Raw genomic sequence first — 133,619 nt, forward strand, 5'->3', positions numbered from 1 at the left:
TTTTTATATATTGATTGGTTTTACATTACCTCTTACCTTATATTCCCGGGCCGAGGAGTTTGTTGACCACGTGATCGGTTCTCCAGACCGCGTGGTCATGTGATCGGAGTACACATGATCATTTGTTCGGTCACGTGATTATTACCCGATCGCCGGAGATGACGCTATCATGGAGGACGCGCCAGTAGCGAACGGAGTGTAGCCGCTCAGCTGTGTCAGGTGTTTCTCCAATGATACCGCTGTTTCCGGTCCTGCCCCCTTCTCTTCGGCCGGCAATTGGGTAAGTGTTTTTATTTAAACTGTCACTTTGTACAAATGTTTATGCAGATCATGACTAAGGCGTTCTAAACGTCGAAACGCGTCGATCTCACGCGTTCTTTTTTATCCATGTAATATTGCACGAATCCCAATAAAAGAACATGCTTGCACTTATCCCGGTGTGGTTCTCCTGAGTGCCGCCTGCTACCATTTTTTTGCCAAGCTTGAGGATTTCCATTGTCAAGGATCTGACGGCGTGCACCACCACAGGATGAAGATGCAGGAGGTTTACTAGGTGATTGGGTGAGCGATCCGACATTTTTCTTTATATTTAATAAGTAATTATACACACATATATAATAGGTAATTATATGTAAGTATATAATATACTATATATATAAATATATAACTCCACATGTGTTAATTTTTAGTTTTGATGCATTCAGTTTGAATCTACAATTTTTATAGTCATGAAAATACAGAAAACTCTTTGAATGAGAAGGTGTGTCCAAAATTTCTGTCTGTGCTGTATATGTGTGTATGGTGTGCATATACTGTATGTGTGTATATATGCTTAACTTCTGTATATGGCACTGTATGTATATATGTAATCCGTATTATGTATATTTGTAAGCAGGAAGGGGGCCCCATTCAGAAGTTTTCTGTTGGGCACTGTCTCTTCTACTTACACCACTGGTTAGGTCATTAATATTTTAGGAAATGTGCAGCAAGGCTTTGTACCCTTCTTGCACATTTATATGTTAAGGTGTGGCTATTTATCATTAAAACACTAAACATACATTTCATACCTGTTTCTCCAGTGCATTTATTTGCTGTAGAGGGTGATACAGTTACTGTAATTAATACGGCCTCTAATGAGCCTGGCTCTATTATCATTATGGCTTCAGAAGTCTCACAAAACATTCTCAAATTCAGAGGCTACTAAAGTCTATTTGCTAGGGGTTGATGGAGGGTGGACCCCAAGTATGATTTTACCTGTGGCCCTCTTGAAAAGCTGACCACTGGGGACCACAGGTCTATACTAGCTGCTTTAAATTGGAGCCCTTCAGTATATGGTTGTTCTTTGAGCTAAGTGAGTTAAGTCCAAATAAGTTTTCTTCATGTGTTCCATTGAATGCTATGGGACTTCAAGCTTAGGAAGACTCCTTTAAAATTTAGGATGATTTCTAATGGAGGGAATCACAAATAGTTTATTTTTAAGACCATATTGATATGTCCTAAGTGGACCTGTAGAGATCCTATAGAGATGGAGGACAGATAGACCCTCAGTGAGTCTAAAGTACCCCGCACTCCCTAGGGAGCGGAGACATGCGCAGCCTAGATGGACGGGAAGAAGGCTCGTGGAGAGGTAAGTCCGTGCCGGGGTATGCCACGCCACACAGGGAGGCGCGGGTGTGCCCGCGATCCGTGACAAGGATCGCGGGTGCACCTTTCTTCTTCGACCTCCTCCTCTTCTTTTCAGTCCCAAGACATCTCTAAAGGGCACTAAGAAGCGGGAAATTCGTCAGAACAGGAGGCGGTGCAGTCACAATCTGGTCCCCAACTCAGGATCTCACAAGTCTTCCAGTTGAGGACCGGAGCATTGAGTTGCAGCCATGGAAGACCTAGGAGAAGAGACGATGTGGATTGTGGCAGGACATAGAAAACCAGAGTCTCTTTGTGATGAGCTCCAACCTGAAGAGAAATTGGGTCAGTACAGTACCGGACCGGTTCAGACAGGACCTGACCATCCACAGAAGACAGGGATAGCGTATTCTTGAGTGGAACCACCAGAATGTGATGCTGGGAGACCAGGGCGGCATCCACAAAATACCCCATAGAACCAGAGTAAAGGAATGCTGAGACTTGCACAGGAGAGCGAGCACCGACACAGAGGAGCACAGGAACTGACAGACGTGGAGACCCAGTATTAACACCTAGGGAAGTACCTCCCAGAAGCCTAAGGTGTTGGGGTTTGCAGAACGTGGGAGAACGGACAGGACAATCCCCAATGGAGTGTACAGAGCTAGCGCAGTACAGGCAAAGTCTCTCCCGAAGACGTCTGGAACATTCCTCAACATTGAGGCGAACTCTGTGTACGGCTGGTGGCTGGGGGTGGTCTTTGTAAAAGCGGACTTGAGGGATCTTGTGAAGCAATTCACCATCACATTCTGTGAACCGCACGTCTATCCGGGTGGCCAAAGTGATGAGACCACTCAGAGTAGCCGGAAGATCAGGGGCAGCCAGTCTTTCACCTGGGACAGTCCTTGCTTGAAGGTAGCTGACAAGGCCGCATCATTCCACAAGAGCTCAGCATACTGAGCATACTTGCCAACCGAAGAGTCTCCTTGGCAGGGGCGTTGCTAGGGTGGAAAAACATCCGGGGCACGGGCCCCAATGCATGTGTATCAGACTTTTGGTAATGCCCTGTACATAATCCCCTCACATGTGTTTGTGCCAATAACAACCTGCCAGTGTATACAGCTACAGAAACCACAGGAGAAATCCCTACTTTTTCCCTCCAGTGACTGCAGGTGACGTCTCCTCCATCTTCTCCATTAGACATCACCACATCTTATGTTCCTCATTGTCCCTACATCTTGGACAGTGTTATCCTGCTGCTGCCCCCAACAATCTCCCCCAAATACTGTAAGGCTTGCATTTAAACACCTGGAGCTTGTTACCCATCACACTGGTCTCACTAGAAACGCAAATGAGATCAAACTGAGGCCTGTTCTAGTGCCACGTGTGAACACGCCCCAAGAAATGTCCCCCACACAGCCCCCCAGTAACGTGCCCCACACAGCCACAAATCAATGACCCCCATACATCTACCACCCCCAAAATGTTCCCCACACAGCTACCCTCAGTAGCTAATGTGCCCCCACACAGCTACCCTCAGTAGCTAATGTGCCCCCACACAGCTACCCCAGTAGCTAATGTTCCCCCACCAGCCCCCCCAGTAGCTAATGTCCCCCACACAGCCACCCTCAGTAGCTAATGTGCCCCCACACAGCCACCCTCAGTAGCTAATGCCCCCCACACAGCTACCCTCAGTAGCTAATGTGCCCCCACACAGCCCCCCAGTAGCTAATGTCCCCCACACAGCTACCCCCAGTAGCTAATGCCCCCCACACAGTCCCCCCAGTAGCTAATGTCCCCCACACAGCTACCCTCAGTAGCTAATGTGCCCCCACACAGCCACCCTCAGTAGCTAATGTGCCCCCACACAGCCCCCCCAGTAGCTGTGCCCCCACACAGCCCCCCCAGTAGCTGTGCCCCCACACAGCCCCCCCAGTAGCTAATGTCCCCCACACAGCTACCCCCAGTAGCTAATGCCCCCCACACAGCCCCCCCCAGTAGCTAATGTCCCCCACACAGCTACCCCCAGTAGCTAATGCCCCCCACACAGCCCCCCCCAGTAGCTAATGTCCCCCACACAGCTACCCCCAGTAGCTAATGTCCCCCACACAGCTACCCCCAGTAGCTAATGCCCCCCACACAGCCACCCCAGTAGCTAATGCCCCCCACACAGCCCCCCCAGTAGCTAATGCCCCCCACACAGCCCCCCCAGTAGCTAATGCCCCACACACAGCCCCCCCAGTAGCTAATGTCCCCCACACAGCTACCCCCAGTAGCTAATGCCCCCCACACAGCCCCCCCCAGTAGCTAATGTCCCCCACACAGCTACCCTCAGTAGCTAATGTCCCCCACACAGCTACCCTCAGTAGCTAATGTCCCCCACACAGCTACCCTCAGTAGCTAATGTGCCCCCACACAGCCACCCTCAGTAGCTAATGTGCCCCCACACAGCCCCCCCCAGTAGCTAATGTCCCCCACACAGCTACCCTCAGTAGCTAATGTGCCCCCACACAGCCACCCTCAGTAGCTAATGTGCCCCCACACAGCCCCCCCAGTAACTAATGTGCCCCCACACAGGCCCCCCAGTAGCTAATGTCCCCCACACAGCCCCCCCAGTAGCTAATGTCCCCCCCCAGCCCCCCCCCAGTAGCTAATGCCCCCCACACAGCCCCCCCCCCAGTAGCTAATGTCCCCCACACAGCTTTCCCCAGTCGCCAATGCCCCCCACACAGCCCCCCCAGTAGCTAATGTCCCCCACACAGCTACCCTCAGTAGCTAATGTGCCCCCACACAGCCACCCTCAGTAGCTAATGTGCCCCCACACAGCCCCCCCAGTAGCTAATGCCCCCCACACAGCCACCCCAGTAGCTAATGCCTCCCACACAGCCCCCCCAGTAGCTAATGTCCCCCACACAGCCCCCCCCCAGTAGCTAATGCCCCACACACAGCCCCCCCAGTAAGTAATGTCCCCCACACAGCCCCCCCCAGTAAGTAATGTCCCCCACACAGCCCCCCCCAGTAAGTAATGTCTCCCACACAGCCACCCCCAGTAAGTAATGTCCCCCACACAGCCCCCCCCCCAGTAAGTAATGTCTCCGACACAGCCCCCACAGTAGCTAATGTCCCCCACACAGCCCCCCCTGTAGGTAATGTCCCCCACACAGCCCCACTTACCTCAATGATGCAGGTCTATGTGTTCACTGTGTGTTTCCCCGGCAGGTCATGTGACCATCCATGACATCATCACAGGTCCTTCAGAGTATTATTCCTCCGGAGGCTGCAGCCCCTGCTGGGGAAAACAGTGACTGCACGAGCCCCGGATCTTTTGACCTAGCGACGCCCCTGCTCCTTGGTGCAGGTTCAGCAGTGCTATTTCAGCTGAGGAGGCTCAAGCAGGTTCCTCAAAAACAGAAATTCAGCCAGAAAGGTGGTATGGGAAGCCATCACAGGGTCGTTTCTGTCCCACAGAGGATTAGCCCAGGCCAGAGCCTCCCGGAGAGGAGGGTGAGGATGAATGCCACCATGGAGCGTTCGGTGACAAGCTGAATTGGCATAAGTTCAAAGTGCAATGAGCACTGGGTGATGAATCCCCTGCAGAGTTTGGGGTCACCATCAAATTTATTGGGCATAGAAAGTCTAAGTCTTGGCTCTGCTGCCAGAGGAAATGCCGTGGTGGGTGGAGGAGAAGCAGGATTAGATGTAGAAGCCTCCAGTGTTGGGAATGGAGCAGCTGTTGAAGCGCGGCAGCAACTTTGCCTAGAAGTTCGCCTTGGGCAGCAATTTGTAGAGACTGCCGGGAAACAACGGTGCGAAGATCAATCCATTACGGAGGTGACTCCTTGGCTGGATCCATGGCTGGATCTTACTGTCAGGATTTCTCACAGAGCAGAAGAAGTCTGGAAGTCTGCGGACCCTCTGGACCACTGGGGGAGATGATGGTACTAGCCGACACCCAGGACCGGAGTCTAAGTGGCACCTGGTCTTTACCAGAGCCCGCCGCAAACTGGGATGGTCTTGCTGTGGCGGGGTGCCACCAGGTCATCCCACGGGTGCGACTAGGCCCACGGTGGCAGCCATGAAGTACAGAGATGCAGGATACAGTCCTAGCCTGGCGTGACAGCAGGAGAACAGCTTGGGAGGATTTGCTGGAACTCATTGCAGGAACACAGGAGCTGGCACACGGTACAGGCATGCAGGGACGGACAGGCACACGGAACAGGCTGTCAGGAACAGATGACAGGAATACAGAGGAATACTGGTAATTCAGGAACACGGAGAAACACTGGAAATGCAGCAATACTGGAGGGCTCTCACTTAACAGGAGGCAAGAAGGGAGGTGCCGGATTATAAGTAGGAGCCGGATTAACCAGCACCAATCAGGAGGACGCTGGCCCTTTAAGTCTTGAAGAGCTGGCATGGACGGGAAACAGGCTCATGGAGAGTTAAGCCCGGGCCAGGGGGCGCCGTGCCACAAAGGGAGGCACTTCCGCGATCCGTGACAAGGATCGTGGGTGCATCCGTGACATCTAACCTGTAATTTGATGTTTGACCATTTAAGAGCCTTGTAACACGACTGAGACTATCCTATGGATATGCCCAGTCAGTCATATTGCATACTATACACTGAACTGAGAAAAACTTTTAAATGTTTAGAGACCGTGAATGGCCAAATTTCAGTAGATCTGGAGAGAATGAAATCAGCTCATAAACTTCTTCCACCTTGTAGAGATATAACCCTCCAGGTGAAGATTTGGCTTTCGTTGTACAGTTCATGTGTCACAATGCAGAAACATTTGCTTTGGTTCAACTATAACTTGCCGAGATCCCATTATCAAATATACCACTAAATGGAGATATAAATGAGAATAATAATGTGAACATGTGCCAATAGCAATCACTTTCATTGCAAATCTCACCATATCATCAATATCAGATCAGAGATAGTTTGACCCCCTCAATCAGCCGATTCAGGCAGAATCTAATGCAAGAATAACAATGAAAAATGCAGCCTGAAATACAGCCCACCAAACTGAAATGGATAGACTATATTATAGGTAAGTTCTTAGTATCCAAATCTACTAACCCATTTGAAATCAGAACTTTGTTTAAGTTTTTGTTCATGTTTTGATTAACAGATGTAGATGGCTCAGTGGTAACAACTACAAGGATTCTGCATGTTTGCATGAGTCTAGTCCTATGCAGTATCTATGTGTGTTATGGGGTCTAATAGTGAGCCCCATTGGAGAAATAGCTCTAAATGGTTCAGAATACTCTGGGGCACATTTACTTACCCGGTCCAGTCACAATCCAGCGGCAGGTTCTCCAACGCTGATTCGGGACCGGCCGGGATTCACTAAGGTAGTGCGCCCGATGTCCACCAGGTGTCGCTGCTGCGCTGAAGTCCGCTGGAGTTCACTGTCCTATCCTGGGTGCAGGTAAGCTCATGTCAAGCGACACTTTTTTTAAAAAAATACTGTGGTTTTTCCAAATCCGTTGGGTTTTCCTACGGCCACGCCCCCCCGATTTCCGTCGCATGCATACTGGCACCGATGCACCACAATCCGATCGCGTGCGCCAAAAACCCGGGGCAATTCAGGGAAAAAATGTCGCAAATCGGTAATATTAGAGAAACCCGATGGAAAAACGCGATTCATTAGTAAATGACCCCCTCTGTATTGATTTGAGCCTATTCACATTCATCAAGCAGCTCCAAAGTAATGACAAACCAACGCTTTACATGTAATAGTTTATATCTTTAGATTAGATTTATATCTATTCAGATTCTATAGTTAAATTAGTTCTAAAAGTTTGGACAATCTGCAATACATTCAAGTCCAAAATCCCAAACTCCAAGGTTAGTTTTATAGATATTTGGTAGCTATTGCTCCCCATATACATTATACAACAATGACAACTTAAAGGAAACCTACCACTTGAAGTGGCAGGTATAAGGGGGAACTACCGAGCACCAGCTCAGGGTGAGCTGGTGCCGGAGCTTAGTTTTGTTAGTGTTTTAAACCGCAGCATCGCGATTTAAAACAATTTTTAAACTTTATGGCCGAAGCTGCTTCGGCGCAGGGAGGTACGCGTCCGGCGCACCATGCGCGCGACCGTGCCCGCGGCTCGCATTCACTTCCAATGTAGCCGAGCGCCGAGCACGTACCTCCCTGCGCCGAAGCAGCTTCGGCCATAAAGTTTAAAAAGTGTTTTAAACCGCGATGCTGCGCTTTAAAACACTAACAAAACTAAGCTCCGGCACCAGCTCACCCTCGGCTGGTGCTCGGTAGTTCCCCCTTATACCTGCCACTTCAAGTGGTAGGTTTCCTTTAATAATGCATGTTAGTTAGCAGGTTACATGTGCTGCTCTCTATCAGGACACATTAATAGTATAATACATTTCTTCAAAATAATTTTAAAAAACTCTTAACCTAACAAATTCATTATCCTCTACATGAAGAGGTGTTGAGCACTGCCCTTGCAGTGTGTGATATTTAGAATATTTCCAAATTGCACATTGATGGTAGAGAATTCAGATAAAGGCTTTTGTTCCCTGGAGTTACAATGTAAATGCATCGTAAAGACAACCTATAATTCTTTAATTAGCTGAATAACAGTAATAAAAAAATAACTTTGTAATAATATTAATTATCTTTAGTGATATTGCGCCAAGATTTTCTGTATCACCTTATAGGGAACCCGTCAGGGTGATTTGGGATACTTAACCACCTACAGGTACTTATGGACCAGTGGTTTAGTGTCCCAAATCGCCATGTAGGATTTTAAAGCATTCGGTCCCTTGGAGCCTGTGGGTTTTCTACCCTGGCTTCACGGAGCATGTGCAGTGGATGCTGTCCTGGCTTCACTTCCCTCATCACAAGACGTGGCGCCGGATCTTCTGATGTCAGTCGGTTGTGCCTCATCAGACTCACATGTTGGTAAGTATTTAAGTTTATTTAAAAACAAAATAAATCATGTAAAAACTTCAAAAAGGTCCATTTGGAACACTAAACCACAAGTGTAATTGGTTTAAGGTCCCAAATCATCCTGACAGGTTCTCTTTAAGATCCAAAGGCTTCATGTACATAAGGCTTGATTCTTTGAGTTCAGATCTAATATGAAATACCCCTGACAGTCTATATGTTGTCTTTAACATCATATCTTCTTTATATGTAGCTGAATCTTTTCTATTTGTACCAACAACTTACTGTATGCTAAAAACTGATATTTCACAAGTGCTTTGTAAAGAACTTCACATTGATTTTTTTGAGCAGCTTCTTAAAGGAGTTTTCCCACAAAAACAAGATTGTGAAAGAAAGTTCTCAAATTTGAATCCCCTAGTGATATTTACACAATAAAGATCATTTTTAACTCTGTAGTTTTATTGTCGTTTTAGCTTCTCACTCAGTGTTGGTCAGTGTAAGATTCCAGACTGTGTGCATGGACACTCTGAGCAGACACTTCATGAACCCTCTGTGCTATGAGATGCTGTGAGCTGACAATGTGGTTAGATTATCAGGGTGCAGGGTTAATCTACACTTTTATTTAGCTTCTGAACATTCTACTAGTATCTGCCACATAGAAAGAGAGATGAGACAGGTCAGAAAATAATGAGATCCAATAGATGGTTATAAAACACAATGACACTCTCAGCTCTGCTAACTCACCTATAATATACAGAGTCAGCTCTGCTATATGCCTCCCTCCCTGGATATATACCTTATCTTGCCTGTAGCTAGTAGAGTCTCTGTACACTGCTGCTTGCAAACAGGTAGTGCCCATGTCTGAGCTGGTCTTGTAATGGGGAGGGGGAGGTGCAGCAGGCAGAGAGCACTGCAAAGTGCAGACAAGAGAAGCTATTCATGAGAAGAATCTGACCATAGTCAGAAGATTTACAGTCCACGGTTAGATTTACGATCTAGGGGAAACCAAAATTGCATACACCAGGACTAATAGAGACAGGTTGGAATTATATCTGTGAAATGCTATATTTTGGTTAATAACAGTGAATAAGAGAATGTGTTATTTTGTTATCCTGAGTACATTTAAGAATCTTGTCTTCGAGGAAATACCCATTTAAATATGTGTTATATCCATCTCAAGAATCTGATCTGTCTCAACTCTCTTTTTCTATGTGTGAATTATGAGGTGTCTGCTTAGAGAGTCCCTGCCCGCCCTCTGAACAAACAGCAATAAAATGGAGTAAAATTGTAAAGAGAGTTACAAATGATCTCTATTGTGTAAAAATAACTAGGGGATTAAAATTTCAATTTTAACAGGTAGAATACATTTCTTAATGATTTCCACTTCAAAAAACTGCACCAAAAGATTCATTAAAACTAAATGTAATTCTTTATGATGCAGTTTTAAGAGCAATGTGTGAATGTAGAACAAATGCAGATGTGAGGATTTCTCTTGTACCTCTTCTCTGGTGCAAGACAATGCGATGGTTGTTCATTCTCTTCAGGATACAATAGGGCAGATTTACCAATCTGATTGATCAATTTACTACTTATTTTTTCTAAAACAACGTGCACTACATTTGTCAAAAGATTTCACAAAGTTTTTAGACATTATTGCAACAGGGCACCAAATGGGCTTATCATCTGTTGGGACACAAGCTGTGAAAAAAAAAAAATTTGGAAAATTTTTCTCCACCAACTAATAGGAGGTGCAAAATACAACTAGACAGTCATAAACTGTGTCAAATTTATCATTCAGCATCAGACACTTTGATATGGTGCAGTATAAGACTGTTTAGTCTAACTTTGTTATGCCTTTAAAGCACCCACCCCACTCATTGCAATGATTTAATACTAATCTCCTATATAATCTGAACCTCTCAATTCCAAAACTTCTATTAAGCTGCCCCAGTTTACTGAAATGCACTACCCTAGATAATAGGTAAATTTTCCAGTTATCCATAAATTCAAGCATATTTCCTAAGGCAGATCCATTCTATTCCCTTATCTTAACTTTTCTTGGTTCCCCAATCTACTATTGTGATTCCATCCTATCTCTTTATCCTACAGTCCGTGCAGTTAATGCACTTCATACCTGTATATATACACATACACCGCCCTGTGGCTGGCTCATTCTGCTTTACATTTACCACTCTCCATTTTATAAAAATGAGCACAATCTTTCTATATGTCAATCAATTTTACCTTCTTTTTCACCCCTATTTTTTAAGATAGCAGGCACATAACTCAATTAGGAGACTCTAAGGATTTCCTAACATCCGGCTTCCAGCATATCCAATGGCAGTGTAAATAAACAGCGGCTTAGTTCTTAGCCCCCAGCGTCTTAGCTCTTAGCTTGCAAAGACTAACAAGTTTAGGGTTAAAGAGCATTATTGTTATAATGCTCTTTATAATGCTCTATTGTTGCAATAGAGCCAAACATTCATGAAAGTACAGAGGCGCTCACTGCTCTGTAGTGTAAATTACTGCTCTAGAGTATGGAGTATATGCCAACAATTCAGGATGTATATAGTCAAAGAGATTCTCATGAGTGTTCATAACAATTGAATCCATTGCCGTCAGCACCACGGACGATACGTCATGTAGCTGTGCATCACAGGGAACGTTCCCAGTTTTTGTGACTTTCTGTGTGTTTTGAACCACAAGAGGAATTGCAAATCTAATTGTGGTAAACGATTTCTTATATAGCCTTTGATTTGTTACATGACCACCTTCCATTGGAAGAACTTGCCTAATATGTAGGGAGCCTATGTAGATGTCGTTTGCAGCACGGGATACTAAAATGTAAAAGCGGAGAGAGACATTTCCACGTTCCACATTTCCCCCACAGCAGCTGTGGCTTCATAGAAAATGCAGCTGATTTCCAGGGAACTTGAAGTCTCTAAAAGGTGCCATAAATTCGTCTCAAACTGTGCAAAAATAAGTAGTGAACAGCACTTGTTTAAGACACTTTTTGAGTCTCAAATAAACTTATTTGAGCAGTATGTAGGAAAAGCATCATGGCGCAGTGGATGAATGCCGCACTCCACATATAATATAATGCAGTGAGGGAAGATGCTTACAACCACAACCATATAAGGGATCCTTGTAAGGCACACAAGCGCCCATCACAGTTGTGCATGTGGCTTTCAAAAACATACACATATAATACATATATATAAAATCAGTCCCAAGTCCCAAGATCTACTGCATCTTGTATCTACCACCTAAAAACAACTTTACAAAGGTATTTTTTCCTGTGGTAAATTGTGGTGTACCTAAAAGTACTGAACCACATTTTTATTTCCTATAGTCATGTGACGGTTACCTGGTTATATAAGGCCACCAATTACATATACATATATATAGTATTATGTGCCATTGAGGTATACAGAAGTGTGAGGCAGATATTTGTTTCATTTTCCTTAGTCAGCATATAACACATAAAACACAGAGAATTTTCCCTGAAATCTAACTTTCTACAAAGGTGATGTCTCATCTATTAACATATTTGCGTGTTATCCTCCTGCACAGTTTTTTGGGATTTCCTTCATGTTATGTATAGCGCTCTAACTGAAAAAACCTCTCATGAGACATGTCATACAGCAGATGTAAGTCATTCCCTTACTAAATACAATGTACACATACTAACCCAAAAAATGTAAGCTAAAACCAATTAAAGACCTCATCAAAATTCTACAACTAGTAAAGGCACAACATATTGTAGTGCATGTGCCTCGGGTCCACCAGCTCCCCCTCCTGGTGAATGACCACAAATAAGGTAAAAGAGTCCACATATACATATAAGGTGAGTAATTTTGTAACATTTACCTTATTTGTGGTCAGTCGCTAGGAGCGGAGCTGGTGGACTAGGGGTACAAGCCATACTATATGCTGTGCCTTCCCTCAATGTTGAATTTTGGTGAGTTTTAATCTTTTTAATTTGTTTTGTCTTACATTTTTGGTGGTGGCAAGAAATTATTTATGCCTACTATAGGACATGTCTCTGGAGAGATTTTTTTCAATTATATGTTTGACATGACCCTTAACACTGGTCTATATATGTGAGCAGAGCTGGTCCCCTTTCTAGTTTGTAGATGTAATCACGCTCTTACACTGAGACGTGTGGATTCCATTGTTAGGCACATATGTAGCTGCCCTCTGCTGTGTTTAGGTGACAATGTGCTACACTTTGCACGTTGTTCGCAGTTAAATAATATTTGCATCTTTGGCCATGGAGTAAAATTGTCCTCTTTTTTCTAGTAATCTTGATGGAGTGTCAAATTCTACAATTTCGCCTTTGTCAAAGACAACAATCCTGTGAAGACAAAAAAAAAAGCAATTTATACTGTTCAAGAGAAAATAAGAAAGTACTAAACACACAAATTAATTCAGACCCAACTGTGTTGTGATTTTTAGTTAAAAGAGTTGTTGAGTTTCAGCAAATAATTGATATTATTATTGTAATGGAAAGTTATACAACTTTCCAATGTACTTTCTGTATCAATTCCTTAAGGTTTTCTAGATCTCTGCTTGCTGTCACTCTATAAAAAGCTTCTATGTTTACTTCAAGTGGATAGAAATCAGTCCATGGTCTTATGATGAACATGCAGGAGTCGTTAGTACCACACAAATCAGATTACTCTCTGCGATAATAACAGCTTGTGCACCTGAGTGTCCTTCACATGACCACGGACAGATTTCTATCCACTGGAAGTAAACATAGAAGCTTCCTAGAGCAGAACAGCAAGCAGAGATCTAGAAAATCCCCAGGAACTGATACAGAAAGTATATTGGGAAATTGTATAACTTTTCCTTACACAAATAATATCAATTATTTGCTAAATGTGGACAACCCCTTTAAAGCTTTTACTCTCATATACAGGATGTTAAAATACACTGCGGACTTCAAACATAAAGAAACAAGCTCAGACACTATCTGATGCCTCCTGGCAGTGGCATAAGTGAAAGGATTGTAAGGAGAATAATAACATCTAATCTGATGCCCATGGGCAGTGTCCCTAGAATTCCTTAGTACTTGCACCTGACCCCCAAGATAGACCAGGACAGTCCCAAGAAAAACTTTCCCTACGTGAAAATGCCCTAGAAATCCCTTTATAAAGTTTGGCCTTTTAAATAAACATCACAATATAATATAAAATAGCATTTCTGTAACTGAATACAAGGCGATTTCTGTATTATCATAGTAACTATAGGCAGAAAGTGTGAGACATTCAAAGAATCAGTGGCTTTGTGGCGATGTATCTGCCCACATAAGGGTGATAACGCAATCAGGAAATTTAGGGATATTATGAAGCTAGCGGAGGCTCTGAACAATCAGGTGTCTATTTTGGCGCCTGTAACTAATTGTGATCAGACATATGTTTCAGTTATATATCTAATTATTATTTGTAGGGGTCACTTTTAATCTGTTTATTACAATCTCCTCTCGAGGTAGAGATACCAGCCTCAGGAACACTTATGTGCCAGTACCCTAACATTTAGTAATGGTCAAGGGTTAATGAAAAATCGGAAAAAAAAAAAAAAGTGCTTACCGTGTGTAGTCCATGATTGTATTAAGTCGGTGTGCGATAGTTATCACAGTACAATCCTTAAATTCTTGTCTAATGGTGGATTGTATGAGGTCATCGGTCTCCAGGTCCACAGCAGCGGTGGCTTCATCTAGAACCAGGATCTTTGTCTTCCGCAGAAGGGCTCTTGCCAGGCATACCAGCTGACGCTGACCAACACTAAGGAATAATAAAGTGTCACATCTTAGAATTATAAAATATAAACTTTTGTAAAATATTAAATAAACAACAGAGGTGTACACCAAATTGACTGTTTTTAAACAATTGTTATGGGAAACCATCTGTGTGAAATCCCCGCCCCCACCCCCCCACCGTTTACTGGGGCAAAATGCAATTTCACAGAGATTTGTAAAGATATCATATTATCAATACATACAACACATGTGTCTGAAGTCTTCTTTTCCCAACCATACCTCAGATTCTCTCCCCCTTCAGAACATATATGATTAAGGCCATCAGGTAAGCCGGAGGCAAAACTTTTCAAGTGAGCCAATTCTAGAGATGTCCATATGTCCTCATCTGTATAATTATCAAATGGATCAAGATTCATTCTCAGCGACCCAAAGAACAAGACTGGATCCTGCAGAAAATAAACACAGATATATTAGGTCTATAGATGCTGGTATTATTCAGATACCATGCATTGCATTTTTTTGTCAAAATAACGTTTCACCAAGAAGTTGTTTAACATACAAAACGTAAGTAATTTTTGCAATGTAACAGGAAAACTGAACTGTGGAGTCGGAGAGTCAAAGTCGGAGTTAGGCTTAATGACTCCACAGCCCTGGTGATAAGTAGAGGAAGGTTGAGAAGAGGAGTTTCTAGAGTCTACTATTATAAAAACTTAGCTGCTCTTTAGCATTTATCTTACCAATTTAAAGCTGGCCTTACCTGTGGGATGATTGTTATCTTAGATCTAAGTTCATGGAGGCCTAGTTTTGATATGTCTGTCCCATCTATATAAATTCCTCCAGTTGCCGGTTCCAGAATTCTAAACAAACCCAAGGTAAGAGATGATTTCCCAGCCCCAGTTCTTCCTACGATGCCAATCTGTCCAAGTAAAACACATATTAAGAATAGAAGTCATGACGGAGTGAACAAAAGCTTTAGTATTAATAACAGTGTTCATTGTATTTTATTTAATTATTCCCTTGAAAAAAAGCAAACAGGTATGAGAAGTCCCATTAGATCATTCTAAAAACCAGTGTGAATGCATATAATTTAGGTGAAATCTAAATTGTTTATAAAAATGCTGGCACAACATGAATTAGAGGGTCCGATAACTCTAGTCGATGGAAAACTTATAAAATTTAATAGGAGTTTAATTGGAGTCGAGACAGAGATAAGTCATAACTCTGGCCCTAATAGAGTAAAGCCTTTGAACACATTTATAGCACTAAATTTAATTTTTATTCTTTGAAATACAGAACTGGAGACACAGGCAGGAACTAGATTTCTGTCTGCAGTTTGCATTTTAAACTATATCTTTTACTGTCTTTATCTCTGGTTCTGTAGATCACAGAACCACAAGCCTGATGTGATCTGAACGTTGAGATTCATTTCTTTAATATGACACCTGCATTTTTAAAAAGAACCAAAAGGTAGGGGCTGCAGCCTCTTAGCTTGACTCCTATCGGGAGGAGATTTTACATAAATGAGTGAATTCTAGAAAGGGCATTGTAACCTCTACCTGAGGGGGGTAATAGTTTAACCGACTCAGGAAAAAGCTTGCTTTATTAACATTTATATTAATATAATATACAAATGGATGGAAACATTTCTTGTGTAAGGCCAAATTGAAAAGGGACATGGGGCCCAGGGATTTATCACGCTGGCACATTGTGCGCGGGTTATAGCTAGGCCCACTTAGCGTGAAGGTGGCGAAAGGGTGAAAATAATCACAATTCAAGGTGCTGCACAAGGCAATGCGATTATTTCAAGGTTTGTACAGCAGAAAACTGGCATAAAAGCCTTGATAAATCTCCACCATAAGCTATAATACAGATTAGTAGGATTCTATATTAGTTATTTTGACAAAAGGGCAACTTTGTCATGTGCTGATGTAAGAACGCAGGCACATGTTAAATATCTCCCTGTATTTCTTTTAGAACAATAAATTTTATAATGTAATAATAAAATTTATAATGTATATTAACTATGTTATATTTGTTCTATACATATTTCTTAAAGGTTGCAACACTGAAACAAAATGAGCTTTACCAGAATGTCACTTAAATAGACAATGCTCCAACAATATCTTGAAAATAAGTGTAAACACGTACCTTCTCTCCAGGTTGTATAGATGCCGTGACTTTCTTTAAAGCCAGTTCTAAATCTTTTCTATACCTTAAGCCATAATTCTGAAATTCTATTTTACCAGCATGTGGCCATTGTGTTAGTGCAGAGTCATGTTCTGATGTCCATGGGGCCTAAAGGAAGATGTAAGGTGTAATAAATATCATAACAAAGTAAATCTCCATTAACTCCGTTAAAAGCTATTAACTGATAGCAAAAAGATTGTGGCTTGTTTATTACATTTTAGTAAGTTTTTTAATCCGCTCACCCTTAGAGCAGGTTCCAGTTACATGATGATGTCATCAATATCAGAATTTTTGGGAATATAACATTCTGGACCACTGCTGATCATCTGTTTCCTGGAGTTTTCCAGTTTCATGGAATAAAAGCTGAGCTGCAGTTTTGCAAGCCTTGTACTAAACAGGGAATGGAGTTTGACTTCCAGGTCTGTGCTATGTTATTTTTCCACAACTGCAAGGCTACCAGAAACAGCTGATCAGTGGGAGTCCAGCGTTTTGATCCCTCATTGATGCATTAATCAATACTAGTGTAACTTGAATGTTAAACAGACGTCTATCTCAAGTGGCTCTAGTAACTCCCACCAGAGAACTTCAGGCTCATTAGCATAATTAAAAAAATTATCATGGTGCCTGGATCTATGAGTAAGTGTCCCTAGATTATGAGGCTTGATTTTGATGGTCGGTTTCCTTTAACAAGCCACTTTAAAACATAACAAACATGATAAGTCTCTGAAACATAAAGGTACTTACCTCAGGCTCCACATCACAATACTCCTTTACTCTCTCCACAGAAACGGAGTTTGTTTCCATGTCGGTGGCGGTGTGCACTGCCTCTTTAAGAACACCAGTCAACTTAAAAAAAAAGTAATTATCTCTATTAACATTATTCAGAAATTCTCATAAGTGTAACATAAGTTCAAGGAAATGCAAGGATCCCTTAAAGGGTACGTCTGTTTTAGACATTACTTACCCTTGTCAACAGTAGCACCTGTAACAATGTTATAGCACTTGTTTTAACGGCTAGCACATGTCCCAATTTATTTCTATGGGGTCATACACACGGTGTGGTTTCTACGGCCGTGTGTGAGCTTGAAACTCAGAGCAGGTCCTATTCCTGACCATTTTCCAGCCTTTTCTCCTGTCATCGTATTGTGGGAAAACCTTCAACGTTAATGACACACGGGACACAAACAAATGAACACAGAACCATTGTTTGTGGCCCGTGGTATTCACACATGTTTGTATGCAGGAGGCTTTATAGGGTGTTATTTAGGGTCCTGCTACAAGGGCCACACCGATTACTATAGACTAAGCAGCTGGGAAAACAATGAGCCAAATATACAATGCAAGGATGAGTTTGTAGCCTTTCCTTGTTCTAGACATTATAGAGAAATTCCAACCTGTCAAGTTACACTTTAATAAGACATATAAGAGGAAATCTGGAACTGACAACCCAGTTACATTGACATCCGAATCAGGTGAATAGCAGACAGAGCAATGTGCAATGTAAATCTGCTTAACCATGCAGCAATGTCCATGAGGTTTGTGGTTTGGGAAAAGTGAGTTGGGTTTAAATGACAACCTGGTCATCAAACTTCCCAAGGAGCACACATGAGAAAAAAAAAGTTCTCAATGGAATTTTAATAACTTGGAAGAAGATTTATAACTTTTTTTTTCTTTCAGTTGCAATATTATATATGTTCCTAAAAATCTAATGGTTTACTCTGAATAACCAGCTTCTGACTTATTGTAAGGTTGCAATAAATTTCTATAAACCAAATAATTGAAATGCTTCATGATACTTACCCGAAGAGAGTTCACTATGGCAAGGCCAACAAGTCCAGGGGATATACTGTCCCTGAATAGCACACCAACAACCGCAACTGTGAAGACGATGAAGTTACTGAGGAGATCGCAGCGCACACTCAGCCACCTAAGAAATAGACAATTGAAGTCCCGATTATAATAAAACATAAAGGGAACCAAATTTCATAAATACAGCTAGAGCCCTTTTAACTAACTGACACCCTTCTTCTAGCTAAAAATTGTTTCCCTTACATCCCAATAAAGCAAATTTATCTTAGATTACCTGGCATCAGAGGAGGCGTGTCCTATTCGGACGGTCCCTCCCATCTACTCCTCCACCATGTCCCATGCCTCCTCTTAGCATGTCATGTGACCAGGGTGATGTCATCTAAGGTCCTTTACCTAGCTACATTTGCGACATTTAGCCCATGTATGCATCTGATCACATGACAGCATCATGGCATGATCCCAGCATGCTTCCATGGAGTTCTACACCAGTTTTGTACAGTTTGCTAATGCTAGGAGGCTAAAGGACCTAAGTTGATATCACCCTGGTCACATGAAGTGGCCAATGATCTAACAGAACACTCTCTCAATGTTCCACATAGCAGCAGCAGTTCTGTAGCAGTGAGACCTGTCAATCAGGAACAAGGAGGCAGGGCAATGCAATTAACTCATGAATATGCAGGGCCTTGTTGGATTCACTTAGTGTGATGGACTCACATCAGGCGATTTGAAAGTTTATTATAAAAGTATTTATTTTGGGTAGGTTCATTTGCATCTTATAGACTGTAAGCTCTTGTGAGCAGGGCCCTCACGCCTATTGTTCCATATGACTGTTTGTACTCTAATGTAATATTGTATTTGTATATGTCCATTATGATATGTAAAGCGCTACAGAATTTGATGGCGCTATATAAACAAAGATTATTATTATTATGACAGGTTCTCTTTAACACAAACTGGTAGTGTGATGTATGCTGTCAAATATAAATGCATGATATGTAGTTATTGTTGATCAAAGTAAATGTTTTCCTGAAAACCTGACCCCAACATAAGCATTATGTACTTCTCTCTCCATGCTTTCTTCCACAATGTATGAGAGAATGACCCCCTCTGTCTATATTCCATACCTGTTAGCAACAAAGCTGGAGAAATAGAAACGTTGGTTGGTGTTCAGACGCAAGTTGCTCTCTTGAATAAACCGATCCTGCTCCTCAAAGGCTCGTATGACATTTACTCCCTGTAGTGTTTCATTAAAGTGAGTGTACAGCGGTGACTTACTGACTGCGTCTAGACGCTTCAGCTGCCGAGAAGTGGCAACATAGAATCTCTGAAAAGAAGAAGGAACTTTTAGCAAACACTGTAGTATTTTTGTATTAGAAATATAGTAAGCCAAATTCATAATGGGACATACAACCTCCTGCACAAAGTCTATAGTTACCTAACATATAAAACACAATAAATAGTGTAATTGTGTAATCTTCCCATAGCAATGTCTGCTATAAATTAGCACTGCCACCTTGTGGCTGTCCCCTGTTCTTCAGCTATTATACTATTTATGGGGTAGATCTTTGAAAGGCGATCAAAGGATATGCGAGGTGCCGAGGTGTCACTACACAGAGGATGGTTTGAGAAGAAGCATGGTCGGTCCACAGTGTGGTGGCTGTCAGGACTTACTGTAGACGTCACTCATTCAAATGAATGTAACCTGAGCCTGCAGTAACCCTACTTATGGTGAATGATGTCTGCTTCTGGTATGACAGACACTGCTGCTGATCATCTGGTGTCGCACTCCTACCTTTCATTAGTATATCTATTAGAATTTTTTACCCAGAAAATCCATGTGAAAACACCACATCTAACGCCAACAATGCCAATAGGATTGAGCCACTGAGTCATCATCACAACGCACTTACAACTCTGCTTCCTCATCCCACTCCCCTCACGCATACGCGAGCTGACCCTGTGCTGCAAACAAATCTCATGTCTGTATAAGGGAGGGGGAAGAGGAAGCAGGAAGTAGAGTTGTTTGAGCAGTGTGCAGATAATGATAATGACTCCATTAGTGATGGGCAGTCCGGCTCTTCTTAGTGAGCTGGATCCTTAGGAGCCGGCTCTTCTGGCTCCTGAACGGCTTTCTATTAAATATAATATAGGAAGTCTCCATTAAGGGGCAAAGCCAGTGCTAAAGGGGTAGGCTTAACAGAGAAATTGGCTCACTGCCTGGAGCAAACTAGTTCATTGTGATTTTATTACAGAGATGGATGGTCAGAGACCCAAGTATATGTTACATGCCCTGTCCTCCTGCCTGCCCTGCCCTTCTTGAGTGTAATCACAAGCAAATGTCCCAGCAAACTAGCTCTCAGGCGGGGGATGGCTATCATCATTCAGTTAAAAGAGGCGGCTCTTTGGTTAGCGATCGACCCATCATTTTACCATCTCATGTCACAAAGTATGATACAACATTATGAAAATATATTTAATACAAAATGTTACAATAGCTAAAACCGGTAGACCATTCTTACTTGTAAGAAGAAGTAGAGTAAGCCCAGTGGTACAAAGGCCACAGCAGCGAGTGGTGTGGCTATTGCGATGACCAGTAGTATCTCCAGTATAGTCAGGGACATAACTATGAACATCATTAACATCTGAGGAATGATATTGTCTATAGTGTCCATCTCCTTAGCAAAGCGGTTAGTCAGATTTCCACTGGGGGTTCTTTCAAAAAAGCTCAGAGGACTCCTCAGGATGCTGTAAAGGAGCTTAGAGTGGAGCTGACGGGATACTGACACCCCTCCAACAATGATAGTGGCAGATGCTATAAAAATACCTAAAGCTGTAATCAGTAAAAACATAAAATTCTTAAGTTAGATAATAATGAAATGACAAGTTTAGAGAAAATTTGTGCTTGTGCAAAGTCTAAAAATGTCTGAACACGGATAGATACTATTGTTTTGTGTTAATATGGTACCTTGCACAATGCCTAAGACGCTGTATACGGCCAGCCGCATGCTGGTGTTCTGCTGCGTGCCATTCACAGGGGGGTCATCAGCCCATAAACCAATCCAGTAGTTATGTCCCAAAGCAGCAACTTGTTGGATGATGAAGAATACAGCGCACATGAGCAGATACCACTTCCCCATGATCTTGCAGTACTCCAAATACACAGATAATTTCACCTGCGAATACAAGTAGATATTAATGAACAGTAATAATGTATTGGTAAAAAGGTCATGGAATATTCCTTCTGTATGCTAAATAATTTCTAAATAATGGGCCAGGTGTATTAAACTGGCTGCACCAGTTTTCTATCTGACTTTGCAACAGTAAGAACGTGCAAACTGCTTGCATATGTATTTATCAAGTGTTTGAACCAATTTGGGGACACAGTGCAGCGGTGCTAAAAAATTTTGCACATAAAGGGGTGTTTAGGGGCTGATTGGGACTGTATGCCATATTTGTTACTGCGAATTGACAGAAATGTGATGCACACCCATTAGACTGAGTGCGACAAAAAAAAACTGGTTGCACTTAGTTGAAAGGAAACCTACCACTTCCGGTGGTGGTTACAAGCTGCAAATGCTGTGCACCAGCTCAGGTTGAGCTGGTGCCGGCGCTTATTTTTGTTATGTTTTTAAACAGATGTAAATCGTTTAAATGCTTTAGTAATCTTTATATACAAGTATCTTCACCGCACCGTGGTCCGCGCTCGGCGCACCATGCGCGCGACCACTTTGTGTGCGCCAGAATAGGAAGCTTTACAACTTTACATCTGTTTAAAAGCATAACGAAAATAAGTGCCGGCACCAGATCACCCTGAGCTGGTGCACAGCATTTGCAGCTTACAACCACCATCGGAAGTGGTAGGTTTCCTTTAAGCACAATGGGATTATTCCCACTTCAGATTATTAAAGATCGTGCGTCAGTATTCAATAATCTGGCTCATTCTGCACATAAGTGAGGCTATTGAACTATTGATAAATCTGGCCCAATATGTCTTCCAAAATGTAGACATAATGGTAATGATCAAAAGTCATAGTATCATTTCCTATGTAATTTAGCAGGTAGTTACTGAAGAAGTGGTGATACCCTGCTGCCCACTAGGTCCACCCATTCCTGTAACTTCTGATCCAATAAGTTTATATAAGAAAGTTTATATAAGGAAATAGTTTCTATAAGGCAATGGGGCAGATTTACTTACCCGGTCCGTTCGCGATCCAGCGGCGCGTTCTCTGCGGTGGATTCGGGTCCGGCCGGGATTCATTAAGGTAGTTCCTCCGCCGTCCACCAGGTGGCGCTGCTGCGCTGAAAAGCATCTGAACGCGCTGGAGTTCACCGGCTCGGACTGAGTGAAGGTAAGCGCGTCCCAAGCGACACATTTCTTTTTTGAAATGCGGCGGTTTTTCCGAATCCGTCGGGTTTTCGCTCGGCAACGCCCCTCCCCCTCCCGATTTCCGTCGCGTGCATGCCGGCGCCGATGCGCCACAATCCGATCACGTGCGCCAAAATCCTGGGGCAATACAGGGGAAATCGGCGCAAATCGGAAATATTCGGGTAACATGTCGGGAAAACGCAAATCGGGCCCTTACTAAATGACCCCCAATGTATTCTACATATACAGTCCCCGGATACTATGTATCTTCTTTGTAACACATGCCAAAACTTTAATCACTCCATGAAACCAGTTGCAGATAAGAAACAGTGTTTATGTCGAGAAGCCATGACGCTGCATTTCTTGCTTAGACTATAGTTTAACTATTCAAATTATCAAATGAACTGAAAAAGTAAATAATTCATTATAAAATTTAAATTGCTATCCACCATACTTTACCCTGCCTGTGAGAGCCACATCCTCTTCCGTGAGCTTCCCGGCATCGGCATCTCCTTCAGTAGGTGCCTCAGCTCCCTCAGAAGTCATTTCCTTTCTGAAAATTTCCAGACATTTAATCTTATTTTCTTTTTAACATGGAACTGCAATACAAAGACAATTACAAAGGCCTCTAAAGGTAAATTACTTTAAATGGGTGTCTGCCTTCATGACTTCAGCGCCTCTTCCTTTACTTCCCTCCTCTTGCCCTGCAAAGACAAAGGGTGTTTCAGTAACAAACTAATATTGGGTGTCAAATACTAAAAGTCTGGTTCTGAATAAATAACTTTCTTAAAGGCACCTGGGTGGAAAAATGAAGATGACTATGCATGACAATTGTATATATAGATGTAATGTGGTATGGAAATATTGTCTAAAAGATAAAGAACTACTTTTATAACATGAATGAATGCATTTTGACCATAGATTGCAATGTAAATTTTGGACCACTGGTCCCTGATCTGTGGATTTTCCTATTGGAGTGAAATAACAAATCCTATTATGCTATATATATAGGGAGTTGTAATTGCACAGCATTAAAATAACCTAAGGCTGAAGATCACTTTACTAAACACAACCTGGCATAGGGCCCACATCACATAATTCCCCACTACACTTGTATAAACAGAACTATATGCTGTGTAGTAAAAGTTTACCATCTATGTGCGGCTCATCCTGCTCAGCTGTCAGGGCGTATGTCTGAAGAAACTCTGCAAAAGCGCCATTCTTTTCCAAAAGCTCAGTGTATGTGCCAACCTCAGAGATCCTGCCATCAGACATCACTATAATTTTGTCCACTTGTGGAAGGAAACTTACTCCATGGGTGACAAGAACACGTGTCTGCAACACAAACCATTGTAAGACATGACGGATTCTGTTATCTAGAAATAATAGGTACTAGCCATTATCATTCATAGATATGGAAAAGTCCTGGTGGGGAGAAATAACACTAAGTATTATGTTATTTTTCCACCAAAGACAAAGGCAAAATGTCCTAAAACTACAATGATATTCATTACCTTACCTCCTCCAAAGAAGAAAAAGTTTTAAAGTTATAAAAAAAAGTTATATAACAGAAAATGACACGGCTCACTTGATAAATAGACAATATATAAGTCATGAAGGATATAAGTATCTTAGCAAATCCTCTGAATCTGAGGTACTGGTACTCATGCAGCCCCCCATATTACATGGCTGCTCATTCACATTTTGAAACACTGAATTGTAGAGATACTTGTCACATTAAGGACTGGAGTTGTGACTAGCTGACGACTAAGGGGACAGCATTGCCTTAATCAACATATAACATTGGATTGAACTTACTTTTTCTTTGAGTAAACCATCGGGTCCAATGACTTGCTCAAATAAATGTTGTCCCACATGGGCATCAACGGCAGATAGCGGATCATCTAATAAATAGACATCACAATTCCTGTATACGGCCCGGGCAATGCTTATTCGTTGCTTCTGACCACCAGACAAGTTTATACCCTTTTTAACAGACAAAAATAATCACATGAAATGATATTCACACTATGGCCAAACTGTAAACTGGTGTGAATTGAATTAATGCAGTTTGTTTGACTAATGTGCATTTTACACCATATTGCTGAATTGTTGCACGCTGTTCAATTATATGGCGCAAAATGTGCTGCTTTGGTGTACACACAGAAGTAACTTTTTTGTTGTTGCCCCACTTTAAATCTACTCCTTGCGACACAATTGTGTCGAATTTAAGACATAAATGTGTCTGCGAATAAGCAACCCTTTAGGTGCACAGTTTTCTGAAGAGTTGGACAAAATGCAACGATGACACATCTATGGCGCAAATACATAATAAATACATGTGCAAAATCCAAAGACACCTTTTTCATGCAAACTTAGACAAAACACTGGCACACTCAGTTTAACAGGCGTAAGCCACAATCATAAAGGACTTATGTCATATATGTGGCAGCCAGTGGGAGTAGGCACCAGAAAGCCCCTTTAGTTACACAGTATTGAAGCCTCGACACAATACTGGTGCAAACACTTCATAAATACATGTGCAAGCAGAATACGGGAGCAGAATGTTTGATAAATGTGGTCCCCTATATATATAGCATAGAAATCTTTTGTCTACACAAGCAAATAACACAAAATAAATTTTTTTAGTGTTTATCAATTAGACATTTTAGTAGTTACCTACTTTTTCACCTATTTCTGTGTTTTCTCCCCCAGAAAGAATTTTTAGGTCAGGTAGTAGCGCACAAGCCCGGATAACATTATCATACCAGGCTTTGTCCAGTGTTTTGCCAAAAATAACATTCTCTTTAAAAGTGGCATTTGGAATCCAGGTTTGCTGTGGGACATAAGCAACAGAGCCCTGAAAAAGTAAAACCATAGTGTTACTCAACTTCATAAAGTAATTTCTTTTCATGAGTCATTAGCATAGCCCTTAACAGCCCTTTAGAGGGGTATTCCCACGGAGACAAGATTCTTAAATATACTCAGGATAACAAAATAACACATTCTCTAATTTACTTTTATTAACAAAAATACAGTATTTCACAGATCTAATTCCAACCTGTCTCTATTAGTCATGGTGTATTTAGTTTCCCCAGGATCCAACCGTAAATCTTATATGGTCAGGCAGGACAGATTCTTCTCCTGTCTGCAGGATGCAGTATGATCTATGCCCTTCCCCCGCCATTACAAGATGAGCTCACACAGACACTTCCTGGTGGCAAGCAGAAGCGCGCACAGACTTATTCTACAAGCTACAGCCAAGATAAAGCCTTTACAGCAGGGGAAAGAGGCATGTAGCAGACGTGATTGTGTGTTATAGCTGAGATATAGTATATCAGGGTGTCATGGTATGTTACATCCATCTCATGGATCTCATCATATCTTATATGTCTCAAGCTGAAGCTAAATGAAAGTGTAGATAAACCCTGGACCCTGATAATCTGAGCACATTTCCAGCAGACAGCATCTCATAGCACAAAGAGATCATGAAGTGTCTGCTTACAGAGTCCCCGCCCACACTCTGGATTCTTACACTGACCATCACTCAGTTATGTAGCAAAATTGTAAGTAAGTGGTTAAAAATGATCTTTAATGTGTAAACAGCACTAGGGGATAAAATCTGAGAAGTTTACTTCATGGGTAAACCCCTTTAAGTCAGAAAAAATTGTAAATGTTCAAATAATTTATTAAACATTTTTTCCACTTTCCTTTTCTTGAGTCTAAATTAAGACATGCAAATGCTGTATTGCAGAGAGTGTTCCAGAATCTTAACGAAACAGTAAGATCAAATAGACAATATCAGCACATTCAATGTAATTTTATTTAGTTCTAACACAAAAGAAAATATCTTAATACCTTCAGAGCGACTTTGCCCTCTACTTTCTCCATTTCTCCAAGAAGTGCAGAGAGAAGGGAGGTTTTTCCACAACCAACCTGACCAACAACAGCCACCAAGGAACCTTTCTGGATGGACAAATTAATGCTGCAATAAAAACACACACACATTACACAAAATAGAAGGTTTAAAGAATGTCTCTGGATCAATATACATCTAAAAACAGTATTTCTGCTAAGCTACAGGTGTCCGACTATAATGAGCTCTTAAGGGTTCATTATTTTTATTACCATTGGCCACAGGTGGTGTAAGTATAGGTTCTTTATTATTTTTTACACATCCTGTGGCCAATATGTTACTGCTTACATACATCAGGTCCAGATGGCACTTCATATCGCCATGGTCTCTGTTGGTATACAGAGGCTCTGCGGTCATGTTGGGCTGACAGGGTCATCCCACTACAGCCTGTGGCGGCACCCTGTATTATGCTGTAGTGTGTAGATGTCGATGTGACATCACCATTGAGCCGCTGTATAACAGAGGCAGGTGGTGAATAGAGACGCTCATTGGTCCAGTGGTAAGGACCGAGAAAAAAAAAAGTGAATATAACCAGAAGATATATTGAAGTAAAATAAAGTGAAAATCATTCATCAGTCCCACCTTCTAAGACATGGTTCATCCGTGGCACACCAGGTAAACGTCCCGTCACATACAACAATGTCATTCCCTTAATAGAAAAGAAATGCGATATGAAGCATATAAATTCCTCAAAGAGGTATTCTCATCTCAGCATTTACATGCAATTTCATTAATCAGCCTATATACATTTCTTCAATTAGATGTTATTAAAAAAATATTTTTTTTTATTTTATCTGTAAATTTTTTTTACTTTTGTGAAGATAATTTCTCATAAATGTTGTAATAACATTCAACTAAAGAAATGTTTACAAGTGGCAAATGAATTAAATTAAATGTAAATGCCCAGATGGGAAAACCCCTTTAATTACTTAAACTATGATCCTTGCACAGTATAAACACTTAGATACATTGGGGCCCGAATCACGTTTTTCCGCCGTGTTTCCCGAATATTACCGTTTTTCCTTGAATTGCCCTGGGTTTTTGGCGCACCCAATTGGATTGTGGCTCATCGGCGCCGGCATGCACGCGACAGAAATGGGGGGCGTGGCCATCGGAAAACCCGACGGATTCAGAAAAATCGCCGTATTTTTTTAAAAAATGTGTCGCTTGACATGCACTTTCCTGTACCCAGCCTAGCTTGGTGAACTCCAGCGGACCTCGGCGGATTTTAGCGTAGCAGCGACACCTGGTGGACATCGGGCGCACTACCTTAGTGAATTGCCGGAAGACCCGAATCAGCGACGGAGAAAATGCCGCTGGATCGCGAATGGACCGGGTAAGTAAATCTGCCCCATTCTCTCTGACATTTTTGCTATCTTGGGTTGTTAAATGGGTTATCATTCTACCACAGGATATTTATGTACATATTGATTGATTGATGTCAAACACACCATGACTTTATACAACAAATTTAGATCTCACTCTAAGGCTACATTCACACTGGCGTTGCCCACCCTACCGTAGCACGGCGGGCACACGGAAGTGCCAGGGGAGAGGAAGAGGGGGAGAGCACCGCACACCCCCGCCCCTCTCCACAGGAATATATGGCGCACGGCGCCGTATTCCGTAGAAGATAGGACATGTTCTATCTTTCTACGGGGTACGGAGCAGTAGGGTGCAGCACGTGTGCTGCAATGTACCGCTCCCGTTGGGCGCCGTGAGCGATGTATGGGGGACATATATCGGCCGTATATAGGTCCCCCATACGTTCATGTGAATATAGCCTAAAGAGGATTTTTGGGATAGTGCCACCACACTGGGCCATGAAAGAAACATGATCTGTAAGGTGTTAATCTGCTTCAAATCATACTGGTGGTAGTTTGTGATTATAGATTATAGAAACTTAAGTCTGGACACGTACTGCTAGAAGAGTCTAATGTCTCCACATTGTTTGATTCCAGTTCCTCTTCTGAGAAAAATTTTGCCAAGCGTCTCAAAGATACTGTTGACTAAAAGAAGGAACACATTACTGTACAAATGGATCTCAATTCCTGGGACATTCACAAAGGTTATATTCAATAAATACCTGTACAGTGAGAGTTATGGCCAGTGGGAACATTCGAAGAGGGATCCTAAGAATATTAAGTAACATGATGGTAACAAAAGCTTTCTGAGCATCAAGAATATTGTTCTCATCAATTGCCAAGAACACACCGAACATGCCAAGGGAAACCTGTGTAACCAATCACAAAATCCAAAATGGTCAAGAAGTACATATTTGTGGGTTCAAAGAATTGGTCCAGGATTAAAAGGTAAAAAAGCTGTAAATGGGCTGGGGAAGGCCATGGAGGGGAAGGGTTACAGAGGGGTCTGTAAACATGGGGTAAGATAGAGCATGTTCTATCTTTTTCCTGTACACAGTCTGGTGCCACGTGTCTGTGCACACCATACCGCTGTTAAACACAGGCCCAGAAATGACATATCCAGCGCGGGTGAATAGGAGCTCCGGAGGAGGCAAGTATAAGATGTTAATTGATTCAATATCTCCCCAAGCCATTTATAGCTTTTTTTTTGAAATCCAAGACAATCCCTTCAAGACAGAATTATTTATCAAAAGCAATGAAAGCAGCAATTGGCATTTTCACAACTTGATTGTACAAGCCTTTTCACCTTTGAGAAATTAAAAAAAAAAAGCTTACAGAGAAATCTCCTTAGACTGATCACATGCTTTCTGTATCACTGTAAGTTCCTTAAACCCCTTCATGCCACTAGGGTATGGGGCCAGAGAAGAAGTCCTAAGGCTAAGACTGGGTATGAAGAACAGCTGTGTGTGTGTATGGATGTAGTACCGCTAAATGTGCTCATGTAAGTCAGTGTATGTAGTAGACATGAGTGAGTGAATGTTGAAAAAGGTGTGTGAGTAAATGGTTGTAGCAGGGCTGTGTGTGAGTAAATGGATGTAGCATAGCTGTGTGTGAGTAAATGGATGTAGCAGAGCTGTGTGTGAGTAAATGGATGTAGCAGAGCTGTGTGTGAGTAAATGGATGTAGCAGAGCTGTGTGTAAGTAAATGGATGTAGCAGAGCTGTGTGTGAGTAAATGGATGTAGCAGAGCTCTGTGTGAGTAAATGGATGTAGAAGAGCTTTATGTGTGTGACTAGATATTGCAGGGCTATGTCTGAATGAATGGATGTAGCAGAGCTGTGTATGCTGTGCTTTTGTGTGACCAACAGGGAATTGTTAATTGGTGTCAAATATTTTCCTCTTTTGGATGACTAAATAAATGGTGTCTTATAGCCTGAAAAATATGGTATATTAATAATAAATAATTTTCTAACAATATATGAAGTTATCTACTCTCTCATTACGATCCATACCCAAAAAGGGGACGCCACAAATAGAGCCAGTGCTCCGGAAAGCAGCAGCGCGTTCTTTTTCACGGCTTTTAACTCCAGTCGCCTAAAGCTTTCCACCTTCTTCATGAAAGCAGTCTCCCAAGCGTACAGCTTCAGCACCTTTATACCTTGCAGAATCTCAGAGATGAGCTTTATACGTCCATCCTTCTGCTTCATCTGTTCCTCCTATGAAAACAAATGACTATTAGGCCTCATTTACAAACAGCACACGATCCTATTAAACTGCATTACTATGACATCTGGGACTGGGAGTAGGTCGAAGAAGGGCACCTTAGATTGTGAGCACCCCTGTGATCAGGGAGCAACATATGTGGATGCATGAATATGTTGTCAGTAAACTAATATTAAGGTAATGTGTGTTAACTGTGTATGTGTCTCCAAGCTTGGATTTTGTTATAAGGTAGTAGGGAATCTTTCAGTCCTGTTCTGTGTCCCTGAAGATTGCGTGCAATGTATATAAATATCGGGGAAGCCTCAGTCTATAAATCCTGGAAAGCTCCGTCTGACATGTTTCACTGAGAACTAGATATACAGATGTTTTCATACAGACGCCAGCTTTATAATCTTTCAGTTTATATTCACATATCCATCAGGCATCTGTAAGAACAAAAACCAGAAAGCAAACCAAGGACTGATCTGTTCTGTGGCAGACACCAATGGAGCCCACTTCACTGACAATAGTGAGGTTCATTGAGTATCCATCTTTGTCAAAACCATGGGCCCAAAAAGCATGGACATAGCTGCTGATGCTCTACTACTTCTTATCTACAAATGCTGACGAAAAATTCAGGGTAAAAAAAACACTGCCATGTAAACTAGGGGCTCGTGAGTCATTTGCTTGTTTCCTAAAAATCAGAAAAAAAATGATTAAAGTTACTACTTTACTAAAGAAAGTACATGCCAGAAAACTATTACAAGGCATGGAATCGGGACGACCAGGCCGATTTACTTCATGCCAGTATCAGACTACCGCGTATGGTACATGCGGTGTCCTTCACCACAGTGCAGAGGACGGGACTACATCATAGCAGGTCAAAAAGGGGGTCCTTCTTCCCTGCACGTCAACAGCTGTTTTGCAGGTAAGAAGGGACTCCTAGCATCATATATGACTATAAAGCTCAGACTCTCATCACCGGCACTGTAGTTGGTCAGTAAACAGGACACTGCATGGACCGTGATTCATGCACCAACCAGATTCATCTAAAACTGCACCAGCAGTTGGCGATGTACATTTTAGTTCTTTAGCAAGGGAACTATAACAATTATTAAGGGGTGTCCCGCACCAGTGAACCGGGCGATTAAGATTGGGTAATGATTTACCAGTATTAATATATCAGCCCTGATGTGTTGTAATATTGCACTAAATGTCACTAAAAAGGAAAAAAGTCAGGAAATAAAATCCTAGGTTTACCTGCAGTTTTTTTATGACTACCCCAAATACAGTCATAAAAGGAAGGTTTAAAATAAATACTCCGACTCCTACTAGAACAGCAACACCAAGTGTCTAATAAAAAAGAAAGATATCAGCAATCATTAAAAGGGATTTAATAAAGACAATCAAATCTAGCAAGTAAAGAGAACAATGGAGGGGCCTGGAATAAGAACACAAACATTGTAGCAATAGCAGAACCAAAGGAAACAGACACAACACTAGAATGAAAATATAAACTACTGTAACAATAACCACCCGAAATTAGGACTGTCACATGTGAAACGATGTAGTCCCATGTCAGGCATTTATTGTACATACACCTCTGAGACCTGCATGTAACCAGAATATTTGTGTTATACACGTGTGTCTGTGGATATAGCAATCATTCACTAAGCTCTTGTGGTTAATCTACAGATAATAATTTACAGCCTCTATTTGCTCTACGACTATTTATATGTTCATTAATATTCTTATGAACTCTGGTCTTATTTTCCTCTATCCGGCGTAGTAAAAACTCTCGCTCACATATTAAAGATATGCAGCAGGAAAACCTGTTCTCCCACCTGCATACCACAAAAGCTTTCACTGCTAAATTATAGACTCCAGCTAAGACTGTGCACTGTGACAGCTCCTTCATACACTACCACCTGTTGAATTTAAAGGCTTCTCTTATCTGTTCTCACGATTGGAGTGCATATAGCATTTCCATTTACCTGACCTTCCGTAGTAGGTGCAGGTCTATCCTGAACTCCGGGGTCATTCTCTGAGCAACTAGTAGTGACTGATGCAGTCAAATTACAGGTAAAGATTGTAATAAAAAGATAAGCAAACCAAAAATGTGCTACAGACAAATGTGTAGACCACAGGCTATCCTCCCAAACGAAAGGGGTTCTCCAGAGGTTGAAAAACATGCCTGCTTTCTTCCAAACACAGCACCCCTCCTGACCATGGGTAGTGTGTGGTATTGCAACTAAGCTCCATTCATTTCTATACAGCTGAGCTGCAATACCTGCACGCACCATGGTCAGGTATGGCACTGTTTTTGGAAGAAAGCAGCCATGTGCCCCCCCCCCCCCTCCGGAGAACCCCTTTAATACCGGTTAAAAAGGAACGTGTGACAGTGAGCTGCAGTTACCAGAAGAGTTGGGCGCCCATGAGCAACACTGGAAAGCGTGGGAAGAACTAGGGATCCTTAGAATTAAAGGAAATCTACCATCAAAATCCATCATGCTAAACCAGACGGACTAACTCATAGATCCAGGCACTGTGACTGTGGTAATCTTCTTATATTTGTTATCCGCCTTCCTTCTAAAAAGCCATTTTTTAAATTATGTTAATGAGACAAAAAAGTTCTTGGGGGCATTACCAGAGCTTCTGTGTGCTCTGGCTTCATGGACCTTTACACTGTCTCCCCCTCTGCTCTCCCAGCTTCTGAAGCTGCAGCATGGTAGGGCTCTGGTAATTCCCCCCAGAGTCTTACTATCTTATTGGCATAATTTTATTTGGTTGATTTTAGAAGAAAAATTCAGCCATGAATAACAAATATAAGAATATTACGACAGTCTCAGTGCCTGGATCTATGTGTAAGTGTCCCTGGATTATCCTCCTTGATTTGATGGTAGATATAAATGATGGTGCATCCTAGACAAATGCTGGGGTAGATTTACTTAAAAGTCTTAAAAGTCTAAAACATATTTTAGGTTTGGCTCAAGGCATTTAAGCCAGTTCTTTTTGTATGTGTTCTGTCTGCAATTAATCCTCCCCTTGTAGTCACGCTCCACATCATGTGATAGGACAGAACGTTAGTGACAAAGATATATTGCAAAACACTGCATGAAACATATTTAAAAAAAATGTATCAAACAAACTAGAATTCACTGACCTGCCACAGGAAATACATAGCAAAAATGATTGTAATTGGTGCCGACCACATATAGTTCAAGCAAGTGGCCAAGTCCATGAGCTTCTGGACATCGGTGGAGATCAGATTCACAATTTCACCAGCCGAGGAATTCTTTCTTCCAGAGTTGGAAATAACTAATGCCTTTATGGTTAGAACAATAAGAAACAAAATGTTAAATGAATAAAAACTTAAAAAATAGGAAAATAGATATAAATATTGTAAATTTATTTAATATTCATGCTGGTTTTGTGGCGTGACAGGACCTATGTCTGCTGCTCCACAATATACTGCACTTAAAAGGGTGTTCCAGTGCCAGTTCGGAACATGGGCCACATTTAATACTGCGAATTGACAGAATTGAGTCACACCCTCTGGGGCTTTTTTACTAAGGGTCCGCGGATCGCATTTCCGTCAGACTTCCTGACAATTTCGGGATTTGCGCCGTTGTGACAGGTATTTAGTAGGGAATTCTGTCGCATGCGATCAGATTGTGGCGCAGAGGCGCTGGCTTTCATGCAACAGAAATCGGGGGGCGGGCTGTTGGGCGATCCGACTGATTAGGACTGAGCGCGGGATTCAAGATTCAAATTTTGTCGCATCCAATGCACTTACATACACCGGGAAGAAGAAGGTGAAGTCCGACGGACCTGAGCGGGGAAGTGGCAGATGCAGGATATCGGGCCCACAATCTTAGTGAATCGTGGCACAGTGCATTGTCAGCAGAAAATGCACTTTAGGGAACTATAAGGGACTGGGTTAGTAAATGTGCCCCAATATGTTAATGGTGCACCTAAAAAAAGATGATGCACACTTCCCAAGCACTGCATCTGGCGTACCCTGCATATTAGTGGGGCAAACTGCACATTTTGCATTACTTTTGATAAATGTGGCCTACGCCTCTACCAGCATCTCCAATTCTGTATCTTACAAAACCACAATGTGAACTGAAAGATGAGATTCTTATGTTTAATATGACACCAAAAGAATGTTTCTAGGTGCTATAGAACCAAAAGTTGGGGCCATCTAAAGTGACACTACACCTACAGCCTCTAAACTAGACTCATCTCATCAAATATGACTCTCCTCTGCTCATTTTCACATGGCTTCGGAGGAAATTTTCTTAATATAGGTAAATGGGTAAGACTGCACATAAAAGAGGTAATTCTATTAAGGACAGAAGTCCAAGAAAAAAAATTACCCTTTCTTTGCCGCAGTTCCACAAGCCAAGGTTTCAGCTTGATAAAAACGAGAAAAATAAATTAGAAAAAAAAAGCGGCCACATCTGTTTCCCTTTAAATTTAATTGGAGGCAGATTGGTTTATATAATGTGTGTCAAAATCCACGACGAGCAGTTTGTAACTCAAAAAATTCAAATCTTGGCAATCCTTAAATTAAAAGTGTGATGTGATCCAGCCATTATATGCTCCATCCTATCTTTCCCACAAAATAATAAGAAAAGTGAACCACCAATTCAGAGTAAATTTCAAATAGGAATTTCCCATTTGGGAAAAGACAAAAAAAATACCATACCTTCTTATAGACACTGCCAATGACTGCTGATCGGAATCTCATTCCAATAACATAGCACAAGTAGTCGTGTTGGTGAAGGAAGATGGACTGGAAACAAGGGCAAATGAGTAGGAGCACAGCGATAAAAAAGCTTTGCCAAGTTGGCACTGTAGAGTCCTTTAAACGGTCAAGAAGTAGTCTGGCGAAAAATATTATATTTAGCGTAATTAACTAACCAATAATGAAAATCTGATCTCACACATATATTATTAAACAGCAGACTAGAGAAATCATAGCATCGTAAAACCACAACCTATTTCAAACTTAGGAGACCTAGCATCACAAAATAATTACCGCATATACTCGAGTATAAGCCAAGTTTTTCAGCACAAAAAATGTGCTGAAAAACCCTAACACGGCTTATACTCGACTCTATTAAAAAAAACAAATGTGATGCTGAACCTCACAATAAGGTGCAGAAACTCCTCTCATTATTGTATCCCACAGTTACTACTCAGCCTTTGGCAATTAGATTTTAGATTTTTTTCCTGCTTGACAGCTTCTGCTCTGTAAACATTATGTGAACTCATGTTGTTGTAATCTGCTCTGTTGTTCGTCAAATAAAGAAAATTATAAAAAAAAAACAAAAAAAAAAACAAATGTGTCCGACATTAGATTCGTGTCCCCACACGCTCCGTCACATGCACCATGACGTCAGCCGCACGCTGACATTCTAGTGAGTGCACCGGCATTGGCACACGCTATGATGTCACCAAGCAGGGTGGGCAGGGTTAACACGGTATATACTTGGAGACATGGGCTGCTGGCTATAAACTGGTGGAGCAGGGGTTGCAGGCCATATACTGGGGGGCATGGGCTGCAGGCTATATACTGGTGGAGCAGGGGTTGCAGGCTATATACTGGAGGGCAGGGGCTGCAGGCTATATACTGGAGGGCAGGGGCTGCAGGCTATATACTGGAGGGCAGGGGCTGCAGGCTATATACTGGAGGGCAGGGGCTGCAGGCTATATACTGGAGGGCAGGGGCTGCAGACTATATACTGGAGGGCAGGGGCTGTAAACTATATACTGGAGGGCAGGGGCTGCTGGACATATACTGGGGGCAAAGGGCTGGCTGTATACTGGGGGTATGAGCTAGCTGTCTATATACTGGGAACAAGGGGGTTCTGGCTATATACTGGGGGCATGCTATATACTTAGCTTATACTCAAGTCAATGGGTTTTCCCAGTTTATGTTAAAATGAGGTGTTTTGGCTAATGGTTTCTATAGCCTTAATATTTCCCAACCTGCTTTTATAATAAGCATTACTTCTTCCATTCACTTCTAAAAGTATTTCAGACTACCTGCCAGCAAACTGCATATATTCATGCTATTGTGCAAGGCTGTGAGTCCTTGTGTCATCATCATTATCTTCTCTCTGGCCTGCCAGCTCTTACTTCTCCCCCTGATTCAGCTGTTAGCTGACTCCGTGATTCAAGCAGATCTATTTTATGCAATCCCGATCTCCTCAGCTTATCTAAGCAGGAGGGAGGAAGAGATAGCACAATGCAGAGGAGATAATGGATGATAACACAGGGGCTCCCAGCCTTGCATAAACAAACGTTCCTGTGACTGGAAGGAAGCCAGGTATACTTTTATATACTTCTAAAAATAAAAAAAATTGGGAATTAGTATTAAAAAGTTTATGATCACAGGTCCCCTTTAAAGATGACAATCGTATCTCTCTGGCCTCATCAGGCTTTTGGTTCTATGATTTAAAGAAACAGGTTCAACCAATAGCCCTGCAGGCAAGAAAACTCCTAAGGCTGGTGCCAATAACAAGAAAATAAAACACCTTCCCAAATTCAAAACTGGGGAGAATAAAATTGCGGATCATTATCCTATCCAAAAAATCTAGCTCCCATAACCATGTGATGTTTTGCCTTCAAAGAAAGCCATCGAGGGCCCTTGTTGAACATGTTAGGTGTATCAACATCCTGTGGCAGCTCACACTGAATATGAATATATTATCAATGTAGATATTATACAGATCATATGACAGAGTTCATTTGAAGGAAAGTAATTCTGCATTCTTGGAATTGTTTTGTAGTTAGAACTGTATTTCTGGATATTTCTATATTGGATGTATTAAAAAACTTGTACCTTTAAGCTAATAAATAAAAATATGCAAACACTACACCAACTATACAAGCAAAAATTCCCCTTATGATTTTTATAAATCAACATGACACATGGACTACAGGTCAAAGCCTCTACCAGTTATAGCATATCATAAATCAGAAGTGCCCTGAACTTCTCCTTGTTAAACCTCATACCTCATAAGCTGAGGGCTGATGAAGAGGAACGCAGTGTACAGGACCATTAAGAATGCACTAAGCAGGTAGTGGTAACCAAAAGAATTCATGATGATCTTCACAAGGGACTTGTTATTCATCTGCATGCTGGGATTCTTCAGAAGTATTTCAGTCTCCTCCTGACCTTCTTGATAAACCTGAATATCATTATCCTCTTTGGAGTTAGAGAAGTTTGTGTGAACTTCTAACCTGTAATCATATAGCAAGTCACAATTATTCAGATAAACCTAAACGGAGAATGATTAAATCTAAAATCAAATTAAAACCTCATCACGTGACCACCCCCCTGTCCGGTCTGGATTTTCTATTGTGTACGGGCGATCCCCTACTTAAGGACACCCGACTTACAGATGACCTCTAGTTACAGACGGACTTCTCTGCCCACTGTGACCTCTGGTGAAGCTCTCTGGATGTGACTATAGTCCCAGATTGTAATGATCAGCTGTAAGGTGTCTATAATGAAGATTTATTGATAATCCTTGGTCCAATTACAACAAAAAAATGTCAAAATTGTCACTGGGGCAAAATATTTTTTGTCTGGACCTACAGTGATAAAATATACAGTTTTGACTTGCCTCTAAATTCAACTTTAGAACAAACCTATGGAACCTATCATGGGACCGCCTGAGTTCCACCATATGTTTAAGTTATTGACCGCCATCAAAAAAACTTTTTATGGCAAATTTTGAGCACAATAAATGGGTCACTATGCTTAAAATGTTTTTTCCCAATTGGTAGGGGTCCAAATGAATGGAGTAGTAGTTGAGCAAGTGCAGTTCTGCTCCATAACCTCCATGACATTGCTGGAGATCGCTAAGCTGTGTGTTTGGAAAGTGCACAAGTTTGACTGCTACTACATTCACATAGAAGGCACAGGAGCCATGTTTTTGGGGCCAGTGGGCATCCTACAGATCACCCTGTGTTTTCCCAAATGCACACAGGGGGGTCCTGACCCTTTTCTGTATGGAACCTACATATTTCTGATGGTGACCATGTAACAGCAGACCATGTTCCAGTCTTCATTGACAAAAGGTGGTTTAGAGTATGCTATGTGTTACCTGCACAGCTGCAGTCTCAAATATCTTTGGAATGTAGATCGGTCTCTCCTTTGTCATGTAATCTACTAGTCATCTAAGTACACAATTTAGCAACCTTCATCCCAACAAATTCATACATGATATAACAAATATACTTGATTGAACCATAATATAACAAATATAGTTTTCATTCAGTGATTTCAATGAGCTTAACTGGGATTGCTACATATAGAACTGGATAAGGGGCATAGTTACCATTGCAAATGTGCTAGTTGTATGTATACATTGGGGGGGGGATTCATTAAAGTGTTGCAGTCTCCAAAAGTGCAAAGCTCCACAGCACTAGTCAAGCTCTGTGATGTGATGTCACAGTTAAACATGTTGAATTCTACTTTTATACTTGCTTTTAGCTGGTCTAAACTGTGTGCCATAGCAAAGCGCAGCACCCTCCTTGTTTTTTTGGAGCACAGACTATTTTCAGCCCGGCCACGTTCCTTTTAGTGGAGGAGTCAGAGAACAGTCAAAAAAAGTACAGTGCTTGCACAATGAAGCCAGGGTGTACTGCTTCAGCTCCATTAAATTACTTTGCAAGCATGGGGAGCACCAGAGATGGCTCTGATACGCCTCAACAGACAATCTGTAGGTACGTATAAAGGTTTTTTTTTTTTACAGTGGCCACAGAGAGAACTCAAACCGGGGCGATTTGGGACACTAAACCACCCAGGACCTGTATGTGGTTTAGTGTGCCAAATCGCCTTTAATGCTTTTAAATGCTTCTATTTTACATATGAATTTCAGAGAAAAACTTTTTGCACCTCCTGTAAGTCTATGGAAAGAGTTTACATGTTGTCCTTTTATTTCCACGTCTACGATTTGATGAAGTTAATAAATACATATTATATTCCGTTAGACTTACGGTTTTGTCTTATGCCATTCTTTCTGGATCTCTTTTGAGAACTTTGATAATATTTCTTCAGCTGTGTCGGATTTCCGTAAGGACCAAATATCATCTGCTTTTAATGGGTGTTTATAACCCCTAAACATTATTCTTAAATGGAAAGAAACACATAGAAATGATTAAGTTACCTCTTAAAATATCTCAAAGACCACTAATTATGTGGTTGTAAAGTCTTTTCTGAGATTTGTATACTGTTAACCTATTCTTAGGATATGTCCCCAATATTAGATCAGTGGGGCTACAACTCTCACCATCCAACATGATGCCCTGTCACCACCATGAGGGCTGATGTTATGAGGCCACATCTACAGCTCATTTTAATACAGTTGAATGGAAATGAGCAGCAACACTATGCAATATATAACATTTCATGATGCAGATGTTATAGAATGCCTGGTATACGGGGTGCAGAAGACTTCTCCGATCCGATTAGCTGTTCAGAAGGGTTGGTGAGGTCTCTGATTCTAACCCATCTGTTTTTGATGACATAAGTATAAGTCATCAATATAGAAATCTCATCAATTAAAAAACAAAATTCCTGGTAGATTCTGATGAGGGGAGGGCAAAGAAAGAGTGTCTTGGCCTCCATTGGCGTTATGGGGGCCTATAGGTCTTTTTGGTGCGTTACTTTTCCAGTGGTTATTAAATTTGGTAGGGAAAGATAGTGAAAAAGCTACTATAAATGATTGGGAATGTTCCCCTAATATATAGTAAATGATATATATCCTAATTGGCTATTGTGATCCAGTCTACTTGCCTTTACTAAAGTTTCATACAGATGCTTATAGATGCAATCTGCTTAGAAAAACATATGGGCCATTGGGGCATGAACATGAACTATATACAGATAGACAATTATATATATGTGGTGGTAATCTGGATATCAGAGCTCTATACTCAGGAAAAATATAAATTATATATATTGTTATGAAATCACTTACTCTGTAAACCAGCTGAATGTAATTTTGGAAAGGAAAGAAGCACTTGACAGAGGGCAAGCATTCTGGGACAGAAAAAAATATGTATCAGTATAAATAAACAAAACATTCTAGTTCCATATGTACTGTATATGAATTCTCCTTAATATTAATTATTTTCTGCACCAAAGAAGCTGCATGAAAAATCCAAATTGACCTGCAGTACAGATTATACATCCACAGCATATCAATCCTGTTGATCTTCACCATGAATTTCACCATAAGATTTGTACCAGATTATGGTAATGTATTATCTGCTATAGAGTGAGGGGAGCTTATCCAATCATTATGAGAAAAAAAAGAAAATAGGAAAAAAAAAAGCTACTACATACCATTTCATTTTTTACACTGGTAAAAAATGAAGGTCGATCATTGAAGAATGACAGAATGCATTGCAGGAGCAAGAGTAAGAAGTACAACATAAACAGCGCATACCGCAACCGATTAATGTCTTCTGCCTTTAAAAGAAGCAAAAAAAAAAAGAGTTCAAATATTTATCATCAGTTCAGGAATTTTTTAAAATTTGTCTAATTTTAGTGTATGTAGTTCACAAAACAATTGTTCCTTAGCAGAAATGTGAAGCAATGAACATGGGAAAAGCAGCAAAAACTGCTATAACTATACTGTGGTCTCTTTTTTCTATCTTCCTACTTTGATCAAGCTAATAGCCATTGTCATTGTAAAGACTGTTTGGTATCCATACCTGGGCAAGGGCTGTTGTGATTTTGGTTCTTAGCTGGAAGACAGAACATATAACAGCCAATATCCAGAATATCAGCAGGAGAGCTGATGACCGGACCCCTCTTATCCTCTCATACTGAATTAGACACGCTGCAAGAAGCTAGAAAGTAGCAAACAGAAAAAATAGACTTATTTATTATAAAGTTTTCAGAACAAATAAAATCGCAATTATTCATAATAATAGATTCTTTACATAACACTATATAACATTTGCCTAGTATGTGAAGTGGAGATATATAAAAAAAAATCTGACAGGCAAACTTATTTATGAGATTGAAAAAGTTGTGCTGTAAGTAATGTAATTGTACATAGAGTTTATATACCGTATAAGCCGAGTTTTTCAGCACAAAAAAGTATTACTCACCTTCCCCCACCTGCAGCCCCTGCCTCCCAGTATACAGCCTGCAGCCCCTGCCCCCAGTATACAGCCTGCAGCCCCTGCCCCCCAGTATACAGCCTGCAGCCCCAGCACCCCAGTATACAGCCTGCAGCCTCTGCCCCCCAGTATACAGCCTGCAGCCTCTGCCCCACAGTATACAGCCTGCAGCCTCTGCCCCACAGTATACAGCCTGCAGCCTCTGCCCCCCAGTATACAGCCTGCAGCCCCCTGTTCCCCGTACACAGCCTGCAGTCCCTGTCCCTAGTATACAGCCTGCAGCCCCCTCTCCACAGTATACAGCCTGTAGCCCCTACCCCCCAGTATATAGCCTGCAGACCCTGCCTCCCCAGTATACAGCCAGCCAGCGCATGCCCCCCAGTATATAGCCAGAAACCCCTATATACTGGGGGGCATGTACTGGCTGGCTGTATACTGGGGGCAGGCTGGGACCAATGCATTTCCCACCCTCGGCTTATACTTGAGCCAATCAGGTTTTTTCCCCCCAGTTTTTTGTGTTAAAATTAGGTACCACGGCTTATACTCGAGTATATACAGTAAGTTGATTATAACTTCAGCAGTCAGAAATATTGCTAGTACCCCTGTCAGACAAAACAAACCTGCTTAGAATATGTGCCCCAAAAATAATTGCAAAAATGAAACACTGGAAATTCGTAAAGGGAAAGTTTTCACAATTAAAACCAGAAATTCAGGCTTTGACCTCCATTCAGTTTTAGGCTTCCCCTATCACCTATTATCACTGGTAGATGCTGTGCTATTTGCCTCAAGATTTATAATAGAAATATGACTGTAATTTAGCCTGTGGTTATAATGTGATGACTTCTGAAGAGTGATCGCTGCAAAACAGGAAGTGTGAGCCTATTCCAGTCAAATTCAAAACTACAAAATGTCAGTGCGACAAACCACAGGTTTCCATTACCATGGCAGCCCCAACAATAAGCGGGCTAATAAGGAGAGCCGGCGGATCAGCGATGCCGTGTGTCATGTTCCACACGGTGTAGAAAAGTTCTGTGTAGCAGATAAGTGCCAACAAAGCTGAAAGACACTGCAACGAAAGAAAAATCAAACAACCAATTATGATAGACAGGAAAAAAATGTTAAAGCGAACCTGTCACCAGGAATGTCATTTTAGCTGGTGACAACTTACGATAGCCTATGCTATGCAGATTTTAAAAAACGCCTTTGTCAGCATTCTGAATAATTTCAGTGGTATATATAAGTTTAATTCACATTACCTGGGTCCCTGCCAGCAGCGTGTGGTGAGTCCTGAGGAGGGGCATCTGCAGCATGTGTGCGCCTGTGTCAGTCTTCTCTCCTCCACACTCATCAAAGGAGGTGCATGTTGTAGAGGAGGAATGTACACAGTCTCCTTCTCCGGGACTCACCACATGCTGCTGGCACAGAGCCAGGTAATGTGAAATAAACTTATATAAACTACTGAAACAATTCAGAATGCTGACAAAGTCAGCTTAGCATAGGCTATCAGAACTACAGCTAAAAATTACATTCCTGGTGACAGGTTCGCTTTAAGGTACGAAAATAACAATTCTACAACAATCTATTGTTGATACATAAAATATTTTAAAATCTTTTTTCACCTGATCTGAAGTCATTTCAAGCAAAAATCTGCTTCAAATCCACATCATGATGCAAATTTCATGCAGATGTTCACAAGTCCATAGACTTCAATGAAGCAAATCACTTGTGACAGGCTCATTAAAGGGTTATTCCCAGGAAGACAAGTTTCCTATATGTACCCAGGATAACAAAATAACACTTCCTCTAATTCACTGTTATTAACAGAAATGCAGCATTTCCCAGATATAATTCCAACCTGTCTCCATCAGTCCTGCTGTACACAATTTCAGTTGCCCCTATACACAACCCTGTAACTTCTGACTTCGGGTCGAGTGGTGGCCATCTTGGATTTCTGTGTGACAGCATGCAGATGAGATTTCAGTCTCTCTCTGCTGTGAGCCTGTAGCCACGCCCCCAGCACGGAGCTCAGAGACACCGGTTACTTCCTGCCAGGAAATCGTGAGCACAGAGAGAGGCTGCAAACTACAAGCTATAAGTAGATAAGTGATCCGGGGGAAGGGGGAGGCAGGCACATATCTGTGAGATGTAGCAGAGCTCACAGTGTTACAGTGTAATGGTCTGTCAGCCTGTGTCTATCATGCCTCTGTGTAATCTCATGCATCTCTGATCTGGCTCATCTCTCTTTCTATGTGTCAGTACAATGTCAGAAGCCAGATGAAAGTGTATATACACCTGTACCCTGATAATGTAACCACATTGTCACCCCACAGAACTAGTGTCTGCTTTAGAGGCCCTGCCCACACCCTGGGATTTTACACTGAGCAGCCTAGGGAGTGATAGGAGCTAAAACAGCAATAAAACTGAGTAAAATTGTAATGTAAGGTGTTAAAATGATCTTTATTGTATTAACATCACTAGGGGATTGAAATGTGAGAATTTTCTTTCGTGGGGAAACCCCTTTAATTTTTTTTCTGCATCACATATCAATTTCCGCACAGACAAATGCATTTAATCTACATTTTTTGTACCTGTGGAAAATGTTGCTCAATACAGAAAAAAAATATGATCATGTTGCATTTCTTGTGTGGCCTCGCGAGCGTTTTTTTTTTTTTTAAATTACATCAGATCAAGTAAATAAAAAATCCATTTACAATAAACTTATGCGATTTGAGGGGAAGTTCAAACGTCACAAGTTGTCTTATGCTAAATGCATTCTCCCCTCATCCCCAGTCATTTCCATCCACTGCTCCCACCCCCCCTTTACGTCAGGTCACTGCCGCAAGCAATTCTAGTTTCAACTGCCCCCGGGACTCAACACACACTGCTGGCAGGGAGCCAGGAATTGTTAAAGAAACAATTAAAAAGCAATGGTTTTATTCAGATGCGCGACAAAGGCATCTTGGAAAGAAACATGCCAGAGGCTATGAAGCCTAATATAAAAATGACCTTACTGATAACAGGTTCTCGTTAAATACTGTCCATAATTTATAATGAATCATGAATGTAAGGACAGCAGATTGTCTGGTATAGAACCATGTTATTCCCATTGCTGAAAATGCTCACATTACTGTAGATCCCTCTGGGATACCTGCAGCTGCTCCCTCTATTTGTGCCTGGAGCCCAAGAGACGACGCACCATTATGAGAAGGAGATTTGTGTCCTTGACAGTGGTAAATGCATTGTTTAAAGAGTTTTAAAAGAACCCTTCTACATGACTGTAAAGGTATAATGCTGCAATAAAAACTGGCAACAGGTCATTGACCAAAAGTATACTGTATCCCTGCACTTCTCACTTGTAGCTGTGTAGGCAATGTTGACATTTCTGATTTAGTAATACAATAGTTTTGCTTAGGGCAAGCTTCTATAAAAATATAAAAATCTACTACAGGCAGTCCCCGGGTTACATACAAGATAGGGTCTGTAGGTTTGTTCTTAAGTTTTATTTGTATGCAAGTCGGAACTGTATATTTTATCATTGTAACCCACAGCAAAATTTTTTTGGACTCTGTGACAATTGGATTTTAAAAATGTTGGATTGTCATAAGAACCAGGATTAACACTAAAGCTTCATTACAGACACCTGTGATAACTGTTATAGCTGATTATTGTAGCCTAGGACTAAAGCACAATAAATTACCAATATCCAGAGGTCTGTTTGTAACTAGGGGTCGTATGTAAGTCAGGTGTTCTTAAGTAGGGGACCGCCTGTACTTTGTAATATATCATCATTATGTATCTTTGGTTGTGTTTCACAGCTAGTGTTTAGAATAAAGTCGGTAACTAGTGGATCCTGACTACAAACGTTGTGCTATGTATGTAGTCAGGTTTGGTAGAAGTTATCCTAAGCGTACCCAGCTTGCAGCCTAAACACATTTGTAACAGAAATGCTGTGCGCCACATTTAATGAAGGCCTTAGGCCATTTTACGCTGTTTTTGCTCTATCTTTTGGCCGCAAGCACGGCCGTGCGCCACTATTCTCTATGGAGAGGAGAGGGGTGAGCAGTGCCGATGTGTGTCCGCCAGCCATAGCCGTGTGTGTTTGTGTGCATGATCCCTTATACTGCACCAGATCATTCAGACACAATGATAAATATGGCACAGCAGAGAACTGTCTAGTTCTACTCTATACTGACAAAAACATTTATACATCTGCCCCATTATGGCTGGTCTCCTTCACAGCTACATTCAGACAGCCGTCTGCTCATCCAAACAGTTCCCCGGCAAGCACGGGGCAGGGAGTAGGAGGTGGGAGTGTGAGTGCTCTTCAACCCTCCTCCTTCCATTCGCAGACTAGCGGCCACACCACAAATCTGCAAAGATAAAGGACATGTCCTAAATTTTGCAAAAAACCTTTTGGAATTACCCTTTCTCATAACCCTATTCAAAAACATCCCCCTCACCCTCCTGCAGAAGGCAGAGGTGAAGGTTTTATGGTGTCTGTCAAGGTATACATGATGCTGTGGCTACACAAAGCACTTCTAGCAAGGGTTCTTCCAATGGAATTGCATGCATAGGGTATACAATGAAAACAAAGCAAATGAATGGAGTACATTTAGATTACTTACTGTTTTTGCTTTGTTGAGTAGAGACAACCTGATGTAGCCCCGGCCATGTCGTCTCAGATAGAGGATGTAGAATGGTGAACAGGCAAAGAGGTAAAAACAGGGTATCCAGTAAAGGATTGTGTTGTGAAAACACCAGGAGAAGTCAGGGTTATATGTGTGCCAAGTCTGGTTTACATCCTGCCCAAAACAAAAAAATAACTATACAACACATCATATACAACATATAACAGTGAGAGTGTATTCTTATAGCAGGAATTGTCTGCTCATGCACTTTCCTATGTGATGTGAATAACATGCTCTATAAACTTTTTAATCCATCCAGGAATTTGGGGCATAAACTAGTGGCCACCAAAATGGGAGAAGGATTTTGGGAAAGATTTTCCAGGCAGAAAACTTGTGCCATAATCTGCTGTGGGATCCTACCCTGCAACTTCCAAAAATGTATATAAAAATGTGGTGTTGCATGAAACTAATTTAAGTCTCATGCAACATAATGTTGGTAATATGGGATCAGCGCTAAAAACCAGTCCTACAAGTAGCTGCTGACTATAAACAATATAACCATCAGTTAATTATTGACCATAGCAGTGACATCGGGTAAGTAGGGAATATTACACTTATATGGCTCTCAGTGATTATCTGCCTTCTGATTTATGGTGTACTGTAAGTTTAGCAAATATGGACTGCTAAACAATATTAACATAGTGAACAGCCAATAAAAAATACTAATGATAGACAAGGCTGTAGGGGTTAAACGGATTTCTAGAATCACACTACCGATAGGATATCCACAGGTAAGGTAATAAGTATCACATCAGGATAAGATCTGCTCTATTAATTCCCATTAAAATAGAAGTACAATTAAAATAATGCACAGGATTTGGTGTTAGACCTCATGCAGACAACCGTAGGAGAGAAGAGTCGGCTAACTCACGCCTGCCCTAGAGGTCTATTGTGCGCGGACCAGAGCAGGTCCTATTCCTGCCTGATATTGTGATGTTGTCGCTCAGCTTCCTATGGAGGTGGGAGGGGTGAGGAGCGCTCAGCTTCCTATCTCCACCCCACCCCAACAAATAAAGATTTCAAACTCAAATGGTTTACGGTTCATTTTTTTCACATGGAACATCATTATTGGATCAATTCGTGTCCGACTGCAGTTGGTCACTTGACCCCTTTGCAGATCAGCCCCATTCTAGCGTTCAGTTTTGAGATTATACTAAGATTTGTCATTGCCAAGTCTGATTATAAAATTCCTATATATTCCCCAACCAAAGGGAGGGGGGGGGGAGAAACCAATTTTGAAAAATGAAAGTAAAAAAAATACATAAAATATGGCAGATTAAAACTATGCTAATCCACAAGAGTGGAACACAAAAAAGATTCCATCCCGGCAGACTTAATGGTTATCAGTATATAATAGTTATCAGTATATTCTTCCTCTGAGAGGTTTAGAATCAATAACTATTTCACATTATTCTCAAGTAAGAAAACACTCATTTCCTGAAGAATTTTGCTCTAATTTGGAATCACCAACAATGGATATTCTCACGGGGAAACTACTCCCTGCAGTTACCGTAACAAGTGATTTTACTAGAAAAGTAACAAAAGTATCCATACCAGGCAGCTTATTATAAACTGATGATATCTCATGTACAAGGTTTTTTATTGATTTGTTTCTGATATAACATTGTTAATGTAATCATGTCTTTCATCAATAAACCTGGTATAATGATAAAAGATATATCATTTACACTGCAAAGTGCATGTTATACCTTCTCTGCACACAGACCTTTCTAGAGACAAAGCTGCACTAGAACCTGCTGCAGACGGCACAGATCTCCTTCTAGTACTGTGTGATAAACCCTTACAGGAAACCAGGGACACTTACTCATAGATCCAGGCACTGTGACGGTGGTAATCTTCTTATATCTCTTATCCATGACCTCCTTCCTTCTAAAATCAACTTTGCTTTGCCACAATGCTATGAGCAAGAATGGAGAAGTTACCAGTCCCTTCATGCTGTTGCTTCTCAGGCTGTAACACTGTCTCCCCTCGCCCCTGCTCCCTCAGCACTGCCATCTTCTTATGCCTAATGTAATCTCACACAGTGGGAGGGGGGAAGTACTCCTGTACAGTTTTACATTCTGTGAAGCTGCAGGACAGAGAGGCTTAGGTAGCATCCCTTTAGTATAATATAAAAGTTGATTTTAGAAGGAAGGAGGCCATGGATAACAAATATAAGAAGATTATCACAGTTATGGAGCCTGGATCTATGAGTAAGTGTCCCTGGTTTATCATGATGGATTTTGGTAGATTTCCTTTAATTGATATTTATTGAGCCTGGAGCCCCTCTGGCTAATTTAAGAAGTTAAAAGAAGAGCAGATCCTGCCTGAGGGGGCACACACTAGCGTGTACGTGTACTTGGTTTACAAACCTTAATCCTGGTGGTAGATGTCCATTAAGAACATGGTGTTGGAGTGTGTATAACCTGTTTATTACCTTCTATGGAATGTTCTAAAAAATTGAAAATTAAACTTACCCAGAATTTCTCAGATTCGTCAAGTTTGCAGAGCCACTTCATACTGGCAACAGGTAGGATGCCACTGGATCCTTGATGTTACAGTCAACCACAGCGCTATAGGTAAACTGTCTAAAATCCCACCATCATAGCAAATAATACATTTTGGGTCTAAACATCCGAGTTTTCTGGTGCATGGAGATATTATCTATAACGCTGCCTCTATTTCAGACTTTCCAACATTCCAAGATCTTCCTCTCATTGTTCAAGTCCATTTGTCAAGTTTCCTTTTTGTTCCATTAAGCAGCCGGCTCTGCCAATCACACCCTGCAAGAGAAACACAGCTACTTACTGGAATAACCACTGCCCCAGATGTACCAGAGGAAGACATGGCCAGGAATGTAAAACCCCTAAGGATTCTTACAGCGCTCAACTATGTATTTATCCATGAATGTATTCAGATTGTCTAGTGTTATTTTCCAACTACCGGTAACTGCAGGCAGTCCCCGGGTGGCATACAAAATAGGTTCCATAGGTTTGTTCTTAAGTCGAATCTGTATATTTTATAATTGTAGATCCAGACAAAAAAAATTTTGCCCCAGTGACAATTAGAGTTTCAAATTTTTTTGCAGAAATTGGACCAAGGATGATCAATAAAGCTTCATTACAGACACCTTACAGCTGATTATTACAGTCTGGGACTATAGTAAAGCATCCAGAGAGCTTCACAAGAGGTCACAGTGGGCAGAGGGGTCGTCTGTAAGTCCAGTGTCCTTAAGTAGGGGACTGCCTGTATTTCTTTCTTGTTACAGAATAGGGTTTAGATTTGAGATCTCTGGAGATGCAAATGATAGGACCCTCAATATGCAAGAAAAATGGGGTCCTCTGAGTTTATAGAGTAGTAGTCGACTACCTCCTTCAGTCCAGTGCAGGTAAATGGAGCGATAATAAGAATGCCTGGCCATTTCCCCATTCAATTTACAAAAAAATAACTCCATTCACACGGAAAACTCTGGGACCCCCATTGTTGTGATCATGGGGGTCATAAAGTAATCATGTGGTACTGTGCATGACTGCCTCCGCTCTATACACTTACGTCTACAGCTGACTACTGCGCCATTCACAAAGAGGACTTGGGTATTACTCCCCTAATTGGTGTAGGTACCAGCAGCCCCTTTCACACAAACGTATAAAAATGGCCATGTGCTACCCATACCGTTTTCACACGGGTAGCATACAGCCATATTCACGACAATGAGCAATACGGTCATCCATTTAAATGTTCGTATTGCCTACTTTACATAAGCTAAACGTCCTAAAAACACAGAGCAATGTCCTATTTTCTCTGTTATTTCCGTTCCATACACTCCATAGAAGCCTATGGGAACATTTGAAAATTTGTGTTGTGCATCTGGTTGTGCATCAGATGCTGCCGTATGTACATGCAGATATCAATAAATAGTTTGTGAACGTAAACACTCATACTGGCTTCATACTGTTCTGGCACAGTATATAGATTCTACAATGAATCAGATTAAATATTCACCTGTCAGTACAGTGCTTATTAGGTTACTATTATTAGTTAAACGTTTACTTCCGCCCAGGATGTAAGTGCTGCTGATTTTCCAATGTGGAGTATCTTCAGTATTTGTGCCCAGTTCTATACCGAGTAGTCTTCACTTGATTCATTACAAAACATACAGCAAGCATGAAGCCGACTGCATGTGAAAAATGTACCGTGCATTGGTTGGATGTCATTGACCAACCACAGAGCAGAGGACAGAACAGCTTCCATCATAGTGATATTTAATACACGTTGTCTTTGCTTCTCCCAAAACAACAGCACCAAACTTGATTAGAATGGAGAAGAAGCACTTCATACATCACTGTGATGCATGGAGTCATCAGTCTGTGAAATTCAGCCACCGCATGATCCGTTTTTGTGTGCAGTGGGTCTAAGTATTTTCACACTGTAGATTTTGGGCACAAATTTCCACTAGGGAGGTTCATGTCAAAATCCCATTCACTTTAAGATAATATACATAGTATAAATGTTATACATACCCTAATATTCGAGCAGTCACCAGATAAAGGATTTGGCGCAGTATAAAAACTGAGGACCTAGTATTCTTTTAGCAGCAGGTTTCCAAGTGAAAAAAGTTAAGAAATGTTCACAAACTAGTCCGACAGTGAATCCTCACACTCTTGTATACGTACAAATCTAAGGGAAATACACAGATAGATCTCATAAGTTTCATTGGGTGGATTGTATATACATTTCCATATAGTGGTAAATAGGACTGTGAAATCGCAGCAGATTATGGACAGAAGATCCGTCTATGGGTTGTCCTACCAGATATTGATGCATTTTGACACATTTACTGCCAAAGTTTTCCAAGTTCAAGTAAAGTTTTGCAAAAGCATAACAATTCCCATTTATCACATTCCTGATCCATTATGAGACATTCTAGGAAATTCGTCTCTAACATGAGAAATGTATTTATAAATGCAAAAACTCTGTCTGTCTGTCATGTTATGTGTAGTAATGCAGCAGCACAATGAGCTCCGTGCACTGTACACACTGCAGGCTCAGGCTATAATGTCACATGTATAATAATAAGTGTATAATATACGTACGGTCAGTGCTGTGGTGCCGGCAGTGTCCCCTCAGAGGCGGCTATGATAGAATAACACCATTATATAATAGATAGAGCCGCTGCCAGGAGAAGGGAGGACACACAGGAGAGAGGGAAGTGTATGAGCAGGGAGGAGGCTGCACTGTATGACAGGAGGGTGGAGACGCCATGTTCTTCAAGTTACTACTCCTCCGTATATAAGAGGGAGGGAGACACAGTCAGCATATAGCCGGCCATACTGAGCTGTATGTGTACTGTGTGCTTTACTGTACACAAGTATGGACGGCCCGAGGGATTATAGCATATGTATAGAGCAATATGGCCGTGTACAGGAGGGACAATAACACACATATGATTATGGCCGGCCGTGTACATTATACTTATAAATTTTCACTATAATTTGTGAGGTGAGGCGCGGGAAAGTCGCCAGACCCGCACACTATGATGGCGGGTTTACGTTACACCTCACACAAAATTGGCTTCTGAGGTTAGGAAAGCTAAAGGAACTGAATAACCTTTAATTTATATGTTATAGATCAGAGACACACACATATGTATGTGTATACACACGCTTGCATTTTGGACAGAAATAACACCAAAGTAATCCTCAAGGCTCAATAAAGCTTGAAGGGTTTCTCCAGTGACATATAAGTTAGCCCCTATCCTGTGGATAATGGTTATCTTGCTGATTGGTGCAGGTCTCAGCGATGGGGCCCTCACAGATCACAAAAACAGGGGTCTGTACCCCAAGATAAAGAGCAGAGCGGTCGTGCATCCGGGGGCCGCTCTATTCATCTTTATGGCACTTACGGATATAGCAGAGTATGGCACTGTTATCTCTGTCAGTGCCATAGAGATGAATGGAGCAGACAGCACATGTACAACCAGCTTCTCACTTCATCGCTGGGTACAACACATCCCTGTGGATAGGGGCTAATTTATATGTCACTGGAGAACTCCTTTAAGCTTGATGAAAAATAGGCAGGGACGCAACTTGATGCGGTGCTGAGCAGTGGCGTAACTTGAAGCTGAAGGGCCCCAGTGCAAAGTCTTTGCCAGGCCCCCGACTGTATTATATGGTTTATAGTACTTGTCTTCTTATATGGAAATGTGATAACTTATGGCTCTGGGTCCGATTGCGACTGCACCCTCTGCACCCCCTCAAGTTACGCCCCTGGTGCTGAGGTCTTGGTCACCGTGTTGACATGCGCATTAATTACAATTTGTGTTCATTGGGTAGTAGTAATTCCAGAACGCAGATGCGTTTAGACCTAAACACTTGCGTTCAGGAACGAGCATAATGGGGCAGATTTATCAAGCAGTCTGAAAGTCAGAATATTTCTAGTTGCCCATGGCAACCAATCACATCTCCCCTTTAAAATATTCATGAGCCCTGGTAAAATGACAGCTGACCTGTGATTGGTTGTCATGGGCAACTAGAAATATTCTGAATTTCAGACAGCTTGATAAATCTGCCCCAATGTGTTTTTCCTCATTAACCTGAAAAACACGTTGTGCTAGTTCCTGAACTCAAGTGTTTAGGTCTGCATTTGGGGGGTTTAACTTTCACGATAGACTTCAATTGTGTTTCAAACCACAATTTCAGACCCATGTTTTATCACAGCTTTAGGGGCACATTAGGCGTGCTCTTTCCAATTTGTAAAAACCACTACTATAAAATACAATAAAATTGGGTCACAGGTTTTCCTTATTTTTCTCTGAATTAGTTTGTTAGGGCAGATATATCGCACCTTGAACACCAGTTTTCTGGCATGGAAAGGCACCATTTCAGGTGCATGCCATTAAAGTTTTAATTGTCAATTTAATTGCCACTTTTACAGTGGTAGTGCAGGGAACAAGGTGGGGCCGAGATGGGAACATCCTACCCTTGCTAGGCTAATATGCTATAACCTATAGCAGTGGTGGCGAACCTATGGCACGGGTGCCAGAGGTGGCACTTAGAGCCCTTTCTGTGGGCACTCAGGCCATCGCTGCAGGACAGAGTTCACCAAACAGGACCAAATCTTCCTGTAGTCCCAAGCAACTTAAGAGATGCTGCAGTCAGTGCTATTTTAAAGTGACACTTCATTGGCTGTTTGGAACTGCTGGACCCACCATTCATCCTGTTCTGAGAGACCCTGGAGAGAAGCTACCTGCCCTCTTTCAACTGTATTGGAGGCCTTGGGCGGCAGATACAATTGAAAGATATGGAAGAACAGGTAGCAATAAGTTACTGCTTAAAATGCCACTTTGGCACTTCATGGTAAAAAAGTGGATTTTGGTTGTAGTTTGGGCACTCAGTCTCTAAAAGGTTCACCATCACTGTCCTATAGGAACCTCTTAATTCTGGCATGCAGGGGCGTAACTATGACATGCAGAGCCCCATAGCATAGCAGATCCGGCAGGGAACACAGGAAGGGGCTGGGATTTATCAGGCAATGGCTGGCAAGCGCCAATTATTGGCACTCTGGCCCTTTCAATTTTACAGAGCCGGCATGTGCCGCCGGGAACCTCATTGAGTGCCGTTGGAGCCAGGAAGGGTAAGTTAACATGCAGGCTGGCTCTGGGGGCACACAGGTGCGCCCGTGACACATATTACACTCACATGTAAATACCTAAATACATAAACATAGTTATTTATACACACAGATTTATACACTCACACAGAGTATGTTCACATCACATATACACACACAGTGCCATATAGAAACAGCATATAAACACAAATACAGTATATACACACACACCATACACTCATCACAGATACACGTATACATCACATATATGTTATATACATATAATGCTGTACGATGTGCAGCATAATATGCATTTAATGGTGCTCGTCCTCCATTTTTAGTGTGTCAGGTCAGATGTCATGGCCCCCTGACACTGCAGGCCCCATAGCAGCTGCTATCCCTGTAGTTACACTCCTGCTTAAATGGATGATTAAAACCATTGCACAAAGAACTGTTCTTAACACATCAGCTCAAAAGTTTCCCATTTCTGTCCATTTGGGGAAACAAGCTTTTCCGCCAATTTCATCAACCATAGAATTTTGAATCAATGAAAATATATACAAAGCTATATTAGTTTATTTGGAGAGATTTATCATCCGTCCCATGATGCTGTGGGGTACAAAAAGAGGATTCGGCGGGATATCCGGTGGGATACAGCATATATTTCTATGTCAGGTCCTATCTGGAATAGAAAAACATGCAGCATGTGAACTTTTGAATAGTGAAAGTACCCCATTATCTCTATGATCGTTCTGTCCCGAAGAGTAAAATGGATGAGTGGAATGCAATATTGGCTCTGATGATACACAGACAATCCGGACCTTCCATCTAATTTTTTATCGCTGTGCATCAAAGATAATGACATTTTTTAGTACGGAGTGTGCGGTCGTGCGCCAAATACATAATGTCTGAGCGCTACAATCTATTACAATGTAGAAACGGACACTCGTAATCAGTCTACAATACATGTAATAAATACGCCTCAATTTGTAGTCTAACAAAAAAAAAAAGAAAAAAAAAATGCATGTTTTCATGTAATTTCACTTTATTTGTATTTTTTCCAGCATCCCAGTACATGGCATAAAATATAACATTAGGACACTAAAAAGTCCAATTTGTCTTACAGATAACAAGCCTTCACAAAGCTCCATATACTCTATTATAAACTATGGGGAGACTAACCGGTGCTTCTACCCTGAATTCTGGCAGAGAACCACTGTCATTTTTGCACGTGAGAATTTGCAATTATTTCAGATTTCCATCGCAACCATGTGGGCGTGTGGGAGGTGTGAAATGGCGCAATGTCCAGTGGAGTTGGAGGGCACAGAGTGAATTCCTTTTCCCAGAGGCCCAAGCCGGTCCCTACTTAAGGACACCCGACTTACAGACAACCCATAGTTACAGATAGACCCCTCTGACCTCTGGGGAAGCTCCCTGAATGCTTTACTATAGTCCCAGGCTGCAATAATCAGCTGTAAGGTGTCTGTAATGAAGCTTTATTGATAATCCTTTGTCCGATTACAGCAAAAAATGTTTAAAACTCCAATTGTCACTGGGGCCAAAAATTTTTTTGTCTGGATCTACAATTATAAAGTATATAGTTTCGACTTGCATACAAATTCAACTTAAGAACAAACCTCCAGACCCCATCTTGTACGTAACCCGGGGACTGCCTGTATTCGCTGGGCTTGGGGGCGTATGATTAATATCTGTAATCGTGTAACCTAGATTTGTTTTAATGGTGTAACAGTTACTGAATGTTCTGACCAGTTTTAGAATCATCAGCGTTCGGCTTCTTCACTTTGCATACAATCCGCACCTTTATTTTAGGCCTCTTGGCCACAAGTGAGTTCAGCCGCTCAGGAAACTGAAGGGATCTCCTGACCCGAACCTTGGGAGAACCCTTCAGCGCATGGCGCGATTTTCACTGACTGCACTCACTCGTGGCCAAGGGGCCTTAGACATTAATTGTATATCGAGTCATAACCCTTCACTATCCCCCTTGCTGAACATGGATGGTCACAAAAAGTTCCAGAAAATTTTAAACTCCCTATTATTATTTACACTAATCTAACAATTCCCTTGAACAACAAAGAAATTCTTTGAGGTTTTCCAAGGACAATGGAGCAAAAGGAAACCCTCATTTAGAATGAAAAAGAGAATCCATTTACTCCTGCAGTATTACTTGACTGGCAAAGTATAGTTATGGCTGTAGAGACACAGGAAGTTGGATCTCGTTTTTCTGGCACAGATTCGTTTCTCAAACTGACCTCTTACATTGGCTGAAGCTTCTGTATTGGTATTTCTATTTTTTTTTTTTTTTTTTTAACTCCCCTCCCAATATTCTGTGCAATGTACTAGGAAGCTGTAAAGATGAACCAAACATGAGAAATTGCCAAAAGCTCAGTTGTGACATTTTCTATGGGTTATGTTTTTACAGTTTACACTGTGTTGCTCAAACGACACATCCACTTTACCCTTCGGATCAGCACAATCTTGGAGATATCAATTTTATATTGTTTGAATAATTTAAGGTACTAAAGGTGATGTCTGGAAGCCTTTAGGAGGCTGTCAGGGGTGTTTGGAGTTCTTCAGGAGACAGTAAGAGAAATGTGCGTTGGGGAGATGGCAGCTGAGTGCACAGGTACTTGCCTCCGTATTGTTAAAATATATACAGGCAGTCCCCGGGTTACATACAAGATAGGGTCTGTAGGTTTGTTCTTAAGTTGAATTTGTATGCAAGTCAGAACTGTATATTTTATCATTGTAATCCCAGCCAGAACTTTTTTGGTCTCTGTTAATTGGATTTTAAAAATGTTGGATTTTCATAAGAATCAGGATTAACACTAAAGCCTCATTACAGACGCCTGTGATAACTGTTATAGCTGATCATTGTAGGCTAGGACTAAAGTACAATAAATTACCAATATCCAGAGGTCTGTTTGTAACTAGGGGTCGTATGCAAGTCGAGTGTTCTTAAGTAGGGGACCACCTGTACTTTAAGGATACTATGTATAGCGTGATGGAGTTATTTTGAGATAAGAAGTTTTGTAGAAACAGAATTTAGAGCTATAAGGAATACTCTGCTCAGCACCTTATTGCAACCCGATATTTGGAACCATTTTTAATTCAGTGTATGTATATGTTGAATGTTTTTAAAAATATAATAAAATTCATTATTTTTTATTGTGTGGTAAAGTTCCCTTTATATAGGAAATGTATGTATTGAAATGAGGGATACCAATGGTTAAAAAAAATAGGACCAAACTAACGTTGGTGGAATAGAATAAAAGCAGCGCAATTCAGAGCAGATTTATTTTGTCACATTGTAGGGGCTTTTGGTAATGTGAACATATGAGAGCTTATTTGCGGGGTGAGATGCAATGTTTTTGGGGGTCTATAGCTTATTCATGAGATTAACTATTTAAAGGGGGGGGCACATCATTTTTATTTTGGATTTTTAGCACTTTTCCCCACCCACCGTAACACAAAAATAATATTTTATCTTTATTCTCTCTTATTTTTTCACACTTGGGCTTGAACTAGCGTTCATCCGATCGCTTGTTCAAGCCCTTACACACGTATTTCAGTGTACAATATAAGTAACTGTTACAGCAGGGTCCTGCGAGGAGGCAGAACCCAGGGTGAAGAGGAGCCAGACACCGGCACTTGCGGGACCCGATATCCTGCAATCTTCTTCTGACGCGCCCATGTAGAAAGGCGACGCATCAGAAGAAGTACCCTTAATGGCCGTCGTAAAAACCGGATATGGCAGTCATTAAGGGGTTAAATACACTGAAAATGCATGTGATTAGCTGGTTTGAATCAGTTTGTAAACATGCAAAAACGTATGCGTTTTCAGTGCATTTAAAAAACGCACCAGTTGACCCCCACAGATTTTTGGACCGAACTTCCGTGGGGAGTGTAGAGCATACATAAGTTATTAAATGTTTTATGTAATATAAATGTAATCTCTACAAGTAAACCTAAAGTCAGTTGCACTAAATAGACAATGAATGTTAGAATTTCAGCATTTTTCACCCTCTTACTTCCTATCCAACCTTTCCTTTCAATTTAATTAACATCCATTGTTTAGGTGCTCCACCTATATCCTTACATTAAACAGCCTCTCCCAGGATACATGTCAGTCACACTTCACATTAGAGATCTGTCAGTAACTTGGTGCTGGTTTTGTTTGCTCAAGTCTTCCGCTGCGCTGCTCTGCAACATTTCGGACTGAAACAATGGCTCTAATTATATATGGAGAAGAGAGATTATATATAATATAATATAAATACATATACACACACTGATCAGGCATGATCGCTTATTGCTTTAGCATCATGGGAAGGAGTAGGATAGAAGACATAAGATAGGATTGCCTTGAGATAAATGCAACAACCCGTCAACATGCAGAATGGTCATGCAATTCAGGCGGTGCAAAAACTGGCTAATCTTTAGTAAAGCTGCCAGGCAGATGTATAGTGTCATATGTTGGTGTGTTTTAGGACTGATCTGTTTACACCCCACCACATAAACAAGCCACATTTTCTTTTGGACTTTAGGCTTTGTTTTGCCACGTGGGGGGGGGGGGGAATGGGAGTCACAAGGTGTATGGATGGGAAGTGGTTTTTGAACCACTGACACTGAAGCAGCAGCGTGAAGGACATTATGCAACAGTATTGAGCAGCTTCGTTCCAAATTAAACCCCCCCCCCCCCCTTCACTGGTATTTTTTTGCATTGCTAATTTTTGTCTGCAAAAGCGATATCCAAAAATATTCTGCGGTTTTATTTATTTTCTTGGCTGCCTTGTCCAAAGTAAAATTTTTAGTTTCCCAAGGCCGGCGGCACACGTGGCGCTTTGAACCAGTTTCTTTGGGTAATTTTTTTAAGCAGTCCGTTAAACGCATGAGTTTTTGAAAATGCACAAATTTTCCGTCGCGCGCCCCCCCCCCCCAATTATAATTGGGAAAAACGGAAAAAAACAGATTCCTTTTCAAAAACATGTGCATTTAACGGACTGCTTAGAAACAGCCCAAAAACGGGTTCTAATGTGCCGTCGGCCTCAGGTGTGTTGGAGTTATGAACACTTCACATTCTCACCTATTATAATTGGGATTTCGGAATGAAATTGAACGTGTTTCACGGACCAAATGGCAAGAATCCAGTCGGAAGACCTTTTCTCCAGGACACTTACCATAAAAATTTTCCAAGAATTAAATAACCATAGACACCAATGTATATCAAAAAGTACATATATATTTGTTTCCAAGCCAATTCACAGCATGTTCTTACAACAAAACACACATTGTTATCTCAAGATTACACATATAAAGACGAGCAGAACAAGTTCTCAGTATTAAGTTTTTTTAGAAATCGTAAAGGTTACAAAAACATTTGCAAAAGAATAGCATTCTGTAAAATGAAAGTATAACTTACCAAAAAAATAAATAGTTATAACCCAACAATATTTTTTTTTTCTCTCCAACAGAGGTAATATATGCCATCTTCACGTCTAAGAAACTTAAAATGTATGCCACAGCCTGGTGGAGACATTCTGCCAGGTTTTACCTATTGAGTAGGAGAATATATAGATACGACATATGGCAGATCTTCGTAGAAGCCATCTCTGATGTGTATATATGTATATAAAAAGCTGTGTACTACTCATCACTTTATGGCAGCCATTGAGGCCACCAAGAAGTGCTGCAGGTTGGTGGTTTTGTAACAGTCAGAAAGCTGTACGACGCCTTCCACCGCTACATATGGAGTGTTGTCACGAGTACGGTATATATTGAGCCTGCGGTACTGACCAGGCACAACAACATTCGATTAACTGCCTGCTAATGCAATATTAGATAGATAGCACCAGATAGATTAAAGCGTTTTAAAGCAACAATTTACTAGCAATGAACTTGCCACAAGTGTATGGAACATTCAAGACCAGTTATATTTGAGAGCTTTGGCAAATGGCAATCTAAGTCATTGTGATCAAACCAGGAATAATAAAAAAAACGCTCAACCCGTCAGCTAATATGTGCACAAACAAAAAAAAAACAAAAAAAAAAAAAACACACATTTGCACCTCGGTTGTATTTATTTGCATACTGGATGAATGGATCAACTTTAAAGGGAACCTACCACCACAAATCTACCTATAAAGGTAGATTGGGTGGTAGGTGGATTAATGGGACGTGAGGATAGCCCTTTTAAGGGCTAATCCTCACGTCCCTGCACTTTTTTAATAACTTTAATTTGGTATTTATTCAAATTTACTTATGCGGCTACCGGGGCGTGGAGTAGCCGCATATGAGATTACATGAGGCGGCTACTCCACGCCCCGGTAGCCATTTTACCACTCCTACTCACCCATCTTCGGCGCGCAGCTCCGTGTAGCTGCGCGCCCTCGTCCGGCGATCCTGCCGTCTGCGCATGCGCAGAAGAGCAGGCCCACGCCTGTTTCGGAGTTGTGACCGCGCAGGCGCGGCCCTGCTCTTCTGCGCATGCGCAGACGGCAGGATCGCCGGACGAGGGCGCGCAGCTACGCGGAGCTGCGCGCCGAAGATGGGTGAGTAGGAGGGGTAAAATGGCTACCGGGGCGTGGAGTAGCCGCCTCATGTAATCTCATATGCGGCTACTCCACGCCCCGGTAGCCGCATAAGTAAATTTGAATAAATACCACATTAAAGTTATTAAAAAAGTGCAGGGACGTGAGGATTAGCCCTTAAAAGGGCTATCCTCACGTCCCATTAATCCACCTACCACCCAATCTACCTTTATAGGTAGATTTGTGGTGGTAGGTGCCCTTTAATGGGTTCTCCACTTTAAACAAATGTAACGATCTTACTAAAAAGTTACAAGATTTTCTAACATCCTTTCTGTATCAATTCCCATTTTCAGTGATCTCAGTTCGGTCAGTCAGGAAGCAGCTTTAGTGACTGGCTGAAGGAATAAGTCTCTGCTGATCCTGGGCAAATGCATCAAAGAACTCAAGAACAGTCAGCAATCCAAGCTCCAGAAGCATGTGATATTTCGAGAGAGCAAGCTTACCCACTAACTGCAGAGCAAGCCACTGGCAAATCAAGAGGAATTGATACAGAAAGTATAATGGAAAATTGATAGTGTGCAGTAAAGAGTTAAAGGAATTGGCCACTTTCTGAAAAATAAATAAATTGTATAAACTAGTTGTTCAGTCATTGCAACTTAGGCCCTTTCCACAGAATGGGACCCAACTTACTGATTAGTGGTGGTGGTCTCTGATGGGACCCCCATGAGCCCAAGTTCTACTTGATGACTGAAGCAGCACACTACACATGCATTGGCTGCCCCATTTGTTTCCATGATGCTGACAGGTATAGAAGAGTGTGGCTCTTGTTCATCTGTCAGCGTCATAGATGAACAGAGCAGTGGGTGCAACCCCTTTAAATCATAAGTCATAGCTGGCCAGACTAACCGCATGGGATTCAGATTTACAAAGCTGACAGTCATTTATGGTTTGATAACTGCTTTTTCTAGTTTAATGCCCATTGAATAAAAACCACTCAACCCATCAGCTTATACATGCACAATAACCAGGATTATTGCACCTTGGCTGTAGTTCCTTGCCAAGGGATTTAGATGTAAAAATATTTTTAAAGGGTGGTCCACTTTCAGCAAATGTATGTTACGGTCATTGTATAGTTAGGGTAAAAAGTTACACAATTTTCCAATATACTTTCTGCATCGATATCTCATGGTTTTACAGAGGGAGACTTGGATAGTGCCGAAAGACACAAGAAAACTCACAATTGTCGGTGAATGGCTGAATAGGTTTCTGCTGATCCTGGGCAAATGCATCAATGAACTCAAGAACAATCAGCAATCCAAGCTCCAGTAACATGTGACATTTGAGAGCAAGCTTGCCCACTATCTGCAGAGCCATCACTGGCAAATCAAGAAGAAATGATAAATTAAGTATATTGGAAAATTTTAGAACTTCATTAAACAAACATTTACTAAAAGTGGACAAAGCCCTTTGAAGGAACTGCAACATTTGCACCTTGTAGACCTAAAATAAAGCCTCATTGAGTTGCTGGATAGGTCAATATATGATCAGGTCACAAGCTAATAGGTCATCAATATCTACGGTCAGGAAAACCCATATAACGTTGGTACCACATGCCAACTTTGATACAGCGGAATAAAAAGGTACAGCTACAACTGTATAGCACCATGTGGAAAGTCATGATACAGATAAACTTCAAAAGGTGAAGATATAAACCAATGAATTCTCACTGAAGGATCTAGAATCTCCAGCTGCAAAAATCAGTGCAGGTCAACAGGAGTATAAAGACTGAATATTAATAGAAGCCACGTTAAAAGGGCATCTACCACCAGGATGAAAGACTGTGCAAATGAGCCTGAGGGGCTCCAAGCGCTATTAAACACCTATGGAGCCTGGAGCACCTCAGGCTCATTTCTCTAGTCCTTCATCCTGGTGATAGATGCCCTTTAAAGCGATACTGGGCAGTATTAGCAGTGGGGTTGAGCCATGTCTCCATTATTGCTGGCAGTTTGCCTCTGTTACATATTATACATTTCTATACTTATTATAACTTCTCTTTATTGAGCTACCATTGCCAGGGAAAAAGGTCCATTTTAGTTATTTGGTTGAATACATTACAAACACTTGTGTGACCTCTGGCATCACCATCCACTACACACAGGGGAGGGGTAAGTAAATCTGTAAGCTAAAGCCATCCTGAAAATAAATGCATCATTGAGGAACTACTGACTTTACTAAAGCTGGTCATACATATTAGATGAACTGACTGTCAAGCAGGCATATTAAGGAGTTGCTAAAGTGTAAAAAGGTTCTACCAGACATTTGAGCTTCCATAAGAACAAAAGTTTTGGGCAGGTTTAAATTTAACAGGCCCAATCATTCATTCTTTTATCTGCCACAAGGAACTGGTGGGTCACCAATAAACACATTAAGTCTTGATGTAATTGGTAGGCTTGGCCGATTTCCATCTAATTTGCATGGCCAGCTCCAGTCATGCATCTCCCACATTAACAATTTTATAGTTTGTCAAACATAAGCCTCATCAGAATCAAAATCTGTGCCGACTGGATACTATATACCCTGATGCCAATCTTCAACAAGGACATTGAATACAATGGCAACGTCTGCATGAAAGTAGACCAAGTATAGTATAGTCTAGCAAGGGCAGCCAAAAATTTTGACCAAAACTAATCAGATCTACGATTTAGGAATATGTAATTGTAAATGTAATTAAGGCAAAATCCTTTTGTGTCCTCAATGTGCAAAGACTGGTTCAGCCAACAAAACCCCCTACCTCCACTAGGTGCAGTCAAAAGGTTCAGGAGAGGTTGTTGCTACAAAGTCCCTTTTGTGATTCGAGTCTCAAGCGGTCATATCTACCGATAAGTGAACCAAAAAGTGCTCTATATAGTACAGAGTATGCTGGTGCCTTGAAATACTGTACTTTTGAAAATATAGATAAATATATATATTTCTATTGCAGTATAAAAGTGCAATGCTACTTGGTAGCAAAAAAAAGGGAAGAACCTCCAAGTGTCAGTTTAAATGAGAAAATAAGCCAACACATCTAGTCTTGACAGATGGGGCGAGAATTGAGTTAATAGCATTGGATACTTCAAAACAGACAAATTGGTAGAAAAAAAAATCTTCATGGCACAAAAATTACTTGTGTATAAGATTCAACTGACCATAAGAGAATAACTTAAAAAAAAAAAAAAAAAAACAGGGGTGCTGGAGACCCAGTTCATAAACCCCTAAATTCTTTAAATTACTAGATTTAAACATAAACTTACAACATAGGTTATTATTACGTTGTAGGGAGATGAATAGAAAATGCAAGTCAAAAGATTTCTTGTTCTTAAAGGACTTGTCCACTTCCAGCAAATAATGGATTTGGTTTGTGTAACAAAAAATAAGTTACACAATTTTCCAATAGGTCTTTATTTTCTGTATCGATTCCTTATGGTTTTAGAGACTTGGCTAGTTCTAAAAGATGCACGAAAACTCACAAATGTTGGTGAAATACTGAATACATCTCTGCTGATCTTTGGCAAATGCATCGTTGAACTCGAGAACAGTCAGCAATCCAAGCTCCAGAAGCATGTGACATTTCGAGAGAGCAAGCTTACCCACTACCTGCAGAGCCATCACTGGCAAAATCAAGAGGAAATGATACAGAAAGTATATTGGAAAAATGTCATTACACAAACCATATCAACTTGGGGACAATCCCTTTAAATTATAAGCAGCCATAATTGGCCAGACTAATAGTAATTGCCAGGTCATTTCATGGCCTCCAGTCATGAACAAAAATTGTATACAAAATAAAATATTTTAAAAATATATGTCTGAATTATGACCACCGCTGCTAAAAGATCTAGAAAACCCATCCAATAGAATATCGTCATAAACCATCCGACCGCGCCCCAAGGATCCAAGCACTAAATATTGGCTAATTTTTACGAAATAGAAAAGCTTGGCCGTCACCATCAACAAAAATAATTCTTTGTATACTTGCTCTTCAATTAATATAGATTTTATAGCTGTATGTGCGATAAAGAAACATGAAATCAAGTTCTTCATTCAATTTTCTTTTCCTGAGACTTTGAGAGAAAAATGCAGAATTCTCATAGAAAACCTGAAATGGTCATCCAAGGATTACACACAAGTATCCGTGTGCCATATCCCGTCATTGGCATTAACAGATACAACTTGAGAAGTGCAAGTGTACAGGACGTCCAGAGCTGAAATCACAATTCGGCCATCCAGAGCGAAGCTCTTATGGTTTTCTGTCATGAATAGCACGGGTAAATCGACACCGTTATTCTAACGATTTTTGGAATCTACTGTATGTTTTGGGGAAATTCTCAGAAGGATCTTCATTGCACCGAGAATGCCAAGTGAAGAGATCCAAGGCCCCCTTTGCAAATCTTGACTATAGCAACCAACAGTATTGAGGAAAATCGCTCTGGAGTATTACATGGATTGTAATTCAGGATCAGTACGAGCCCAAAATAATGTAAAGTTCTAAAGAAAGAAGTTTTAAAAGTGATTGTCCAATGTGTCAAAATAGACTCAATAAGATTTATTTTTCAACACTGCATGGCTTGTCCCATTTTATTACCCTTTTTGCATCCTAGCTCTGGGCCGCTGCAGAGCTCTCGAGGGACATAAGTGTTGGTGAATCACAGATTGTGGTCAGTTTGTCAGACAGAACCATACACTGTGTCCAGGACAGGATTGTTGCTATATGATGCAAGGAGTCCCTTCTTTCCTGCAAAACTGTAGTGCTGAACTGTAATGATTGTGTTCTGCAGGGACTCCTTGTATCACATATCATTATGATGCAAGGAGTCCCACCCTTGGACACGGTTTCAAGTCTAAAACGGACACTGCCCAGTCCATGATTCGCTGACCAAGTCAGTCTGAATATGCCATAAAGATATTTACCAAAGCCAGCCTGCATCTCCAGCTGTGACATGGATAGGGTACTGACTTTATAAGTGCTGAGCTGAAGGGGAAAAAAAAAAAAAAGCCACCCCCATTCAGGCAGAGTATTCGGGATCTTTGCATCTTTGTCACCTGGTTCAGGAGCTTCATCCCAGGGTTGTGATGTACACAATCTATGCAGATAGAAACTAGAATATACCACTTTTTCATCATTGGACAACCACTTGAAAAACCTTTACAAAAGATTAAATTTAGTTAAAGCACCAAGAAGAGTCAGTTTAGGGGCAGTGTTACTGCATTGTGTGCCAGGTGTAGACAGTGTCTTAGTGATGCACATAGAGAATCAGGATGACTACATGTTTCGATAACAAAAGTCATGTATTCTGCCTACAAACCCCAAAACGGTTGCTGGGCATAAGCAGACACCTTTGGCTTTGGGATAGAGGTTTAGAATAGTTAATACTACCGCATGCCATGTTACTAGCAGAGAACATACATTTTATATACAGTAGGATTTTATGAATTGGCTAAGTTTAGATGGCCATGACTACGAAGGAGCTAGAAAAAAAATTCCTGCCGAAAAAGAAAATATATAAATTTAGAAAAGAAAAATGCATTCCGTGTCTACAATCTTCTTTGCAAATAACTGGTGGAAATGAAGGTTTAGGAACAGTCAAGTTTAGCTTCTAGTCAAAGAGCCGTCTTCTCAGAGCATCTGCAGGATATCACAGCAGCGTGCATCCATCCACATTCAAACCAATCCAGAATCTTTGGCCATGTTGTAGAAAATTCCTTTTCTCTGGATAAGGTTGCTAGGAGAGTCAAACTCTACTATTTGGCCTTTGTCAAGAACCATGACCCTAAAAAGTAGAACAAAAAAAAAAATCAAAAGCAGTGGTCAATAACCATCAGAACACAGACACAGACACCAGACCTCCTGCCACCTATTACTCAGTGGATATCCCTGGCACTGTAGCTCCATAAAGTTAGGTGAATAGGACAGAGGTATAAGCATTCAAGTGGTTATGAATTCAAAGGTGCACATTGTAATGAATGGCTCTTTTAAAATTGTAACTCTAAATTTCATAAGGATTTTTTTTATTCCAAATTGTTATATGCGATTTCCCCTTTTAATAGAAAGAGGTGAGCAGCACATGGGCATTGTTCTGTTTTGAAGCTACTTGTCAGTAATTTTCCTTAACACCAGTGAAGTGGGTGGAGACTAAACTCTTCCTGACTTTGGCCTAAAGCCGAGTGAATTATAAGGTGCCCTCACTGCAGAAGCCAAATACCCGAGGCTGTCATGACAACCGATAGTCACTCCCCATGACATCATTGGGGAGTGGCAATCAAAAACAAGATGGGAGCGCCCATTTATAGCAGTATTTGGACAGCCACATTATGGGGTACACAAACTGACATTTCAGCAGTGGTAAAAGGATCTCTATATACAGCACCAAAATACTCTGAATACCTTGTATAGTCCATGATTGTGTTGAGTCTATGAGCAATGGTGATTACAGTACAATCTTCAAATTCTTTTCTGATGGTCGACTGAATGAGTCCATCGGTCTCCAGGTCCACAGCTGCAGTGGCTTCATCTAGAACCAGGATTTTTGTCTTACGAAGAAGTGCTCTTGCCAGGCATACCAGCTGACGCTGACCAATGCTGTGCAATGGAAAAAAATAAAAAAATCATGTGGTTCTGTTATAATACACAGAAACCATTCTAGAAGGTTTGGTTTGCACTTTGGTTACAGTGGTTGCCTATACAGTTACATGTTTTATAGGTCGCCCCCATGTCTGCTCCCATCTACAGAAAAGCTCTTGCTGCAACATCTGAGACATGAGTAGCCCAAGTTCCTGGCTTTCTAACCCTTTGATGGCCTTTGTGCGATTGTGTAGTGTGTGCACAACATTATCTAGACTTACCTAGGTATAATAAATTTATTCTGAGGCTAAATCACTACCAAAATGTTACCCGATGACACATCTCACCTGAGGTTCTCCCCACCCTCTGCACACTCATGGTTGAGTTTGTCGGGAAGACCGGATACAAAATTCTTTAGATGTGCAAGCTCCAGGGATGTCCAGATTTCCTCATCTGAATACTTCTCAAAGGGGTCAAGGTTCATTCTAAGGGATCCGGAAAACAAAACTGGATCCTGCAAACAATTGGAGTAGAATCAATGGTCTAAACCTCTGATCCTTGGATACGATTGGAAAAGGACACACGTATTAACTTATGCATAACACTTTCGAACCTATTCAGTATTCGTTTTTAATGCCCCTTTAGTATAGAGTAAATAAATGGTCAGTACTTCAGGTATATGAATACTCAAAGAGCAGAAGTACCTGAGGAATGATAGTAATCTTAAATCGAAGATCATGCAGTCCAATATTTGCTATGTTGACGCCATCTATAATGATCTCTCCCGAGGCGGCCTCATTGATACGAAATAGTCCAAGGGTAAGAGAAGATTTACCAGCTCCAGTTCTACCAACGATTCCAACCTAAGAAAAAACATACTGCTTATGATTAAGTCAATAAAAACCTCTCTCTTGTATCTGAACTCCAATTATTTATAAGACTAGATATAACTTAACATTTCTACATTAAGGTCTGTACAGACCATGCATTTCATTCTTTGCTACTGTTGGATTACCTTCCATTTGAGATAAGCCAAGAGGCTTTGATATTGCTTTATATACACAGTAAGATTGCTATACACTGAATCTTGCAGACTTCTGTACTCATGTCTCTTGGTCTCTCATGGTTAAACAGAAACCATGATGCAGTGCCAGATTTGTCGCATGACGGGTCCCATTAACTTATTAAAAAGGTATTTTCAGGCAGCGCTCACCCCCCCCCCCCACACACCTTTCATTCATGATAGAAACCTTAGCTCTCGTGCACGTAGCCAATGCTTTTATTCATGCGCTATCCATTAATTAAGGCAGGAGATTAAAGGCTGCAAGACGTAGCCACAACAGCGCTCAGCAACCTACCTAAGCCTCCCCCTATATAGAGCCAAAAGATGAAGACTAGACTAACAGAGCAGTTTCCCCTTACCTTCTCTCCACCCTGCACAGTCACATTAATATGTTTTAATGCCAGATCCAAATCTTCTCTGTAACGCAGACAGAAGTTTCTGAACTCTATTTTCCCTTCATGTGGCCAGCTGCCCTCCGGCGTCATCTGCTGCATAATCCATGGGGCCTAAAACAAAGTACATTAATCAAAAAGGGTAAAAGTAATCTATACCAGCGCAAGTATAAAATGTTACCCAACCCATATAGGATCCATATGAAGCTCCAACATACACACACAGTAAAGCAGAATATTGCTTATTATAGGAGGACTGAGACTATTGTATATCACCATGTAATGAGGATTTTAAAAAAACAGTCATAAAATGCATTGCTCCGAAATAATTGATGAACAGTGATCCTGGCAAGTTATCCCATCTATGCTTCCTATAAAACAGTGACAAGGCCAGACTAGACACTCACAAGGGCAGATCTACGCTGCGTTTCTGCTTCAGCCCTCTTACATTCTTTCAGTGATCTAATTCCAAGCATAGCTGACCATGCAATGAACTAGTAAAAAGCAATGCTATAAACACAATGCAAATACCACCTGCAACAAAATCTAGATCAAGGTTCACTGGCCTGTGGTAGTGGCGTCCGCTGTGTGTGATCAGCTCTTTAGGAGTTTACAATGTACATTTTAATATAGCGAAACGGTCAAAGACATTACACAAGGGTCAGTGGTGCCTGAATATACAGAATGTTTAGACGATTTTTGGAAGAGCTTTACACACAATTTTTATAGTTCGTGATGAGAGACTTTACTAATAACAATATCAACTTAAAGTCCCCCCTTACAGATTTAGCAGACATGACCAAACACAGAAAATGTGGTTTAATAGAGAAAATTACTAAAGTATTTAACTAGTAAACATTTCGGTTAAAGGTTTAACTACAGAAGCAGAGGGTGCACATAGTTTTGCAAACTGTCAGCTCTGACTCCATGCAGAGCCTTCTCTTTATTCTGCCAACACTTCAAGCTTCCATTTGCAGAACGGTGGCATCTAGCTCTGGCGTCATATTAAAAAGGAAAATCTCCACTTCAATAGAATGTCAGGATTGTGTTTCTGGGTTCCACATAACTGTCACTCCATACCGTAACAATAGATATTGTCAATCAACTTTTTTACTGCACAATTAAATGAGGATCTCTGGTTCTGTGGCACCTAGAAACACAACACCAAAAATCAAAGGGGAGATTCTCCTTTTTAATATGGCAATATCTGCACAGGGTCAGGGGTGCACCAGGCAAGAGGCGGGTTGAACCCCTTGCCTCAGGCACCAACACCTGAAGCAAGACAGGGGGCAACATTAGCATCTGATTACAGGCCACCACTAGAGCAAGCACTTCATTATGTAGTGCCATATATATTTATAGCAGACGTATCTCATTCTAGAGATCAGAACAGAGCCATGTGTGGTAGCTGGATGCATAATAAATATTATAACACTTATGGCTTCCATTTCATCTAGAACATAAAGCGCTGTTGCTGTTCTACTTAGGAAACCAAAAGATTGGTTATGACCATGCTTATGTGTAATGTAATATCAAGCACAGCTCTGGGTAAACCAGTAATACAAGTACAACTACAAAGTGTTCACAGCCAATATAAAACAAGGTCAACTTCATCTTGAAGCAATCACTAGCTTCTTATGCTTCAACCACATTGTAGATTGTAGGACTTTGTGATACATTATAAGTCTGACATGGTTGCATTCACAAGGTATTTGCCGAGTGCATCAGGAGTGAAAGTTACACACGTACTACAGCGTATAAGTCGAGTATCTGTCCTAGTAGCCTTAACAAATAGAATATAAATCTTATCAGTTCAGATAACAGGAGACATCATAAAGCAATTAAGGGCGCTCCTTACCTCCTGCTCCAGGTCTGCGTACTCCTTCACTCTCTCCACTGCTACAATATTAGTCTCCAGCTCGGACGACATTCTCACCAACCAGTTCAGGTAGGTAGTCACCTAGGAAATAATGTCAAATAACAAGCATGACATTTTCCACGTTACATTGTGCAACACAGGCCTTGACCTCAGGAGGGTGCAATGGGAACGAGGGACCACACTGAAGACCAATATGAAATTTGTTATACATGATTGTGTGGTCGAATTTCGAGTGTGTGCTCAGCGGGCTCAGATACCCTTTCTGTTTAGATTTTAAGGATTACATTAAAGCATTCACTGCAAAGACTGATCCCAATGCATACAAAAAAAATATCCTGCCCTATATACACAATATGTAACCAAAAGCATGTTCCATTGAAAACTACACTACAGACAGTCCCCGGGATACGTACAAGATAGGGTCCGGAGTGTTGTTCTTAAGTTGAATTTGCATGCAAGTCGAAACTGTATACTTTCTAATTGTAGATCCAAACAAAAAATTTTTTGGCCCTAGTGAGAATTGGAGTTTAAACATTTTTTGCTGTAATGGGACCAAGGATTATCAATAAAGCTTCATTACAGACACCTTACAGCTGATCATTGCAGTCTGGGACTATAATAGAGCATTCAGAGACTTCACCAGAGGTCAGAGGGGTCTGTCTGTAAGCCGGGTGCCCTTAAGTAGGGGACCACCTCTATATTAAAGGGAACCTACCACCACGATTCTACCTATAAAAGGTAGAACGGGTGGTAGGTGGATGAATGGGACATGAGGTTAGCCCTTTTTTGGGCTAATCCTCACGTCCCGGCTATCTTTTAGAAAACTTTAATCCGCTGATATGCAAAATTTTTTAAGCGGCTACTGGGGCGTGGAGTAGCCGGACATGAGGCTACGAGTCGTGGCAACTCCAAGCCCCAGTAGCCTCTTCTCTCCTCCTATCATTTCATCTACGGCGCTAACAGCGCTGGAACACTTATCATTTATACCAAGCATGTACAGGCCAAGGTCCCTTGCGTGGTGGACGGATACCCAGCCGCACATTTTGCAGACAGATATCTGTCCTCGTTGACACCTACATTTTCCGATAACCGATGTGAGCACATGTTTTACTGCACAGGGGACAGGGGGCCCCCAATATATAGCTGTAGGCTTGTCTGGGCAAGCATACATTTATGTGCAAGGAGTCCAAGGGAGATTCCCCTTTATACAGCCAATGTCATTTAATTTTTGGGGGTTTTATGAGCTGAAGATACCAATGAACTATCCTAAGGAAGAGTCATTAACAGATTAATAGGTGTCTAACACCAACTATCCCACAATTCAGCTTCTACACAAAAAATAAACCTTTTCCTACCAGTTCTCTGTGTAGAAAATGGACCGTTCAGATGATAAACTATCTCCTTCAATTCTATACACTTGAGTTGCTCCATGCAATGGTAGCAAAAATGCTCACAGCCGTCTCATACTTGCTGGTGGATAGGAGAGTAGTGGTTTTTATTCTACGCACCGGTTGGATTCTCTATGCAAGTTTTTTTTCCCCAATAATACTGAAAAGATTACACTGCAAACTTAAAAAAAAAAAAAGGATTTACCTGTAAAGCATATGATACAGAGAGCCCAACTAATCCAGGACTGAGCGTAAATCGAGAAATCACAGCAAACAGGGAGGCAAAGAGGACTATGCAGTTTCCAACAAATTCCAGCCTTATTGCCAACCACCTGAGAGAAGATTACAAAGAACAGAGGTTACACAGCCAATCTATGGCTACTTAAAGGGGTTGTTGTAATAGTACACCACCAATACAAACCTGTTTGAGACAATGCTGGGGTAATACGCCCTTTGATTTTCATCCACTCTGTAGTCACTAATCTGGATAAATTGTTTCTGCTCACCAAATGCCCGGATAACACTGGCACCTAATAAGGTCTCATTGAAATGGGAATACACTGGAGAGCGGCTGACGGACTCCAACCTCTTCAGCTGTCGTGAGGTTGCCACATAAAACCTCTAAAAGGAGGAAATAAAAAAAAATATATATGTATATTAGACATTATACATGTGTGAGGTCTTTTTTACCATATAGGGCAGTAATGCGTCAACATGTGACTCTGTGAAGTTGTCTGGGAAGCAGGGATGTTACAAAAAGGCAGATCACTGGGCAAAAGCCATCAGGACACAGGTAGAACCGTTATTAGTGGCTCCAGGTGGTAGAAAAAGTAAAAAAAAAAAAAAAAAAGTACATAGTATTAGTGTAATAAACTTTCTATCCCTTATGTGTTAGTAGCTGCAGAGAGCATGGCTGCATTGTTGCAAAAAATTGTGCTCACTGTGCCAGCAAGCAATACGTGGCGCAAAACCAGCAGCCAGCTCATGGCTACCATGCGGATGTGTGTGCTTTAAACCAAATAATGTAGAACTGACAACTTGGTCCTCCCTTTCCACTACTCTCCCCACTGATTAAGGTCTCATGCACACATCCAGGAGAGGTGGACGTGATCTAACTGCAAAAACTGAGAGCACATTATGTCTCGCCCACCGTGTCTGTGCAATGCGGCCACTCCGTAATAGATAGAGTAGTCCTGATGTGCGGAGTGGCCGCTCAGCTCACTACGGAGTGGGGAGAGGTTAGCAGCACTTACCCTTCCCCTCTCCTCTGGGCTTGCAGCTCACGGCACAAGTCTGCTGCTGCAGATGTATGTATGGAACCTAAAACACACTTTGGATTTTCTCTGTAGCTGCTGTTCCAAAGTTATCACTGTAGTATGTAAATTTAATTGGCACCCAATGCACAACACTGTCGGGTGGGCAATACAGGGCCAAGGCCATACACCCAACTTCATGCAGCCCATTAAGCAGTTCCTATTGCTTGGGAACTATAGAGGGCCAGAGAAAAACTCCAACTGCATACCTGGAGCACCCTCAGATTTTAAGCTCTATCTAACTGGACCCTCATTCCTGTGGTTTCATCTGACAAATGTTATTGCTCTGTAATATCCTATTCCTTTTGTATAGGTTTTCAATGATTTAAGTGTTAAGAGTAAAAGTGCTGCAGAAGAGGATGGTGCTATATAAAAGATAGATTTATCATTATTGGGAGTTCCACCTACAGGCAGGATGAGTAAAAGGTCCTCTAACAATACTCACCTGCACAAAGAAGTAAAGCAGGCCCAGAGGTGGGATCATGACAGCGACTATTGGTGTTGCAATGAGAATTACAATGCACGCTCCAATGACATTAAATAGAGATCCCATGAACATCTTGATGATCTGAGGAATCATAGAGTCAATGGTGTCGATCTCCTTGGAGAACCGGTTTACAAGATTTCCGCTGGGAGTCCGCTCAAAAAAACTCATAGGAAACCGGAGAACGTTGTGCAGTAAATCCATGTGGAGATAGCGGGAGGCAAGGATTCCCCCCAGTGACACCGTAGTGGAGTATCCAAAAACAGCAATGCCTGTAAAGTGATATTGATCAGTATATGTATTCTAAGGAGAGCAGACAAATAAACAATCCCTGTTACAGCTCGCAGCTTGTACAAGTTTTAAGGAAAAACATCAAAATCAAGCATGAACAAACCAAGGACACTTATACGATTATCACAGGACCTGGATGTATTTGTTATCCATGGCTTCCTTCATTCTAAATTAAACTTATAATTATGCTAATGAGTCAGGGGTGCTGGGGGGGGCTGCATTACCAAAGTGCTACGGGCAGCTTCATGGGCCATTACCATCATCCTCTGCCTGTTGTACTCACACTGGAGGATCAAATCTCAAACAGCAGGAAGTTACAGCAGTGTAACAGCCTGTGAAGCTGCAGCATGGAGTGCTCTGGTAATCCTCATCTGAATGGAGCAGTAGCCACGGGCAGAAAGCTGCTCCGTTAAGTGGGCCCTAATGTTTGTCAGTGCAATCCAAGTGCTTCACTGTTCATAGAAACTGAAGAGCAAACTCTAAGGCTGCATGCACACTAATTTATGGGGGACGTATATTTCCCTATGGTTCCCAGGCTCGGTAAGGCGAACACAATGGGGGTCATTTACTAAGGGCCCGATTCGCATTTTCCCGACGTGTTACCCGAATATTTCCGATTTGCGCCGATTGTACCTGAATTGCCCCGGGATTTTGGCGCACGCGATCGGATTGTGGCGCATCGGCGCTGGCATGCACGCGACGGAAATCGGGGGGTGTGGCCGAACGAAAACCCGATGGATTCAGAAAAACCGCCGCATTTAATAACCGAAAATGTGTCGCTTGGGAAGCGCTTACCCTCACCTGGTCCAGCGAGGTGTATTCCGGCGCGTTCCGATGCTTTTCAGCGCAGCAGCGCCACCTGGTGGACGGCGGAGGAACTACCTTCATAAATCCCGTCCGGACCCGAATCCTGTTCAGAGAACGCGCCGCTGGATCGCGAATGGGCCGGGTAAGTAAATCTGCCCCAATGTGTGCTCACCATGCCGGCAAAAAAGTTAGAACCTGCTCTATATTTTGGCCATAAGCACGGTGTGCAGCACCATTCTCTATGGAGAGGGGAGGGGCGAGCATGGCTCACTTCACCTCCTCTCCAGCGTGCTCGAGGTGTGCATGCAGCCTAAGATCCTAGCGGAAACATTTGTCCTCACCTTGTGACATCCCCAGCGCCCCATAGACACTGAGTCTCATCTTTGTGTGCGGCTGAGTGCCATTGACCACATCATCATCAGTCCACAAGCTGAGCCAGTAGTTGGAAGCCAAGGAAGACACATGATTGCACAGGAACAGTATGACACTCAGGAAGGAAAGGAGGAGGCCAATGGCTTTCATGTATTCCCAAAACACCGCCAGCTTAACCTGTGACAGATAAACAAGTTACATTTTAGTTGTATAGGCAATTTTTGAGAAACAAAATTTTCTGATCTTGCCAACTCACTCTGCCAGTTTTAGCCTTGTCTACTTCAGTCAGCTTCCAGTCTTCCTTTTCTGCTCCTGACTTTTGGAGATCGGCTGTGCTGTTGTGGTGGCCGGATTTAGTCTCAGAGGATGCACTCAACTGCCTGATTAATAGAGGGGGGAAAAATATAAATATATTATACACAGAGTTTTTCCACAATTGTAATGGGCACATCAATCTAAACCCCCTTAACCAGGCCACCTTTTGCTTCACACCTTAAAAATCTAGAACTTTTTTATTTTTCTATTTACAGAGCAGTATGAGGTCTTGTTTTTTGTGGGCTCTTGTTTTTACACCTTTCACTGTGCACTCCGTACCGACCCACAGAATAAAGGTAAGGTGTTTGATCACTGTGATACCAAATTTATGTAGATTTTAGAATGTTAGATTTGGAGAAAAAAAAAAAAAAAGTCAAAACCTTGTGTACAAAACTGCTCTTTATTTTGGCAAATTCGAAGGCCAATTTCATGCTTCAGTATAGATATTATATTCAGTATACAGAGCAAGGTGTCATTTTTTTACGGATGTGAGGTCTTCATTGATACCATTTTGGACCCTGCAACATTTTAATCACTTTTCATAAAAAATTTTTTAAGGTGTTGCAAAATGGCGAAAAAAAAGTGGAGTTTAGAAAAATTGGCTGCTATTTTCCATTACAGGGTTCACGGCCAGTACAGGGGGTTTGTTCTTAAGTTGAATTTGTATGCAAGTCGAAACTGTATATTTTATAATTGTAGATCCAGAAAAAATACATTTTTTGCACCAGTGACAATTGGAGTTTCAACATTTTTTTTTTTTTGTAATGGGACCGAGGATTAACAATAAAGCTTCATTACAGACACTCTACGGCTGGACATTGCAGCCTGGGAGCAAAGTATTCAGAGAGCTTTAGCAGAGGTCAAAAGTGGACAGAGGGGACCATCTGTAACTAGGGGTTGTCTGCAAGTCGGGGGGTCCTTAAGGAGACAGCCTGTACTGTTAGTACTGTTTTACAGAATATGGCAGTTGTCCTACATAAGCAGCTACATTTTTTTTTCTTGGTGTAAGTGACTGCTGTAGTATTCAAACAGAAGCTGCTGCTCCAGGGGGAGGGGATGTGCAGCACAACAGTGAAAAGATCTAACACACCAGTCCACCAAGTTTTCCCAAAATTGGCATTTACAGGATCATGCAAGGCTTTGTTCACACCATTGTTACTGTCAGTTCTTTCAGGCTCAGAAACTTGACTTATTTAACATTAGGATCCATTAGTACGGATCTTTGTACAACTGTGTTAATGAATTCCTGCAGGCACCAACAGGGCTATTTTATATACCGAGAACTAGAGACTACATATAGAAATGCAATGTATTCATGCGAGACATACCGATGTAAACTCTTCTCACGCTTTTCGCCAACCAATACTCCATTTTCCATGTGCTTCTCCTCGGTCGGGCTTGGAGCATCTGTAATAACAGCACAGGGACAAAAATCACTAAATTCGTTATTTCACGCTTCCATAGATCGCAATATGGATAACTTATCCTGAGCTTCGGCCACGGATAGGAGATCAGTTTGGATGAACTCTGTACCCCCACGTAGTTAGCTGCACCCACTTTGCTCTGTATACATGCACATTTTGCACCAAGGCCATTTTCACATGCCTGAACAGTGAACGGAGGTCCAAAAAGGGACTGTCTTATATATTACGGCTGCTGCATCCCCTACATACAATTGCAACGTGCAGACATCCAAACCCTCATTGATCTGATATTCACGATTTGTTCCAATGATAAGCCTTCCATATTGTAATCTCAGAAAACCTAACGTGCTTTGCCACAAAAACCCATGAACCTGAGGAAGTCTATATTTTACAATGCAATCACATGCCTTTTCTTTACCCTTCACTGCAAGCTTCCCTACAAGCCCTAGCACAGACGGATGGATAGCAGCTCTCCCAGGAATACATCTACAATATCAATTACAGCCACCCTGATATAACAGATAGACCCCCACTGGATATGGAGTATATTCCAAAATTGCAATACTGAGATCTTATGTTGTCATTTAGACAAAATTATGTAAATCTGCTAAAGCAATTATGTCACAAAAATGTAAACTTTCTCCCCTTCTGAAGGTTTTTGGGAAAAATACTTCATGAAAGTTCGATGTTCCCTTCAAAATCTCGAGAGCTAACCTTACACCATTGAAGCAGGCAGTGTCCTTCCCACTAACAACCAGCAGATGTCAGCAGAGGTCCACTGAAAAAGAATCCTCAGTTTGTAAAAACTTTGTATACCAATTTCATGAAAATTATCACAAGTTTTTTTGTTACAATACAGATCCACTGCTGGTTGGCAAATTAGCGTGCAGAGTATTTTCGCCTCAGTTTGTGTTTAGCTTGCTCATTTCCGTAAATAGTGTGTGTAACAACCCCTTTGCCGGAAACTATACATATTAAAATGACGGTCAACCGAGAGACCTTCTATATGGTCAATTAGAGAAAAACACATTTAAAAAAAAATATGCATCTATTATACATTCAAAATCTTGCTACACTTTTTTTTGTAACTTTTGCACCCCCCCCCCCCAAAAAAAAAGAACAAAAATTAAAATGTTGAAGGACCTTTACATTTTAAAATATCCCTATGCCTCACAAAAAAGTACCTTATGGCCCATTATGTAATAAAATTAGCTAAAAACGCCCCCGTCATTAATCCCTTTCTGAACAGGCCTTAAAAGGTCTAAGTTTGCGATTACAGGTTTGGGTAAAGTTGAGTACAGGCAATCTACTAACGTTATGTAGTTAGTGGAAATAATTCCTCAAATCATATAGCCGTATGCACACACGAGCACTCTAATCCACAGAAAGCCCATAACAGCTGCATGGTTTATCCAAAAAACCAAAACACATTAATATAGTCAGACAACATGCGTGGAGACAAACCTTCCTCCTCTTCCATTTCTGAGTCTGTGTGGACTGCAGCCATGGCAGCACAAGCAAAAGAAAAGCAAAGTTAGAGTATGAAAGACAAAATAAAAGGTATGTAACCAGAAATGTGTGTATTTGTTCAGAAAGGGCAAAGCTTCTGTCTGGCTACTTTCAGAGAAGAGAAAATTGGGAATGTTGAAATCCATAGGGAAAAAGGCTCTCAAATGAAATGAATCCGTATTTGCAAACACAGTGAGGTCTCGATTTTAGGTCAAACACATCTCCATATAAAAAGGTGTATAGCCGGCTCACCTGTTCCATTGTTCTGTTCAGCATTCGCATATGTACGGAGAAATTCCGCAAAAGCCCCATCCTGCTTTAAGAGATCTTGATAGGACCCAATTTCTGTGATTTTTCCATCCACCATCACAATAATGGAGTCCATCTGGGGCAAGTAGCTCACCCCATGTGTAACCAGTATACGGGTCTACAAGTACAATAGACAGTTACCATATAAAAAGGAACATGCAAAGATGCCAAAACAAAAAATTTAAATAATTCCTGCAAGTCAGGAATTTTCAGCACAGATTTTACACTTTACTATCCAATCGCGAAATTCTGCAACATTTTGACAGGTTATAGAATTCTCTTTTCAAGATGGAAATTCTAGAAGTATAAGCCATCTTTCAACCCCTTACAGACTTCAGTATTCATCCTGGTCTAAGGACACACAAGTGATAGAAGTGCTGTAGCCAGTCACTGGGTGAAGTGGTTGCAGCCTACATCACTGGTGTCATGCCTCTCACCCCAGGGCTACAATGCCAGTTGTAAGGCAATGCAGGCTAGGAATTTATCTATAGGAATCACAGGTGTTACTCACCTTATCTTTGAGCAGTCCCTTTGGACCAATAACTTTGTCAAATATGTGTTTTCCAACATGTGCATCCACAGCAGACAAGGGATCATCAAGTAAATAGACATCGGCATTACAATAGACGGCCCGGGCAAGACTCACTCTCTGCTTCTGACCTCCAGATAAATTCACACCCTGGTGATAGACAACACCCTTAGGTATGAATAGCAAATTATACACAAAAAATAACCTGTTTTTTTTAAAGGATAGATATATAGATTTATTATAATAGTATCTGATTATACAGGGATTGTTAAGGGATTCCCTGCATCATATACATCACTGTGATGCAATGAGTCCCAACAGACACTGTGGTCGGTTCTTGAAATCAGGCCACTGCAGGTCAGCGATTCATAGACTGACCAGTAGCCTGCCTCACATCCCACAATAAAAATGGCATACTTGCAGGCGAAGCCCTATCAAATGTCCTGACCTTCTCTCCAATTTCTGTTCTGTCTCCCGATGGCAAGATCTCCAGGTCAGGCAGCAGAGCACAGGCTTCAAGAACTTTCTTGTACAGAGGCTCCTTTCGCTCTCTTCCGAACACGATGTTGTCTTTCAGTGAAGCATTCTGGATCCACGCTTGTTGAGGCACATACGCTATACCACCCTAGAATAAGTGAAAAAACACAAAACTAAGGACGTATCCCTTCTCCAAAGCACTACACAGTTTTTCAGATGCAGTTTTCCATGTCAGAACAAGAAGTGGAGTGAAAAAAAAAAAGGGGGAAGAGTATCACCTCTCAATGATATGGTCCGACCCGTTATGATCCCCATTTGCTTTTGGCTTTGAAAACGGCTTCTGAAAAACTGAACTTTTTTGTTTTATAGGTAATGTGAAAATGAGCGAGAGTCACACAATTCCCGTCTCCGAGAAGAGTAATATTCGCTCACAGCAGGAGGGCCGTCACTTCACTTCTATCCTTTATGCTGTACTACCCAGAAACGTGCTTCTCCCACGCAGGAACTGGATTGTTATCCTTCATTCACATTTCCAACTATTTCTTTAATTACCTGTATCTCTGGTTCTGAAGCTCGAAGAGCCAGAACCTTGATGGGATCTGAAAGATGATATTCCCATTTTTAATAGAACACCAAAACGTTATTGGGCAGCACGGTGGCTGAGTGAGTAGCACTTCTGCCTTGCAGCACTGGGGTCCTGGGTTCGAATTCCACCCAGGTCAACATCTGCAAAGAGTTTGTATGTCATCTCCATGTTTGCGTGGGTTTTCTCCGGGTACTCCGGTTTCCTCCCACACTCCAAAATATACTGTTAGGTTGTTTACATTGTGAGCCCCATGGGGACGGGGACCAATTTGAAATGCTTCGTGCAGCGCAGCGTAATCTGTGTGCGCTATGTAAATAAAGAATTATTATTATTAAGTTTCTAGGGACTACAGAACCAAAGATGGAGGCATCTGAATGCTCCCTCTGCAGCCTCTAAATGTGACTTCTCAGACAAAAATACAACTGTTCTTTTTGGCAAACAGTCTTCTTGCTAAAAAGTGTCTTAGACTCCAAATAGTCTAGTATCCATTAGTGTTCTGGTGCGTGACAACATACATATTTTATGTACCTTCACAGATACAATGCCTTCCTTCTTCTCCATCTCCCCCAACAGTGCAGACAGCAAGGAAGACTTCCCGCAGCCCACCTGGCCGACCACTGCAACAAGAGATCCGTCTGGGATGGTAACATTTATCCTGTGTAGGAGAGAATAAACTCATGCTACAACATCCATGCTTGGTTTCAACTTGTCATTGTACAAACCTACAGTCTAATATTAGAAGTATCAAGAGTGTAAATATTCATTTTAGATGGTGACAGTCACCTCAATGCAACCCCGGTGTATGGAAGGTGCAGTATGTGAATTAGTTGGACAGATTTCATTCCTCGACTGGATTTTAGAAAATTGATGGTCATGCAAAACTAAACTATTCCCCTAAATTACAGAAACGGAGACAGTCTCCCACAATATAATTGATAGATGTGTGTGGTCCCCATTTTTATTAAAACAACCTTACTCTTTCAGTGTGGCAGGATCATTCTTGGACCAGGAGAAGGTGGCGTTCTTCATGGCGATGCACCCATCAGCTGAGAGAGAAATGCAAGTTTACAGACTGCTCTGACTTGTGAGCTCATTTACCTAAAGCACCTACGGTTAGAGAACCTCAGAGCAAAAAATTAAACAAAAAACACGGTATCGGAAATATGATTCAAACTGCTGTATTTGGAGAATATGTTCCCCATGAAGACTCATGTGTCTCTACAGTTACAGACTGCAAATTCTTTGTAGTCTGACTACAGATAATGTTTGAGAGATGGTAAGGAGGTGAATTCCAATGTTTGGCCAAAGGGAAGATTTATCAATTTTTAACACCTTAGACTAGCGAATGGTAGGACAAGAAAGTCTATGGGGCAGATATACTTACCCAGTCCTATCGCGATCCAGCGGCGCGTTCTCAGTGGAGGATTCGGGTCTTCTGGTGATTCACTAAGGTAGTGCACCCGATGTCCACCAGGTGTCGCTGCTGCACTGAATTCCGTCGGAGTTCACCGTCCTACGCTGGGTGCAGGTAAGCACGTGTCAAGCGACACTTTTTAAAAAAAAATATACAGCGTTTTTTTCTAATCCGTTGTGTTTTGTTACGGGCACATCCCCCCGATTTCCGTTGCATGTATGCCGGCGCCCCGATGCGCCACAATCCGATCACCAAAATCCTGGGGCAATTCAGTGAAAATTGGCGTGAATCGGAAATATTCAGGTAACGTGACGGAAAAACGTGATTCGGGCCCTTAGTAAATGACCTCCTACGTGTTAGTCCAAAACTAACTGTACTTTGCCTGGGGAAGGGATGAGGGGCCCAGCCTCTCCTAGTTATGCCAGTGGGTGCAGTCTTCTTACCCCAGGGAGGTTGAGGGTACATATCTTTCCTAGTAACTGCAACCACATGGGGGTGGGAGTAGATGTATATTGCAGGAAGCTGGAGACAGATTCCTAGTCCTGCCCATCCCCTCTCCCAACATTCCTATCAGAGGTCCCGACTGTTATATACATATTATGCTGCACATTGTACAGCATATGTATATAATGCTGCATATCCTCCTTTCTGTAGTGTGTCACTGCGGCCCGATAGATGGTGCAAACAGCAGTGTAACTACAGTGGTAGCAGCTGCTATTAGTCGGCCTGGTTCACTGATCAATTTTCTGCATCATCCTTAAAAGAGTTGTTAACTTACAAATATCAATTTGCTAAAAGGAAAAGTTTTACAATTTTCCAATATACTTTCTATCAATTTTCACGGTTTTCTAGAGCTTGGCTTGCTGTCATTCTATGCAAGCTTCACAAATTTCTTCCAGTGGATAGAAATCTGTCCATGGTCATGTAATGTGACTGGTGCACGGCTCCCTAGTTCACACGGCTCTGATTACGTCTCATCACATGACCATGGACAGACTATCCACTGGAAGTAAACAGAACTTCTGAGACTGAGGCCACGTTCACACAATGCACGGTGTTGTGTTTTTGACACATTCCAAAGACTTCAGCCTTGATCACATGCTAAGGTTACACTGAGTTTCCACTGCATTTGCTAAAACGCCACGTAACCTCATCATGTGATCACAATTCAATACTTTGGAATACGTTGAAACCGCATCCAAGACACAACACAACGCATTGTGTGAATGCGATCAGACAGCAAGCAGAGATTTAGAAATCCGTGAGGAGTTGATTCAGCAAATAGTGTATTGAAAAGTTTTCCAATACACTTTCTGTATTTGGCTAACTCCTTTAGAGGTTTGGCCCCTTTTTCCGAGGCCAGACTCTTTTCTTGTGCTAGCTTGAAGAGTGCCCAAAAACTGCAAACCATATGTGCCAAGGCAATGGAGACCATGTTTTCCCGCAAACAGCTTGATAAAACTCTTAATATGGTGAGGGATTTGTATGTAAAAATCCTAAGGATAGGCCATGAATAAAATAATCCTAACCCTTGACTTTCATTAAAAAACCCCACACACACTGGTAAAGGGGAAGAGCACTTACAACTTCTCTGGGGCTCTCTGATGATGCTGTCTGGTTCTAGCTCCTCATGTGATAGGAATACTCGAAGACGTTTCAATGATACACTTGCCTGTGGGGAAAGAAATGGTTATATATCACAGGGGGTTTATTCAGTTTTCATTTAGACTACAGTCATTTCGGGGTTGGCCAATGTTTACAAGGATTTCTGACAATTTTCCAGTCCGTAATGGTGGGACAGTTGTATTCTGGCTGCACAGTGTAGTAACATCAAACAGCAGAAGGATCTAGATTACACATGGCTCACCAATACGTATGCTTGTTACCATGCTCACCTTTAGCGACCACCTATACTGATCTTGTACCAACTCCAATTTCCAACCCTTCCCAACCCTTTGCCCTCCCCCACCATTCACTTGTTCAGTTTGTTTAATACAGATGCTGATTATGAATCACTTTAAAATAACTTCTATGAGATCCCCCTGCGAGGGGCACATGTTATGCCCTGACATATTGTAAGGCACGGTTATGCGGTTTAGTTTCAACAATATTTTATTGAAGCAGAACAATCAGAGATGAATTAAAAGATGGGTTAAAGTTCTAGTAGTTGTCAGTAATTGTCCCCCTCTTACCTGAACCATGCTGCTTATAACCATAGGCAACATGTTTAATGGGAATCGGAGGATATTAAATAGAGCCAGAGACACAAAGGCCTTCTCAGCGTCCAGGACATTGTTTTTATCAATAAGAACATAAACAGCAAAAGTCGACAGAGCAACCTGCAAGGAGGAAGAAAAGCGAATCACAAAAGGCTTTATTGCATCAGCTACATTAAGCCATATACATTCTATAGGACTCTGCTGTCCACCCCTATACCCCAGCACAGAGAATAAGCCCCAATGATCAGGAGATTCCCTTTATACATTTGCTTCTGGCCATGATCCTGAGCACAGGCAGCGCTACCCCCCTCCTCCTCTCGGCTCTGTTTTCCGCCTGTCTTCACTCATCCCTACACTAAAGTAAACACGAACCCGGCCCAAAGTGTATTTTCCATTTACGACCTTCCATTTATAAACACCTGTGAATGGAACAATACATATTTTATCCTAACGTGGGCATAATCTATTTGCTTCACCAGAAGAGCAACTGTTATTTTGGGCTTTAGAAGAGCAGGGGAGACAAAAAGGAGCAGAGGGTTCATAGTCTCTCCATATCCACCCTACCATAAAAAGAGAAAGACAGCTGAGGAGGCTTGTGCAAATCACAGCACTAAATACAGTAATAGAGGGGTTAATTTTCTTTTTTTTTGGGGGGGGGGGGGGATGAGAGGTGTAAATATCTTCAGCAATGGCCGCTTCAGTAACCACACGCGTGGTCCTAATCCAACACCTAGCAATCAGATCATAGTGCACCATAGGGGCCATTGTACTACACAAGGGACTCACAGTCAAAGAAAAGTAGGGTGTAACGATCGTGGCAAATGATTGTGGTTGGTCCATGGATGGTGAGCTGCCTGGATTCCACAAACCGACCACAACACAGAGGATGCAAAGAAGCAGGGACTCCTTGTATCACATGATTACAATTCAGCACTGTTGTTGTGCATGGAATCAGGGACTCCTTGTATATTATCACTATAATTTAGAGAGTCCTGTTCTCTGCACAGACGTTGATCCGTGAAATCCAGGCAACGCAAAGTTGTGTGCGACTGGGATATAAACGAAAAATATATATTCAAACCAGACAAATTTTTTTTTTTCTTATAATGGAACTAGAATTTAACAAATACAATTCTGCAATGATAAATACTGCACAGCTATGACTATAACTTACCAGGAAGGGTGCACAGACCCAGGTGAAGGTGCCCACAGCAGACAGGTAAGCCGCTTTCTTCAGCACTTTCAGCTCCTCCTGTCTGATTCCCAGCACTTTTTCCTTAAAGGCCAGCTCCCAGGCGTACAGCTTTAATACTTTGATGCCATTTAGTATCTCATTCATAAGCTTGATTCTGTTGTCTTTGCACTTCATCTGGACAACCTGGAGACAAAAAGACCAGATTCAGTGATCACTAGAGGGCAGCAAATCGCGATTAAAGGAAGTCTCCATAGGACAGGGGTGTCACAAGGGTAGCAAAAGATCCAGGGCACAAGTCTCACTGCATATATAAAAATAATTTCTGAAGTGTCCATCCTGTATACAACCCTGTAGCTGTAAAGGTACAGTTGTTTTTGCTGCAAGAACATGTGTACAGGTGTATAGGAAAAAACACAGGCGAAATCCCTACCTATTCCATCCAGTAAATGCAGGTGATGTGTCCTTGCATTGTACCTGTTCTCCATCTTTTCCATTAGGCCCAGCATCACCAGGTCTCCTCTTTTATCAACGCATTGTACCGCTGGTTTACCACACACACTTTACTACTGTCCCTACAGGGTTGGTCTCCTAACAGTGTCGCGCTGCTGCTGCCCCTAAAAGTCTCCATTTACAGTTTTAAGTACCCTTGAAAATACTAGCAGTACACAAATAATGTTTCCTAGTAAAACACTAACATTTTCCCCATTGTAGATAATACACCATAAAAAGCCCTCATCCCTTCACCCCAAAATACCCCCCACCACAAGTGTGGGCCTTTTTCTTTATAAAGCTTGATATTGTGGCAGTATTCAGTCCTGATATTGGCCCCCACACTTAATAATAACCCACAATCATTAAAGACCACATTGTGTTCTTACACTTTATTCATATGTGACGACAATAAGGTGTGTATTATAACTTTCCAATTCCCCCCACCCCCCAAGTATATGGTCCCATACGTTATATTACCCCTCTTGTGTTAATTACATTTAATAATGCCCCCAATAAATGTTCTATTATTATGGCTTTACATTCTATAATGCCATCCACACTTAATTCCTGTGGACCCAAGTAATATCCTCTCACTGTGACCTCTACACCAAATAATACCCCCTGCACAATTGGTTTCACCTTCCTAATCATTCCCCTTCCCCAATAGGCTCCCGTCCCAACATGGCCCACTGAAAGGAGCCACCTGCCCAATAGTGCCTTTACTCCAAATAAGTTCACACTCCACAGCAATTCAGGCCACAGTATTATCCACACGACAGTAATGCCTCCTCTACTTAGTAATGCCTCCAGGCCACAATAAATCCCCCCAGTCCATAGTAATGCCCACAGTCCACACACCTACACCTTATCCATTCAGTCTTCTGTGCAGGACGATGGTCATCACATTGCGTCTCCTATTGAGCCGATAGCTCAGTGCTCCACTACTCATCTCTTTCTGTGCCCTGACAACACAGATAGGGATGAGAGTGGGGAAAACTCCCCGGTCAGTGGGACCAGTGACCTGCTGATTTTTTGACACGGAGACGCCCCTGCCATAGGATATAACAAAGCAAGGAAACCTAACAAGAACAAGCATCCAACACAAGAAGCAATTCCTTCTGATGCTACATTATTGTTGCTTTATGTCGGTTTTCACAAGAGACAACTAAGAATCACACACTTACTTGATATTTCTTGGACTTCATAGCAATTACAGCATTTACAGGCACCAGAAGAATCATGACCGCCACCCCGGCAAGAACAGAGGGACCCAGGTTCTAAAATAAGAGGATTAGACAGTGGATTTAAAAAAGTTGCCTCAAGGACTAAGAACACTTTACAAGACCATAAGCAGGTCCAGGACAGATCCATTTTATAGACTTGTTCTGTACAATATACAAGAAATAAAATCTAATCGACTTACTTGCCACAGTAAATACAGAGCCAATATAACTTGAAGTGGAGCCGACCAAATCATGTTTATGTAGGTGGCCAAATCCATAAATCTCTGAGCATCGACAGACATCAGGTTTACGATTTCACCAATAGTAGACGTGCGACGGGCAGCATTGCTGATCACTAGAGCCTGCAACCAAATAAAGTTCCAGTCAATTCACCAGCAAAGGCCAATAACTATGATCATATGGCAAGGTGAACGTTATGGTATATATGGTTCACCCTTCAGTTCGTATAAATGTACAATGGTTCCGAAATGACTAGATTGTTAGCTCTTGAGAACAGGGTCCCCATTCTGCTTTCATCTGACCAGGTTATTGCTATATGCCCACATGATCCCTATATAGCGCCATCATATTCCACACTGCTGTAAATATTTAAGGGGTTGCCACTTCATGTTTTGTATGTGTGGGGGCAGGATATGAGGTATTTTTTCAGCTCAGTTTTATTGAAATTTAGAGTGAAGCGCCTGGTTCAGAAATGCCTCTACCTAGTCAGCCAGAGTTTCCTGTCCGAGGAGAGAAGAGGAGAGAAGAGGAGAGAAGAGGAGAGAAGAGGAGAGAAGAGGAGAGAAGAGGAGAGAAGAGGAGAGAAGAGGAGAGAAGAGGAGAGAAGAGGAGAGAAGAGGAGAGAAGAGGAGAGAAGAGGAGAGAAGAGGAGAGAAGAGGAGAGAAGAGGAGAGAAGAGGAGAGAAGAGGAGAGAAGAGGAGAGAAGAGGAGAGAAGAGGAGAGAAGAGGAGAGAAGAGGAGAGAAGAGGAGAGAAGAGGAGAGAAGAGGAGAGAAGAGGAGAGAAGAGGAGAGAAGAGGAGAGAAGAGGAGAGAAGAGGAGAGGGAGAGGAGAGGGAGAGGAGAGGGAGAGGAGAGGGGAGAAGAGGAGAGAAGAGGAGAGGAGAGGAGAGGAGAGGAGAGGAGAGACTGACTGACTGTTTGAAATGAGGAGCTGCTCAAAGATAAATAAAATATGTTTTTATCAATTAAAGTTGAAGACTGGGACAATGCATTTTGGGGCAAACTGCTCCATGTAACAGTGCACTGGATTTAGGAAAGTGGTGTCAGATAATGACTGAATGATGGATATAAGATCTCAGGTGTCAGCAGGATCACTGTGTGTGGCAGAGTGAATAACAGATCATGTGCTGGCCTGAACACAATCCAGCTCTGCTCATCATAGGGGAAGCGGGGTCTCCTTGCATCACTGATGCACCAAGCTCCATCCCTGTAACTTTGCTCGGTTCGCAAAACAGGACACATCATGGAGAGCAGTCAACAACTGTAGTCCTAATGCTGACCTCTTGCAAAGTTTTGTTACATGGCATTGTTATGCTCCTGGCTGCCAGGACTTTTAGTGGCTGAAGCAGCTATAGACCATGATATCTAATGGCTTGGACAGCCAGGCTTATACATTTACTCCAACCCTTGCCATTAGAGCTTGCACCTTCACTATCGGATATTTACTGCTTTATAGCTTCCTTGTATACACACGGCCAGTTGTCTGCAATGAGCTGCACTCACCACAACGTACCATATGCAAGAAAGAAATTATATAGTGGATTGTGCCTACCGATGCCATCCAGGCATTACATAGGTAGCTATCCATATTCACTACTTCCGACAATATGTTGCTTTAGGAGCTTTATCCAGGATTTAAAAAGTCTTGGTAGAAACAACCAAACTATATCCTGTTCTGAAAAAAAACAATTTTCCTTGCAGAAATTGAAAGTCACAAGGAAAGTAAATCCTACAAACAGCTTCTTCAAACAGGATAGCTCTCCTAGCTAAAAGCAAGTGTATAATCAACATTCATTTAGAAAAAAGAAAAAAAAAAACCACATGCACAGTATTTTCAGAAAACACTGCAGTCAAGAAGATGACAGAATGAAGAAAATCCATGAAGACATACTTTGCGATAGACAAGACCGACGATGGCAGTTTTCAGTCTCATCCCAGTAACAAAACAGATGTGAAAGTACTTGTGCAAGATGAGAGTCTGGAGACAGGTGCAGATGAAGAGCAGCGCCGTGTACAGGTATCCATGCCAATTCGGAGCATCTTTATCACCCACAAACTGAATGAGCAACCTACAGAAAGAAAAAAAAAAAACAAGACCTCAAAGCCATTGTGTACATCCACCGCTGTAATATAGTAGCCTTCATTTTATCACTTCCAATGCTGTTGGCCACAAGTTTGTCTACGACCCCTTTAGCTGGCCATGAACTTCAGAAAGCCATTGCCCCAGTACTGGTCCTGCTGACAGCTATTCCTCACAACCCCCCCCCCCCCCCCCATACACATGCAAGCTCGGCTTGGCATTAATATTCCTTGCATGGAAATGGAGTAAGGCCGGCACCTTAAATAGGCAATACCCCAGCTGTTAATAGGTTGTCAGTCTGACCTCCTCGTGTACAGTGGTTTACCCAAGGCTACCTGTGCAATATCAACCTACACGGAAATTCCACGGAAAAAAAAAACAAAAAAAAAAACACACATCCCCCTAAGGACCATGTCCCAAATATACATTTATTTGCATGTAGTCCAAAGTAAAACAGGTACAAGACATTTGACATGAGCTTTGGATAGCAAGAACAGTCAGCAGATACCATGTATGTGCTTACTTTAATATTCCAGGTCCGGAAAACATCAGAATGTCATGAATAATTTTGAAGAAAAAGCTCATGAAAAAGTAAGGGCCAAACGTTTTGTATAAAGCTTTAAACAAGGAAGCTTCCCCGTCTTTAGCTGCGGGCTTCACGATCAGAGCCTCGGCCTCTTCCCCGGTGTCATCTACCGGCTCCGGCTGTTTGGTTGGCTTTTTAGGCGAATACACCATTTTCAACGGCAGCGGCCTGAAACCGAGAAAAAAAATATAATAATAAATATATATATATATATATATATATATATATATATATCTCTCTAAATACATTTAATATATTCACGCTTTCTATACCAATCTATCAAGGGTTGTGTCTATACATTTATTTTTATTACACTTATACGAAATTGTTGATTGTGTGTACACAAAGGAGCACATGGATAAAGGTTGAGGGCAAATGACTTTCTAGTATAACTTTTATAGAGCATAACTTGACCCTGTCCAGTCTTTGTACATTACGTAAAGTAACCAAAACCTGATAAAATCACATAACAATGGTCTAAGTCTTGCCAACAAGAACATTTCCCCAGAGGCAAGGCTCAGTTTATGCCTGCGCCCAGACCTCAGTTACCTTCAAATCACTAAAATAGATAAGTGCAATGGACTTTTAATGGCTTTGCATTATTTTATTTTTTTTCACGCCAACTTATTTGAGCAGAAAATTAGAATACATGGAGCGTTCCACTTTCTGTCTCAATTAATGGAAGCTCTAAAGGCTGTGGTGATAAACGTGGTCAGCAGCCTCCAGGTCACAAAACCCTTTCAATCCGGGACATAAGTATTGGAATCTGCGCTGAAACATGCAGAGCTATTTGGGACATTTATTAGGGCTTTATGCGATTATCTGAAACAAAATTAAATCAGTTACTTGAAAACTGCCAATAATTGGCATTTCCCCTCCAAGCAAAATTGGCATGGAGCGGCATGAACCGATTGTATTAAAAGTGTCGTTTATGGGTTTCTCAGTCTCCCTCCAGTACACACTTTTTAGCTTTCAAGTATTCTTTTTCCCATTTTCTGGCCAAGACTGGCACAACTTCTATTGATGTGTCCTCCTTGTTTAGGGACCATAAATCCTTGGTTTCCAGGGGGCGCTTGTATCCCTGCATCATCATACTAGAGAGAAGGAAGAAAAAAAAAAAAATAATTAAACACATAAAATGGATGTTTTCTGATAAGCTAAGACATAGCTACGTGTGAAGAAAACTTATTAGGCTCAGTTCAGACTAGGATTTGCAAATCATATAATATGGTTGGTGTTCCTGAAAACACTGGGGACAGAGTTGTATATTAGAGTCTAGTACAGGGGTCAGGAACCTTTTTGGCTGAGAGAGCCATAAGCGCCACATTTTAAAATATAATTCTGCGAGAGTAGCGGAGCGTCAAAGGGGACTTAATGGTTTATTTTTCCACCGGACCCACCAGGATCTCAATCCGGGAGCTAAATCGGCCATCAAAAGAGCCACATCTGGCTCGTGAGCCATAGGTTCCCGACCCGTGGTCTAGTACCATATAGCCATTTTGCATAGCTTTAACAAGCACAAGTTTATTTTTAGTTTTTTTTTTTTAGTGTCCTTTAGCTGTTGAAATTCAGATGCGCATGACCCGTGTAGAATTTGGCAGACCGTTATCTGGAATTTCCATTTTCTTGCAATATCCACCCCATTTACTTACAATATCCCCAACACACATCTTTACCAGTTTCAGACTATAACCCAGAGCAGAACATTACCAATAAACTGATCTAAGAAGCTAATATCTGAATATGGAATAAAAGTACTGTTTATTCAGTAAAAATACTGGGGAAGGTTATTGACTTCATATAAGCCTAGGGTGGATATAGGACATGTCCCAGCAGCACGGACCCCTTGAAAATAAAATAAAAACGTACACACTTGCCCTCCTCCACGCACACATTATGACATCAGCAGGTGGAGACCCTGCCTTCTCATGACGGGTGCGTGGGCAGATCGCATAGACTATAGATGTGCCCACAGTACCAGGACAGCGCTGCAAGGAGAAGACAAGCTGCAGGGAGAGCAAGTATATAGGTTTAGTATAAGCCAAGTGGGGCATTTCCAGCACAAGAACTGTGCTAAAAACTCAGCTTATACTACAGTATGTCAGGTATATGTTGGACATTTAGAAAAACTCACCTACTTATCCACCAGAAAGTAATTTTAGACAGAAAAGAAGCACTTGATTCTGGACATGGATTCTAAAGGAAAAAAAAAAAAGTGGATTAAGAAGGCATATTTTAAGAAAAACAAGTGCTGACACATGACATACGGTAGCAACATGAATCATGTGAAACAGTGGCGTAACTAGGAAGCAGGGACCCGTAGCAGGCTTCTGCATGGGGCCCCCCCTTCTCACTTAAGAAATATACATATTTGTATACTCACACATGCAAGTTACAATCACACATTTATACACACACATATGTAGCATATATACCGTACATCACACACATACATATACACACATATATACATATATGTTATGCTGTACAATGTGCAGCATAATATGTATATAATGGTACATGTCCTCCACTCTTTAGAATGTCAGGTAGAATGACGGTGCCCCCTGATACTGTGGGCCCCATAGCGGCTGCTATCACTGTAGTTACGCTCCTGATGTGATACATGGCACAGGCCAGTCTGTAATAAGCCGTGATGTAGCAGCATTTCCTTGGAAAGCCATGTTAGTACTAGTGATCTATGAGTATTATGACCTGGCCAGAATTATTCCCACACATCTCCTGTTACATTCCACCCCATAGAGTCTCCCTTTTCAGGGACTTACAGCAATCGCTTAATTCAGACAAAACATAACCACCATTCTCCATTCCTTCACCTTCGGATCCTGCAGCCAATTAGAACATGTGTAATACATGGATATTTTGTACAACAGAATTGGCAGCACAAAAATACATCAAGGTAACAAACCTCTATGGGGAAAAAAAATATATATATCACTCCAGAACTTGGCACACAATGAATGTTTGTAAAGTGACCAGGGGACTGTAAAATGAGTTTTCCTATCGAGTTGTGATAGAACATAAGGAAGCACATGAAAGGAAATGTTGCATCAAGATGTATTATGAGTGTGGGGCCTAGGAAGGAATGACTAGGATTGTAGTTGCAGGGGGTACACCCTAGAGTGCTAGAGTGACGCAAGGACCAGAAATGTATTGAAATCTGACAAGGACCTTCCACACCAGATAGCCCTCAGGAGGACCGGCATGCCGAGCATGCTAAAGAGAAAACTGACATTATATAAGCTTTATACTGGTGACTATGGAGGAACAGGTTCTGTGACATGCAACATACTGTACAAACATGCCATCTGCAAATATCGGAGAAGAAACCGGAAGAGTTTACTCTGCATCCCCAACTGATGGTTCAAGTCACATTCAGTTTCAAGGGGGAACAAGGAACATGCAAACAAAACTCTGGAAACAGACATGTTCCTCCAACATCCTCTGGCAGGTGAGCAGCTGCAAAAATCTACCCCTCCCTTACTAATAGCAGCACAGAGGGGTTCTGGTAACATCAGGGACAAGTACAATACTACCAGTATCACAATGTCTGGACCTAGTTCATCATGCGGCTTTATTTTGGTGGTAGATCAGAAAGAGATTTTCTTAAATACCCCAAGTTCCTACAGTTACATTTCCAGCCCCTATACCAGTGATGGCGAACCTTTAAGAGACCGAGTGCCCAAACTACAACCAAAATCCACTTATTTACCGCAAAGTGCCAACATAGCATCTTAAGCAGTAACTTATTGCTACCTGCTCTTCAGCATCGGCCCCTTGCGGCCACTAATACAGTTGAAAGAAGGAGGGCACATTCAGAATATCATTGTAGCGTCTCACCAGGGTCTCTCTTTTCAGTAGGAATGTAGGGTCCAGTGGGATGACCTACAAAGATACTGCTGTTCTATGAACACTATCATTTTTACCGCAGTTCCAAACAGCCAAAGAAGTGTCGTTTTAAAACAGCGCTGATTGAAGCATCTCTTAAATTGCCTGGGTCTGCAGGAAGATTTGGTGAATTTGGTCCTGTTTAGTGAGCTCTGTCTTGCGATCAATGCCCTGAGTGCCCACAGAAAGGGCTCCGAGTCCCACCTCTGGCACCCGTGCCATAGGTTCGCCACCACTACCCTATACTGTCCATCGATAGGAGGAGTAGACACAGGACAAAAGGACCAGCTATTTGTGGAGACTTAAAGGAATTCATTTTTGGGGGATAATCTATACAACAGTTAGGAGTATGGTTCTTAAAAACTTGCCTTTCTAATTTCATAGTCTGTTAAGTACTTACGCACTTGTTTTTTCCAGGAGGAGCTGTTGCTTTCAATGGTGACATTTTTACCTTCTTTACAACTGTATATCCCATTTGCACATGCCCAATACAGAAAGGACATTTATAATCATGACAGTGGTCACCTATCTCCTGAGCCCTGGCACATAGAAACAATTCTGATCTCATATTAAACAGAATAATCTCCCTTTTATGATATATGGATTGTACATACTTCCCAACTTTTGGGCGACAGAAAAGGGGGACAAAAAGTCCATCCCCTTTCTACTAAGCCACGCACCCTTTACCCACCCGCAAGCACAGAGTAATATTTTTTTTTTTTTTTTTTAAATCAATGGATGTTGAATGGGTTTTACCAAGTTTGTATGTCATTATGGGGACAACAATCTGATCAGTTAAGGTGTGACGGCTGGGACCCCCCAAACAACCGCAAGAACAAAGGTCCCATGCTCACTAATGGGCAAAATGTTTGGGACAAACATGCACCCTGCCACTCCATTTAGTAGTATGGGAGTGCCAGAAATGGTCAGTGGCAACAACATGCAAACGAAGGCAGAGGCTGCGGCAGAAACTTGGCATGGATGTTCAGTCATCTCACTGTTCATCTCCAGAAGCCTCTGTTAAAGGCATATGAGCAGTCATGAAGAGGTTAACACCCGAGGTGTGGCAAGGCCTAATCTTCTACCCACACACATTCTCGTCTGAGGTTTCTCAGGAAAGATATAATGCAGGTGCACAGTAAGGAAGAACATGGATATGAATCCTAAGAGCGAGCATTGCACCACACGTTCATGTAATAGAAACGTTAGAGATTTAACCACAGTCATATTAAAGCCAAATCTTATTACCTGCTTTATTAAATGGAACCCGTCATCAGGAGCTTTTTCTCTGCCTCCCAGATGTCCCCATAGAGACTAGTGTACACATCACCAAAAGTTTTTAAAGTAAAACTGTCTTTTTTGAAAAAAAGATAAGTTAGATCAAAGTTTACTTTTCTGTATGCAGAGCTGTGTCCCTAGTCCCATGGGAGTGGGGCAGACATGTTTGATATCCTGACGGGGTAACGATTTGGGAGACATGGGAAGTTTTTTTATTATTTGAAATCGATGCATGATGGAGCAGTGTCCCCACAACGCTGCATACAGAAATGTAAACTTTCATCCAACTTCTCTTTTTTCCAGAAAAAGCCAGTTTTACTACAAGAACTCTTTGGCAACGTGTACACTATTCACCATGGGGGAGCTAGAAAATGGGGCTCTGATGACAGGTTCCCTTTAAGATGCAGCAATGCATACTGTAGTAAGACAGGTGGAGTAAAGGGGGATTGTGCATTGCCTTCTCAGCATCAATCTAACGTGTAAAGCACCACCACAGTGGACTGGAAAATGAAAGGGGTCTCAATGGTTCCTATGTAATACTACCTTCATCATCTGCATATGTTATTGCAGTGATGGCGAACCTTTTAGAGATTGAGTGCCCAAACTGCGACTCAAACCCCCCCTTATTTATTGCGAGGTGCCAACCAAAAATTAAAGCAGTAAGTTATTGCTCCCTATTCTTCAACAACTTTCAATCAGATTGGCCTCCTGTGGACAACAGCATAGTAGAAAGATGGAAAATTTGCATCAGTTTAGCTTCTTTCCAGTGTCCCTCTGTGCACAGAGAATCATGGGGCCAGCAGGAGGTCCTCCAATGATAATTCAGCCCTGTCTATTCATTCTCCCTCTTCCTACAGTCCCTAGTAACTAAGTAAGTATCAAAATATGACTGAAAGCAGCATCTTTTAAGTTGCTTGGAACTGCAGAAATATTCTTTGAATCCTGTTTGATGTGGTGGGATGATGGCCCAAGTGCCCACAGAAAGGGTGCCATAGGTTTGCCACCACTGTGTTATTGGATAACGGACCCTGCCCCTTCAAAAGGCTCAGATTAGAGGGTCTTAAATTGAGGGTTCAACTTAGGGGACTCCCACTAGTCATAGGAAAGGACGCTAAGCACATGTTAAGCCACGACAGATTAGAGATGACTGGAGCCCCAGTTGTCCTAGCAGTAACCAGATGGGCAACTTTGTTTTTGGCTTAAAGGGGTTGTACCAACTGTCAACTCTACAAAAAGGACAGGATGGAGAGATTGCATATATTCTGCATTTTAAACTCATTGTTGATCCGGCTTTAAAATACTGATACAAAATATGGAGCAGAATACAGCCATGTGAAAGTGGACTTGTGTATAGGCTTAGGTACATAGTTGGCCATGCACAAATCGTTAGAATAAAAGCATTTTTACATGTTATTGCAGCAATGAGTCCTAGGCCCAGGGCCTAATGACCTGAACTTCTTTGCCTTTTTAACAAAAAAAAAAAAAAAAAAAAAAAAAAACACAAAAAAAAAAAAAAAAAAGAAGAAAAAAAATGTACATATTACAAAGTTACATGGAGTAGTCAGATCATGAAAAATGTAACTTACAGGATCATTGACTCTTTCGGAGAAGAGAGGAGGCTGATCAGGAAATGCAGCCAATACCAACTCCACCAACACCAACACAAAGTAGATGTAGAATGTGACATCCCGGAACACGTCTATAGTGGCACCCTGCAGGGAGGAGAACAATGAAAGACATTGTATAATATGCAACAGACCCCAAATACCAGGACATGTCTGCCGCTACCCAGCGGGACTACAAAAGAAACTTATTATTTCATTTCTTTAAAGAAACCCTTTGATGGATCTTCTTCTAATGTCACTTCACACATACAAGAATTTTCTACATTTTTTTTTCGGCTGCCTTTACACAAACATGTGCGCAGTCCATGGAAAAGGGCCAATCCCACGGCCTGTACACCGTGCAGAGAACAGAGGTCCCTGCATTATACAGAAATAGAATGCGAGGACTTTGTGGCGGTGCTGCTGTCCAGCCTGTATAGGACAGGACACTGTCCTCTGCCCGAACCCCCAGGCTGTCCACGGTGCAAACACATGGACTGCACATGTTCATGTAAAGGCAACCTCAGGGCTTATTCACGTGGCCATTCGTGGGCCTTGCATAATTTACGGCCAGATCACGGCCCTCAGACTTCCATGTCACCGGGTCACAATGCTCACCTGGGATCCAGTCCAGAAGTAGCTGACATTACATGCGACACCCAGGGCCCTCTTACATACACAACATGTGACTCAAGTCAACTTCACTTTCCAGTTTAGAACAGCAACCATCAGCCTGTCTGCACTAGTATCACCAGGACCTTTACAGCATCTCCGGTTATATCCACCACTACACTGCAAATACAAAGCACTTCTAACGTGTGCACAGGAGGGCTTGTTTTTTGCAGTACCTGTATAAAAATGTATTAACTATTCCCTAGGGGGGCATCATACAGAAAAAGTTTAATTTACACACAGCGCCTTTTTGAAGGAAACTCATTACATGTCGGCATATCCTAAAAAGCTAGGATAAATTTTATTCTTCGATGAAGCATTGGGGTTGGTTTATTAAAGGAGAAGAGAACATTAAATTGGATGTATCCAAAGTACCAACTATTTAATGCTTCCAACCTACCAAAAAAGTAATCACACTTTGCAAGGATTTTTTAAACCCTTCATAATATGGGTATCATAACGTAATCTGTTTAGCCATGGGGTTCTTATTTATTCTATTTAATACTGTTAAGTTACTTATGGGGAAAAAAGGCCATTTTTAAAAAACATCAACTTTTTTTTTACTATCCCACAAGGGACACCTTGATCCATCATACAATACAGCATTGTATCCGTCACTATTACACTGAGTGCATTAGACCCGTTATGGGACTGGGTTTAATAGGGTTTCGTAGATGACAGTCAAGGAGGTCTTCTGAACTCTAGCTGCCATGTAAAGCCCTGCACCACACAATTGTATTGCAGGGGGCTGGAGAAGTGACAGCAGGAACCCTGTTCCCACAGTTTTTCATTAGCTGCCCTAATCACACTTATGTGCAGGACAGTTTAACCCCTTAACTACTGCAATCAACAATCTCAGTCAGCTCAATCAGGCCAAGAATGCTCGTCCGAATGTTGCAACTTCCCAGTAATTGGGACAAGCATTCTTGTCCCGTGAATTATGAAGTTACATCTCTGGGTTACGTACATGTTCTTTAGGTTTGTACTTAAGTTGAATCTGTTTGCAAGTGAAAACTGTCAATAAAGCTTCATTACAGACACCCTACAGCTGATCATTGGATGATTTACTTTAGTCCCAGGCTGCAGAGAGCTTCAGAGGTCACAGGGGGCAGAGAGATCCATCTGTAATTAGGGGCCGTCTAAGTCAAATGCACTTTGAATTCTAGAGAGAAGCAGTGGCCACAGATGCACACCCCTCAATTCATATGTGGTACGCAGAACCTATCCTCAAGATCCCTTTTGCAGTTGTTAGAGGATGCAAGTCACATGACCACCTCTGATGGATACTTACCGGTTTTAAGGCATGAAGAACTTTGGACCTGAATATTATTATGGCACAGAGCAGAGCTATGATCCAGAAGTTTAGCAATACACCTGAAGACTGCTCTCCTTTAATTCGTTCATACTGAATTAAAAAAGTAGCTAGCAGCTGGAAAAAAAAAAAAAAGAAGAAAAAGAAATTAATATTGTAGAATACATACAAGATGTACCGCAATGGACTCGTTAGCTACAAGCTCCTTACCATAGTTATACCCAGCACCGTGGGGCTTACAACATAAACTGGAGCTCGATAAATACTTTGACTCCTTTCCCAGAAGGAGTAGAAGAGATCTGCCCAGCAGACCAGCCATAACAAGAACCCTATAGCCTGCAAAGACAAAAACACATGAATTAGAAAAGGCAAAAGAAATAGCACTTGGCCCAGTTTACAAACAAGTAGTACCGATCAATGGAGCGTCTTCATAATAAAATCATCCACAATCGAATGAGAAGGTCACCACTTAGAAGCTTTACAGGTCAATTCCAGTGTTATTTCCTATGCGCCTCTAATGGTCAGTGAACAATTAGAGCTGAAAACATAATGGAGGTTTAATTGATCTCAACAAGTCGGTGAGAAGTAGACTGCTGGGAGTGCAGGTCTCCTGGGCATGGTACCAATTCTGCTTCTTGCTGCATTTACAGCGCAGCCCATGTATACGGGAACCGACTAATGTTACTGGATTATATGTCACACTGGACTGGCTAGACTATGGTTATTTTTATCCGATTTAAACAACTGGATTATTCCAGCTGTATAGTTACAAATAAACTAATGTATATCGTTGAACCCTAAATAAAATATTTTAGGCAGATCCGGACAAAATTTTACATTATCTGCACGCCATCTTTTCTAACTGAAGGAGCACATTAACTTCACATTAGAGGAGCACATTAACTTCAATGACAAACAAAGAGGTGTTTGTTCATGGATCAGTGTAGCATTGATAGAAAACTCAAGAGGTCCTATTCCTCCCCCATCAATGCCACACAATCATACGTGGCCCACCACATTTACAAATCTTCAGAAACAGGTGGCACGTACCCTTCTGCGGACATACAACATGGCAATGAATTACAAAGACTGATCATGGATCCATTGTTTGTAGCCCGAGAACAGCCCAGAAGACAGATCTATGGCCTGCATTATAACAGCCCATGAAACAGACTGTAGGTTGGCCTGACTGCACAGACTGCACAGGACTGGAGTCCTTGCGTGATACAGAAATAGCTAGGACTTAACGCCTGTTACGCTGGTACTGTAGGAGGTTAGTGCGAAGCCAACCTAAGGTTAAGATTTTCAATGCATGAAGACTTTCATCTCATCTTTGTTAGGAATCTCCATCCTAGATTCCATCAAATCCTCTGATGCAGCTGTGACGTACATTATAAAACCAGATTACAATAAACAGTAGGAATAAGAACTTACAGTTTTGGCCTTATTGAGATGTGACATTCGGATGTAGCCCTGGTCATTGCGATGGAGGTATAAAAAATAGAAAGGGAAGCAGAACCAGAGGTAGATGCATGGAATCCATACTAGGACCGTGTTCTGGAAGCACTTGGTGAAGTCTGGGTTTTCTGTATACCAGGTAAGATTTGCATCCTATAAAAAGGAGGAAGGCCGTGAGATTTGCATTTACATGTCACTGAAGAGCACACATTCATTAAAGGGCACCTACCACCACGAATCTACCTATAAAAGGTAGATCGGGTGGTAGGTGGATCAATAGGACGTGAGGATAGCCCTTTTAAGGGCTAATCCTCACGTCCACACATGGTTTCGATAACTTTTATTATCTTTATATTCAAAATTTCCTTATGCGGCTACTGGGGCGTGGAGTAGCCGCTTCTGAGGTTACACGAGGCGGCTACTCCACGCCCCGGTAGCCTCTTTTCCCTTCCTACTCACCATCTTCGGCATGCAGCTCTCGTCCGGCCTCTCAGGCCAAATGACAAGACCACACCAGTGCTGGGGGCATCACCACATAGTGTCAATGTCTCTAACTTGTGTGGGACGTCCACCTTAAAGGGAACCTACCACCACGAATCTACCTATAAAGGTAGATCGGGTGGTAGGTGGATCAATAGGACGTGAGGATTAGAGGATTATCTTTATATTCAAATTTCCTTATGCGGCTACTGGGGCTGCTCGCCCTCGTCCGGCGATCCTACAGTCTGCGCATGTGCAGAACAGCAGGCCTGCGCGGCCACTGCTCCGACCTCGGAGCAGTGACCGCGCAGGCGCGGGCCTGCTGTTCTGCAGGATCGCCGGACGAGGGCGCGCAGCCCCAGTAGCCGCATAAGGAAATTTGAATATAAAGATAATCCTCACGTCCTATTGATCCACCTACCACCCGATCTACCTTTATAGGTAGATTCGTGGTGGTAGGTTCCCTTTAAGGTGGACGTCCCACACAAGTTAGAGACATTGACAGTATGTGGTGGTGCACCCAGCACTGGTGTGGTCTTGTCATTTGGCCTGAGAGGACTCCAGTTTGGAGCCTGCATGGGGTCACTCCACATCCCCCTCCAATTGTTGGTTCTATAGAACCCAGAAACCTTCTTTGTCAACCTATAGCTCACATTTCCAGCCACTTCTTTACCTGCCTGTATCTGCAGCTTATTGAACCACAAAAACTCTGACAAGATCTTATCTTAAGACACCACAATTCTGGATACTATAGACCCAAAGAGTGGAGAATCTGAAGTCACACTCCCCCTGCAGCTATAAGACTAGAGATTTTTGTGAAATCTCACCTGTTTCCCTATAAAACAAAAGATTTATTAAAAATTATTATTAAGAATTATTAAAAAGAACATTTCATACCCTACCTGAAGGGAACTGGTAGTTTAGTGGGTTAAAAACTGGCAACAGTCCCCCCCCCCCCCAAATACTCTACTTTCATGACATCACTGCAGTGTGAACTTTTCTGATTGTAGACAAATATCCCCAGCTCATTTATTTTGTACCCAATTTTAAGTTATATAATGCATCCTACAGATCACGCTATAGAAATTCAAGTATTGTAATAAATGTCATGCAGTCTTCGTATTGCAATCATGGGTAAAATTCAGGAACCCCAAGAAAATAAATAAAATAAATAAGTAGCGTGGGCTTTAATAGGTGTAAATCCCATGGACCTGGCTGGCGTCCAGGCACTTAGGGCGGCTCAGTTACAGCATTGTTTATACACAGCTCCGAGGGTTTCACAGAAAACAGACAGAGGGCGATGAGTATTTAGGCTTTCGCTTAGTCATGCTGTGTCAAGTCATTGCCTCGGCATGCGAACACTAAAAGGGCGAGGGGCGGGGGGGATGAAGGGGATTCCTTCAAAAATCTCAACGGCAACTACACAGCAGAATCCTTCAAAATATACAGAGAAGTCACTGCGAGACCTTGATAAAGTGGGTTCCAAAAAGTATAGGATGCTCAAGGAGACTAGTGAGACACCATTTACAATATATAAACATTACAGAAAGAATAGAATTAGTTTTTTGGGGAATAGGAAAATTGAAATTACTTAGCATTAATCTGCGCTACAGATATACCGTACATGGAACAAGGATGCAAAAAAAAAAAAAATAAATAAATAAATAAGCATTTTAAAGGGGTTATCCGGGTTTAAAAAATTTCTTATGGCCGGGCTGGGGAGGGCTATTTAAACACAATAAACGTGTACTTACCTCCTCCGGTGCTGCCGATGTCCCGCGCCGCGGCCGGTCTTCTCTGTGCGCCGGTTTCATTACATCGGCGCACAGGGAGCTTCGGGCCGGCCGGATGCTCCCATGCGCACCATCTCCCAGCACTTACAACGCTGAGAGATAGTGACGGATGGGAGGAGCCGGCCACATCACGGACCAGAAGCTCCCTGTGCGCGGCTTCCGTGCCCCTGTAAACAAACAGGGGCACGGATCGAAGGGACCGCGGCACGGGACATCAGCGGCGCCGGAGGAGGCAAGTCCATGTTTATTATGTTTAACTAGCCCTCCCCAGCCCGGCCATAAAAAAATTTTTAAACACGGATAACCCCTTTAATTCTGTCGCTTGATTTTATATACAATGCAATGACATTGTAAACGTCACAGAGGCTTATTTTGCAGATCTTCTTACATAGATCTTTACATTGCATCCTGCTCTGCAGTCAGACACTTCAACACAAGGTGACATCAAAAAGGTGTATGGGTGTGGATGCCAAGCCAGTATAATGTCTGCTTGGAGATATATAGTGCAGCAGATGTGCAAGACTTTGCATTATTTGACAGAATCTACTCCTACAACCCATTTGAACACAACCTTATATTTTTCCCCATAGTCCATGTACCTGCCAATACACATTGGATTCATTTTGGCCAAACCCAAATTTGGCAGAACCAGTCTAATGTGAATGAGAGACTCCAGACCTACCATTCTGCTCTTGGATCTACAAGCCACTACCAGACAAGTTTGTATATATGAAAACGTAGCACGTAATAGTCATGGATGCACTCCCAACACACAATGGATCGCCTTGTAAACAGAGTCCCCGGAAGAGGGTTTCCGTTCTCAAATCAGAAACTTTAATGGTGGAACCACAAAAAAGGTAAAAAATAATGGATGTTTACATGCGGAACAGCACAGCAAAGGGAAAAAAAATAGATATATCTGTTTGCAGATCAGTAGAATCAAAGAAGTTACCAGAAGTAACCCTATGTTCCTGTACTATGTATTCTCGTAACCTTTTCTATTGGAGGGCCCCAAAATGAACTCCATGAACTTTACAAGTGTAATCTCAAGTCCCTTTTAAAAGAAGGAGGCCCACTTCCTTCTGAAGGGTAACATGATCCCTGCATTCACGTATGTTATGTGACACGTAATACAAACCATTCATGAACTCAACATAAAAGAAACTGAAATGTGTAAAGCTGAACTGTAGTAAAAAGTAATAAGTACACAAGTGATCGACTAGATGTCCCCATCACGGGGTGACTAGATTTAACACGTTATACTTTAAGGACCCATTAATTAGATCTCCCATTCTGAATACTAAATTCCTGTAAGGGAATAAAATATAGATCCGAAAGACTAAAAAGTTCTATTTTATGCCAGTTTATATGTAAACCGTGCAGTAACTTTAAATAACTTCCCTTAAAAATACTCTGCTAGGCTAGAATAGTAAAAGTTAATAAAAATTACTAGAAAAGTAAAAATTGCAGGAGAAAAGTTGATGCACAAGTATAGTTCAGAGAGCAGTATTTCATGGTTCACCCACTTCAGACAGATAAGGAGGCTAAAGATTAACTTTCAATACCTAGAAAGCATTTCCCTTGAATCCACTCTTGGAGATTAGCCTATGGACCTTCGGTAAGGAGTTACACATTGAGGTTCTCTCAGCTGTCTGTGTAAATCGGCTTTTGGTCCTGTATCCACTAACTGCTCAAAATAATAATGTTACCGTGTCCTTTACTCCCCTCCATCCTTACTAAATTAAGCAAAGTAGATTTCAAATCTGCACGTTTGAATTTTTTTTTAAACCTTTCCACAAAATTTTATAAGAGCCCCCTTGCACAGGATTATATAAAGATACACACTTTTATATAACCTCTGTAGTGTAACTTGTACCCGTCTCATGGCAATACGCTGTTTACATTCTCCCCCTATTAACGACTTCTAGGAAGAGCTCCGTACTATTTATAGTACCTGCACAGGCTACCAATCACCAAGCTACACGGTGTCACCTCTGCAAAGTGTTATTAGCACATACCCAAGGACTTAGCAATACTGTGCTACTACAGCTACAATACTACAGCAGAGATCTCCCCCCCCCCCCTGCAGGGTCACAATCCTTATGTACAACCGTGCCATCTTAAGCAAGTATGACGGTAGAAGTCAATTTTTTTTTTATTTTTTGTGATCCTTGATGGGTCAAATAGTTGCCATTTATCAAAAAGGTGCAAATGTAAAGAGAACACTGCACAAATCAAATAATTTTGGCTCATCTGTCAGAAGTACTAGGCACAGAGTTATGGTTTACAATTTTGTTTCTTTCATGTCCCAGCTTGGGGTCTTCATCAAGAAAAATCGGATTTGAAGTGAGATGTTATCTGGTTGTATAAAGTCAGGGAGGCGGAGAGTTTAACACTGAAGTCAAGCTCTCCCTGCCTCCGAACACCTCTCCGATTGATGGTCCTGCGTCCAGAGATATCATTGACTAGATATCCTGAAGTCCAGTGCATGATGTCAATCACAGCGGACGAGGTGTTCAGAGGCAGAGAGAGTCCTATACTACAGTCCTATACTCCACCTCCTTGACTTCATAAAGCCAATTAACATCTCACTTCAAAGTTGATTTTCTAGATGATGCTGCCGCCACACCAGGCCATGAAAGTGACAACCTAGTTTAAGAGATGCTTGACAACTTACTGGTAGTGGTTTATTAGACTGGTTTCTAATGACATGTTTCCTTTCTCCCATCTGCCCTGCTCTTCTCCAGGTCACTAATGGCAGCGTATGGTTCGGTGCAGCTATAGCTGAAGCCTGCCTGCTCATTCCCAACTACCGCACGTTCACATTGATGCACGGCCAGTGCACATTGAAGGCACACAGTGCATGCCCCAATATCATGAATGGGGGGGTTAGAGGCATGGGAAAGAGGGCAGTGCGGAGGGGCATTGGCAAACGTGCAGAGGAGGCGGGAGAGCTTTACTTGATCCAAGACTGGATGCAGAAGTCAACTGAAGTAAAAAGATGCTTTTACAGTGCTGCGCCATTGTACAGAAAGAGTACTAGAATCATTGGATGCCTGCATCTAAGGTATTGTGTGAGGTTCAGAATGGTGGTTTGTGGTGACAGGTTCCTTTTAAAAAACCTCTCCAATTCTGATTGATTTCTGCAGCACTATGTAAAATATGTAAGGTTTCCAGCTATGATGGCAAAACTTCTCAGTCGGCGATGATAATGTGACCACTTTTGTCATTGTCAATTTTATCATTTTTTAGCCTATCCCGTTAAACTTTTTAACTTGATGGGGTTAAAAAGGTGTAAACACTTTACATGATTTCTGGATCGCCTCCACTAAGAGAACATCCCCTGAATAATCCTTTATCAACCTGGTACGGCTTTGAAGGGGTCAGGTAAGGACACGCTGCTTTGGTGCCCAGCTGAACTAAGCCATCACGTGGCAGATAGTAAACGGGGGATGACGACACCGACCGCTTCTCTGCCATCACATTACAATTTTTTGTAGTTTTCCGACTGTTATTTGCCGACAACCCTCCTAAAACTTTGGTGGGTCATATGGCTGTTTAGAGCCAAGAACATGGTTAGGACTAACACATTAATGCGCTTGTGTGGGGACTGAATTTCATGAACTAGACACTACACAGTTATATCTTACAAGAAGTCCCTGCTTTCCAGTGGAACTAATCATGATCTCCATATAGTGCACTGCTGAGAAGCAGGGACTCCTTATATCAAGAGTCCTACAGACAGCACTGCGTTAGGTCCTTGAAATCCACCAACCGCAGAATAAGTCCTTACACTGTACTTTCCATTCTGCACGAGTCTTGGCACTGGAAAAGAAAAGATACATTTCTCTGGCAAGCACTGAGCATTAGATACATTGTGCACTTGTGTTCTGGCTTAGTAAAGCAAACATATAAATAGTAAAGTGCAGCACCCACATGTGTACAGAGGGAACTCACTGTATAAACGCCCTCTTGTATTACACCAGGTATACTCCTAGACACACAACATGAACATTGTCCTATACAATCCAGATACAACTACACAGTGAATCATCCATTCTTTACAGCAGACAAGTCATGGCCATCCATGTGGGTACTGCAGTGTTCTGGGGTGTCTACTACCATACAACATGCTAGAAGACAAAGCATCGTATACAAGCAACAGATTTTACACTAGATACATTGGTTGATTAGTGATCTCTATGATGCCAGGAGTCCCCGACAGTCCTGCTAGGTTTGTTCTGAGAGATCTTGGCACCATATGATGTGTATGTTACCGGTTAACAGCCTGTTAAACACATTACAGAAGTTAGGACAAAACTGTATTCAGATTCTGAGATTTTACACAAATATCACTATCCAAAAGTATTAAATCTAGGGTGAAAACTTACAGCATTTACCACCTACACTGCATGGTTTTGTGCATAAGATGTCAATCCTATGTTTTGAATGTGAATCTTATAATAAATCTTTTCCAAAAATCAAGGTGGATCTTCCCATCCAAAGCACAAATTAATCTATTAATATAGTGCATCTGTATTCCATTCAGTGATAGTCAACCAACATTACTTCTCATCACCACTGTGCGCTCCATGAATGTATAAGGGGGACTATGCTGTAGTGTAGGGGGGGCAGGATATCCCTTCCGGTTGGACCCTAGAGTTTCATCTGCATAGAACAGTGAAAAGCCACAGAAACAAGATTGTATCCATGTTACACATTCTAATGTGGAAACCAATGGGTTAATAGTGTAGAGTAGATGCCCCATGAGAGGCATTATGTACAAAAGGAGATTGGTTTATTGTGAATGTGCACGCTGCAGCAGACTCCATCCATGGTAACCTCCGGAGCCACACCGCGTCTACAGTCCTCAGGGCTCACCATTACTCTGGGGCAGATCTAGGGGGTAGCCTCTGCAGCAATGAGATTCAACAAGCTCCTTAGCAAGGCCTTGGGTTAACCCTTGCAGTTCTCACCATTACATCATAGTCAGGACCAACACTGCCTGGATTTCATCTTGTTCTATAGCCATGTCCACAGATCTACTGGAAGCTCCTAGCTGGTCAGGCTTCGTATGGTCAAGTCTGCTAGGACATGGTTAGGTCCCATGCACGAAGTGTGCCCCATGCAGGTCACAAACCAGGGAACGTGATCCCTTGTCTACCGCCCGTCTATGCATGAGGGGTTACCTATGGAGCATTGTGTAACCATACATGTGTTGTTAGTAACAGCAGTGCTGTCAAATTCAAGAATGTAGCTGGACTTTGTGCACCAACATGCTGCTATAGGAGACTTCTGGTTAAAAGTCACAGCATAGGGAAGGGGCAGGGATGAGTTTGAGTGCAGAGATCACAGAACACAGCCGAGTCAGGAGCCAGACCAGTGCTCTAAATCCAGCTACAATCCTGGAATAATTATTTTTCACATTACCATCAACACACAGGAAGGAATAGTGATATCTAACCAATACAAAGTAGCGGATGGTCAAAACTACCGGAAGACTCCTTTTAAAGTCAATTTCCACCAAAATCTCTTACCAGTAACCTGGAGCAAAACACACAACCTTATTTTAACACAAATTTCTGCAAGAGGGTGGAGATCCATTGTTGTCACCCTTATGTGTTGCAAAATTGCTCATTGTGTAGCACTGATTTCCTACTATATAAAGTTGCCATTTGGCTCAAATGTAAAATCTAAGAAGTGCCACTAGATAAACAAAAAGGCACATGAATACCAAAGAGATTTGTAAGCCATTAGGAGAGGCCTCCTGCAGTTATCAGCGAGGTGAACCAATATCTCGGTTTTGCCATTTCCCCCCTAAAATTTACTTATATTTTCCATAACAACTTTAAAGAGACCTTTCTAATAACCCATCATGTCACCGTCTCCAATCTGCCTCCTAATTGATGAGGAAGATGATAACTGGGCATTACCAAAGTTATTTAGGTCATTCATTTAAAGTAGATGACCTAAATTTATAGGCAGCCATTAGCTCTGCTCTGCTGAAGAAGATTTCTGTATTTTAATAAGGAGTGAAGTGGCGATTCCTGGGTGTGACCACAAACACCAAGCTCTAAAAGGCTGATGTAAGAGGATAAGCTACAAAGTCATGAAACGCACAGGGCAATACCCAGAGAGCAGACACGAATGTCTAGTTACTTAAAAAAAAAGTAACCATGTAAGAGGCTCCCCCAAGATTTTGATTGGTTTGTAAGAGTTTGATATTGAAGGAGAATCTTCAAAAATTACTTAAAAGGGGTTTTCCCACAAAAGTTTGGCCCTATTGGCGAGAGATAGCGTGCGCTCAACCGGAGGCGCCATAATGTAGACTGATATGCTGCTGCTGCATATCGGTACCCCTTAAGTTTGTGTGAATGAGCCCTTATTCTCAGCTTCGCACATTTGCGTCCCCTGCCCCTTTCTCCTGCCAAAGATCCTGTGACAGCTAGAAAGGGTTCTGTGGTGTACACAGGAGCCCCTGGGGCTTATTTGCATTTTTATTTTTTAAGAGACCTTTTATAACCAAAAATAAACCATTAAACGCTAAATGAAGAATAGTTCCCATTTCAGGTGGTACACGCCTGCGTGCAAGTACGTTTGGGCTAAAGGAAATCAACCACATGGATATAGATTTTTAACCCACACATTGGATGATCCTCATCCAAACCTGCAAATGTAGAAAAAAAAATAAAATAAAAATTTAATAAAAATCCTAGTCCATTATTCATATGGGATATATGAATCACCAGAGGTTTCTGGCTGAGGGCTGATCTACCCTTGGGAGCTGAGGGTGCATGTATATGTAGAATATGTGGTGAGGGACCTATGTAGTTGATGCAGCTCCTCCACCACTAGTTAATGCCGTCTATCAGCACAGAGCGATCTCATCATAGACTACTAGATGATCATTTCACACCCTTCCAAGGCCACACAGTAGCACTGGGAGCAGGTCTGCCTTCAATCATTGACAGAGGTCACGTCACACAGCTCAGAGCCACTTTATATTAATCCGACACGGATAAATATTGCCACATATACACACACTGCCCTTAAACCTAGATCTGTCACCCAGACTAACAGTAGAGGGTTATCCGGTTTCTGACATGTGGTTTCTTCCTCCAGTTACTACTAGACGCTGGTTACACACCCAGAGCGGGACAAGGACATGTGAGACAACTTTCACTTTGAGTATAAAGAGAAAAAAAAGCAGACATGACAGCTAGAGCCACCGGGACCAGGGACCCATCTGCTACAAACACTCCTGTCCCTATGGGACTGCATGACACGTGCTGCTACAGAAGAATACATGTATTATATTATGTGACCATACACAAGCCTATAGAAAACACTCCTGAGATTAGGGGCAATGGGTGCTGAAGTATCAATCCATCAGCAGGGATACTGCACTGCTCAAACAAATTAAGGGAACACTCAAATTACACATCCAAGATCTGAATGAATGAAATACTCATTATATACTTTATTATGTACAAAGTTGAATGTGCTGACATTAAAAAAAAAAAAAGGCAATGGCAATCAAATTTATTAACCAATGGAGGCCTGGATTTGAAGTTACCCACAAAATTAAAGTGGAAAAACCAACACACTACAGAGTGATCCAACTTTGATGTAGCGTCAGTAAAACAAGATAAATGGGGCTCAGTATTGTGTGTGGCCTCCATGTGCCTGTATGACCTCCCTACAACACCTCGGCATGCACCTGATGAGGTTGTGGACCTGGACTAAAGCATCCGCCAACTCTTGGACAGTCTGATGCAATGGGACGGTGGATGGAGTGAGACACGATAACCCAGATGTACTCAATCGGATTGAGATGTGGGGAACGTGCAGCCCATAGCTTCAGTGTCTTCACCTTGTAGGAACTGCTGACACTCTAGGATTGTCCTGCATTAAGAAAAGCAGGGCCAACAGCACCAGCACATGGTCTCACATGTGGTCTAAGGATCACATCTTGGTACCTAAAGGCAGCCACCTCTGGTGAGCGCATGGAGGGCTGTGCGGCCCTCCAAAGAAATGCCCCCCACACACCATTACTGACCCACTGCCAAACCGGTCATGCTGAAGGATGTTGCAGGTAGCAGATTGCTCTACAGACAAGTGTGAACCTGCTTTCATCTATAGAGCACCAGACATGAATTTGCCGGTCCTGGTGTTCTCTGGCAAATGCCGTGTCTGCACGGTGCTGGGCTGTGAGCACAACCCCCATATGGATGTCAGAGCCTCATACCATCCTAATGGAGTTGGTTTCTTTGTGGCTGCTAGAGGTCAGTTTGCAGGGCTCTGGCAGTAGTCCTCCTGTGGAGGTAGTGTTCAGGAGACGAATTTTAAAATCGTGGCCAGGTGGTACCGAACCCCAGCAAAGTTGCATAAGATGTTCCCATCGGTGTCTGACACCTGCTGGAGGTGTAACGGGAGCATGGCTCCATGTTGCATATTTGGTGGTCCTGCCCTGGGGTCAGAGACTCGTGGGGAGCGGTTTTTGAACTCTGCAATAAGCTATGGTCAGGTACTGTTACACCACTTCCAGAGCTTGGTGTATTGTCTATGATCCCTGGCTCTATTTCAGCATTGAAGAAAGGCTTTCTGAGGCACCACATTGCCGCTACTCGCCAGATTATTCCCAGACTCCAGAAGTTAAGTGTTTGTCCGTCAAGGGCTCATTGGGCAGAAGCCCTGAACCACATCATGAGAATGGAGGAGATGAGAGCTATGGAGGGGCTGGCGGACTCGCAGATTGATAGATACACCAAGATTTGGTCCCCATGGAGCGATTTTTGCAGTTCAATGGAATTTGCCTCTTGGATAGCGGGAGGTACAAACTAAGCAGTAGATAACTTGGAATCAGGTTGATGAATCTTCGTACCCTTTTCCCTTTCCTTGTGTGCTCTCTCCCATTGCCGTCTCCTATCCCATCCCCAAACGTACTTTCCTTTGTCTTTATGCGTTTTAAGTGTTTAATGTGGTTAATGTTGTCAGTTCCCGTTACCTAGAAACATGAGCTTATATAACATTTTCTATATGCATCTCATATATAGAGGTAGCCTTTACACCAACATAATATTGTTTTGTTCATGACGAGACTATTCATACACAACCTAGCTGTGCCACTTGATGTAAGATATGTGTACTGCTATGGTTTGTACTGGATTCATTGGTATTACTTTGAACTTTGTCATCTACTAATTTCAATAAAGTTTATTTAACAGAAAGGTGGAGGTAGCGGTCCAACTGCTGGGTTCTTGCCCTCCTACAGCCTCCTCCACATCAACTGGTGTATGGGCCTGCCTCCTGGTAGCACCTCCAGCCTCCAGACACTACGGTGAAAGACACAGCAAACCTTCTGGCCAAAGCTCACATTAATGTGCCATCTTGGATGAGCTGCACTACCTGAGCCACTTGTGTGGGTTCTAGAGTTATTTTACAACCACAGACCTGAAAGCAACAACATTCACAATTGACCAACACACCAGCCAGAAAGCATTGGTACTGAGAAGTGGACTTGGTCCCCACTGCCAGAACCACTCTTTTTTGAGTGTCTTACCAATTGCCTATGAAATGGATTGCCAGTGTTGCTTCATGAGTGGACCGTTTGATGTCACATAAGTGTGATAAAAACAATATAACTCCAAGTGTAAGTGTTTCCTTTATTTTTTTTAGCAGTGTATAATGGTGTGAATTAGTGCTGTCAAACATCTACATACAAAAACTTACTGTATTGTCGTCTGGACCTATTCTGCTGCATCATCGGGACATAGAAGTGATGTAGTTGTAAGCTTGGTAATCACACCAACTATATCAATTATTGGCTGAAAAGTGGACAGTGAGAAGTTAGATCATTCCTCATGGTTTTCTAGATCTCTGCTTGCTGCGAGTCTACAGGAATCTTCAGGGTGTGCTCACATGTGGCGTTCAAAGCACGTAAAAACATGTGTCAGGATGCAAAGTGTGAACGCATTCCCACTTGCCGTTTTGGCTGAGTCAGAACACGTGTGCGTTTTCAAATGTTATACGTTCGGCCCGATCACACTAGCGTTTTCAGTATAACACATGCAATTAACTGCAAACACGTATGGGCTCACGCACGGCCCCCCTATGCTAGCGCTGCACTTGAAATGTGTGGCCAAACCCCAAAGCTAAATGCACACAACCCATTACCAAAGCCTTTGGTATGAAGCAAATGCCTATTCTGCAAATAATGGAGCAGGTCCTATTCCTGCTTAGAATTCCTCATCTACCGTCACGGACCTCAAACGCCTGATGCCACATGGGCCCACAGCCCACAATCAAGTTTATCCCCACAAAGTGACCCTGTTGGATTTACTAGCCCAAAACTAGAATGGCAGAACTCAGCGTATCTACACTTCAGCGATTCTGATGGATAATGGACCGGGATGCTAGGGAAAAAAAAAAAAAAAAAAAAACACAGACAACAAGCGCATACGACTTGGCAATTACAAGAATATTTATATAAAGGTAGAGCACTCCCCCTTGTTAAAAATCTTTATTTTTGACCATGCAATATACCCAAGTATAAGCCTTAACACCAAAAAAAAACCTGGAAAAACACTACTGACTAGAGTACAAGCTAAGGGTAAGAAATGCATTCGTCCCAGGCTGCCCCGCGTTTAAGGAGGGGGGGGGGGGGGGGAGATAAGAAAAAGAAAGGTGTACTCACGTTCTGACGCCCCCCAGAACTGTACTTTAGCCCAAGGCTACAATAAACAGCTATGAAGAAGCGTCTGCAATGAAGCTTTATTGTTAATCCTGGTTCTTCTGACAACCCAACATTTTTAAAATCCAATTGTCACAAACCAAATAAAATTTGGCTGCGGTTACAATTATAAAAAATACAGTTCCGACTTACTGTACCAATAGTTGTGATTGTTTCTTCTAGAGGGGTCTTATATCTCTAACAAGAATCACATCTCCACAATGTAACAGGCAGTGCAGATCCCTCTTGATGGATTACATGAGTCACTTCTAGAACACATCCATTACAGCTCTGCAGAACACATTTCCAAAAATTACATTTTTTTTTTTTTTTTTTTTTTTTTTTTTAGAAGGGTTACTACATAATGGAGATTCTCAGAAGTTCCAGCAGCTGCAGCCAAGCCTCTGCCAAACAACCCAAAGTATTTTAATGTGCGATTTTGCATGATCCACAGGGATCAGGGGGCTCCTCTCATATGAAACATTCGGGGTCATGGTAGATTTCTGTAAAACCTATAAACGCACAAAGATGTTCAAGTCAATAGCTGTAGGTTGGATCGCTCTAAAGCAGAAGAAAAAGTTAGAAATCGTTGTGGAAGATCAAGTGCTTGACAACAGAGGAAAACTGTCAAAATTGGTGCACTAGTGGGCATGGCCACACCAAATAGATTATTTTTATGACAACAATAGGAATGCCAAAGTGCAAGTTTAGTTTGAAAGCATCAAGAGTTTCAAGAGGGGCCAATATAGGAGTAAAATTTAATTTTGCCCGGACGGACACACACTACTTCCAGTCTTTGGCGCTTGCACAAGTAGGTTTATCAGAGCAGTGATAGGACATCCAAGGTTGGAGGAGACCACAGATAAGCCAAAGAGGGTCCTGTGACCCCTTAAAGATGGGTGCAAGTGCTGGTGACAAGGAGTATCAGAGCAATGTGGGATCCAGGACCATGATACACTGAGATTTAATCACCCCTGCCTTGGCCCCAAGAGCGGTTTCCAAAAGTTCAGAGTTTTCCCTGGAAAAAGCCTTTAAGACAGATAATTCAAGCAAAAATATTTAATGGGCTCCATTATTGTCAAATGACAGGTGACAGTTCTGGGACTATTCATGGGGCAGATAGAGGCAGGAGGATGAAGTTTACCTGCCACCAAGCTACATGCCGGAACAGAATACACATTAGTGAGACTAACCAGGAGTGTATTAGTCCTGCTATAGTTAAGCTGCCCCGTCCTTCATCAGGACCTGTGTGTGATAACAGAACGGTGAGGCGGCTGCACTCCATACAGCGCTGAGTGCTAGCTCAGCATCCGCCCTCACCAGCACTTTCTAGAGAAGCTTTCATCTTCAATTGTTTTTCAGAGACCACAAGTACAGAGATTCCCCGATCTGACAAAACCTGCACCAGATGTCAGTAGTGCCACCTACTAAAGGCAGAACAAAGATGTAGCACAACTACAATGACCTGCTGTACTTTCAACCTTCTGACATCACTTGCAGGTATATTTTAGCTTCCCATCCCCCAGCTGACTACAAGTCATTTCTGAATAATTGTGTTTTACTTAAAAGCTTTACTGGTGTAAGGGCAGTTCTTTTTATTGCATCAAAATGCATTGGAATTTCCATCCTTTGTTATATATACCAAGAGTAACGGACACAAATCCACAGCAGGGATGGAGGATTTGCAGAAAAGTAATGTAATGATGGTTTCCACAGTACAGGCGGTCCCCTACTTAAGAACACTCGACTTGCATACGACCCCTACTTACAAACGGACCTCTGGATATTGGTAATTTATTGTACTTTAGCCTTAGGCTACAATAAACAGCTATAACAGTAATCACTGGTGTATACAATTAAGTGTTAGTGTTAATCCTGGTTCTAATGACAACCCAACATTTTTAAAATCCAATTGTCACAGAGACCAAAAAAAAAAAAAAAAATTTGGCTGGGGTTATAATGATAAAATATACAGTTCCGACTTACATACAATTTCAACTTAAGAACAAACCCACAGACCCCATCTTGTATGTAACCCGGGGACTGCCTGTATATATAATCGTGGCATTAGTGAGACGTGTAGCAGGTGACAAAGAGAAGCCAATGTCCATACAAGTGACTGAGCTCACCTCCAGCTACCTGTGTCCTGGGATAGGCATTATACAGAGGGAAACAAGGAAGGGCTAAGCAAGTAGCACCATACAGGTATTGGCGTAAAAGCTTATAAATCTGCCATCAATTTAAGAGATGATCTCCTCTTTCAAGTATAAGCTCTAATAGTTTTACTAGATTATACAGCCTCCATATTAAAAGGAAGTCTTAAAAGACAACATGGGTGCGGGTCCAACAGCAGGAATTACCACTAGTGTAAAGGACTCTGATCAAGTGTATGGGAGCAATGGAAACCTCAGAGTACCACCACTGAGGGTGCAGTCTTACCATGAGTTTGGCTGGTTCAAATCAGTTTCTTCATTTCTAGAAGTGTAAGCAGCCGTGAAAGTGTTAACAGCTGCTTACACATCGAGAAGTGAAGAAAAACGGATTCAAACCAGCCAAACGAATGGTAAACATGCAATGCAAGTGTTTAAATATGCAAAAATACTAACCTGTAAGGGTGCGATTAAAGCAAGTAAAACACATGTAGTTGGCAATCCATTGGGAGGGCTTAAGACTCAAGGAAATTAAGGAAAGTGGCATCTACAGATCAAGAAAGGCTGAAGAGTTAACTTTAGGAACTCCTAGTTCTCCTCCAGTAACATTGTTAGGCCGGCGCCACACAGGCTCGGTAACGAGCCGCCTGTGTTTTGCGTTAATTTAACGCGAAACACCAGTGGCTCGTTCCCGATCGCAGGCGTTTCCATAGAAACGCCGATGCGATCGGGCCGAGGCCCGCCCCGGTGGGCGCGACTTTGTCTGCGTTTGCAAGCGCAGACAAAGCGCCCTGTGTGGCGCCGGCCTTAGGCTGCGGTCACACGTGGCATTTTGAACTTGTTTTTGGCCCGTCTAAGTAGTCCATTAAACAAAAAAAAAAAAAAAAAAAAAACACACATTTTTGAAAAACGCATCCTTTTTTGACAAGTTTTAGCAATTATCTTAATTAAAACTGGTCAAAAACAGATGCGTTTTTTGACAGACTACTTAAAAACGGGTTCAAAAAGCCATGTGTGACCACAGCCTTAGGGTGAAGACACACGTGGCGTTTTTAGTTAGTGCGTTTTCACATCATTAAAAACGCATGGTTTAAAAAACGCATGAGTTTATGAAAAACCAGTTTGAATTAAGATAATTGGTCAAAACTGTCAAAAACACATGCGTTTTTTAACGCATGCGTTTTTAACTATGTGAAAACGCACTAACTAAAAACGGCCCAAAAAACGCCACGTGTGTCTTCACCCTTACAGGAGTTTTATAGTTTAAAGACATACTATTAGACTGCAATCAATTGTCTGCAGATTATCCTGGTCTCGCAAACCAATCATATTACAAAAATGTTCAAAAGTACAAGCATTTAACGGACTGAAAAATGCATGCTTAAAACCAGAATCAAAACGCTAACATGTGGCATCACCCGAAGGCTTAGCCCCATTTTTTTTGTATTCTGACTTGCGTCACTTCATAGGGTTATAACTTTTGAACACTGTTACTTATCAAAGCGATTACGTCTAGGATTACATCATAGACGCCATGTTACAGGCACTGCCTGCAGACAGCCCTGGGGTCTCTATTGGTTCTCAGGGCTGCCATGTCAACAACTGGCGCCCACCAAAGACAGCGTGGTGTAGAGACCCCCGAGATTTAAAGGGGTATTCTCATCTGGGCATTAACATTAAGTTTCATTAATCTGCCATATGTAAACATTTCTTCAATTGGATGTCATTAAAAAAAAAAATGTTCCTGTGTGAAGATAAAATTTCTCATAAAGCCATGTTGTCCCTTAGAAACCAGATAGCTTCCTCGGATACGACCACCTCTGCTGGAGTGATTGCACAAAGAAACAAAAGGTTATTGTATATAAAATGTCCGGGAGTTACTACATGTCGCACAGCCGTCCTGTGGTAATGATTGCTGAATCCTGGCGGTCCGGCAGGACTCTATAGCGCAAGTCTGGCCACCGCTGCCAGAGTGTGACGTGGTCGTATCCGAGGAAGCTATCTGGTTTCTAAGGGACAGAATAACTACATTTATGAGAAATTATCTCCACACAGGAACATTTTTTTTTTAATTAACATCCAATTGAAGAAATGTTTACATAAGGTAAATTAATTTAATTAAATGTAAATGCCCAGATGGGAATACCTTTATTCAAGTGACCACTGCAAAGTTTCAGCTCCCAGTGTCTGGAGTCTCTCAAGCCTTGGTATTGGTCACTTGTTTTTTGGATTGTTTTTGGAGTCAAAGTCCGAATACATTTACTTGCTGCAAGTGATACGTTTTAAAAAAAACATTTGACAGTGGAGCCAAGAGGCGCTTGAATGATGTAGGCTCATTTGCATATTTTTATAGAGTCTTCCTGAAAGATGTTACTGTTCCAGAATAAAAGAAACAAGGTTTCAGGCTCTAGAAAAACAGAACCAACAAGTCAGGGCAGTCTACCCTGAGTAAATCTGATCATAGAAGTCCTTTAAACTAATTTGTGACCCTCTTGAAGTGACTAGTCTATATTTTATAAGTTATTTTGTGTGTAGTGAAAGAAAATCCTCTTAAGCGCTGCTCCACAAAGCTATGAAATCAAGTGCTATCTGTACAACCGAGCACAGAATATCCGTGTACAAAGAATGCATGACCCCGTGACTGATGCCAAAGCATGATTCAACATTTTCCGAATAGGAAAACCCTTCACGGGACACAGGAATCCTACTCTTAACTCCAAATACATTGGGAAAGACATACAAGTACATACAGCAGAGCTAATGCAGAGCACCATCTGAGCACCCAGGTGAAGGCACAGAACACTCACCGCTCCTCTATACAAGTCCACAATACTTCACACTTCTATGGAACATCAGTCCGCATAAAAACCTTCATGTCTTCCCAGTCATTGATTCATTGGGGAGATTTATCACATGTAATAATAACAATAATAATCTTTATTTATATAGCGCCATCAAATTCTGTGTACACCAGTTTTTTCAGCATACAAGTCAAGAAATAGTTCCAATCACTAGCGACCCCACCAGTAATTGCAATTAATACCCTCTGGAATGAAGAGTGCGTCCATAGATGATAACCCATCTATGAGAACGATTGGAGATCATCATTAAATTACTTTTATTAACAGTATAATATTAAGTATATAGAGTAGTACTTAAGTCCTAACATCTGGACACATGTTGGTTTGGATGCTGGTGGGGGGCCCTAGTCATGTGAAGAGCCATGGGACACAAGAGACACTTAATCCGCCACTAACTACATCATACACCGTCACAGGATAAACGTCCCCATTGAGTATCAAGGTTACAGTTCAGGGCACAGCTCTGAAGGTCTGAGGGTGCATGTGTATGAGTAAATCCGGTTACTCCCAGTCATATGACCAAGGGTGATGCCACACATTGCGTTTTTAGATCGTAAATAATTCATGCGTTAAAAACCGCATGCGCTTTTTGAAAACACATCCGTTTGACAGGTTTGACCAATTATCTTAATTAAAATGGGTCAAAAATGGATTTTTGACGGACTGCTTTAAAACGCCATGTGTAGCATCACCCTAATGCTAACTTCAGGTTAAACCTAATCCACTAAACTTGGGACCCCCCCCCCCCCACCTTTACCTCGCAGGTAGAGCATGCTCACTGCCATGTCAGTATAAGGGTGATGCCGTTTTTTAATTAGTTTGTTTTCAGATCGGAAAAAAAAAAAAAAAAAAAAAACCACACAGACAAAAATGCATGCGTTTCCAAAAAACACATGCATCTTTCAAAAACGGATGCGTTTAAGATCTGAAAACGCACTAAAAACGGCCCAAGAACGGCATGTGTGACATCACCCTAAAGCTTCACATGAACATGTGCAAGTCACAGGCTGCAAACTTGGCCAGGAATAGAATCTGCAAAAAGATTTGCAGCTTGGGCAATCGATTAGGGGCCACAAGACCCCTGTCCTTACCTCCGACACCTTTATCTAACATCTATTTATGGACTTATGGTCCAAAAACAGTCTATACAATATGGATGAGGGCTGTACATGTTGCAGTTGTGCGTCAAGCCATCATGAATAATCTTTATTTACATAGCGTCATCATATTCTGTAGCTTTACAAATCGTAGGGGACATATACAAATATTATATTACATTACAGAGTACAAACAGTCATATGGAACACTAGGAGTGAGGGCATGAAAGTCTTCTCTGCGCCCTTAAGCCTATTTGAATACTGAAGACATGTCCTGGATAGTCCATCACCAGAATATAAATCAGATATTTACTAGCCATGCTGGAGAATTGCAACTCTGCTCCAGTTCAAGTGGCTAGAAGGATATCTGCAGCACTCCAGCACGGCCGCTATATGTTCTGGCTCTTCAGTGTAACTTCTGCCGACCAGAACACGGAAATAGGTGCAGGATTCGGGTGTTGAACACCACACACTTCCTCCTGACATGTATATTTTCTGGGCCACAAGTAGGGAAAGTATCCGCCAGTTGCAGTCGTCCGACATCAGCAGATGAATATCACTCACCATCCATAGGAAACAACTGCTTGCAACGCAAACGGTGCATCGCGACTATTTATTGGGCACGTTATTGGAGTTTCTCTGGGCTCATACACACAGCTTTGGGATCCGTGGTCCTGTGTTTGAGCCACAAATCTCAGAACAGATCCCATTCCTGCATAAGCAGACCTTACACACTGGTGACACGAAGGCCACAGAGCATGGACCACATACATTTGTATGCAGATAGGGTAAAGCTACACAAGATGTAGCTGCAACCAAGAACTTTGCGGCAACCTATAAGGGACAATCATAATTTCTCATCCCGTGCCACACAATATGGCAACTGCTTACAGAACAAGCCCTCGCCAACCCATCACAGGTATGCCCGTGTCAGAGGACCTTATAGGGGTTGTACAAAGTTACAATTAGAGATGAGCGGACCTGAACTTTAGGTTCAGCAGCAGGGACGGATTAAGACTGCAATGGGCTTTATGAATATCACACATGGTGCTAGAATCAAGCTTCTTAGGGAATGCATCGTCTCCGTCTGCTCGCAGGACCTTCAAAGGTCCTAAAATGGCTCAAGTATTGAGTGCAGGAGCAGATGTACAAGGATCATGGCTGAAGGTCCTTCTCAATATAGAGTTTGATGGGCGTTTGGGTAGCCACGGGTACCAAGCTACCACCCAAATCGCTTACAACACAGCCCACTACTGTTCGGCAGCTCCATGCAGCTTTATGCCGCCTACAGCTAGGCATGGCTGTGATTGGCCTGGTGGACACATCCGGTCAATCACAGACATACCTAGGTGCTATGGGCATAAAGCTGCAGACGCCATACTTAAAGTTCAGGTCCGCTCATCACCAGTTACAATCTTAACATTAAGTGTATGACAGCCGAGACCCCCGATGATCAGCGGAACAGGGGTCACATTCTCACCAACTGACGGAGCGGCAGAGTGAGCAAGGGTCCCGCTGCTCCATTCAATACCATGAGAGTGCTGGAGGCAGGCGAGCTCAGTGCTCACACATCTCTTATTCTAACTTTAGATGGTAGCAAACAGAGCAGTGATGGGCCACATGCATCCAGTTATGGAGAATAGGATCTCCGGGGTCCTGGCAATCAGATGGTTACCCCCTTCATGGACAATTGTAAAGACTGCACTACATGGCATAGTATGACCAGACACTACACAAGAGGGGGATCCTGGGACCAGTACAAGTTATACAATGTATGTACAAGGTTTCATAACCATCCGTATAACCTGGGACAGCAGTGTCATAGCTGGACATGCCCTTTAATTACAGGCATAACCACACATGCCAGCAGGAAGGAGGTGGCACATCCTGCCCCATGGGGAATCAGTTTTCCCCTGACAGTAATGGAGGAAGTTTGAGCAAGTCTGAGGCTCAGACCTGGGGCACATATGCAAATGCCCAAACTCTTACACACTGCGGGTGTGAGGCAGTGCCAGCTGTGCCATAGCTGTGCCCACTGCATACACAACACACCGCGTATCACATATGGTGGAGAGTACTTCAAGGGCTGCTCCTCTTCCTGCCAGGATGGTGGTGCCGGTACATGGCATCATGCTGACGTCACGCCCCCCACTGACTGCCCCCAAATACAAAGTAGTGTTACACCCAGCACCCACCACAAACGTCACCCGGACATCATGACGGGCACCAGCCTCTTACCCAGAAGCGCTCGCTGCCGTCATAGCTGCAGAAGGTCTCCATGCCGGGGCGGCGGGAGGCTCCACCGGGGGGAGGGAGGGGGTAGCCGGCTCCGGGGCAGCTCAGGGAGACACAAACAGCAGATCTGCTACATAACAGCGCGTCGCCTGCCACTGCCGGCTCACAGGCTGCTGATTGGACGACTCCCGGCCGCTCTTATCTGGGAACGGAGCTGATTGGCTAAAGCGCGGCGTTTTACTGCTCGCTCATTGGGTGCACATCACGCCGAGCGCCTGGTGACGAAGGCAGAGAATGTCTCGTGTTACCCGGCCGCAGAGAGGGGCAGGTGTCCCGCGGTGTGACAACCTGTGTGCCGGCCTCACTGCCCTGAGCGGGGGTCCCCAGCTACTGAAGGGGAGGCTCAGGCTGCGTTCACACGGCGCATTTACACTGCGTTCTGAACACACAATACAACAGCTGTGGAGAGGAGATTTGCCTAATAACCTTGCTGTTACATTAATGAAATACCCAATTGCGTTCATTAAACGTTAACAATGGGGCACATTTACTTACCCGGTACGTTCGCGATCCCTGATCCGGACTGTCCGAAGAGGATGAAGTCCGGCGCGTGCGCCCAAGATCCTGTGTCGCTTCCCCGCTCAGGTCCGCTGGAGTTCACCTTCTTCTTCCCGGTGTATGTGAATTCATGTCTTGCAACACAATTTGACATGTTAAATCCCGCTCGTTGTCCGAATCCATTGGATCGTCTAACGGCCTGCCCCCCTATTTGTGTCGCGTAAAAGCCGGCGCCCATGCGACACAATCCCCGACGCGATCCACAAAAACGTTGGACAACCCGACTGAAATACTGCTGCGGACCCTTAGTAAATAAGCCACAATACGTTAAGTTACGTTCAGGAATGGATGGAGAAATAGCACCTCTCACCCACTCACAAAACTTTGGTGGTCGTAGAAGTCTTAGGGTTCATTCACACGCCAGTCTGCGGGGACGTATATGCGGCAGCAAATCGACGGATATGGCGGCACGACGGCGGTACGCGGTTGTTACACTGGGGTTTCCCCTGTTAGTTACAGCCGGCACCGCGTGTTTTCCAATGCCGATTCGACTCAGATCTAGAGGTGAACCGGCATCAGCTCTGCGTCCGATATATCGGACGCTGAGCGTTAAGTCACTGCGCTCACATCCGATATATCGGACGCACAGAGCTAAGAGGTTAATGACCCCCAAAGTTTTTTTATGCAACAGACTTCCAACACAGCAATGTGTAACCTGTCGGGTCCATGAGGTAGCCAATGTAAATTGATAGACTACCCGCGGCAAAATGCTGCCTCTAAAAGGGTCTGCAATCTGCCGCCTGAGGTGTGGGCTGCTCAGCGACCCCCCAACACCAATATAGTGAAAAAGGAGATACATTTAGCTTGTTCCCTTCTCAGTCCTGTGGTGTGCCCAGCCTGTAGATTATTGCCACATATGGGGTATTGCCGTACTCGGGACAACCCACAGAATGATTTTTCTAAAGTGGCATCAGTTGGGAAAAATACATTTAGCACTAAAATGCCATTTTTGAGAAATGGCCATTTTTACTCTGCACCATTCACTTTGTATAAACTTTCATCCAGCACCCGGGGGATTACATTGCTCACTACAGCCCCAGATGAATTCTTTGAGGGGTGTAGTTTACAAAATTGTGTCATCTTTGGGGGTTTTCTATTGTACTGGTACTCTGCAAGTACGTTGTGGTACTTAAAATATTTGTAGCCAAACTGACCTGCCAAAAACCCAATACACTAACTCCGTTCTGTAAATTACTGTGTGCCAAAAGCAGTTGACATCCACAAGTTTTTTGGTGTTGCCAATTCCCCATTTGGCTTATACTTATACTACAGGGGGCTGACCATATACTAAAGGGGGTTTGCTATATACTAAAATTGGCGGGCTACATACTAAAGGGGGCTGGCTATATACTACAGGGGGCTGGCCATATACTACAGGCGGCTGGCTAGATATCACGGGGCACTGGCCATGTACTACAGGAGGCAGGTCATATACTACAGGGGGCTGGCTATATACTACAAGGGTCTGGCTATAAACTACAGGGGACTGGCTATATACCACAGGGAGCTGGCTATATACTACAGGGGTCTGGCCATATACTAAAGGGGGTTTGCTATATACTAAAGTTGGTGGGCTATATACTAAAGGGGACTGGCTGGCTATATACTACAGGGGGCTGGCCATATACAAAAAGAAGCTAGCTATATACTACAGGGAGCTGGCTATATACCATAGGGAGCTTGCTATATACCACAGGAGGCTTGCTATATACTACAGGGGCCTGCTATATACTACAGGGGGCTGGCTATATACCACAGGGGGCTTGCTATATACCACAGGGGGCTTGCTATATACTACAGGGGGCTTGCTATATACTACAGGGGGCTGTTCATATACTACAGGAGGCTGGCCATATACTACAGGGGGTTGCTCTATACTACAGGGGGCTGGCTATATACTACAGGGGGCTGGCCATATACTACAGGGGGTTTCTATATACTAAAGTAGGCGGGCTATATACTAAAGGGGGCTGGCTATATACTACAGGGGGCTTGCTATATACTACAAGGGGCTTGCTATATCCTACAGGGGGCTGGCAGTATACTACAGGGGGCTGGCTATATACTACAGGGGGCTGGCCATATACTACAGGATGCAGGCCATATACTACAGGTGATTGCTATATACTACAGGGCTGGCTATATACTACAAGGGGCTGGCTATAAACTACAGGGGACTGGCTATATACTACAGGGGGCTGGCTGGCTATATACCACTGTGGGCTTGCTGTATTCTATAGGGGGCTGACCATGTACTAAAGGGGGTTTGCTATATACTAAAGTTGGCGGGCTACATACTAAAGGGGGCTGGCTATATACTACTGGGGGCTGGCCATATACTACAGGGGGTTGCTCTATACTACAGGGGGCTGTCCATATACTAATGGGGGCTGGCTGGCTACATAATACTTGGGGCTGGCTCTATTCCAGTGGGGACTGAAAATATACTATAGGGGTCTGGCCATATACTCCAGGGGGTTGCTATAAACTAAAAGGGATGGCTATATACCACGGGGGCCTGGCCATATACTACAGGGGGCTGCTATATACTACAGGTGGCTGGCCATATTCTGCAGGGAGTTGCTATATACTACAGAGGGCAAGCTATATACTAAGGGGGCTGGCTGGCTATATACTGAAGGGGGCTGGCTGGCTGTATGCTGAACAGGGCTGGCTAGTATACTACATGGGGCTGGCCATATACTACTCGGGACTGGCTATGTACCACAGGAAGCTGGCCATATACTAGAGGGGGCTGGCTATATACTAAAGGGGGCTTGCTGGCTATATACTAAAGGGGGCTTGCTGGCTATATACTAAAGGGAGTTGTCTATATACTACAGGGGGCTGGTTAGATACTACAGGGGCTACCTAGATACTACAGGGGGCATTCCAAGACGCGACACAATTTCTGCGTGTGAACTCGACCAAAGAATTGATCAACAGTACCATGCCATTGCTAGGCTTCAAGCAGGATGTTCTCATACGAAAGTTGCCGATGAGCTTAGAGCATCACAGCAGTTTAAAGAGTCACTAAAATGCATAGTTGATGTCTATTGGGCAGATCCCAAATTGATGACCACTTCAATGTGAACAATGCTCTGTGGAACCGGATGATGAATAGCACACAGTTGTGTGCATTGGCACCAAAGTGTAACGTCACAGCATTCAAAACTGTTTACATCAGCATGGACTGCATACAAGACAAGGTACCTGACCACATCACCAGGCATGGGCCAGGGAGCATCTAAGCCGGACGAAGAACCAGTAGCCATAGTACTGTCCAATAATGGAAATCAATTCACACTAAGTAGAAATGATGGAGATTTAAAGGAGAGAACTATTGTCACAATCTCGGGGGATAAACAGTGGACTCCCTGGAGCACCGCGGGAGATAACAACCTTAGCCGCACCCGGAAGCGGAGTCTAAGTGGTCTCCTGTTCTTCGCCAGAGCCCGCCGCAAAGCGGGATGGTCTTGTTGCGGCGGGAGTCACCAGGTCGCTCCGCGGGTGCGACTAGGCACGCGGTGGCAGCCAAGGTAGGGACACGGGGACCACGGATGGCAGGCAGGACCACGGATGGCAGGCAGGTCCACAGATGGCAGGCAGGACCACGGATGGCAGGCAGGACCACGGATGGCAGGCAGGTCCATGGATGGCAGGCAGGACCACGGATGGAAGGCAGGACCACGGATGGCTGGCAGGACCTCGGATGGCTGCTGGAATACCGGAGCGCCACAGGATACCAGGACCGGCACAGGATACCGGGACCGCCACAGGATACCAGGACCGCCACAGGATACCAGGACCGCCACAGGATACTAGGACCACTACAGGATACTAGGACCGCCACAGGATAACAGGACTGCCACAGGATAACAGGACCATTATAGGATACCACGGGAACACGGGGGCGTCTGGAAACGCTCAGGAAGGCTTTCTCAGAAGAATGAGCTGAAGATCCGGCAGGGGATGCTGGCAGTCGCCAGGCTATATAGCCGAGCCAGGAATGCCAGAGCCAATAAGGAGGACGCTGGCCCTTTAAGGCTGGGAGAAGTCTGCGCGCGCCCCCTTTAGTGGCAGAAGCACACGACTGCATGGAAGAAGCATGCGGCCTACACGCTGGGAGCAAGAGTGCAGGCCTGAGCCAGGAGAGGTAAGTGAGAGCTGGGGGAGCGGGGACCACGGCAGCAGGCACGGGTACACCCTCAATCCGTACCGAGGATCGCGGGTGTAACCATGACAGTACCCCCTCCCTTAGGGCCCCTCTTCTTCAGCCCGCTGTTCTTTCTTCGCCTCTCCAATTCTTCTTGGTGATGAGACACCTTAGGAGGAGAGAAGGCACCGGGAAGACTTGGGAAGCGGCAGGCTGGGTCGGCTCTAGGCACACCAGAGTGGCCTCAGGGGAGGCTTGTGGAGACTCTAAAGCGGCCTCAGGGGAGGCTTGTGGAGACTCTAGAGCGGCCTCAAGGAAGGCCGGAGCAGCCGTGGGAAACTGCGGAGTCTGGGGCACCACTGGAACAGTCGTGGGAAGCTACAGAGTCTGGGGCGCCACTGGAGCAACACTGGCAAGCTGCGGAGTCTCAGGAGCAGCAGTGGAAAGCTGCGGAGTCTGGGGCGCCACTGGAGCAGCTGCGGGAAGCTGCGGAGCCACGGGAGCAGCTCTGGGAAGCTGCGTAGGCTGGAGAGTCTCTGGAGCAGCTGTGGGAAGCTGCGGAGGCTGGAGAGTCTCTGGAGCAGCACTGGGAAGCTGCAGAGACACTGGAGCAGCACTGGGAAGCTGCGGAGACACTGGAACAGCTCTGGGAAGCTGCGAAAGCTTGGGTACCACTGAAGCAGCTGCGGGAAGCTGCGGAGACACTGGAGCAGCTGCGGGAAGCTGCGGAGACACTGGAGCAGCTCTGGGAAGCTGCGAAGGCTTGGGCACCGCTGGAGCAGCTCTGGGAAGCTGTAGAGATACTAGAGCAGCTGCAGGAAGCTGCGGAGACACTGGAGCAGCTCTGGGAAGCTGCGAAGGCTTGGGTACTGCTGGAGCAGCTCTGGGAAGCTGCGGAGGCCTGGGCGCTGCTGGAGCAGCCCTGGGAAGCTGCGAAGGCTTGGGCGCTGCTGGAGCAGCTCTGGGAAGTTGCGGAGTCACTGGAGCAGCCCTGGGAGGCAGTGGAGACCCTGAGGACACCGGGACCAAGCTGGACAGGCGAGGTAGCCGAACTTGAGGTGGTTCAAACCTGGACCGGATTTTTGCCAGGAACCTGGTATGGGAGACCATGTCCGGATCACCACTATACAATAGAGGGGTAGCCCAGGCCAGGGCCTCTCCAGAGAGCAGACAGTAGATGAACGTCACCTTAGAGCGTTCGTTATGGTACTGGGAGGATAACAGTTCAAGGAGCTGCGAGCACTGGGAAATAAATCTCCGGCACAATTTGGGGTTGCCATCAAATTTGTCCGGCAAAAAACGGGAGGAGTCGTGGGAGCCTGCTGCTGGGAGGCAATCATCCGAAGAGTGGCAGCAAGTTTGTCCAAGAGTTCCGGGCGATGGTGCTAGGGAGGTCACCCAGTAGCAGGTACGGATCGTCGACACAGTCCATGGCTTTTGCAGGATACAAGACCTTGGCGGAGTCCATGGCCAGATCTTACTGTCACAATCTCGGGGGATAAACAGTGGACTCCCTGGACCACCGCGGGAGATAACAACCTTAGCCGTACCCGGGAGCGGAGTCTAAGTGATCTCCTGGTCTTCGCCAGAGCCCGCCGCAAAGCGGGATGGTCTAGCCAAGGTAGAGACACGGGGACCACGGATGGCAGACAGGACCACGGATTCGAGGCAGGTCCATGGATGGCAGGCAGGACCACGGATGGCAGGCAGGACCACGGATGGCTGGCAGGACCTCGGATGGCTGGCAGGACCTCGGATGGCTGCTGGATTACCAAAGCGCCACAGGATACCAGGACCGCCACAGGATACCAGAACCGCCACAGGATAACAGGACCGCCACAGGATAACAGGACCACTATAGGATACCACGGAACAAGGGAACACTGGAAACCAGGAACACGGGAACACCACGGAACATGGGAACTCGGAGGCGCTCAGGAAGGCTTTTTCCTCAGAAGAATGAGCTGAAGATCCGGCAGGGGATGCTGGCAGTCGCCAGGCTATATAGCCGAGCCAGGAATGCCAGAGGCAATAAGGAGGACGCTGGCCCTTTAAGGCTGGGAGAAGTCTGCGCGTGCCCCCTCTAGTGGCAGGAGCACGCGACTGCATGGAAGAAGCATGTGGCCTACACGCTGGGAGCAATAGTGCAGGCCTGAGCTAGGAGTGGTAAGTGAGAGCTGGGGGAGTGGGGACCGCGGCAACAGGCACGGGTACACCCTCAATCCGTACCGAGGATCACGGGTGTAACCGTGACAACTATGCATCAGTCTCTATTTTCTTGTTACTCTGTATCCCATAACCACAATGTCCTGAAGGCTGCGGCCTCAGCAAACAAATAGTCTAGCACTGAACAGCCCAAGACGTTGAACAGCTGTAACTTATCCCTGAAAGTGATCCCTTGTGTTTGGTGCACAAATAAGGAGGAAACGTGCATGGATCGTCTTTTTCGTTTTTGAGCTCCGGTCACAAAAGAGTTTTTTCAACTGGCTGTAAATGTGTAAGATCGTATGACAATATAAAAGCTATTGAGACATTTACCTTTTTTTGTGGGGGTATACCCACCACTGTTGTTGGCTTTTGTTACAATAAATTGAGAAAATCATCATCGCAAGTTCTACTTAAATGTCCTACTTTCATGATCACTGCAGTCAGGGCCAGCATTAGGAGGGGGCAAACTGGGCATTTGCCCTGGGCCCCAGTCCTAAAAGTCCCCCTGCAGCTGGGCTTTTGTGGGAAGAAAATATATTGCTCTCGTAATACCCTTTGGTTGAATTCCCAGGTGAAGATGTTTATCATCTTTATGTCTAGTTATCTATCTCCTATAATTTGCTTATTTCCTATCTATATGTCTATCTATCTAACCATTTATCTATCCAGCTTTCAGTCTATTAATCTATATATTTTCTATCTACCTATCTCTTCATCTATCAATTGATCTTTCTTCTACTGTATTTATTTTTCATATCTATCTATCTCCTATCATCCATCTAGCTATCCATACATAAACTACTTTATATTTCTGCATCTATAAATCTATCATCTATCTATAAATTTATATTATTTTTCATATTTATTTTCTATCATCTATTGTGTTGCAAAGAGAAACAGGTTCTTTGGATTTCGTGTTATAGAATAAGAAAAATTACACAGTCAACAATATTTAAAAGGTTTATTGTAATACAAAAGTATATAAAGAGGTAAATATCAAAAGATTATACTCACAACACTGTCAACTTTCATTGATGAGCTCCGGCAAACAAAATCTTCACGGGCTTATCAACGTACAACTCTGTCCAGCATCATTGATGACCTTCCGGCAGGTAGGGGTCTTCACGGACTATCACCAAGCAGTAGAATGACAGGTATTGACAGGTATCATCAGGTCTTGAGGCGTCCCACAAGTACCCAAGCAGTATAGCATCAGTCAGTAGCTAGCTCTCAATTCTCTCAAATCTCCACCGCTAGGTGAAAGTACGGAAGTTTTATACCCCATGTCTGTGCGTCACCAAACTATATGGAAAAACATATATATGCATATGTTTTCTCTCATTATTCTCCTAATGGTATAGTTTCCCATGAAAGTGGCCAGTTTTCATTGGAAAGCATCCCAGGAGATGAGCGCATCCCAAAAGATAGGCGCACCCCAGCAGGTGTGTAATGCCTAACAGAGTGCCAAATAAGGATAAGAATATGTCAAACTTAATGAGAATAAAAATGTCAAATATAATGAGGATCAAAATATGTTGGTTTGGGTTCATTCACAGTTGAAATAAGGTTACATGAACTGTCTTTTATCTCAAGAGCAGCCATGTTGTATCTTCGACTCCATTTTGGTTTTCCATTACATCTATCTACCTATTATCTGTCTATAACCTATAAAATTCTCCTACATTCCCATATTACTGATACTTACCCTACTACTGTTTGTAAACTACACAGTGTTATCATTGTGTAGGACTAAAGGAGCCTCTTACTGACTGTTCATGAAATAGTTTTATTTTGGGGCCCCACTTTTGTGAGTAGTGTATATAAATGAAAAATTACAGCAGCATCTGCAAAAAAATCTACCAAATCATGAAGATGCAACATGAGAAGTCACAAGTGACCTGTACAGCACTACCACATGGAAACTGCTGTGATAAATTACAAGTTTTTTTCCCAGGGCCATCCACCTCTAAGTTACAGTAAGCTCAAATTGGCGGTCAAGGTAACATACAAAGATGATTAAATGCTCCATCTTGTATGCACCATGTTACGTCACATCACGTTACTTGTTCTGTTTTGAAATGATTCTCCCAATGCTGCATGATTATGCATACAGACCACACTGTAAAACTGTAGAAAAAATACGGCAGAATCAGGGCAAAACCTGAAGGGAAAAAGAAAAATGCCCCCATACCACAGAAAAATCATAAGAATGAACAAATCCGAAAGGCCTACTGCTTTGGGATAATTTACAATAAGGTCAAATATTAATATAAATATATTTCAACAATTAATACACCAAACACATAGATACCAATGACTGTGCCGCACATATAAATATTTACCAGAAATGGATAAAAGGCACATAATAATATCCTGCACATATAAATATATACCAAAAATGAATATACTACAAGCATAAATATATATCGGCAGTAAATAACCACATAAATATATACTAGCATTAAGCATACTGCACATCAGGGCTGCACTGGGGCAAGGACCTCACTTACTGTAGCCACTGTTTCCTTCCATGTCTGGGTTGACCTGGCTCATCCCATTCTTTTTCCTCTAGTCTCCTCATATTTGCTTATCCTTCTCCATCAGATAGAGAACATCATGGCAACTTCTCCCGGCCATGACTTATCACTGCAGAAAATTGCCAGCCGGGTGACTGCTGCCTCTGGAGAACATCTCCAAACTCTGTCCCTAAGAGTGCACCACAACGTGCCCCCTGCATACATAGATAAAGCTCAATGACCCAGGTGCCGTCGCCTACTAAGCAACGGCATCGGCACCTGGGCCGGACAATGGGCACAGGCAGTGGTAGTTTTGCTGCCTGCGTCCAGTGATCAGTGATGTGTACGTCTAAAGACTAACACCACTGACCACTACTGAAGGCCGGGACGGCGTGCATAGAGTGGCTAGCCGATCGCCTACCTCTTATCCTGGCCTTGGGCCTCTAGAAGCCCAGAGCACTCACACCCTACCCCCCTGGTAGCTTCGCCACTTCTACTACCCCTGTAATTATGCCCCTGTTGTATAATGATTGACAGGTACAATGGTCAGACACACCTTCAGTGAGGAATTTAGGAGTAACGCTGCCTTCATTAGAAGCCTGGAAATAATAATAATAATCTTTATTTATATAGCACAATCATATTCCGTAGCGCTTTATAAATCATAGGGGACAAATACAAATATAATAAAATATGACAGAGCACAAAACATTCATATAGAACAAAAGGAGTGAGGTCCCTGCTCGCAAGAGCTTACAGTCTAAGAGCAAGAGCCAGCTTGGCTCTGCTGCTTGGGCAACAATCTATGAAAAAATTGTGCCAAAATCCGATCGCGTGCGCCAAAACCCCCTGTTAAATGCGCTGTAAATTGGAAATAGTCGGGAAACCAGACGGAAATGCGGTCCGCAGACCCTTAGTAAATGTGCCCTGATGTGTAAATTCCCCACCATCCCCCTTTCCCTAAAACTGATATAAAAATAAATAAACAGTAAAAATCAAAAACATATTAGTTATTGCCACATCCCAAAAGTTCTGATCTATCAAAATATAATAACGTTTTTTTCCCGGCGTTAAACCTCGTAATGGAAAATAGCGCCCAAAGTGGAAAATGACACTTTTTTTCATTTCAAAAAAATCTAAGTACATGTTTATTATGTTTAACTAGCCCACCCCAGCTAGTTAAAACACCCGGATAACCCCTTTAAAATGGTAGCATTGAAAATGACACCGCACACAGCCCTGTATACCTAAGTATGAAAAAATAATTAGCACAGGAGGTTGTAATTCTGGTAAAAGTATGAAAACATTATAAAACCTTGCACTGACCCGAAGAATAAAGTAGACATGTCATTTGAGGTGCACAGCGAAAGCCGTAAAATCCAAGCCCACAACAAATGGCGAAAATGCACTTTTTCACCAATTTCACTGCATTTGGAATTTTTTCCCACTTCCCTGTAAATGGCATGGAATATTAAATATGAAGTCCTCATACAAGCCCTCACACAGCTCTCTGCATGGAAAAAAATAAAAAGGTTATGGATTTTTTAAGGTGTGGAAGAAAAATTAAAATGCAAAAACGAAAAAGGGCCTGGTTGTTAAGGGGTTAGTTGCATATTTCTATCCCTTGTTAAGGCTGCATGTCACACTACTACCATGTGGCTGAATTAGGACACTACAGTGCATTATTATTATTTGAATCAATTTCAAAGGACAGTTTGTAATCTGAAAGGGTTTATCCTGTATTTATGTTAAAAGTATCTTCCTGCGAGCTTTCAGGCTAATGATTGGCTTAGCTGGCACCATAGAAAGTTTCAGAACAGAGAGACTATATATTTACTTTGTGTCTGGACTTCGGGCTCTTTAGTGTCTCACTCTAGAGACTGCACACTGCTGTACAATTGTTGTGCTGCTAATGCAGCAGAGCCCACTTGACTCCTTAGCAGATTCCTCCGAGCGAAGTTAACCACTGGTCTACACTGATGATCCTGCACTTCTTCGGTGGTCACTATCGCTATACAGCCAGCCAATCTACAACCCAGCTAGCCCACTAAAGGAAGGCGTTATGGCTAGCCTGCTGTTTTACTGATGTTACAAGCCTGCTAATAAAAGGAACCGTAAGTTGTTAAGAATCTCCGCTCCTCTCTGTGTGGCCTCCCACTTAACATCTGCCACCGAATTACTTAGGGAGTGCCCCAGTGGGTATACCTTCTGCAGACATTGCCATTTCCTCTTCTTGCTTCTGACCTGCATCCCAGGTGGGTATGGATGAGTCCTACAACAGACCCCTAGTAAAACCTGCCACCTGGCCACCATCCTAGCGATCCACTCTGGGTTCTAGTTCCTGCTGCACCTGCATGCTCTCGGGAATGTTGCACAGACAGTCAGTACAGAGAAGGGAGCTGGTTAACTGAGGAAATCAGGATATCATTCTATCTATGCAAATTGCTTTTGCAGGCTACCTTAGCTGTTTAATAATTGATCGACCAATTAATCAATTTCAGTTTCCCAGCCACTTCTTAGGGTGGTAGCACACGTGGCGTTTTTAGTCCGTTTTTGGGCCGTTTTAGTTGTGCATTTTCAGAATGCATCCGTTTTTGACAGGTGTTACCAATTATCTTAATTAAAAACGCATGCATTTTTACAATCTAAAAACGGCCCAAAAATGTCCTAAAAACGCCACATGTGCCATCACCCTAAGAGGGATACAAATTCTTGGGTCAAATGATGGGTCAGTGTTATCTATATAGAGGTCATTGTACAGGAGGGGGAGGAGATAAGCTGTGACATCATCTATTGTCAGTAGTGATGTAATGATGGATCAGTATTATCTATATAGAGGTCATTGTACAGAGAGGAGGAGGAGATAAGCTGTGACATCATCTATTGTCAGTATTGATGTAATGATGGGTCAGTGTTATCTATATAGAGGTCATTGTACAGGGAGGGGGAGGAGATAAACTGTGACATCATCTATTGTCAGTAGTGATGTAATGATGGGTCAGTGTTATCTATATAGAGGTCATTGTACAGGGAGGGGGAGGAGATAAGCTGTGACATCATCTATTGTCAGTAGTGATGTTATGATGGGTCAGTGTTATCTATATAGAGGTCATTGTACAGGGAGGGGAGGAGATAAGCTGTGACATCATCTATTGTCAGTAGTGATGTAATGATGGGTCACTTTTATCTATATTGAGGTCATTGTAC

At 42.5% G+C, this 133,619-nt stretch overlaps 2 protein-coding genes across 4 annotated transcripts; both read right to left on the reverse strand.

Moving 5' to 3' along the window:
* Nucleotides 1-7,952: 7,952 nt before the first annotated feature.
* LOC140075132 (multidrug resistance-associated protein 1-like) lies at nucleotides 7,953-51,494 on the reverse strand. Of its 2 annotated transcripts, XM_072120646.1 has the most exons (33): nucleotides 51,087-51,494; nucleotides 50,514-50,670; nucleotides 48,471-48,776; nucleotides 45,931-46,107; nucleotides 42,246-42,371; nucleotides 40,892-41,029; nucleotides 40,521-40,646; nucleotides 40,153-40,214; nucleotides 39,170-39,301; nucleotides 37,178-37,405; nucleotides 34,863-35,040; nucleotides 33,312-33,473; nucleotides 31,409-31,501; nucleotides 29,959-30,162; nucleotides 28,669-28,815; nucleotides 28,504-28,591; nucleotides 27,165-27,231; nucleotides 26,525-26,651; nucleotides 25,350-25,526; nucleotides 24,485-24,652; nucleotides 23,818-24,001; nucleotides 23,310-23,370; nucleotides 23,126-23,219; nucleotides 21,266-21,473; nucleotides 20,820-21,130; nucleotides 19,425-19,624; nucleotides 18,292-18,418; nucleotides 17,236-17,337; nucleotides 16,453-16,599; nucleotides 15,062-15,220; nucleotides 14,584-14,750; nucleotides 14,135-14,329; nucleotides 7,953-12,897 (listed from the first exon to the last, which is right to left on the reverse strand). In XM_072120646.1, the coding sequence occupies exons 3-33, from the start codon at nucleotides 48,510-48,512 to the stop codon at nucleotides 12,789-12,791; spliced, it is 4,506 nt and encodes a 1,501-aa protein (XP_071976747.1). In that variant the 5' UTR covers nucleotides 48,513-48,776; nucleotides 50,514-50,670; nucleotides 51,087-51,494; the 3' UTR covers nucleotides 7,953-12,788. The 2 variants fall into 2 exon arrangements, with proteins under 2 accessions (XP_071976747.1, XP_071976748.1); XM_072120647.1 differs by lacking the exon at nucleotides 50,514-50,670.
* An 8,899-nt stretch (nucleotides 51,495-60,393) lies between these two features.
* LOC140075133 (multidrug resistance-associated protein 1-like) lies at nucleotides 60,394-121,104 on the reverse strand. 2 transcript variants are annotated; one of them, XM_072120648.1, is made up of 32 exons: nucleotides 120,918-121,104; nucleotides 99,543-99,719; nucleotides 98,319-98,444; nucleotides 98,088-98,225; nucleotides 96,107-96,232; nucleotides 91,471-91,532; nucleotides 90,299-90,430; nucleotides 89,274-89,504; nucleotides 88,562-88,739; nucleotides 86,629-86,790; nucleotides 86,390-86,482; nucleotides 84,693-84,896; nucleotides 83,492-83,638; nucleotides 82,884-82,971; nucleotides 80,862-80,931; nucleotides 80,414-80,540; nucleotides 79,271-79,447; nucleotides 78,805-78,972; nucleotides 78,237-78,411; nucleotides 77,940-77,972; nucleotides 76,380-76,458; nucleotides 74,993-75,116; nucleotides 74,706-74,913; nucleotides 73,228-73,538; nucleotides 71,891-72,090; nucleotides 71,675-71,801; nucleotides 70,061-70,162; nucleotides 68,170-68,316; nucleotides 67,452-67,610; nucleotides 67,095-67,261; nucleotides 66,571-66,765; nucleotides 60,394-65,956 (listed from the first exon to the last, which is right to left on the reverse strand). In XM_072120648.1, the coding sequence occupies exons 1-32, from the start codon at nucleotides 120,957-120,959 to the stop codon at nucleotides 65,848-65,850; spliced, it is 4,584 nt and encodes a 1,527-aa protein (XP_071976749.1). In that variant the 5' UTR covers nucleotides 120,960-121,104; the 3' UTR covers nucleotides 60,394-65,847. The 2 variants fall into 2 exon arrangements, with proteins under 2 accessions (XP_071976749.1, XP_071976750.1); XM_072120649.1 differs by lacking the exon at nucleotides 77,940-77,972.
* Between the last annotated feature and the right edge of the window lie 12,515 nt (nucleotides 121,105-133,619).

The sequence above is a fragment of the Engystomops pustulosus genome, chromosome 8 (genome assembly GCF_040894005.1).
Source record: "Engystomops pustulosus chromosome 8, aEngPut4.maternal, whole genome shotgun sequence".
In the NCBI taxonomy this organism is placed as follows: Eukaryota; Metazoa; Chordata; class Amphibia; order Anura; family Leptodactylidae; genus Engystomops; species Engystomops pustulosus.

What these genes read in the sequence shown, in the direction of transcription:
- LOC140075132 (XM_072120647.1), bottom strand. Translation starts at nt 48,512, where the DNA reads ATGAAGTGGCTCTGCAAACTTGACGAATCTGAGAAATTCTGG. An exon ending in GGATGAGCCGCACATAGATG is followed by an intron (nt 23,371 to 23,817) that starts GTAAACTTTTAC and finishes TTGTCTTTGCAG; the next exon opens with GGCAAGAGGAGGGAAGTAAA. An exon ending in TCCAGCTTTGTTGCTAACAG is followed by an intron (nt 18,419 to 19,424) that starts GTATGGAATATA and finishes TCTATTTCTTAG; the next exon opens with GTGGCTGAGTGTGCGCTGCG.
- LOC140075133 (XM_072120648.1), bottom strand. Translation starts at nt 120,959, where the DNA reads ATGGAGACCTTCTGCAGCTATGACGGCAGCGAGCGCTTCTGG. An exon ending in TCGGTCTTGTCTATCGCAAA is followed by an intron (nt 86,791 to 88,561) that starts GTATGTCTTCAT and finishes ATTTGGTTGCAG; the next exon opens with GCTCTAGTGATCAGCAATGC. An exon ending in GAACAGAAATTGGAGAGAAG is followed by an intron (nt 78,973 to 79,270) that starts GTCAGGACATTT and finishes GTCTATCACCAG; the next exon opens with GGTGTGAATTTATCTGGAGG.